At 41.5% G+C, this 144,179-nt stretch overlaps 1 protein-coding gene across 1 annotated transcript; it reads right to left on the reverse strand.

The window, feature by feature from the left end:
* Positions 1–37,481: 37,481 nt before the first annotated feature.
* LOC124509609 (trifunctional enzyme subunit beta, mitochondrial-like) lies at positions 37,482–97,261 on the reverse strand. Its single transcript, XM_047076339.1, is given in 8 exon segments — positions 37,482–37,740; positions 37,742–37,880; positions 37,883–38,215; positions 38,218–38,302; positions 65,426–65,674; positions 82,670–82,816; positions 96,690–96,810; positions 97,248–97,261. Coding segments are annotated over 8 exon segments (1,347 nt in total).
* Between the last annotated feature and the right edge of the window lie 46,918 nt (positions 97,262–144,179).

Below are 144,179 nucleotides of genomic sequence, written 5' to 3' on the forward strand. Positions count from 1 at the left end.
TCTCTGTCTCTGTCTCTCAGAAATAAACTAACATTTAAAAAAAGCACTCTTAGGGGCGCCTGGGTGGCGCAGTCGGTTAAGCGTCCGACTTCAGCCAGGTCACGATCTCGCGGTCCGTGAGTTCGAGCCCCGCGTCAGGCTCTGGGCTGATGGCTCGGAGCCTGGAGCCTGTTTCCGATTCTGTGTCTCCCTCTCTCTCTGCCCCTCCCCCGTTCATGCTCTGTCTCTCTCTGTCCCAAAAATAAATAAACGTTAAAAAAAAATTAAAAAAAAAAAAAAAAAAAAAAGCACTCTTAGATGCTTCCTAATAAGAAAGAGTTTCAAAATATCTAGTCTACTGCATTGCTAGAATCGGAACATCTTATAATTGAGTAGAAATCCATTAAAATACTGGAGTTTTGAAAGACAGATACCACATGTTTTCACTTTTATGTGGATCCTGAGAAACTTAACAGAAACCCTTGGGGGAGGGGAAGGAAGAAAAAAAGGAGGTTAGAGTGGGAGAGAGCCAAAGCATAAGAGACTCTTAAAAACTGAGAACAAACTGAGGGTTGATGGGGGGTGGGAGGGAGGGGAGGGTGGGTGATGGGTATTGAGGAGGGCACCTTTTGGGATGAGCACTGGGTGTTGTATGGAAACCAATTTGACAATACACTTCATATATTGAAAAATAAATAAGTAAAATAAAATACTGGAATTTTTATTGAGTTTCACATCTTTCTCTTCCAGCAGCGCTCCTTTGTGGTGCCTTTTTCTGATTTTTCTTCACAATTTTGCTCATGTTTGCCACTGGTCCCTTGAGATGGATGTCTGCTTTTCTCTACAGGTTCCCTGGGCTTCTTCAGGTGTGTTCTTCAGGTATCTTCCATGATGGATTCAGGAAATGGAATAATCAGGATTTTTTTAGACAGCTTTTCACAGGCTGGATAATTTCTTCCCAGGTGCAAGTCTGCTGTCCACAGGGTGGATTATAGCATAGTTTTCATTGTTGAAGTTGCTCACAAGTGACCTAGGGATCCTGTCAAAATGCAACTGTGACTCAGTTGATCTAGAGTAGGTCCTAAGATTGTGTATTTCTGGCAAGGTCCCGGTAGTGATAAAGCTGGTGGACCAGAAACCACACTTGGTAGGAGATAAGGATACTGTGTCAAGTAAGAGGACTCTCAGGGAAAGGCATGGTTCCAAGCTAATGGGATGGGGTGTCAGGACTGACCTCCACCAGGATGCGGGATAGGCAGCATCATACAGTGAAAGGGTAATGACTTTGAAGGTGGACAAGCCTGAACTCAGTAGGTATTACAGTCCGCAATGTACACGCTTCTCTCGTCCCTGACAAAGGTGCAAATCCTACTTCCCTATCCTTGTCAAGTTATGCAGAGCCTTGTGACTTATGTTAGTGGATATGATGTTGACTAGATGTCTCTCTCTCCATACAGAATCATTTTCTTGCCACCCCTCAAAACTTTTATGTGCTTCACTATAACAAGCTCCCCAATGATCTGTGTCCATGTCAATGCAGAGGTGATCTGTGATCCAAGCAGCTGGATTAGGAAGCTTTTGGGAGGACATTTAACCCAACGATTTGACTCACCTTTCCATAAGGAAAAATGAGATGTTTGTTGGTTGAACTATTACAGTTTGAAGGTTTTTATTACCGCAGCACACCGCAATGCATGCTGACTCACATACCCACTAAAACACCTAAAACTTTTTAAAAAATGTTTATTCATCTTTGAGAGACAGAGAGAGACAGAGCGTGAGCGGGGAAGGGGCAGAGAGAGGGAGGCACAGAATCTGAAGCAGGTTCCAGGCTCTGAGCTGTCAGCCCAACGCAGGGCTTGAACTCACGAACTGCGAGATCATGACCTGAGCCGAAGTCGGACGCTCAACCGACTGAGCCACCCAGGTGCCCCTAAAACACGTAAAACTTCTAAATGTGAAGCTTCACTTAGAAGGTTGGAGATATTAGCCAGATTCGTTACCTGAGCTCAATTTTTCTTTTGTGAAGTAGAGATAGTGATGTTATTGGGTTGTTATGGAGACTAGTATATTTGCACAGGTGCATCAATATACGATAAATATATAACAAGATAAAAGATAGTAATTATTTTCAACTTGCTGTTGTGTACATGGTCAGAACTTTATATACTAGTGACAGAGGCAGAATTCTCAGACATGGGTCAACAAACAACAATCTCTTAGCCAAATGTGGGCCTTTGCTTGTTGATGTAAAGAAAATGATAATGAAATGCAGAGTCTCCCATTCATTTATAAATAATCTATCAATAATCATGATAGCATGAGGGATTAGTAGTTAGATCAGAGGCCCTATTGCCCACTAAGCCAAATATATTGACTTTCTGCCCTTTTACTGAAAATCTTTGGTGACTCCTGTTCTAGACCTGTGTCCCAGGCTAACATGGGATGGCAAAGGGGCTATGTGTGAATTTCTTTCTGAATGGAGTTCTGAACTCTTCCTGGTTGAAAGAGGGTGGAATGTGTGATGTTTATCGCAGAGAATTGGGTGCACAACTGTGAGGCTAGGACACCAGAGTTTTAACAACATCAGGTCACCTACTGGGTCCGATGTGATATGACATTTATGCAAAATGGGATTTTATATGAACAGTGTCCTGTGATGTGTGAAACACCATACACAGGTTTAATATCTCCGTCTTTAGTGAGATGCTCCTTCCTGATGAAGCAAAATTCAAAAATGACAGCCACCCTTATCTCTCCAGATGGCAGATTTCTTTATAATAGTTATTGTAAAAGTCACTATTCTATTGTTTTCCTACTCTAAAAGACAAGGGCTCTTTAAAAGAGCCACTAGCAGGCTGTAACAGTCAGATTCACAGCAAAGATATCTTGAAAGAGCTCTAACAAAAATGCGGCACAATTTTAGCATTGTGGAAGCAAGGAGTAATAATCGAAAACCAGAAAATTAATGGCAGGGGACATGCCTTTGGGCATCTCTCTCACAGGGGCGGCCGGACTTCCTGCTGAGTCAGCTGAGTCCTTCCTGTTGTCACAGCTTGTGGCCAAAGAAATAATGATATGTAATGCCAAATCTAATGGAGGATAAAATACAGATGCAAGGGGGGAAATGGCAAAAGTGGGTACATTCCTCCCAGCTTTGTAGATTTGGTCTGTGTCCACAAAGCGAATTGTGGCAATTACCCAATTGATGTGAGCAATGCAAGCCAACTTAGGGGGATATGATTTTCATTTCTTTCTGTCCCCCTTTGCTGCCCTGTCCCCCCCTTTTGTGGGGAAGTGGTGGACAACCACAAGTCGAAGAGTGTGTGCAGTTCTGATGGGTCTGTGAACGTAAATGGCCTTCCCATCCCTTATCAAGGAATGCGCAACAGTGGAGACTTGACCAGTCATAGGCACACCAATACACAAACTCCTGTTTAGATTAAACAATGAGAGTGGATCGCTATTCACCGAAGCAGCAGTATGGATGGACATATGAGAGAAGTTATTATCTCCTGCTACAGAGATTCCCTGCAGCTGCCCTATGCCTTTCTCATTTTCGCCCTGAATTTCTGGTCATTCCTTGAATTTCATGGACCATGCCCAAGTCTTTTCAAACATTTTTCTTTTCCTCTCAAGATAGTTCTGAGCAGTTTTATTATGTACAACCAATGATCCCTGACTTACACATACAGGTACTACATTTTTCCCTTTTTTTCTTGATTCAACAATTCTGTGGTCTCTGGGGCCAAAGTTTGTAGATACACAGTCACTATTATAGGCTGACTTGTATTTACCCAGACTCATATGGTGAAGTCCTAACCCACTGAACCTCAGCACATGACTGTATTTGGAGACAGAATATTTAACGAGGTAACTAAGGTAAAATGAGGCTAGCATGAGGCTCTAATCCAGTAGGACTGGTGTGTTTATAAGAAGATGAGGTTACAACTTGGAAGTGCAGAGAGAAGATGATATGAAGGGGAAAAGACAACATCTACTAGCCAAGGAGATAGTTCTCAGGAGAAAACAACCCTGTCAACACGTTCATATCAGAATTTTAGTCTCCTCATCCCTGAGAAAATAGCTTTCTGTTGTGTAAACCACTCAGACGATGGCATTTTGTGATGACCCTAGAATTGCCTTTATTTAGTATAGAAGTAGTTTTATTCCTAAGATAGGAACTGCATTACAAGAAGTATTGCCAACAATCGTGCTGCTGCCATGCTTACTGAATGGTCCTACCCCCACTCTTGATTATTTGTGTAGTTTAGGCTTACTTTGGAAATGAGTGTCTCAATGTGCATGAGGGTTCAGAGCTGTTAGGAATTCTATGCTGAAATAAAAGTAATTCTCAGTGTGAATTCTTCAGGAATTTCTTGTTTGTTTCCCCTAACTTTTAGACTGCAAATTCTCTGGAAAATGCTGTCTTATCCAGACCTCACTGGAAAACAGAGCCTGAAGAAAGGATTGTGTTTAGATGTTTTCTTTTGACAGTGTATCCCAGAAGGAGGGGTAAGGGAAATAAGGATGAGAACATCTTGTGTCTTATTATAGATAACAAGAGAAGTTAAATAGATGTACTTGCACAGTCTGGTATGCAGACTACAGATGATAGGCAGAATGGAGAAGCCAGGGAAAGATTGCACCGTAGAGAGAAAATGGGGAGGACTTTATCTGTAGAGTTTCTGTCTGTCTTCTGTCTTTCACTGGTGAACATTTACCCCACGGTATAGAATTTACTTTATCATCCAGTCAGGAAGAGGAGGACTCTGAGAGACCTGTACTTGGTTACACTCTCATCTAGAATTCTTCAAATGTTGCCATGACTGAAATAAGACAAGAAGTTGATGGTCCAAGAACCTGTGACTGAGGTCACAAGAACCAGGAGAGACACACAAGATCTAGAGGTAAAGAGCAGAACTCAAAGTTTTGAACATCATTTATATTTGAATAGTGAATGTAATCGATTAAAGAAGTAGGCAGTACAGTTTCTACAAAACAATTTTTATTTTGATTTATTTAATACTATTTTTTTATTAGAGAGTGAGAGTATGCATGAGTTGGGGAGTGGGGCAGAGGGAGGGAGGGAGGGAAGGAGGGAGGGAGGGAGAGAGAGAGAGAGAGAGAGAGAGAGAGACAATCTTAAGCAGGCTCCATGCCCAGCATGGGTCCGGATCCTGACAGATCTCAATCTCATAACCCCAGGATCATGATCTGAGGCAAAAACCAACAGTCAGATGCCAACAGAGTTTGGAGGATGCATAGCTATCTTTTCTGCCAAACCAACGTCACACTGATATTCTTTGTGCCGTACTGTGCATAATACAACTTGTAGAACAAACACGTTGCTGGGTGGAAATACAATGGCATCCTTGTGTAATAAGATACTTTCATATTTATAGAACTCTGTGCAGTTTATACCACCTTCTATAGAACAGTATTGACGCCACTGGAGAAGGTTTAGGGGAGACTCCTACAGAATTTTAAAGGGATAGATTATATGCAGATCATCAAAGGAACTGGACTTGATTAGCTCAGATTAAACAATGACTGAATAAGAGAGATTTTCATCTCATGCTAACTTGAGCACCAAAATTTAACTTTTTATTTCCCAAATCCAATGAAAACGGTTGAAGCACACCCAATGAAAGAGTATTCTATTTCTGGAAAGTGACGATTGGTCTTTCTCACATAAAAATTACCGGACAAGGAGGGCGCCTGGAGAGCTCAGTCGGTTGAGTGTCCGACTCTTGATTTCAGCTCTGGTCATGATCCCAGGGTCATGGGATTGAGCCCCGTGTCCACCTCTGTGCTGAGCGTGGAGCCTGCTTGAGATTCTCTCTCTGTCTCCCTCTGCCCCTCTCCCCCACTCACACTTTCTCTAAAAGAAAACAAAAATTAAGTATAAAATACAGGAGAAGGAGGAACAGAAGTTCTGTCAAACTGCAGTTCACATGTGAATGGAAGCTTCACTCTAGACACACTCTTGTATTGCCTAGTGCAAGAGATATTGGCTGGAATCCAGAGGAGGCTGAGAGTACACAACATAGGTGAGGAAGAATGCCCATCTGATGGCATTTCGTGAGGGGAGTAAGGGAACAGACTCCACAAAGCATGATTCTTGCTCTAAGTTGAATGCCCAGTGTATTATGTTAAGAGGCTGGCAACGTCTTTGAAATGAGGTGTTGCCATTCTGGCTCCGTGCAGAGCTATCATGTTCGGTTACATAACGATGCTCCCCGTTCCCTCCAACTACCAATAAACACACAAAACAAGCAAAAATGTTCATCCACAGAGAGGCTACCTCAGTCTATAGCAACCCCTCCTTGCTCTCCATGGTCATGCCTTTGGCCCTAGAGAAAAGTGAAATTGTAGAAAACCTGACTTATCTCTCTACTCCCGGATATGAGAACTGAACTGCTCCACCTGGTTGGCAGTTAAGGTGTGTCAATGCCTGTCAACACTCCAAACCAGGGGGAAAAAAAAAGATAAAACATAAACCCCCTTCCATTGTGATATACAAACATCATGGTGACTGTGCACACATTTTGATATCCACAAGACCTATTCTCAAGGGCAATGTCATTAGGGTTTGAGGGATTATGAAACGAGGAATCCTGAGAAGACTGCAACAATAGATCAAGGACTTGAGAGATTAAATGGAAATGGTGTCTGAATATTTAAAATTACAATTAGAGCAGGAAGTGTAGGTTGGATATTTAAAAAGGTGAATTGGTAGGTGAAATCTAGAAATTACCGTATAATTCAGGTTCTTAAAGAGGTGAAATTGGTGAGTGTTATAGAGAGCATCCAGAAACTCAACATGACACGAAAATTAAAAAAAAGAGATGCAGTAATGAATAATAGAACCAGGGTCTACTGAGTAAGGGACCTTTAGTTTTTACAGTGAGGTGAGAAAAATGAAAAACATGGAATCCACGTATCTCACTGATTTTCATTTTTAATATTTACATTAATGAAAAGAATCCTGGAAGCTTTTTGGCAGGGTAAAAATATCAATAGAAGATGGTAAAGACGAGGGAAACTTAGCAGACGTCTTTTGACAGTAAATTCCAGAACACAAGATAGCAATAGATAGAATTGTGAGAATAAATGGTTATGACATTAGGTTTTTCAACTCATTTTAAGATACTCATTTATAAGGTAATAAAAACATGTTCTTAAACTTTAACAGCCACATTTTTAGTTGTGAAAGCTGCTTCAGGAAATTCAGTAACTTCCGTATGTATATTCATGATAGATCAAACCACTGATTAATCAAGGCACTTTCTTGACTCCAGTAATAAGATTATGGAGATAAAGAACATATAGATCCATAGGCATTAAAACACAGAAAAATGATGACAAGGCAATGGTGGCTTAATATTTTCGGAAGCTAAAAAGTGTAGATAAATCATAATTTACTAAAGACAGATCTTTCTTTTCTTACGATGGGGCTGTGTCCTGATAAAACCTGTAATAAATGGAAAATATCCTAAGTTGAAAATTCATTTAATGTACCTCACCTGCTGAACACCGTAGCTTAGCCCAGCCTACCTTATATGTGCTCAGAACTCTTGTATTAGCCTCCAATTGGGCAAAATCGTCTTATCGCAAAGCCTTTTTTACAATAAAATGTCAAATATCTAATAGAACTTATCGCGTATAGCAGTATAGCACAGAAAGCAACAAATAGAATGGCTGTATGGGTACAGAATGCTTGTTGGTGTTTTCAGTTGCTGACACTCCTGATTTTGCGGCTACTGGGAGCTGTGTCCTTGCCCAATATCACAAGAGAGCTGTGACCCTGCCCAGTATCAAGAGAACTGTGACCCTGCCCAATATCATAAGATCCAAATTCTAAAATCCACATACAGTTTCTACTTAATGCATTTCGACTTTTTCTTTTTAATAGTGTATTTATTTACTTTTGAGAGAGAGAGTGCGAGCATGAGTGGGGGAGGGGCAGAGAGAGAGGGTGAGAGAAAGAATCACAAGCAGGCTCCACACTGTCAGCATAGAGCCCGATGTGGGGCTCGACCTCACAAACCATGAGATCACGACCTGAGCTGAAGTCAGACACTTAACAGACTGAGCCACCCAGGCACCCCTCGATTTTTTCAATTCTTTTTCTCTTTGTGTTTCTTTTTGTATACTTGTTATTCCTAGATCATGAAGTTCACTAATTTTTTTGCAATATGTAATCTGAATTGGTTTATTATCTCAGACACGGTAGTTGTCCCCTCCTTAAATTCAATTTTTTTTTCGAATTTGGGTTCATTTTAATCATCAGAGTAAACACCTCACTGTTTGAACACATTGAAAACAGCTATATTTACTGTTTCAATGTCTGTTTGTATTCTTTGTTATGGTTATCTGCTATTGATTGATTTTTCCCCCCAACAATTCCCTCCTTTGCTTCTCTCTAGTAATTTTCTTCTGTTCTTTTTTTAAAGTTTATTTATTTATTTAGAGAGCAGGGAGGGGCAGAGAGAGAGGGAGAGAATCCCAAGCAGGTTCCCCACTGTCAGCACAGAGCCCAACATGGGGCTCGAACTCACATACCGCCAGAACATGACCTGAGCTGAAATCAAGAGTCAGACCCTCAACTGACTGAGCCACCCAGGTGCCCCAGTCTTCTTCTGTTCTATCTTATGCAGAAATATGAACAAAATACCAAACTGTGATTTGAAAGCTATCATCTTTGTTATCTATGCAATTTTGTTTCAGTTATCAGTATTGAAATAATTATCCCCATAATTTAAGTAATTTCTAGAAAATATATAATGCTGAAATATACATTTGACCTTTTAGGAAATATCTATCCCTGTCCCCAGTACACATACCGCACCCCACAAAGCATTTAGAATTTAATTCCTGCAGCATCATTTCTTTGAGAAGGAACTATTTACTTGGGTATGAAATACTGGCCCCTTCCACTCATTCACAACTTCCTCTTACGGATAAGTCATTATCTTTTGCATCTCGCATCTTCAGAGGTTTATTTTATTCACAGAACATCACTAAAATCAAGAGTGATACACCAAACTGAAATAATTATAACTCAGGACACTGAACTCTAAAAGTAAATTTATTTTTGATCTTTTAATATTTGAACATTGCAGTCGCTAATTATTAGACGTCATAAGACAGGGTGGTATATTTTTAAATTACCAAAGGTGGTATATCAGTGCTACTTTTTATATTCCCTTATATTCTGTCAAAGGAAAAGTGCATTTGGAAACCGTCTTTTCAGTTTGGCAATGATCAATTTCACTGTATTTTGATAATCTCAGTGAATATGTTCTTGTTCTTCCAACGACAGGATTATACTTTATGTCACTGTGTGTACATGTGGAAAGAAGTTGTTCTCCCTGAGTTTCATTCATTCTCTTCTGTCCTCCTGCATTCTACAACATTTTCTTTCTCTGGGATCCTTCAGCAATCGTGAGGGGTGTTTTATGGAAGAGAGTATCAGGCCCCGGCTTTTCATATCCTGAAAGTAACTACTTGTTCTTTTCTTTAGAGCTCTGGGTATGCCCCATGTGCTGTTGACCTTTTGTGGCTTACTTGTTCTTCAAGTCGTTTATTATGCCGCAGGAACTCCAGCCATCCTTCCTTGTCAGTATCTAATTCTGGGATCATTTTCTCCAAGCCCATACGCTATATTCTTCTGTCTCTCCTCCTGTGTCCTGACAATTTAGATTTATACACTACTGTGCATGCATTTCACCTGGCTTTGAACTTGCAATGCATTTTCTTTTTTATCCGTATTTCTCCCCGGGAAACTCGGCCATCAAGTCCCCTGTTATTTTCTCTTGGACACTTTTAACTTCCACTCTTAGAAAAATGACTTCGTTTTTTTCATGTTTTATATATTGTTCTTAACACTAAGTGATGCCCCCAACCATCCTAATGACCACCTCTGCATACTCCCTACCAATAACCCCACTCAGATCTGCCTCTGTGGCATTATGTTAACCATGCTTTTCTTAGGGGATTTCTCCAGTGTCCTGTTTTCAACCCTAATTAAGACTGAGTTGCTGTTTTCTACTTTTCAGTCTTATCTCTGTAGACCAATTTTCAGTTCCAAGTGCTCCATATGGAGATACATAGCTGCACTTTGGTGGTAGAAATGTAAAGTGTAATGTATGAAGCCCTTAGAATCTGGATGTCAGGATCTAAGACAGGTTCCTATGTGAAACCAAGCAGGCTTCTTGTGTCTCAGTGCTTTCTTTGCTCGTAAATTCTCCAGAAATTTGGACTAGAGATTACATTATCTTTCCCTGACTGCTTGTCTGAAGTGAGGATAAAAATAGGTCTCATTCCATGCAGGAAAGTAAGCTGTTATTACTACCAGATGGCTCCCCATGATTTGCTCTCAATTCACACCAATTTTCTTCCAATTCGTGCTCGGCCCTCAACGACCACCCCGTCTTCATGTCCTTTATGTGCCACTGCTAGTCTGTAGATGGGCTCCCTACAAACTCCTTTGTTAATCCTGAACGGTGAACTAAACATAAACCCTGTTTTTCAAAACTTTTCTTCTAGTGCCATTTTGTAAAAACTAATTTGGAACTGTATTGTATCCTTCCTCACCCGTTTTAATGTTGGCCTCTCACAATGTTTAAATGCCAAATGATGGCAAAGGAATTAATTATCATCTATATTTACATAGAGCTATTGTATGTCTATATCTACAAGCTATTTTTATGGAGACATGGGACCAGCAGGTTCGGCTTTCATTGATGAAAAAGATGTACATTAAATACTGAAATTTGTAAAAACCAATCTTCATGGTCTGATCAAAAAGTCAAATTGGACCTATGTTCTATCAAAAAGTGTGATTCCATTTTTCAGTTTCCATAAATGTGTTGATATTGTGAGGGAACACTCTCAGTCTTGAACACTGGTTGAGCAATGAGCCACTTTGTCCTCAGGGTGAAAGAAAACACTGCCACGAGGAAGGGAGATGGAGAGAGAGATGATGCAGTGCATCGGGAGTGATGATCAGGTTACTGATGCCATTTTTATATTCTGCATGGCACTTTGGGAGGTGCATGGGAGGTACTGGCTGTCCCAGTTCTTTCTTCTGGAAGACAGAACTGAATTTCCACTGCTTCAATCTGGATGTCCCAATGACAAGTCAAGCTGACTCACCCCCTGAGTAAAAGTTCCCAGCATCCTTCTTGTCATCCTGACATCAAAAAGGATAGCTCAAACATTACCTTGACTAGGTGATCGAGTCAAGTTCAACGTAAAGATCATGGTCATTACCAGTGAGAAGTTAGGTTGATGGCTTGTACCCATTGATATGATGTGAATAGAAAGGCCCTTCACTTCTGTGGTGTTTAATCCTCCTGTAATTATGAGTGAAAAAATCATACAAACTCACAATAAGGAACATTCTACAAAATGCCTGACGAGTACTTCTCAAAACTCTCAAAGTGATGAAAGAGAAGGGAAATTTGACAAACTATAACAGGCCATGGGAGACTAAGGAGACAGGCAAACTTAATACAGTGCCGGATCCTGGAATGGAAAAATACCATGAGTGAAATCCACATAATGCATTCCATTTAGTTAGCATTACTATGCAATGGCAGTGTTTTTTGTTGTGATACATGTAACAGAGTTATGTAAGATGCTAACATTAGCAGAAATGGGTGAGAGGTATGTTCTGGAATTTTCTGCAGTATCTTTCCAACGTTCCTGTAAATGTACTTTTGTTCTGAAATAAAAAGTTCATTTAAAAAAGTAAAAGGTAAACCTGGACTCTTAGGCTTTTCCGTACATTTTGCAGATGGTATAGTAGCATCGCTTCTGTCCTGGAAATGTTTCTCTTGCTCCAATGTCAAGCCTTAACCAGTTGAGTTGTCATGCACCCCTTGGGACATTTGTTTTCAAGCTTTAGTGCCACTCAAAGCTTCATGAGTCCAGAGACATTGGCTTCTAGGGTTTTTTTTAGTTTATTTATTTATTGGAGAGAGAGAGAGAGTAAGCATGAGAAGGGGAGGGGCAGAGAGAGGGAGAGAGAGGATCCCAAGCAGTCTCCATTCTGTCAGTGGGGATCCTGATGGGGGGGCTCAATCCCACCAACTGTCAGATCATGACCTGAGCTGAAATCAAGGGTCGGATGCTTACTCAACTGAGCCACTCTGGCTCCCTGGCTTTTAGTTTTAATTTCGTATCTGCCTCAAAGGATATGCTCTTTTTATTTTTATTTTTTCATTATCATCTGATGTCCATAGTTTACATTATAGTTCACTCGTGACATTGTGTATTCTGTGAATTTGGACAAATATATAGTGACACGTATCCACCATTACAATATCATACAGAGTAATTTAAATGCCCCCAAAATTCTGTGTCCCAACTATTTTATTTGTCCTCTTGCCCCCCAACCTCCTGATAACGAATAATCTTTCTATAGTCTCCATAGGCTTACTTTCTCCAGAATATGATACAATTGGAATCAAGCAACCTGTAGCCTTTACAGATGGGTTTCTTTTACTTAGTCATATCCATTTAAGGTTCGTCCATGTCTTTTCATGGTTTGATAGCTCGTTTCTTTTTAGTGCTGATAATATCTCAGTGTCTGGATATGCTGTAGCTTATGTATCCATTCACCTACTGGAGGACATCTTGGTGGCTTCCAAGTCTTGGCAGTTATGAATAAAGCTGTTATAAACATCCATGTGCAGGTTTTTGTGTGGATGTTAGTTTTCAGTTCCTTTGGTTAAGTACCAGGGAGTGTGATTGCTGGATCTTATGGTAGGAGTATGTTTTCATCTTGTAAGAAATGGCCAAATGGTCTTCCAAAGGGTCTCCACCATTTTGCATCCTGTTTGCTGTTTAATATACTTTTATATGCAGGACCTTGAATGGCATCTGGCACTCAGAGGATACTAATAAATATTTGTTCAATACTGAAGCACCTGGACTCTGTATTTAAAGTGTGGATTTCCCAGCCAAATCTGTAGAGACTCTGATTCAGTAGGTCTGGAATGGGTCCCAGGAATCTGCCTGCGTAATCAGTATCCAGGGAATGCTAACGGGCATGGTCTGAAACCCATGCTTTGAGAAACACTGCTTTATGAGCTCATTCTGGCAAACTTCCCTGTCCTGCCTAGTGGCTTTGCCCACTTCTGAAAAACGGGAGTTCCTAGTTTACCCTGTGAATATGTCACTGTGTTCTGAGATTGCTACTAGATTGTTTTTAAAAAAAAAAAAAAAACAAAAAACAGCCTGCTGTGATGGCAGGTGGAACTGTGGTTCATTTCAAAAAATCTTTCGTTGAATGAAAATCGATGAGCATGTATGTAAATTCTGAGTGTAGAATAGGGGGTAACATGCAAGACGGCAAGACTGGAAGGAGTATATATTTTTTCATACGGAATATAGACACATGAATCTTATCCAAGTATTCGACTATGCTCTCCTGCAACAAATTCAAAACTTTGCACAGATAAAGGCCAAATGAATAGTAAATACTAAAATAAGGCATTCTCTTACTTGAATACATTTCAGTGATCAAAATCAGAAACTTAACATCGATCCAATACTATTCTTTATCTGGAGACCTATTCAGATGCTGCTGGTTATAAGACTGTCGTGCATTATCCTCCAGTTGCTCTTTCTGTTTAGTGTTTTTTTTTTAATGTTATATTATTTTTGTGAGAGTGTGAGCAAGAGAGGGGGACAGAGGATCCAACGTGGGCTCTACACTGACAGCAGCGAGCCCTGAACTGTGAGATCGTGACTTGAGCCAAAGTCGGACACTCAACTGATTGAGCCACCCGGGCCCCCCCTAGCATTTTTTGGTTTTGTTTTTTAATCCAGAGTAACTCCCGTATTTTTGCTGGTATATCACAACTTGACACTTTTGAAGAGTGCAAGCCAACTGTTTCACCAAAGGTCTTCAATTTGCACTTGTCTCGATGTCTCGTTATGATTACATTCAGGTTAGGCTTAAGAAAAAAAATCGAAATTCACAGGCAATGTACTTATCCCTTGGCCTCAAGGTAGCTAGCGTAAAGGAAGATGGATCGCTAAAATGTGTTTGAACACTTTCGAGATGAAATTCTGGTTTTCTATGTCTATATTTTCTATATCTGATTGTTGGGTATCTTTCTTCATTTTTTTCTGTATTCCAAACTGAGAGGATAGAGTGTGACACATCACTGAAAGGTACCTTTTCTTCACCCATGTTCTACTCTTTTTTCCATGCCATTAGTTTCTTGGGAAAACTATGTCATTTCTAGTAGAATTATCTGTATTCTAGACTTTGACGAATGCTTATTCCTGTTGTCTTTCTAAAAAAATTTTTTTAATGTTCATTTATTTTAGACAGAGAAAGAGACACCCATGGAGCCTGAGTGGGGAAGAGGCAGAGAGAGAGGGTGACAGAGAATCCGAAGCTGGCTTCAGGCTCTGAGCTGCCAGTGCAGAGCCCAACACAGGGCTCAAACTCACAAGCTGTGAGATCATGACCTGAGCCCAAGTCAGACGCTCAACCAGTTGAGCCACCCAGGCGCCCCTCTGTTGTCTTTCAAAATGGAGTTCCTCTCAACAAAGTAAATATACATGAGTAAGCGATATACCAAAACCTGGGCCAAATTTTACAGCAGTTGCTTAGCACTCGTCATTTAAGCTTATGGCAAAAATTAACAGTATGAAAGTCACTGATCTAGAGGAGGTGACTGCCAACTGCACTCTATAAGCCTAACCTTGCCCTTCAGTTGTCAGATGCCTGGGTATAATGCCCTCAGTGCATTTTAGGATCCACTAAGGTTTGTAATGCACATTTGAAAAATAGTATTCTGGGAGCACCTGAGTGGCGCACTTGTTAAACATCTGACTGCCTCAGGTCATGATCTCACGGTTCATGCGTTTGAGCCCCACATTGGGCTCTGTGCTGTGGGCACGGAGCCAGCTTTGGACCCTGGGTCTCCCTCTCTCTCTCTCTCTCCCCCACGTTCTCTCTCTCTCTCAATAAATAAATAAATAAATAAGCTTATTAAGAAAAACACTACACTGTATTTGTATATTAAGGGGAGCCCTTACACGCTGGATATATGACTGAGAAATCTCCATCTCTACCCATCACAGTGTTGCTCATTTGCACAAACCATGATTTTCACCCCTAGTGAGTGCTCAGAGGTGGAAGATGGTTTCCCATGAATAGAGGTTGCTCTAGATCTGAGGTCGTGATGGCCTGACCACATGTTGTGTCCCATTCATGAGGCTAGAACATTCCTCATGTGGGTAAATCTGGATGCACTTATCTGGAGACCACCCCTTCTGAGCCTGGAGCTCCTCATCAGGTGTGAAGTAATATCAAGCAATATTATTGTCCGTACTAGAATCCCTTTCTCCTATACATTTTTAAACTTGGACCTGTAGGAATAGATTAAAAATTTTTTTTACGTTTATTTATTTTTTGAGAGACAGAGAGAGACAGAGCACAAGTGGGGGAGGGGCAGAGAGCAAAGGAGACAGAATCCAAAGCAGGCTCTAGGCGGGAGCTGTCAGCACAGAGCCTGACATGGGGCTCGAACTGAGGAACTGTGAGATCATGACCTGAGCCGAAGTCGGTGCTCAACTGACTGAGCCACTCAGGTGGCCCTCAGACCCTTAGAATAGCAGCTGCCCCAGATTGCTGGGACAACACGTGCTTGACAATTTTGCCTTCATCACGTTCCCTACCACAAGTCCTGACGCATCAATATTTCTCAAATGGGGTCCCATACTACCCCGTTGGGGAGTTTGCTACCGAATATGTTTCTATCTTGGGCCTATGGGAGGAAGAGCATGCCAACTGTTGGTCCTCAGGAAAGCACTGTATTTCCTTGTAAACCTCTAAGGGATTGCATTCTGACTCTCAGCTGTCACATTAGATGAGCTGCTTTTATGACAGTAATGGCGGCCCCAAGTTCATGGTGAAATAACACACCTCCCACAAAAGGACAGAGAAGGTGGACTCCATAATAGCTATTCTTAGATGTGCCAGCTCACAAAGGGAGACAGGAAATCATAGAGAGATTACGAAGATTGCTCTATGGCGGTGGCCCTATAATTACCCTGGTAGAACAGTCCCTTCCCACCTTTTGGTTCTAACTGAAACATCCAAGTACTTGAACTGAACACTCATTGCTGAACTCCATCTTCCATCAAAGCCGATTGAAAATGCCATTTTGTTGCTCTCTTTTGCAAAAAAGCCCTGCTGTCAAGATACCTCTAATGCCTTTGCACTTCTTGTGCTAGGAATCACTTCAGATGAAAAGCTGCAATTATATCCATACGAGTGTAGAATGGGGGTAAGGGTAAAGAGGTTTGTGCATAAAAATACCTGCTTTCAATGTTCCTTTGGGATAATCATCGTATGTATCTTGGAGGTCATTGTGAACAAACAGGGGTTCGGAAGGAGGCAACTTAATATTTATCTGGCGGTCAAACTCAAAAAATTCTGGAAATGCATCTTTAGTAAGAAGCAATTCTGTAAACATATACCTCTTCTCTCTTTAAATTCCAATGACTAATTCCGTTCATTTTCAGTTTTGGTCAATTTACATCTAGATCTGACTGGTTTTTTTCTAGGTAGAAAGCTACTGTGGAAAAAAGAAAAGAAAAGAAATAATTGCTTTGAAGTAGTTATTTGATTTTTAATATTTTCTAACACTGTGCTATGCACTATGTTGAAAATCATTTGGGAACAGAACACGCACGTCCACACACATATATTCCCTTATTATTTATTTAAAACACTATCTAGCATTAATGGAAAAGATAAGGTATAAGGGGAAAGAAGATGAAAACTCGTTTTCAATCATAGGGAAGCTTTAATTCAATTCCCTTCTTAAAGTATTTTGAGGGGCGCCTGGGTGGCTCAGTCGGTTAAGCGTCCGACTTCGGCCCAGGTCATGATCTCGCCGTCTGTGAGTTCAAGCCCCGCGTTGGGCTCTGTGCTGACTGCTCAGAGCCTGGAGCCCGTTTCAGATTCTGTGTCTCCCTCTCTCTCTGACCCTCCCCCGTTCATGCTCTGTCTCTCTCTGTCTCAAAAATAAATTTAAAAAAAACGTTAAAAAAAAGTATTTTGAGAGGATGTCATACTCTGTGTCAATATATTGCAATAAAATTCTGTTTCACTGACACTATAATTCATTTATGCTATGAAACCTCTGATGTTTCCTTAATTGATTAATCCTGTATTCATTTGAAATGTACATGAATTACTTTTATTTATATTTGAAGTGCCACTGATCGAGTTTGGATTCTCATGTCTGTAAGTGGAGATCTATCATTTCATTACAGCCACAAAAATTTATTGGTTTGCGGCAATGATTGCGCAGAGGGCTAAATGACTTTAGACTTTACACTATCTGTAGCTGGGGTTGATTAATGATGGTCACAGACTTGTGCAGTCATCTTCATCAAGAGATGGAGTCTATGTTCCAACCCCATGATAAGGACTGCCGCCATGGTTGGCTGTCACCAATAAAATGCAACGGAGTGTTATTGTTTCAAGCTTGTGCTTCTAGAATTCCACCAGGCTTGCACTTGGGCTCTCTCTGAACACTGCTGCTGTGTGAACAATCCCGTGCTAGCCTCCCGGAAGAAGTGAGATCCGATAGGCAGACACACAGCCATCTTAGCTGTCCCAGCTGAGGCCCAGAAAGATGACTGATCCTAGAGATGCCACTAACCGTCAACTTGAGCCATCTAGCTGAGCCCTGCCCAATCATCAACCCACAGTCACATGAGAAAATAGACAATTGGTGTTTCAACCCATGAAATCTTGAGTATATGACTATGCAGCAATGGGTAATTGAGACACCATCCTCTACCAAACATAATCAGAAAATTAATCGCAAAATGTGTCTAGGTAAAGGCTGACAAAAGATAATGACATTAAACTCAAACCTCAGTTGATATAGAAATTACATTTATGTCCTATTATTTTCTCTGTTCTTTTTAGAGGAAGATACATTATAAAATTCTTTGTTTTAAAATCTGATAAACACATTGGTTAGATAAACCATTGTTTTCATGATGCCAAATTTCAAGAGGGTTTTGTCTCATCAACAGTTTATATATAGCAGCTATGTTAGAGAAAATACAAAAATTGTTTGTATCTGTCTCATTCTTAAAAAGGCACGAATGAATACTCAGAGGGCGTCTAATGTGAAAGGGATGAGTATTTCTGGCGACATATCTTGATAAATGATCTGACTTCGAAAATCTATTGAACATTTAAGATTAATATGGCATTTAAACTACTTTTCCCAACCTGTCTCAAATTCCAGTTGTGTTTTATATTAGAAGTTACAGTCTAAATTCAACATTGCACAGTGTGGCCATGGATGCCTTTAATGGTGATTGTTCTGGAGGGTGATGGGAGCTCATGTTGTAATACTGAAAGAATGATCATTATCTCCATGGCTGTCGGGAAGGAAAGTCCTTCCTGATGTTTTTCTTCAACATCCAATTTTTATCAAGATTTATCTCCTGAAATTGTAGCTGTTCAACGGTGCATGCAGTTATTCATCTGAGACTTCATATTCCTGTGATTTGGAGCAGGAAGATGGTATTTTGGCTTAGCAAATGCTGTGTACCTGTTGGACATTTCAAATATATAAGCAGAATGCCATAGTAGGTAGGCATTTCTGACTTGGAGCATCATGGTCTAACCAGGCAACTGCCAGGATGAATTGGATGTGAAGCGTACCCCAAGTAGCGCACAACGCTTGTTGAATGAAACAGTGAAAAACGTTTGCTGTGAACAAAACTTTCTAGTGTCTACATAGCTGTTGTCCACCTTTCTACTAATAATTTTCCACCAAATTCCAGTGTTTCTTCAGGTATAGAGATTCCCTTCATACTCTCACATTCCTTACCTCCTCCCGTGGGCACACTCTTCTCGATGTGACTCTGTCACTCCTGCCAGCATTGGTTCCAGGGAGCTCCACACACCTTGAGCTCACATTTGTTACCGGCTTTTGGCAGTGGGTGTCCATTTTGTGACACAGCAGAGGTCGTGAAAGTGTTTGTGCTTTTCTGTTTCTGCTTTCTGCTCTCCCCATCTTGCGGGCACTCCTGGGCTAGCTAGAGCTGGATGGGGCCACTATCTCAGCAGACAGCCGGGCAACTGCCGGGCATATGAGTGAAGTCAGCAGAGCGTTAAAGAACTGTCCAGCTGAGCCCAATCTAAATGCCTAACCCACAACCTCATGAGCGAAATTACCGCATTGTATTTTAAGCCCCTGAAGTGAGGGATGTTTGGTGTGTGGCATTATGGTGGCACTACATCACCAATCGTTTCTCAGATTTGCCCGTTTGAATGGCAACACAATGATATCACCCCAATAGAATGCAGAAGAGAATGGGTGTTCCTTTTCCCCTTGCATGTGGGCGTGGAATCCATCCATCGTTGTGTTGATTTAATCAACTCATTATAAGTTAGTCATGTAACGTTCTCTGCCCCATCTTCTATTAACCTGCTAACAATGATAATAACTGTGTTAATATCAGAGGGATAGAGTTCAACTGTGTTTCAGACCACATGACATTAAAGCTGCTTCACCAAGATGACAGGTGGGTTCGAGGCTTATCACTTTTTAGGCATGCTTGTATTAGTTCATCCGGGTTCCCTGTGATTGAAATCAACTGATAAAGCAGGAAAGTCTTTTAAAAATCTCCAAGTATTCTTAATAACACCAGGCTATAGGCTGAATATTCAAAACCAATATGGAACCTGTGTTGTCACTTACATTGTTTCCAGAAGGATGAAACGACATAAGGGACTTTGTGCTATCACATGGCAGTAAGGCATACGTAACTTTGGAGCAAAGGAGCCCTGTGTACATGTGCCACCAGAATAGTTTATCATTGTTGGAAATGTGGATATAATCCTTAAAACCTCTGAGCATCAGCTTTCTCTTTAAAACACGGAGTTATTAATGTTACTTCCATTAGAATGTTGCTTTGAGAATTAAATCCAATGATACATTCAGAATGCTTAGCAGAACCACCTGAAGACAGTTAACTGTTCTGTAAGTTATTATTTTATTATTATTATTTGGTTTGTTTGTTTATTTATATATTTCTAAATTCCAGTTAACATATAGTTTAGTATTGCTTTCAGGAGTAGAATTCAGTGATTCATCACATACATACAACACCCAGTGCTCATCACAAGTGTCCTCCTTAATGACCATTACCCATTTAGCCCATCCCCCACCCACCTCCCTTCCAGCAACCCTCAGTGTGTTCTCTGTATTTAAGAGTCTCTTATGGTTTGCCTCCCTCTCTGTTTTTATCTAACTTTATTTTTCCTTCCTTTACCCTATGTTCATCTGTTTTGTTGCTTACATTCCACATATGGGTGGAATCGTAGGATATCTGTCTTTTCTTTCGCTGACTTATTTTGTTTAGCATAATACAGTGTAGTTCCATCCATGTTGTTGCAAATGGCAAGATTTCTTCTTGATTGCTGACTAATATTCCATTGTGTGTGTGTGTGTGTGTGTGTGTGTGTGTGTGTGTGTACACACACCCTACATTTTCTTTATCCATTCATCAGTTGATGGACATGTGGGTTCTTTCCATAATTGAGCTATTGTTGGTAATGCTGCTGTAAACATTGTGGTGCATGTGACCCTTCGAATCAGCATTTTTATGTCCTTTAGATAAATACCTAGTAGTGCAATTAATGGGTTATAGGGCAGTCTATTTTCAATTTTTTTTCCAGAGTGGTTATACCAGTTTGCATTCAAATCACCAGTGCAAGAGGGTTCCCCTTTCTTTGCATCCTTACCAACACCTGTTGTTGCCTGAGTTGTTAATTTTAGCCATTCTGACAGGTGCCAGGTGGTATGTCATTATTGTTTTGATTTGTATTTCCCTGATGATGAGCGACGTTGAGCATCCTTTCATGTGTCTGTTGCCATGTGGATGTCTTCTTTGGAAAAGTGTCTGTTCATGTCTTTTTCCCATTTCTTCATTGGACTATTTGCTTTTTCGGGTGTTGAGTTTGATAAGTTCCTTATATATTTTGGATGCTAACCCAAATATCTTCTCCAATTCTGTAGGCTGCCTTTTAGTTTTGCTGATTGTTTCTTTCGCTGTGCTGAGGCTTTTTATCTTGATGAAGTCCCAGTAGTTCATTTTTGCTTTTGTTTCTCTTGCCTCCAGAGGTATATGTAGTAAGAAGTTGCTGCGGCCGAGGTCAAAGAGCTTGCTGCCTGTTTTCTCCTTTAGGATTTTGATGGTTTCCTGTTATTAAGACTGCTTGCTGCTCATATAAGCCTGAAAACTTGGGAGCAGGAGTTTATTGAGAAGAACAGTGGTGTAGAATTCTGATGAGCTATGCAGAAGAGTCATGAATCACAATGTTTGTGACACAGAGTTGCCTCTTTTTGAAAATGGTGCAGATGATTTGTTTTCAATCCTAACAGACCCATGCCCAAAGGATAAGAAGAAGCACGGTGACGACTGAGGTGTGTCTTGTTTATAATAGGATGTGAAAATTTGGGGGAAAGCTATCATCCCAAGCAGTATTCAGTGAGGCTACTTAATCATACGAATTACAATGTGCCAGGCAATGTTCCTGATGCTACCAAGACCTTGGTGAATTTTGGAGTCACATGAAGCCTTTACCAACTTTTGGTATATTTTAAGAACAGTTCCAATGATAGAAATAATTATACATTAGGAGAATAGTTGTCAATACAGACAAGTGAAAAGAAAAAAAAATAGAGATCTCTCTTTTCAGAGCATAGATGTTTTGATGGATTATCTCCCAATCTTTCTGGATGTTTAAAGGAGAACCACAAACTAAATTAAAAGTTATTTCAAAGGAACTAGTTTTGTTGTTTTTTTTTATTTTGTTTTTAAGAAAACAAGGTATTACTTCCCTGTCTCTGACAAAGGAAGCTGAGCAATGAACCCTGAGATTCCAAAGACAACATTCCAGTACAATATCAAAGTTCTTGTTTGTACCCTTAGAATTGCTGTAATAGACCTTGACATTTCTGAATCCTTGTTCTGCTGAAAAGTGCAAGGAAATGGGAGTAGGTGTCTCACATAAACGAGATTATATTAAACTGCCCTATATTGGTAGGTTGGAAATATGCTGATGAAATTAAATTAACAGTATCTTTTTTAATGTTTATTTATTTTTGAGAGAGAGAGAGAGAGAGGCAGAGCATGACCAGGAGACGGGCAGAGAGAGAGGGAGACACAGAATCCGAAGCAGGCTCCAGGCTCTGAGCTGTCAGCACAGGGTCTGACACGGGGCTCAAACTCACAAGCCGTGAGATCATGACCTGAGCCGAAGTCAGACGCTCAACTGACTGAGCCACAGAGGCGCCCCAACAGGATCTTGAATAAAAATGAAAAGTACATTTTCTGGCCTATAAAAAAAAGCCCAATTCAGAAATTTGCCTTGGTTTTAAGTTTATGGGCACTCTGACTTATAGAAGGGATATTCAAAAATGATCTCATAATGCTTCCTATCAGCACAATTCACGAATCCTTGTGGCAGAAACGTACTTGATTTCCTGATGCCAGTTTTAATTAGTCACGTAAGGGCATCCTGGAAGCTTCATAGTAACAGCCAGAGTCTTTGTAGGTCATGGATCCAAAAGGAAGTCGAACACAGTGCAGACTGACCCTAGCTAGCAGGCTGTTGGAAAGGTCCATGGGTGATTTCTGTTTAAAGATTTACATTTGGCTCCGTGTCCTGGATTGAAGCAGGTGTCCTGATTGAAGTGAATTCCTGGGATCCCATAAAAAACATCTTTCCCTGCACTGTTATAACCCGGGTCATGCCAGACACTCTCGGGGCTCTTACCTGATTTATAACCACCCAATGGCTCAACGAGCCAGCTGTGAATGTGCACAAGTGCTTAAGTGGGTCTGGACTTGGCCATACACAGCCCAGGACAAGGAAAGCTTCAAGTAGATAAAGGAAGTTGCTAGCTAACCGCTTCCACGACTCAAAACCTAAGCCATATTAAGAGAAGGCTATTTATCTTCACCACCTGTGCCCTGCAGAGACCACGGAATGATGGAAGAGGATGCACACATATGCCAGAGACGTGAATTTCTTGCAATGCATGTGCCCGAGACATGAATTTCCCTTTCGATTCTCTGTAGGGTTTGTTTCCAAAGACACAACAGAAAACAACAGAGTGATGCATCAGTGCCTGGCAGATCCATAACTCTCGACACAGAGGAATGACTGGTAGTCGGCCAGATGACGGAGGGATTCCTTTTCAAATTATTGCATTAGCTCAGATCTACAAACAGTTATTAAAAATGCAGAGGAGGAGTTCCCAAATCACCAGCTTTCAACATTAAGAACCAGAAAACTCATCATCATCCATTTGCTTTCCTAGAAAATATCTCCTTTTGCCATCTATTAATGAAGCACTTACTTGAGTCACTCTGTCTCTGTTATCAGCGTGTCATGATTTTGGCATTTCCTAATTGGTGCCCACCCGTTAAATGGAAATTTCACCTTTTTTGACTTCAATCAGTCAAATGACTGATTTCCCCTACAAATATATACAAACACTCAAACTATGAGTTGAGAGCAGTGCCTTAATGGGATTTCTCACACACCATTCCAGTATGTTACTAAGGAGCCCCATGCTTTATTTCCAGAGTATGCTCTTTGCTCAGTGCTGATAGATGAGTGTAAAAGAAATTTAGCTTACTTCCCTGTCCACAAATTGCATTGGCTCCCTGCCCCCCCACCCCCGCTGGCTTCTCTATTTTCTTGTTTTTGTTATTGTTGTTTTGTTCACCCTAAAGGAAAAGATTCTATTTATTTATTTATTTATTTATTTATTTATTTATTTATTGACAGAGTGAGCAGGGGAGGGGCAGAGAGAGAGGGAGTCAGGATCTGAACCAGGCTCTGAACTCAGAGTGGAGAGCCCGATACAGGGTCGAACTCCTGAACCTTGAGCCAAAGTAGGACGCTTGACTGACTGAGCCACCCAGGTGCCCCTAAAAGAAAGATTATAGTGTGAAAGGCAAGTCTGGGTCTGGGCTCTGAAAACGTATGTGGAAGAAGAAGTTAGCACATGTGGTCTTGGTGGCATTAGCATCATAGGGCACCACTGACCAGGCATCACCCAGGCACTGGAGTTCTGGTGTTTTCCATTCCTTTCCTTGCCCCACAACTTAAACTTATTAATGATTAAATGGAAACATCTATCCATCAGGTGAGGTGATGAGGAACCGTCACTTAGCAAATGTTGGAACATGTAAAGATTCATCTAGAAAAGGCAGTGTCCTGCTGTTGAAATAATTGAACACCACAGGGTGGAAGAAATCAACGTAGGCATCAGATTCCAAAGGGCAGATGTAGATCTCAGAGGCATAAGTTACCAGGAGGTCGAGTTACCAAAAATGTAAAAAATATTCTAGGGAATAGAATTCTAAATATGCCTCTGTTTCATAATGAACATTCATTAATATCATTATGATATATATTCCAGCAGTTTTCCAAACAATATTGATATTTGCTCATAATAGTTTAAAAAAAATTTTTTTTAATGTTTCTTGATTTTTGAGACAGAGAGACAAAGCATGAATGGGGGAGGGTCAGAGAGAGGGAGACACAGAATCTGAAGCAGGCTCCAGGCTCCGAGCTGTCAGCACAGAGCCCGATGTGGGGCTCGAACTCACAGACCATGAGATCATGGCCTGAGCCGAGGTCAGACACTCAACCGACTGAGGCACCCAGGCACCCCAACTCATAATAGTAGTTTTAATGCCTTTCATGCTGTCCGCCACTTAAGACATGTTCAATAAGTACTATTATCCTTATCCCTTCTGTTGTTATTATTAATTCAGAGTTTTCTTGGATATTAATAAAGACTTTGCAGACACAGATCATCTATCACCTGCTCACTTCATTATCATCTGTACTAAGCTTATTCCTGACACTGTAGACACTGAATTAATGCTGGTTCAGTAATAAAAACAAAATAATGAAAGCAACATACTCTTTTTTGTCTGATGGTTAAATAAATATAAAAAGACACTGGAAAGTATATAGAGAAAGCAGGATATAATTATATTAGGAACCACTGTGAAACAGTCACTAATATTGAGCAATATATTTAGTCCCGACAGAGTTTTCTGGAAATCGAAGCAGGCTTGTTGCAGGCTTGCACTGTGTATTGAATAATGGAGAGATTCACAAAGATGTCAACTGGGTCCCTCAGGAGGGTCCTGCATATTTCTGTTTTGATGTGTAAGACACCAGGAAACACCCGAATGATTTTTAGAACAGTGTTAGTGCTATGGATGTGTCATTTTAATCTAATAGTATATGCCAATCTTTTTTTTTTCCTTTAATAAAAATTGGTGTCATATAGAAATATTTCCTCAATTAACTAGATACCTTAGAGCAATGACTATTTGATAAACAAATATATGGATATAGATATTAGTTTATAGTCTCCTTTGGATATGGATGTGCTAGTTTATACACTAAACTAACCTGGGTGTGAGTAAGCTGGCCTACAGACTTGACTGGATATGAACAAGCTAGTGTATAGGCTCCATTGGGTATTGGTAAGCTAATATCTATACATTTTAGTGGATATTGATAAGTTAGTCTATGAACTCCAATGGGTATGAAAAAACTAGTCTATAGACTTCACTAGGTATAAATAAAGTAGTCTGTAGACTCCATTGAATATGGGGAAGCTAGGCTATAGACTTAACTAGGTATAAGCAAATGAGTCTATAGACTCGATTGGGTATGGGCAAGCTTGTCTAGAGACTTCAGTGGATACACATAAGCTAGTCTACAGACTCCATTAGAAATGGGTAAGCCCGACTTCACTGGGTGGTGTAAGTAAGGTAGCCTGTGGACTTCTTTTATAAAAATAGATCCATTTAGATGGCAGGGGTGGGAAATGCACAAGTGAACATGATGAAGTGTCAGGATGAGCTAATATTCTTAGGAACAAACACTTGGATTTAAAAAATCAGCAGTGTTTGTGCACTGGGCACAAGCTTGCTTCTGTTTGCCATGTGTTGCGATAATCACCAGGTACAGAATTAAGCAAAAGAGAACAACATTATAACTGGAGCTTTCTCATGGTTAAGGACTCAGAACCGCAAGCTACTGCCTGATGCAAGTAATAATCACAGAAAGGACGGGGCGCCTGGGTGGCTCACTTGGTAAAGCGTCAGACTTCGGCTCAGTTCATGATCTTGTGGTTCATGAGTTCTAGCCCTGCCTCGGGGTCTGTGTTCACAGTTCAGAGCCTGGAGCCTGCTTCAGATTTTGTCTCCCTCTCTCTTTGCCCCTCCCCCACTTGTGCTCTGTCTGTCAAAAATAAATAAAAACATTTAAAAAAATTAAAAAATATTTAATCACAGAGAAGACAGTTATGTTACTAAAGTGTAATGTGAAATCTTTTGGCTGATGGAGAAATTTTTCTCAACGGGTGATTGGGTAGAGAATCCTTCTTTGAACTAAGAATGATTAGTTGTGTTGAGGGTTTAGGAAGACCTAAGCAATATAGGACAATCAAATTGTTTAGTTTTTAAAATATCGGTAATAATTTGACCAATACATTTTTTTTAATGTTTATTTTTGAGAAAGGGAGACAGAGCACAAGCTGGGGACGGGGAGACAGACAGGGAGACACAGAACCCGAAGCAGGCTCCAGGCTCTGAGCGGTCAGCACAGAGCCCCATGCAGGGCTTGAAGTCAAGAACAGCAAGATCATGACCAGAGCCGAAGTTAGACGTTTAACTGACTGAGCCACCCAGGTGTTCCATATATATTTTTTGATAAGCTTATATTTTTTCATGTCTTTACATTTTATTGCGTTGAGAACCTCAAAATTGGAACTCTTTTTTTGTTTTTAAAGTGGACTTATTTATTTTGAGAGACAGAGAGTACAAGGTGGGGTAGGGCAGAGAAAGAGAATCCCAAGCAGGCTCCACAGTGTTAGTGCAGAGCCCGATATGGAGCTCTAACTCAGAACCATGTGATCATGACCTTAGCCAAAATCAAGAGTTGCATGCTTAACCTACTGAGCCACCCACTCACCTCTGATCAACATGTTTCTAATGTTGATAATTATAACTAGATAGCACATAATGAATTCAGTCATTTAAAAGTCACATATTTTGAACTTTTTCTTACATAGGCCATAAGCAAATTGTAATAGGTTGAGATTAGTCTTTCATGGTAACATGTCAGTGATATTACTTAGCTCACTGATTATTTTCGTTTCTCCGTTTCTGTTTTCTCTGACAAACTGCCTAAAAGAATATTAGACGTCATAAATGTGAAGAAACTGTTTAAGCATTGTCAGGGTCTAAGGAAAAGTCAGGAAAATCTGACCATTTATTTCCTATGTCACAAATGCTTCCTAGTAATTGTGTTTCTTGGCTAAGTCTGGTTGAAACAACAAGTTATTTATACCCCTGTTGTAGATGAGTGTCATCGTGCCATGTTAGACCCCCCAGTTTGTATGTTTTGAGGCTTGCTAATTGTGTAAGCAACCCGGCCGCAGAGTCCATATGGATAGGCTATAGGGATAATTCAGACGGTCATGAGTTTGTAATGCAGCTGAACAAAGACTTTGTTTTATATAATGCTACGCCCTGGACTCGTTAGTAAACAAATTATTTTTCTATTACCTGCTGCAAAAAGATGGAAGTTGTTTAAAATACAGTATACCTATTATATGCTGAAATTAAAGAGTCTTTTATGGCATTAAAATATCCCACGGATGGAGAGAGTCCAAATCACTGGACTCAATTCACAGCTTCACTGAGCCCTGACAGATCAATTTAATATGTGAACATCATTAACGTCAACATTTCTCGTGCAATTTAAGGCTCCCACCATATAATACAGGGGCAAAGTCAGGGTTTGGACTTGGACAGATAGTTTTAAAAAAAGCTATTAAGATTTAGGAATATGAGAAATTACAGTGGTTAGTAAAGTAATATGAAATATTCTAGAAGATTCTCCGGTTTTAAGATACCACACACTAACTATGGAGTGAAATTTACTACAAATCAGGTGGACAGGTTTAGATAATTGTTTCAGAGCTCACATTTGAGATTCACTCTATCTATACTTTATATCTAATATGTATGCAGTACCTATATAGACACAGCTCGTTTCGTCCCCAATCACCATTCTCTTTCACCATCTCATTTCTTGTCAGGAACAGAGGCTGTCACAGCAACATGGAAATCTGTTAGAGATGGACTGATCTTGCTTTTTAGGCACTTAGCCCTAAAATAACATTCCTTTTGTCTTTTACATATGCCAGAAGAATAAAATCTATAGCTATTTCGAACCATATGTACTTTCTCAAATACAAAGACAAAAGGCATTCATTTTATGCAAATAAATATAACCATTTCTATCAAGTTTTAAAAACAGCATAATCATTTTTAATATCCAATATTTTCTACTGCAAAGGATAGGTTTTAAAATCATATCACAGGTCTTTGGTCTTGTAATAAAAAAGCATAAAAAGATTACATCCACAAAGGATTTGACATTAGGCACTTTAATTGGGTCTGTTAAAAAAAATAATAACGTTAGGGACGCCTGGGTGGCTCAGTCGGTTGGGCGTCCCACTTGGGCTCAGGTCAGGATTTCACAGCTTGTGAGTGTCAAACTCTGGGCTGATAGCTCAGAGCCTAGAGCCGGTTTCGGATTCTTTGTGTTCCTCTCTGTCTGCCCCTGCCCCACTCATGCTCTGTCTCTCTTTCTCCCTCAAAAATAAATAAGCATTAAAAACACTTTTAAATAGTAATAATAATAACGTTAGAAATTTCAAATACTTTTGACTTCATCTTACTCGCATTTTAAATGGAAATAAGATTGTATTTAGAAAAGGAGATCAAGTGTAAAAACCATACAACTCACCTCTAGGAAATGTGGAATGATGATTAAGGTATGAATGACTTACATTTGGGAACATGACTTCTCCCAGACTTCATTTCGCCTGGATTTTCTCATTGTTGCATAGTTGTGATATCATTCTTTAGACATTCTTGCACACAAGAGAATTTGAGATCCCTATCACAGAATAATGATTATTCTGTATTTAAAGGTCCATATTTCAGAACATTTTTATTGTGGAACCCTTTTTAGTAGATTGTGCACATTTAATCATGTAGTTAATGAGATTTTTTTTTCCCCTTCTGGAATGATGAGACAAATTTTGAGAATTTTTCCCCATGGTGCTTCCCTTTGCCTTTCTTAATAAATGAGATGTCAATAATGAGCGATAGCATTGTTATTAATATGGATGTGCTGAAGGGAAACCTTTTTGATTTCAGCCAGTCTTAGGGGGAAATTACAGTTCAAGAAGTTCTCAATGAATAGGCAAGAGTCATTGAGCAAAGCCATCCCACACCGATGTCGCATAATCTCCTAGTCAGTAGTATGAGTTTATGTCTGAATTTTTTTCTGTACATGTTCTGTCATCAGTGGGATCAGAAGGTAACTCGGGGCCACAGAGGGAAATTGTGGATTTCAGGTATGGGAAGTACCCTTGAGATTGGGACTTCTTTTATTTGTTCATCTTTACACTGCCCCACATTTCCAGGTGATACCAATGCCGTTTCTAGCCAAGAATTATAATGACACCACCTTGGTTTTTGTAAAGGTGGGATCTAATTAAAAGGAGATTCATTAAATTGAGAAACTTAGAATTGTTTTCTTTAGTACATGTTCCCTCATAAGTGAAATAATGCTCCATACATGATAGAACCTCTGCTATATATATATGTATGTATATATTACATGCATGTATAAAATAGCACATATATTACACATATGTTATGTATGTTTTGTATATGCATACAGATATTTGTATCTAGATCATGTATATTATATACACAATAATATGTATCATGTTTGAACATGTATATGATATGATTATATATCACAGACTCTGGGTCTGGAGTTCTCGCTTGTCCAGCAAGAGAGCGGACGCAGGATTGAAATGAGATAGAGGCCAATGTCCGGGAAGAGGCAAGAGTCCTGAGTAAGGTTCCTTGCTCCGTTTTTATTAGGATAAGAAGGCTTACAAGCATGATGAGCATGCCCAAAGAGACAATGAAACTGTGAACGTTAACTCATGGGCCTTGGGAAAATGGGGTTTTTAAGATATGTAGTGTTAGGGGTTTGGGTTGCTAGGTGGAAGGTTGTTTACAGCAGACATGAGGCACCAAGTCTGTTTACCTAAGCTAGCCTAGGGAACAAGAAAGACAGAGCATCCTACCTCAGGGTCAACAAGGCACCTTTCTTTTGCTAATTAGCTCCACTTAGGGCAACTTCTGCCCTTTACCTATTTACCTATTTGGGTCCTTCCTTCCTGTGAAAGCAGCTTTCTGCTATTGTACTAAGTTGGTCTTAGTTAGGGATGCCTGGGTGTTTCTGTCCTGAATACCTAATCTTGTTCATCCTGAGATGTCTTATTCCCATACCTTTGTAGTATACTGGGGGCCTTTGTTTACCTAATCTTGTTTACCTCATCTTTTTACCCAGACTTGTGTGTGAGCATCCTGTGCTTTCTAATTCTTTATGCCTTGTTAACCCATTGGTGCAAGCTCAGGGAATTCCTAAGCTTATTCCCCACAATTATATATACTGATATGTATATATGCGCGATACTGAATTCTACCTACACCAATATTTTAAATTTCCTTTGGTATAATGTTTGTTATACCTATTTCTGTTTAGGCTTTTTTTTTCATTTTATTTTTCTTCTTTCTATTTCTCTTGCTGTCTTTGGCCATTAATTCCAGTATTTTAAGATGTGAGAAGATGTTTGAAATGATAGGATGTTTAAACCTATCATGTAAAAAGATTCTAACAGTGCTATGGAACTTACTTTTCATAGAATATTGCGAATTTGGATTTGGTTACTTGATCAAGCTCAATTAAGCCAAGCCATTGTTTCTTTAGAAATGGAAACCTGTTTCCAGATCCATTTCACTCTCTGGACTTAATGGATGAGAATGTGAACTGTTCACTTTATGCTGTACCTGCTTTCACAGCATAAACACAGAAGATACAATATAAAATTATCCACCAGATCTGAGGGTGTCGAAAATTCACAAGGTACCCTTCTTAAATAGCCAGCCATATGGATTCATTGGCAGTTTACATGAAAAGTATGTAGGTTCCCTATAAAGAGTGTTACTTTTCTGTTTTTGTTTTTGCCTTGTTTTGTGGTTTTTACACAGGCAATGCATCTTAACGTATAGGAGAAGAGTTCTCATGCTATGGGAAGCTTGCGTTTGCAAGACTTTGAAGTAACCGTTACTTTTGTGCAACGCGCGTGATTAAATTCAGCCTTTTCCTTGATTAGATCACCAACAGTTTTCTTTATTCTCTGTAGCTTTTCTAAGAGTAGGGATAAGGGACATCATAAACCTACTGAAATCCTGTTTCAACTGGATGGCTAAAAGTGAGCTTAGGGATTGCGTTGTTAAATCTTTTTTTTTCTTTGAAACACACATAGTAATTCGGGCCGTGTTCTTCCCTAGAAACCTTGAAGTAAGGAGTTCTGAAGCTTGAGGCTGGTGGTGACCCCAACCACTGCCTGTTGTGGTGGGTCAGGAGGTCAGGTGTCTCAAAGAAGAAACTGGTCTTTCAAGTGTGGTACCCTGTCAGATATTGAGCATTACTTAATAATTACTGAGGCCTCAGGGCGCCTGGGTGGGTCAGTCGATTGAGCGTCCGACTTTGGCTCAGGTCATGATCTCACAGTTTGTGGGTTCAAGCCCCGCATCAGTCTCTGTGCTCACCTCTTGCTCAGAGCCTGGAGCCTGCTTCAGATTCAATGTCTCCTTCTCTCTCTGCCCCTCCCCCGCTCATGCTTTGTCTCACTCTGTTTCTCAGAAATAAATAAATGTAAAAAAATTTTTAAATTTTAAAAAATAATTACTGAGGCCTCAGCAATCAGGGGAAGGATGCTTCAAATCATATATACTACACTTAACGAATTTGTATTGTTGTGTAGGGACTATAGGTCCTGGTCTAAACTTCGGAATACTGATGCCAATGTGGAAGGAAAGGAATACTCTCAGATGAAAAAGTGACGTGTGCATTTGAGAAATTCACCTGCTCTTTTTTCTCCTTCCCATTCCCCAAGTGCTAATAAAAATTGAGATAAATTTTTAGAATAGATTTTTTCCCTCTTGCTACTGTTATCATCTTTCATAGCAGTGGTATTTCAAATTCTTTTTGAGATTTTTATGACACCTATGGGGGATATGAAGGAAAAAAATAACAATGTGATTTTGTCTGTTTGTTTTCTGAAAACATCAACAGGTTGCTCATGAGAAGGATTCTTATTTGTAATAACATTTTACTATGGTACATTATTAGTGGATGATGGCATGAGGTGTTCATTTCTGTCACAGTCAGGAAAACCAATTCCTTGCTGTGCTCTCAATTTAACTTAAACCTTATGATTTCATGTTTTGAACAAACACCTACTTAATTTCTGGCACTCACTTCCTCCCACTGACAGCAGATGCCTGGTGGCCGTGATTATTAACTCATACAGTGATGGCCAGAGGAAGGCATTAAGTCAAACCTTGACTTCAGGATAGTGAAAATCACTTAAAGTGTAGCAACACTTACCCCTATTAGTGAAAGTAAGTTATATCACAGAGTCATGTAGTTTAGTTTTTTCACAATACTGGTTCTTTCTTTTGCCTTTGGTGTATATGCATGAATCCTTCCTTTGGGAAATACACAGGGTTTGACTTTTTACTAAACTTAATGAGAGAGGAATTGAAACACGGAGTGACCTACAGATAGCTGCGATGCTCCTGAATCGTGGGTGCTCTTTGAGTATTTCTTCTCCGTATACATCTGGGGAAGTTGGCAGCAAAGTCACATTGTGCACAAATGCTTCTTTTGCAACATGCAGTTGTACTGATGGGAGAAACGCAACAGAGGCTGATTCTGGCGAGCACAGAAGACTTGCATCTCATGTGAGGACATCCATGCAAAGTCGGAACGTCAGCCTGCTGCATTAACGTGTTGTTTATATTCCCCTCCGACAAATGGTATATGACAACTTCCTTCACATCTATTCAGTGTCAGGTTTGTGTTGTGATCTTCTGAATGTCAGGGTCAGCCTCACAGCTTCAGGTGAAAGAATACCTACAGAAAATGTCTTGTGTGCACATAAAGCCTGTGTCTACACTGAGGGAAGGGGCTGGCATCCTCCCTGGGATCTCTCCATTTGCTCCTTTTCAGTCCTCCCCGTACCTACTTCCTTGTGGCTGGCCAAGGCCAACACCAGCCATCACTGATTCGTAGGGCTGACAAGGCTTGTGTTCTTGGGTCTTTACCACTCGATTTTACTTCCTGTCTGTTCTTGCCGCATGTGATGTTGCCCTGTATTCGCAAGGCAAGTGACCTCAGATTCAGTCTTAAGGCTGCAGAATTTTCCAGTGCACACAGCTCTGTTGCCATGTCCGGACAATAGCCACGCCCCGAGAACAGCCACGCCCTCAGAATAATGACGAATCCCAGTCCCCACCTCCTGCCATGCATCTTCTCTTGTTGGGGCTGCAGCTGAAAACCAATATTTGGATCTATGGACTCTTGAGGATGTACCGATGCTGAACTGGAATTGAGCCCACATGCTAATGTCTCCTTGTCCTTGTACACCTAAGTTACTCAAACATCCTGGCTCATCTTTAGCCTGATCAGTCTAAAGAAAGCAGTTTAATGCATGACAGTGAACTCTACAGAGCTTGAAAATTCAAAGTTTAAAGGACTTATGTCTCATGTTTCAATAAAGGACATCTGTTTAGCCTTACACAGTTAATTGTTGATCAATCAAGTCTTGAAAGTCCTTTGAAACACGTGAGAAGCAATCAATTATATTTATTAAAAGGATCCTTTTAAGGGGCGCCTGGGTGGCTCAGTCGGTTAAGCGTCTGACTTTGGCTCAAGTCTTGATCTCATGGTTGGTGGGTTCGAGCCCCGCGTCGGGCTCTGTGCTGACAGCTGGGAGCCTGGAGCCTGCTTCTGATCCGTGTCTCCCTCTGCCCCTCCCCTGCTCATGCTCGGTCTCTCTCTGTCTGCCGACAATCAATAAATGTAAAAATAAATAACTAAATAAAAATAAAAGGATCCTTTTAAGATGAAAGTGACTAAAATGTGTCCAGAATATACATACATGTATTTTATTAATGTGACATATTGTGTAGTATTAAATAATAAATAAATATTTGGTAATTATGAATAGAAAAAAACCTCTAAAGTTACAGAGGTCCAAAATGTGTGCCTATGAGTAGCACCTGTATTATTAGTGTCAGAAAAGCACACAGTATAAAAATATGCACCAGGGTGATTTGATTTACAGAGTTCGTCACTGTCCATTTCCAGAATGCATTGTCACATTTCTCACTGCTGAGAAGTCCCACTACCACATGGCAGGATGGCAGGATCAATGCTCATCATTAACAAGGGGTGGCCAAAGCCCAGGAGCCAATCCGTGTTTGGGGATCCCTTGTTTCCTCCAGAATCCTTCCCCTCCTTTCCTGAATCTCATGAAGCTATGATTCTGTGTCTGGCATTGTGTGTGACTCACTCCGATTCTCCACACATCTTTTCCTGCCTGTTCAATGCTGGTGACATTCCTCAACATTGGACACACTGGTAAAGTGATGTTAATACAGTGGGTCTTTCCCACACCCAGCAGGACCTCCTGGTTAGCTCCCTATCGTTAGAAAAGTCCCCACTGCAAAGTTCTACCCCAGAGGGAATGCAGTCAGAGGGCTGAGGAGAATCACAAATCCAAATGTGGGCACAAGGACAGTGTCGCATTTGGGAGCTGGCTGTGGTTTAACTCATCCAATTGTCTCGGTGACCTCCTCCATCCATATTGGCTGTTACCTCTTATTTAGTCAATCTGCACTATCGGTACATTGGCTGAAACGCTCCGGAGAGCATTCCAGGTTTCCGCTCAAAATGTGCTTCCGAATGAGTCTGGGCAGCCCTCTCCTGGAAGAGACAGAAAGAAGACCCTCCATTTTGGCTTCAGACCCTGATTCCAATCTTGGCTGTGTGGTCCTCCCGCAAAGAACATTCATGTCTCACTTTCTTTCTCTACAGATTCTACCTTATTTCAGTGTGTTCCTGTGAAATGTGCAGTGAATGTAAAAAGGTTTCCAGCACAGAATACCCGCGGGGCTCAGTCGATTAAGCATCCAACTCTTGATTTCGGCTCAGGTCATGATCTCATGGTTTTGGGATCGAGCCCTGCGTCAGGCTCCATGCTGACAGCGTGGAGCCTTCTTGGGATTCTCTCTCTCCCTCTCTCTGGCTCTCTGCCTTTCCCCCAACTGGTGCACGTGCTTACGTACTCTCTCACTCTCCAATTAAATAAGTAAGCATTAATTATTTTTTATCACACATTGGCATAGATCCAGGCATGTTCCTCCAGCTGCTGAGTAGTGAGGAGGTAGCTGCAGAAATTGTGGCTAATGAAAATCTGAAGGTGAACTGAATAATGGAAGGTAAATATGTGCTCACCTAGTCAATGGAACAAAGGTATTCTAGACTAATGGGTCCTTCTCCTACATCAAATCTGTCACCCTTCAACTACAACCTAGACCTTCAGAACATTCTCTTGAAACGTGAATCATGCATTCACTTTTATTGATCACCTCCACTGAGAAAGGCATTGTGCTATTCATCAGGAGTATCGCTTTTGGGGCACCCACGTTGCTCAGTCCAACTTTTCGTTTTGGTTCAGGTCATGGTCTTGCAGTTCATGAGTTCAAGCCTCACATCAGGCTCTGCACTGACAACATGGAATCTGCTTGGGATTCTCTCTCTCTCTCTCTCTCTCTCTCTCTCTCTCTCTCTCCCCCTCTCCCCTTCTCCCTCTCCCTCTCCCTCTCCCTCTCCCTCTCCCTCTCCCTCTCCCTCTCCTTCTCCCTCTCTCTTTCTCTTTCTCTCTCAAAGTAAATAAATAAAAACCTTGAAAAACTTTTTAAAAGGTTTTCACAGCATCTCAGTAAATATTAATGACTCACAAATCCCCATCATAGACTTCGGGAATTTACCGATACCCTAAACTTTTTTTAATATAAGAAAAAATGAAACACAGTATATAATTTCTTTCATTTTTCTTCAATGCTTTTTCACTTGATTAAGGTTTACATGGTACTTATATGCCTAAATATTTACTGTACGTTTTTAGTGACATTTAAACTCTGAATTATCTTTTCGTAAGTTTCTTTAGGCACATTGATTTCTATTTTATAGGAAACCCTTATCTTTACGTCACAAATAGGAAGGTATATAATTTTCAAATGTTACAAGGATGGTTCTAAATTTCAGGTAACCTCTTCCTGAAATTGCAACCACTCATTTAGTCTTTAATGAAAACGGAAAAACCAAAAACAATTGCATTAACGTGTCACTGTGTAGGGGCACGTGGCAAACTCAGACAGTTGAGCGTCCAACTCTTAATTTGGGCTCTGGTCATGATCTCGCAGTTCTGAGATCAAGCCCCCATAGGGCTCTGCACTGAGCGTGCAACCTATTGAAGATTCTCTTTCTGCCCCTCTCCCCCACTCTCTTTAAAATAAATATAAAAGTAAAATTTTATTTTTATTTCTCTTAATGTTTACTTATTTATTTTGAGAGAGACAGACTGAGCAGGGGAGCAGCAGATGGAGAGGGAGAGGGAAGATCTCCAGCAGGCTCCACGGCTGCCGGTGCAGAGCCCAATGTGGGGATCAAACTCACGTACTGTGAGATCATCACCTGAGCCCAAACCAAGAGTCGGTGGCTTAACTTTAAGCCTTTGGCACCCAGACACCCCTAAAACTAAAAATTTAAAGGTATCATTGTATCAGAATCTGGTGACTAAGAAATCCCTCAAAGAGCAGTGAGCCAAGATTACTGGGACACTTGGAACACTAGCAAGGCTTAACTGCAAAGAATTTAACAAGTGGCCACAAATTGTATTTTCCTACGAGGAGCTAGGAACGGCAGATAGCATTTGGTGATGCATCGAAGTGGCATCGCCTAGCGCGACTGTTGCGCAGAAACTCCAGGCCACCTCCTCTGTCTCTATTAATGTGGATAAACTCCCACTAACAAAGCATGACCCCGCTCTCCAGTTATACAGGCAGCCAGTAAGCAATACTGGTCTCCATCCTTCCATAATCTGTCGGCAGCTGCCATGACCAACCGGCAGCCGGTGGTTCCAAATGAGTGTGCCAGGGACAGCCCTCCATCCCAGTTGTTAATCTTCACCAGAGGAGGTAATCCAACCTTGGTGTTTCTTCCCAAGTATTTTGCAAAAGCCAATCTGTGACTTTAAAATCAGCCACCATCTGACCTGAGAACGCTTCCTGAGACTCAAAGACATCAGTATCATACGTTGTTAATGCTGCCTTTTCCTCTGCCATCATCAGCGTCTCTGAAGCACCACCAGTCAGGAAAGAAGGATTTGTAGCTGAATGCCCTGATCTTTGAGAACTGTATCTTTTCCCGGTAGTCTGAAGGGGACAATATCAGCTAGGAGTCCTTCATCCCGTGCCTTCTTGGCCAGGATGTGCAAGTACAGCACGTCCTCACCCTGGTCCAGGCAGGAAACTGCAGAAGCGGTGGCCAGCCCGTCTGCAGAGTGGTCCATGGTCTCACCAGTGCAGAACTCCACCAGTGCGGGGAGCTTGGATGATAGGAAATTCAAACTGACCCAGAATCTTGGCCTTATTGAGACCAAGCATCATTTTCCTTACTTTCCTTGAGTGGTGAACAGGGACGTCAGGCAGTAACTTCATGACCACATCACACTGCCCAGAAGCAATCAATCCAATACCTGTAGTTATGGTTGGTTGGCAGAGATGAAAGGCATGGTGACCGTGGGAGCAGGAGTCTTGTCTGAGAAGCCAGCTCGGAGCCCAGCCTCTCCAGCCACACTGCCGGTTTTCACTTCCCATGTAACTGTGCCAAAGATGACCCTATCAGCGGCTTCCTTTGGGGCATTGGTCTGATGCTTCAAAGCCAAAAGTGCTGCTCTATCCAAACCATGTGGCATCAGGTCCTTCGCTGATGTGTCTAATTGCAAAAGTGGAAAGTTAACACCAGCCACCACCGCGATGCTCCTCGTGTTAGGTTTGGTTAAGGGGTTCTTTAATTTGGTCTTGGCGACTGGGGCACCCCTTGCTTGGAGGAACAGCTTCGAGGTCTTATGGAAAATCTGAGGCCCCATTCTAGTGCACTGGCAACATTTTTAAATGTGGCAAGACTAGACTATAACTTATTTCTTAAGCAGAAGAAAACAACAGAAGTACTTGAAGGTCTGAATTTGTTTTTGTTATTTTTTAAATGTTTATTTTTGAGACAGAGAGAGATAGAGTGTGAGCAGGGGAGGGGCAGAGAGAGGCAGAGACAGAATCTGAAGCAGGCTCCAGGCTCCCAGCTGTCAGTGCAGAGTGTCATCGTGCTTGAACTCATGGACCGCGAGATCATGACCTGAGCCGAAGTCAGACACTCAACCAACGGAGCCAATAGGGCACCCCTGAATCTGTTTTATAGACAGACTATTTCTAGAAGTATTTAAATATGCTCGTTTGGAGTCTCAGTCTTTGTACTGACCTAATGCTTTTCAATATGTACCAATCAGTGCTGACTATTGGTTGATCAATTCAACAGCTGGGAATGATAGACTGTTCACGATACCCTCTATTCTTGACTTTTATTTCTTTTCTTTGTCTTTCTCTTTTTCATATAGTAAGGCGGCAGAATAAAACAGCTGGATTTTTGTGTATGTGGAATAATCTTGAACTATTTGATAGGTCACAAATCCTCCCCCTGAGATCTGCATTCATAATTCCATCCTGTAAGGTTTGTGTGCATACACTCATGCACACACACATACACATATATACACAGACTCATCAAAAGTTGATGGTCAGGGGCGCCTGGGTGGCTCAGTCGGTTTGGCATCCAACTTCGGCTCAGGTCATGTTCTCACGGTTTGTGGTTCGAGCCCCGCATCAGACTCTGTGCTGACAGCTCAGAGCCTGGAGCCTGCTTCCGATTCCGTGTCTCCCTCTCTCTGGCCCTCCCCCGCTCACACTCTGTCTCTCTCTCTCAAAAATAAATAAACATTAAAAAAAATTTTTTTAAGTTGATAGAAAATAAATGATGGTTATTGGCTTCTTCATATACATTTTTACTCAGGTGGAATTATGAGTAAACAGTTTGAATCAGCACTGAAGGCTGTTTCATTAATGTCATTTTTTTTTGAAACTCTATAAAACTTCCTGATAATTATTATTTTCCAGTCTTTGGATTCTTCGCTTCTGGAGTTCTGCTGACAAATTTGCTTTCTCTTCATTTGTTTGATACATATATCTGGTTTCTGTGCTGCAGTAAAAATGCCCACTGAGATTTTTCTTCTTGTTTTTTCCCTTCTGTGAAGAATTTTTGCAGAGCTCCAAAGGACATACAGAAAATACAAGATAAGCTACTGCATGAAATAAAATTCATAAAACGCCCTTCCCGAGTGGTTCTCTGAGAAGCATGCACCCTCTAGTTTCTGAAGACTGCCAAGTTTATCTCTTTGATTCAATGGTACGAGCCACCCTCCAATTTCGTCCTGCGGATGTAGGATAGTTTACTTTTCAAGTCGGTCATAAAACACTCTGTTTATAAAGTACTTAGCTACAGTGCACCATGCAAAGAATAACGTGATAAAACACACAGAAGCTCTTTCTTAAGGAATTTGATTTTTGAAAGCATCACAGCACAGTGAATCATTCTCAAAAATCTGCCCTGCAGGATTCATGGTTTCAATTAACGAACGATTTCAAGGGCCAACACTCCAAAATTCGCCAACTCGGGCCGACATCTGCTCTCCCGTCCTACTGTCTTTGACAATAGAGCTAAACACAGAATCCATTTCCCAGTTTCAAAAAGGCAACTATTCACACCAGTTGCTTGGTTAACATGTTTCATCATACATTAGCCACTCATCCATCAGTGAAGTTGTTCAGAATTAATTTTGTGACAATAAATAGCACATGTAGCAGACGTGATCTGGAGTAGGAGTTCCCCAAAGGTTTCACAACGTTGCAACCATTGACATTGGGGCTGGGCAGTGCTTTCTCAGGGGACTTGTCCTGTGCTGTGCAACGTATTACACAGCATCTCTGGCCTCTACCTTTTCCATACAGGTAACCAACCAACCCTCGTCTGCGTTGTGATAACTGAAAATGTCTCTAGACACCGGGGAGGGAAAATTTGCCCATGTTGAGAAGAGCTGGAATTCTCAATTTCAAGATTTTTAAAGCGCTATGTTAAACCACCCTGGGGGATTCCAATATGCAGCCAACTTGGAGAATCAGAGGCCTATTCCTTCGTGGCTCAAAGTCTTGTCTCCAAACAGGCATAATCCCGTGACAGCTTGTTCGGCATGCAGAGTGATGGGCCTACAGGATCAGAATGTGCATTTTTCCCAGACCCCCCCAGGCCCTATCCATGAATATCAGGTCTTCAAAGCACGTTCCTCTCTTGTCTGAGAATTCTCCATAACTCCCAAGTCCCGCCAATTGGGCAGTCCCTGCTTTGGTCAGCAGGTCAGGTGGGAGAAGATACGTGGCTCGAGTGTCGGAATTGGGGCAGAATCCATTCCTAGCGGAGAGTAAATCAGATTTCCCCTAGAGAGTTTATGTAACTGGAAAAGACTCAAGAGTTTGTGTGGGTTCTTGTTGGAAGACAGGAAGGAAAGGAGCTGAACAGAGCGGTGTGAGGAAAATGGCCGATCGTGGAGGAGTGCCTCCTGTTTTTGTTCTGCAGAGCTTTCTCCTCTTTCTTTCTTTCTTTTCTTCTCAGCCCTGCTTTACAGATTTTCCTTTGCCACCAGCTGTTGCTGAACAGCGCATCAGCAGATTTTGAGTTCGCCTGCGAGGGCTATGCTCCTCATGACCAGTTATACCCAGCCAAAAAATGATTCTACTTGATCAACGTGGAGTGGGGTGGGGGGTAAAATAATGATAGTAACACTATGCCATTAAGTTGATAATGAAAATTCTATAGTCTCACATTGTTGCTTCAAAATTTCTGAATGGCCATGTGATGAAAACATTTAAAATGGGCATAAAAATGGATAAGTACTTTACTGTCTAATACTGTTTTAAAGTAAACACATATTTGTTTAAATATTTTAAATGAACACATATTTGGAGATAACCCAAAAGAATGAAAAAGGAGAGTTAAAAACAACCCCGTGCTAGTGAATAAATGAGTAAAAAATGTTTTGTAAACTGATAGAAAGATCATATGGCTATGAAAACGTGTGGCTGTAAAATGTGTAGCTGTATAAGAAGGGAAATGTGAATGAAATACAGAGAAGAAGCTTTGTTGTTTAAAAAAGAGATTGTGGGGGCGCCTGGGTGGCTCAGTCGGTTAAGCGGCCGACTTCGGCTCAGGTCATGATCTCGCGGTCCGTGAGTTCGAGCCCTGCGTCAGGCTCTGTGCTGACAGCTCAGAGCCTGGAGCCTGTTTCGGATTCTGTGTCTCCCTCTCTCTGACCCTCCCCTGTTCATGCTCTGTCTCTCCCTGTCTCAAAAATAAATAAAAAGTTAAAAAAAATTTTAAAAAAAGAGATTGTGCACATTTTTAGATTTTTGTTTTCATAAAGTTAGTCAACCCACGAGAATGTGCATGTGTTTCTAGGATACAGGAGACCTTAGATAGAGTGTCATTGTCTGTAAGGCTTAGATGGCACAAATTCAGGTATCATCTGGTTTTAAGTAGTTTTCAATCTACAGTAAAGATACAATGGTTTCAATGTAATTGTTTCAAGCATACCCAGGTGCAAGAAATAGGAAACAAGTTCTTTGTCTATAGTATTGGATGTGTTTCCAGAAATAAGTACTTTGTCTATAGCATCAGATGTGTATCTGAGCCACGTTTAACCTATTGCTTATTTATGTTCTCATGAGCACACGTTTGGATGTGGATAACTTGGGTGTGCCTGCCTTCAGAAGCTTGATGCAGTTAATGTGACTTTTTGAACTCGGCAGGCTCTCTAAGCCTCTACCTCTTGAGGCATGAAATTAGATGGCTAGAACAGTGGGGCACAAAGGTTTTATTAAAGGGACGTTAACACACAAGACTGAGTGGAGTGCCTGGCAAATTATTCTCACTTAATGGATAGCAGGTGTCATTCTCATTGTTTCCAATTATGTCATCAACAAGTTCATATGTGAGAAGATAATTGTGTGGTCAGTGCCTTCTTTTTTATAGATTTTAAGCGTTCGTGTTTTATTATGATTCATAAGCATTAATATTTTACTATTTATTAATATATTAAGGCATACTTATTAAACTTCAATTGATAAAGATGGTTTAATGAAATTGATGGAAGAATACCCACTGATCTTTGAATTACTGTTTGAAAATCTGGCTTGATTAGATACACACGAAGATCAAATTCTTTTGTTAGAAGCCCTAATGGAAAAGTACAAAGTTTTTCTCTAATTTTTTTTCTGTTATTACATTTAGATGACCTAACCTATTGGAATTACTTAGAACTCTAACAAACCAAATTGTCCACAACTTCTGTATGCTGTTTTTTATTCCCTTAGAAATGTGTTCCCGGTGGGGTGCCTGCGTAGCTCAGTTTGTTGAGCGACCAACTGAATTTCGGCTCAGGTCACCATCTCAGGGTCATGTGATCAAGCCCTGCGATGGGCTCCTCTTTGGGCGCAGGCCTGGTTGGGTCTCCCTCTCTCCCTCTTTCCCTCTCCCCCGCTCATGGTCTCTCTAACCAAAGAAAAAATAATGTCTTCCTGGGGAGATACCAGCACCACAGTGGTTTTAAATGTCTACTTCCTGTTATAAACCATTCATTTTCCTCCAGCTCAGGATTGCTGTCCTGTAACCTAACCCACAGCACATGTACACACCCATCTTAGCACATTTGCTTCACCCCTAAAGACATTGGGGCAGGTGGAAGTGATGAAGTGCTCCGGCTCCTTGATGTGTTGTGAATAATAATCTTTCCTTCACCTCTGACCCAAGATGTCACGTATTCTGCCAACATCCATGAAATGGTGGCAGGCAGCTCATTGAGTTGCAAAGAGGGAAAAATCTAAAATCCTTCAGATCTTGATGTGCGTAGGAGTCCGCATCCTTAGATACTAAGTTTGAGATGCTTGTATGGCACTTAGGAGTAAACATTCTTGGTATTTAAAAGTTTCACTTGTCACAATATTGTCTCTGTTCTCTTTGCAAAGATTTTATTTTAAGTATCATTTATTTATTTTGAGAGAGAGAGAGAGCATGTGTGAGCACAAATGGGCAAGGAGCAGAGGGAGGGAGGGAGAGAGAATCCCAAGCAGGCACCACACTCAAGAGGTGCCCTACACGGGGCTTGATCCCATGACCATGAGATCATAATGAGTACAGATCAAGAGTTAGTTGCTCAACTGACTGAGCCACCCAGGCACCCCTCTTTGCATAGATTTTCAAATCCACCTAATCTATGTTTTTTCTTACACTATTTCCATTTTTAAATGATTTTTGAAAGATTTTATTTTTAAGTGATCTCTACACCCAACATGGGGCCTGAACTCACAACCCAGAGATCAAGAGTCACACAACGTTTTGCCAACCAGGCACCCCTACACTGCTTGCATTTTTAATTCTAATCACCCAAGATCAGATCCTTGGTTCTTTGTAAAAAAAAATTTTGAGTGTGGTTACATATATACATACAAACCAATTTTTATATTTTCTTTTTGCAAATCATAGGGATTTCTTTTATTTTCTTCTCAATACTAATTAAAACTGTTCTTTTTTTAATTTTTTAATGTTTATTTTTGAGAAAGACAGAGCATGAGCAGGGGAGGGGCAGAGAGAGAGGGAGACACAGAATCTGAAGCAGGCTTCAGGCTCTGAGCTCAACGCGGGGCTTGAAACCACAAACTGTGAGATCATGACCTGAGCCGAAGTCGGACACTTAACTGAGCCATCCAGCCACCCCCTAATTAAAACAGTTCTTAATGTTAGCAGTTGCACATTAGCCTAAACAATGGGCATTTAAAAAAAAAATCCCAACGCCTCCCTAGAACAGTGTGACAAAATCTCTTATTAAATCTCTTAATGCAGTTTGTAATGTGTTTCCCATTTTTATTTTATTTATTTATGTTTATTGATTTTGAGAGAGAGAAAGAGCATGTACACATGAGTAGGGGAGGGGGATAGAGGATGTGGAGAGTGAGAATCCCTACTGCGAGATGTGGGTCTCCATCCCACAAACCACGAGATCATAGCCTGAGCCAAAATGAAAACTCAGATGCTTAACCAACTGAGCTACCCAGGTGCCCCAACGTGTATCCAAATTTTAAAACCATTGGACTAAAGTTGCAAACGGAGCTGTCTTTGCCATGCCTTGCTTGTGTGCTTCTCAGACTTTAAGGTATGTAAAAATCACGTGGTGATCTTGTTAGGTTTCAGACTGTCATTGTTTGGAGTGGGAGCTGTTAATCTGCACCTACAGTAGGTCCACAGTTGAAGTCATTGTTCCTGCTTCAAGTTGAAACTTTGAGAAGCAATATCGTAATGGTAATTCCTGCCAAAGAAAGCTAAAGCAAAATAGTACGAAAGAAAGAAAGAAAGAAAGAAAGAAAGAAAGAAAGAAAGAAAGAAAGAAACAGAGAAAGAGAAAAAAAAGAAAGAGAGAGAGAAAGAAAGAATGAAAGAAAGAAAGAGAGAGAAAGAAAGAAAACATGACCCAATAATCAAACATTTCACCTACTGAGATGTAGAACATGCTGTTTATTTATTTTATTTTTTTTATTAAAATTATTTTTAATCTTTATTTTTGAGAGAAAAAGAGAGAGTGAGAGCAGGGGAGGAACAGAGAGAGAGGGAGACACAGAACCCGAAACAGGCTCCAGGCTCTGAGCTGTCAGCACAGAGACCGACGCGAGGCTCGAACCCACGAACCGTGAGATCATGACCTGAGCTGAAGTTGAACGCCTAACCGACTGAGCCACCCAGGCTCCCCACATGCTTTTTAAATGACCTTTTTTTGGTGAGAGCACTGAGCAAAAATCGGAATCTAAGAAAAAGAGAGAAATGGTTATGCCAGGGTGTCAGCAGACTGTCAGTGTCTATCCAATGCACTGAGTTTTGCTACCTAAATCAGCGTCTGGTACAGAAAAAGCTCACAGAAGTGTAAAGTTGTAACCAACTGAAGGCCCCCTGCCTTGCCTTGACATTTATGTAGCTGAAAGGGGCCAGAGGAAGTGCTCTCTCTGAGGCGTGATCTTCATTAGAACCACAGTGTCACTTCAGTCATATTTCTTGAGTACACTGTCCTGGACAGACAAACATTGAAGTGAATTGTACTGTGACACCCTTACCATGTGGGCCATGACAGGTGGTCTTAATGTGGTTTTAAAAGTACACTAATTGAAACACTGGGACAGTACCAGCTTTAGAAATACCTTCTCTGTTCATGTTAACCCTAAACAGTCAAGTTCAAAAGGCAACGAGAAACGCAAATGACGTGTTGTAGCTCAAATCACACACACACACACACACACACACACACACACAGAGAGAGAGAGAGAGAGAGAGAGAGAGAGAGAGAGAGAGAGAAAACAGAGATGACTTTACAAGTATAACATCAGGTATGGGTATGTCCAAAACACAGAATGTGAATAAGAAAATAAGCATGTTAACCCATGGACACATACATGTATCTTCATTGATGGGATGTAACTCAAACTTGGAATATAGCAGTCACAGCAGATGTATTGTTCAAATGATGGATACACATACTGTATGTTGGTGTCTGTCTGTACCTTTAGAAGGCCTGAAACTTACATGAGCCTGCAAACGAGACATGGAAAGTGCAGTGGAACCCTTTAGGATTGAAACAATTGGACAGCTGTATGACCTGGTGTGATAGGAGCTTATGTCAAGGGTCAGTGTCCACGGAGCTCCTATGGAGAATTATTTTTCGTTTCCTTTCCTTTCTTTTTCTTTTCCTTTCCTTTTCTTCCCTTTCCTTTCCAGCTTACTTAATTATTTATTTGTTTATTGAATTAATCTCTACACCCAACATGGGGCTGGAACGGATGACCCCAAGATGAAGAATCTCATGGTCTTTTGACTGAGCCAGCCAGGTGACCCTGGAAAATGTTTTCTAAACAAAAACAACAAAACTGCACCACAAATGATAAGCAATAGAAGGCCACTTTCGGTGACAAATAGAGCATAAAAGAGTCTTACTTGCTGAGATTTTGACCAAAGAAATGGCAGTGAAATGATATTTATTGTTATGGACACATAAACGTGTATGAGTGTATATGTATGTATAAGTAAGAATATGTATTCACCGGGTATACGCGCATACTAGGTGTTTTTACATGTGCAATTTTTGAATTTTTACAAGATCCCGTGAGGCACTTACTATTTGGAGCTGAGGCAGTACACAGTCTGAGAACTTAAATAATTTATAGGGTGTCAGGCAGGTAGTAAGTTACAAAGCTGGAAATGAACCCCGTAAGTTGTTTTTTAATGTATTAAGTGAATTTACTGGTAGTGCCCACTACTAATCAGACCAAGAATAGGTTCCTACACCCTGGATGGCTATATGCTATTAACTAATGCACAAAAGAAACCTATTATTTAAAAAAGAAACAAAGAAATTAATAGTCTCTCATGTTTATACTAAACAGGCAGTACTTTTTTTTTTTGAGGCAAATACTTTCTAAAATTTATTTATTGTTTATCATTTACATCCATGTTAGCACATGGTGCAACAATGATTTCAGGAGTAGATTCCTTAAGCTCCTTACCCATTTAACCCATCCCCCCTCCCACACCCCCTCCAGTAACCCTCTGTTCTCCATATTGAAGAGTTTCTTATGTTTTATCCCCCTCCTTGTTTTTATATTATTTTTGCTTCTCTTCCCATATGTTTATGTGTTTTGTATCTTACATGCCTCATATGAGTGAATTCATATGATATTTGTTTTTCTCTAATTTTGCTTAACATAATACCCTCCAGTTCCATCCACGTAGTTGCAAATGGCAAGATTTCATTCTTTTTGATTGCCGAGTAATACTCCATTGTATGTATATACCACATCTTCTTTATCCATTCATCCGTCGATGGACATTTGGGCTCTTTCCATACTTTGGCTATTGTCGATAGTGCTGCTATAAACATGGGGGTGCCTGTGTCCCTTCGAAACAGCACACCTGTATCCCATGGATAAATGCCTAGTAGTGCATTTGCTGGGTCCTAGGGTAGTTCTATTTTTAGTTTTTTGAGGAACCTCCATACTGTTTTCCAGAGTGGCTGCACCAGTTTGCATTCCCACCAACAATGCAAAAGAGATCCTCTTTCTCCGCATCCTCGCCAACACCTGTTGTCGCCTGAGTTGTTAATGTTAGCCATTCTGACAGGTGTGAGGTGGTATCTCATTGTGGTTTTGATTTGTATTTCCCTGATGATGAGTGATGTTGAATATTTTTTCATGTGTTGGTTGGCCATCTGGATATCTTCTTTGGAGAAGTGTCTATTCATGTCTTTGGCCCATTTCTTCACTGGATTATTTGTTTTTTGGGTCTTGAGTTTCATAAGTTCTCTATAGATTTTGGATACTAACCCTTTATCTGATATGTCATTTGCAAATATCTTCTCCCATTCTGTCGGTTGCCTTTTAGTTTTGCTGATTGTTTCCTTTGCTGTGCAGAAGCTTTTTATTTTGATGAGGTCCCAGTAGTTCATTTTTGCTTTTGTTTCCTTTGCCTCTGGAGACGTGTCGAGTAAGAAGTTGCCACGGGCAAGATCAAAGAGGTTTTTGCCTTCTTTCTCCTTGAGGATTTTGATGGCTTCCTGTCTTACGTTTAGGTCTTTCATCCATTTTGAGTTTATTTTTGTGTACAGTGTAGGAAAGTGATCCAGGTTCATTCTTCTGCATGTCGCTGTCCAGTGTTCCCAGCACCACTTGCTGAAGAGACTGTCTTTATTCCATTGGATATTCTTTCCTGCTTTGTCAAAGATGAGTTGGACATATGTTTGTGGGTCCATTTCCGGGTTGTCTATTCTGTTCCATTGAGCTGAATGTCTGTTTTGGTCCCAGTACCATACTGTCTTGATGATTACAGCTTTGTAATACATCTTAAAGTCCAGGAATGTGATGCCTCCTGCTTTGGTTTTCTTTTCCAAGATTGCTTTGGCTATTTGGTGTCTTTTCTGATTCCATACAAATTTCAGGATTGTTGGCTCTAGCTCTGTGAAGAATGCTTGTGTTATTTTGATAGGGATATGTAGATTGCTTTGGGTAGTATGGAATCTTTTCCCATTTTTTTTGTGTCTTCTTCAATTTCTTGCATAAGTTTTCTATAGATTTCAGTGTATAGATTTGTCACCTCTTTGGATAGATTTTTTCCTAGGTACTTTATGGGTTTTAGTGCAATTGTAAATGGGATCAATCCTTGATTTCTCTTTCTGTTGCTTCATTATTGGTGTATAGGAATGCAATCAATTTCTATGCATTGATTTTATATCCTGAAACTTTGCTGAATTCATGGATCAGTTCTAACAGTTTTTTAGTAGAATCTTTGGGTTTTCGATATAGAATATCATGTCATCCGTGAAGAGTGAAAGTTTGACTTCCTCCTGGCCAATTTGGATGCCTTTTATTTCTTTGTGTTGTCTCATTGCTGAGGCTAAGACTTCCAATACTATGTTGAATAACAGTGGCGAGAGCAGACATCCCTGTCTTGTTCCTGACCTTAGGGGAGAAAGCTGAGTTTTTACCCATTGGGGATTGTATTAGCATTGGGTCTTTTCATATATGCTCTCTGTACTCTCCCCCCCCCCCACATCTCTGTCCTGTCTCTGCAAGCAAAAACCTCTCCCTGCCCTCCTCGGCTTCTGTTTCCCCAGTTCACCTCTCCACACTGCGTACCTGCTCAATTCTCTTCTTCAGGTTGTGCAGATTGTTGTCTTAATCCTCCAATCAGTTTTCTAGGTGTGCAGGATGGTGTAGTGTTGATTTGGCTGCATTTCAGAGGCAAGAGATGCAAAAAAATGCCCATGCCTCTCCACCATCTTGGCCTCTCTCTGCGCAATAGTGTCCTTAAAAAGAAGTTGCTTCTACCTAGGACAGTATTTGTGGTGAGGATTTGTGTCTGACCCTACACGCGATGCTGATAGTTAGGTATGAGGGTCCTCACTTTGTCCATGAGGAAACTGGGCCCGCAAGAGGTTAATCTGTCAGCTGGTAAAACACCTAGCAAATGACAGAGTCCCTGCCCTGCCTCTTCCTTGTTCTGTGGTGTGGGCTCCATGATACCTGTGCACCTTTTCCTGCAGAGAGCATGTCCATTTCCATCCCTGTTGGCCCTGCCCCGGCCCCCTGGGTGTATGTAGTTGCTTCCCTGTCTCCATTCCCCATCACCAGCTGTACCTGGATGCCCACATGTGTCTCTCTGTGGGCAGGTCCCACTTCTCTTTCCCTTCTGTCACCCTACACATTTTGCAAGAAAGCAGTTGCTTTGGTGCCCTGCATTCACCCAAAGACGATGCGGGATCCAGAGCCTCATTTCAAATCCGAGTGAGATGGCTGGGCTCCACATCGTCTTTTATGTCTGCCAACACGGTCCTGCTCAGAGGAGTTATCTCTAATTAGGAAGATACGATGCCCGTGGCAGGTTGTAGCGTTTAAACTGCTCAGATGCTATTATGTGGACAGTTCATCTGGCCGGCAGCCACAGACCTCACTGTGCCGAGCCCTGCTCACAGCCCTGTGAAGGATCCCCTACTTTCCACCAGGCAACTTCCTCTTTCATTTTATCAGATTGTAATATTGGACTTAGTTGGACAGTGGGCTGTAATTCTTCTAGTGATCCCTCTGTGCGTCCAGACAAAACATTCTTGCCCAGCAGTCCCAGAATTGAAATTTTGCAGTGGGTCCGAATAGAGGACTCCCAGGGGCCTGAAAATGGATAAATGATCAGTTCCCAAGCTTGGTCCTGCATGAAATACTTTGACCTCCACTCAGGTATAATGCAGGCCTGTTTGAATGTCATCGTAGGAAGGGTTTTATCTGCAGGTGTGAGGAACAGCATGGAGTATCATTTTAGTACCCTGGCTGGTACATATTGCTTGGGGGTGGCTCCATCGTTAAATATTAAAGAAAAGGGTGAAGAAGGCATGAGATGAAATTGTCTGGAAACCCAGTGAATATTCTTCTACTCAGTGATGTTCTTTGCTAAGTAAAATGTGACTAACTAGCACAATATTTTTGTTTTCATTAATTTGGTTCTCAGAGGACTTGAATAAGAATTGTCAATAGCGATCTCTGGCCAAATCTGGCTTCTTCAGTGGTGTCTTGAAAACTTCTGCCCCTGTCTCATACTTCTCAGGCTGCTATAACAGATACCATGGACTCGGTGGCTTAATAAGCAACAGAAATTCATTTCTTGTGGTTGTGGAGGCCGCAACCCCAAGATCAAGGCACAGGTAGATTCAGTGTCTTGTGAGAACCCATTTCCTAGTTCATAGATGGCCGTCTTCTTGCTACGTCTTCACATTGCCAAAGGGGTGGGAGATCTCTCTGGGGTCTATTTTATAAGGGAACTAATTCCATTTTGAGGGCTCTACCCTTATGACCTAAACACCTGTCAGAGGCCCTACCTCCAAATACCAACCCAGTAGGGAAAACCATTTAGAGGTGGGTTTTGGCTGGTCACAAACATTCATGCCATAGCACTTCTTAAGACTGGGCTGGCTTCTTGGCACCTTCTTGAAGTGGGATATGAGGTAGACACAGGTAATGAATTGAGAAGCCTACAGTGTGTAGTGATTAGAAACCTCATTTTCCGCAACTGAAAATGTCCTGGAATGCTAGAGCCTGTCTCCCTGATGTCTACTGGGGCCATGACAGTGCTCTCAAAGAAAGCCAATTGTCACAATGGCTTGTGGTCTCTCATGGTTTGGGAAGGATACAGAGATACTGCCTGAGAGTTGTGACTTCATAGGTTGGAGGAGTGGGCTGTGGCTCACCTGAACTTTTGTGTGACATGTAGGGAATGTAGAAGTTGATGTAAGTGTAATGAGGAGGTGCAGAGGTGCTGAGAAGGGCACAGGGTCAACAGAGGCTGCAGAGAGGGATTGAAGGCTTCCGTGTACAGGCTTGGGGACCAGGGGTGCATGGCACACCTTCCCAGCAGGATAGATGACACCGATATGACCAAGTCCAGGATCCTGACCACACGGGTTTCTGTGTGAGCATTCAGGGAAGCAATGTGTATCCAGTCTTCCTTCTCCTGAGCACCATGAAGTCATGGTGGTTTGCCAATGGACACAGATGTCATCTTGGAGATAAGCGTTTCTTAGTGGGGCCATTGTAGACTGAGCCCTTATCCAGAAGACCAAGCCATGTAAGATCATGAATGGAAGGAACCGTCCTGCTCAGATTTGATGGGTTGACAGTGTGTGATCATCTCCCTCTCTTAATGAAGTGGGGAGGACTAGATCTACTTTTCAATAAATCAAGATGTCATAACATTTGTTTGCACATCTGAGTATAAAATGAAAACATTTTCAAGTGGGGAAGAGACAATGGAATGTAGATAGATGCTTAATCTCATTCTCTGTTAATTAAGCAACTAGGTAAAATGCGAATTAACAAGTTGCTTTTTCAATAAAGCCCACACAGTAACCTTGGCATTTAGGTCATTTTTGGTGAAAGGTTGAAGAGAAGTCAAAGTTATATATTGTGTTTCTAGGGGCAGAGGAAGGGCGTCCCTAAAGACATGTACGGGAATAATTCTTTCTAGACTGGAGAATGAGTTCTAAGGCTTGCCTTGGCTAAGTTTTCCAATGCACCTATGTTCTTGCAGCTGGCTCCGGGCAGTATAGCTCCCATGCGGTCTTTATGATAGAAACACCGCAGTGCGGACCATGAGAGTGAACACTTAGGGTTGTATTATTAAAAACATATTTTTGCTAGAGAGTTTTCAAAAATGAAATGTCTTGCTCCTATGGGTCTTAGGAGAGATCTGGCTAGTTTACAATATCACAATTACAGAACCTGGGAAACTCATTTATCTGTGCGTATCAGTGGGCCTTGCACACAGATCTCTTTCCTACGGTGTCTTTTAAAAATGGCATAGCTTGTATACAAAAATGTTCTTTTGAGATTCTTCCGCACATATTTAACTGAAACCTAGGATGATTTCAGAGCTGTTTTTTATTCCCCTAATGGTTTAATTGCTATGGGAACCTATTCCATTCTCCACATCATAGTTACAAACAGAAGCCCTTTATTTTCCCAGATCCATGCTGGGGGAATATTCCATTTTGACCACATCCCAATTAGAGGGGGAGTCATAAGGGCCATGTGCAATTTTAAGTTTTAATAATTGTATATGAACAGAGGATTGATGCAGATACCTTAGTCTGATTGTTCACTCATCAAAACCCAATTCTTTGGAGGAACTCAGGGTCAAGTTCACAAACTCAATTTACAAAATTGCTCAGCAGTATCCAGGGAGCATTTTCACTAAGTTAGAAACTTGTAAGCCTGAAACTTGGAAAATTTGGAAGAATGAGTAAGGCATTTGCTCTTAATGGAACATGCTTTTATGTATAGAATGAGATTGTTTCAATCATATGCACACATGAGCTTTTTAAAGCTGAAGGGAACCCAATAAATATCACAGGCAGAACAACCTATCTAATAGAATGTTGGGTATTTCTTGATGGATTAGGTCCAAAATATATTTTCCCTACCCCGAGAAACATTACAGTATATTTTCTTATAAAATCCTGTAACAGGTTTCTTTTTCGTGTCCTTCATCTATCAGTAATGAGGTTTGTTTAAGATATAAAATGAGGGGTGCCTGGGTGGCTCAGTCAGATAAGCATTTGACTTCAGCTCGGGTCACGATTCATGGTTGGTGAGTTTGAGCCCCGCGGCGGGCTCTGTCTTGACAGCTCAGAGCCTGGAGCCTGCTTTAAATTCTGTGTCTCTGACTCTCTCTCTCTCTCTCTGTGCCTCCCCTACTCTCCTTCTGTCTCTCTCTGTGTTTCTCAAAAATAAACATTTTTTTAAAAACCACAGAGATATAGTTCACAAATAAGTCATGGCTTTCACTATGCAAATATAGCTCTTAAAAAAAAAGACATGAGAGGAAAAGTCCAGGCGTGTGTGGGTAGTGGCTCAATCAATTAAACATCCAACTCTTCATACCGCTGAGGTCATAATCTTGTGATTGTGGCATCGAGCCCCAGGTCAGGCTCTGTGCTGAGCGGACCCTGCTTGGGATTCGCTCTCCTTCTCTCTCTAACCCTGTCCCATGTGCACTCTCTCTCAATAAGTACATAAAACTTAAAAAAAATAAAGACATGAAAAGTAGTCCATGTCCTTTAGCTTTTCTATTGATCACCAATTATCCCGTCATATTAATTGATGAGTCCCCAAGTTAGTGCATTGCTACCTCTATTAATATCCTTTTTCCATACATGTATCGGTGTGTTTCAGGATGAGTCTATTCATTCTTTCCAATGATTAATTGTCCATTGTGCAACAACAATTGTACCTGACCAAAGAATTTACCTAAGTCTGCTGTAAGGTGTTTCTCTATAAACTTCTAGCATGTTTAACTTTACAAGGTACCAGACATTGGATGATAAACCATAATTTTCGAAAATATTTATTCTAAGTCATTTCTGATAACTTTAAATGCAATAAACTTTTATATTGATCTTATCGTAGCCCAACCTGGTAAATTCTACCATTTGTTCAATAATTGGTATGCTGATTATTGGGGGTTTCCACGTAGCGATCATTTCATCTCCAAGCCATTCATTTGTTTTCTTTCCAATCCTTATCCTTTCAATTTATGCATGCATTTATTTTGTTATTACATAGTATGTGTCCTTCCGTGCGTAGTACAACAGGAATGATTTCTGTCTTGCATTTGCTATGAACTATACGTTTGTAGTAGTTGATTAGGTAAGATGGTTACTTCTTTTCCTGTTTTAGTAATGGTCACTATCATGAATGAGTGTTGAATTCAAAGTTCACTAAATGTTCTCTAGGGAAACTCTGACTTTTTTTCTTAAAAAATATCATATGTATAGCTTGTAACCAATAATAAGGTAGGTGTGTAATATTGTGAGTTCATTCCAGTCCTTGTGAAGACTAAAAATTAACCTGCTTTTAAGAAGATACTGTTGAAAGGATATATATAAGGATTAATTTGGCCACTAATCCTTAGAAATTATGGTGTCATTCATACTTTATCCGGACAAATTATTGATAGTTTCTTACTGAATTATGACACATAATGTGTCCATGTTACAGTTCATAATACTGAAATGGATTGAGTTAGTGGTAGCATTAAGATAACACCATGCATAATAATTTATTTATCGGTTTTCTTGAATGACATTGATAAGTATCAGTTGGTAGAGGTACAAAATTTCAAGAAGGTCATGTCTTGTATAAATTTGCTACAGTATAGGGGCGCCTGGGTGGCTCAGTCGGTTAAGCATTCAACTTGGGCTCAGGTCATGATCTCACGGTTTGTGGGTTCAAGCCCCGCATCAGTCTCGTGCTAACAGCTCAGATCCTGGAGCCTGCTTCGGATTCTTTGTCTCCTTCCATCTTTGCCCCTTTCCCACTCATGCTCTGTCTATCTCTCTAAAAATTAAATAAACATTTAAAAAATAAATAAATTTGGTATACTATAATGTTAATGCAGTGTTCATACAAATTACATGCCTTTCCTGAAAGCACCTGTTCCATAATAAAATTAGTGAGTGTCCCTAGATGTTGTTGTGGAGGGACATACTGGACACTGCACAGACCCGAACCATGTCACTGGACCGAATCAGGTGGCTTTGTCCATGTGGAGTCAGGGGACAAATAAGGTTGACTTCAAGTCTGCGGTTCAGACATAGCTTCTGGTTGAGCCTGCTACATGCTTTCCAGTTGAGGCCACTAGTGTGTACTTGTTCTCCCGAATTTCCTGTCCTGCTGCAATGTGCTTTCGTGGCTAGTGTCTTATGGATATCATCCTCTTCCTGTGAGAAGCCCCCCAAGGTGACTTTTAGAAAAGAATGCACACAAATTCAGATCAGACGGGCAAGCATCACTTCCCGGCATGTCTGCTGTTTCATAGTGAAATGAAGACTTCTGATCTTCAGGGTAAGAATGTGATCTCCAAGCAGGGTTTTGGTCATCATGTACTGAAATCCTCTGTTATTGAATGGTCGGGTGGTCTCATCAGGGCCCCCATTTAAATCATATATTTATTGGATATTTTAATCTCTCTGTGTTTTGTTCAACTCACAAGTCGCCAAGTCTTCTCCAGAATGACATGAGAACTTTCAATGAGGGCCCATTTGGACAAAGTCATTGTCTCTGCTGATTAGCGATGAGAACTCTGTGTTCACTTAGAATAGGCAATTATTTGTTTGCAAGAATTGAGGTCATATTCTTTCCCATTTGTTGCATCTTGTTAGGAGGAATTCAAGTTTGCTATGCGGACAGGTGTCCTACGCCCAGCCTTGTCATGACATTTTGCCTCTGGAAAGATATTACCATTGTGCATACTTAAGGACAAAATATGGGTGACTCTTCCTTTGGGACGGAAAGAGGTCCATCTATTTTGTGCAAAAAGAGGCCAAAATACAGATTCCATTAACTCCTTTAAGTTTGCTGACATGGTGTCCTTGTTTACCAACAAAATAACATATTCAAGAGAACTCCTGAGTTGAAATGAAATTCTCAGGGATTTCCTGAGGTTCTGATTTTAAAATCTTCCAAAGAACAGTGATGGCTTGAGGTCCTCAGTGTGTTCCTTTAGGTCATTCAAGTGAAAACCTCACCTCCCAATGACGATGGATGCTTACCACTCCTTACTCCTCATTTCCACAGCTTTTCTCTATACGTTATTTTAGTATCATGAATTTGCATGCTGGAAGTCCTGCATGGAAAATAGCAGCACCCTGGGATGGAGACCCTCCTTCATGATACAAACATTTTCTAGAGTAAATCAGGCCTCAGGGTTTAAAACATTGTATGTGAGTAATCTCCCTCCAACATGTTTCCAAGGAGAAACAGATGCCATCTGGGTCCTGGGAGCTTTAAACACGAAGAATCCAGATTTAGTTTAAATAGGTACCACCCTCTGCTTTGGCCATGATCCCAAGCTTTGGGACTCTTTCTCTGTATACAATTTCTTACTAATCAAAGACCTATTTCATGAAGCTTACCAGTAGTATTTTTTCTAATAACAAGTGGCGGTAGAAAGACACTTAAGAAATTACTCTCAGGCCTGAGAGAGAGAGACTGAGGAAAAGTTTCTTCTCATTTTTAGCCAGTGTGCCTGGAGCTCAGGGTCAAGTTTGTATACAATTATAGATTCCCCAACTTATTTTTTTAATGTATGTATTCACTTTTATTTTAACTTCTTGGCTTTTGCCTTCTTAGTCAGTTCTTAGTGGTTTGGGATTTTCTCTATCCAAATCATTTATTATTGAGCATTTTCAAATATTTGTACTATAAAATATTAAAGAGATCACTTTATAGTTTTACAGTAAAATAAGATCACTTTACAGTTTTTTAAACTTAATCTAACCTTCATGTATTCGAAAGTGCTAGGCCAAACATCGACAGCAGCAAATGTTTTCTGTTTGGGACCAGAAAGTAAATACTTTTGGCTCTGGGGGCCTTGTGATCCCCATTGTAATTACTCGGTTTTGCTGTTGTAGAGTGGAATTAGCTACAGGCAACACTTATCCAAACAGGCAAGGCTATGTTCAATAAAACTTGATGTGTAGACACTAAATGTTGAATTTCATATAATTTTCACATGCCATGAGATATTGCCCTTCTTTTAATTTGTTCCCTGATGATTTAAAAATGCAAAACCCGTTCTTAGTTTGTAGGCTAAATGAAAACAGGCAGGGGGCAATGAGTCACAGTTGCCCAAGCCCATTCTGAGTCAATCCCAGTATCAAACTTGATGAAGTGCCCATTTTGGATCATACCTAGTACGAACGTTGAACAGGTGCTTATTCTGGATGTACTCAGTACCTATCATGAAGTGGTTCCCCTTCTCGATTGTAGATAGTGCCTCCCTTGAAGAGATGTCCATTCTGGATTGTACTGAGTATCTACTTGGATTGGGTGTCTAACTTGAAGCGATGCCCATTCTGGATCGTACCCAGAACCTACCCTGAAGAGGTGCCTATTCTGTACTGAAGCCAGCACGTACCTTGAAGAGATGCCCATTCTGGATCATAATCAGTATTGAACTTGACAGGTTACCCATTCTGGATCATACTCAGTACTTTGCCCTATCTGGATCGTACCCTGTACCTACTTTGAAGAGATGCCCCTTCTGGATCACACCCAATACCTAACTTGAAAGGGGGTTGCCCATTCTCGATCATACCTAATACCTAACTTGAAAGGGTACCCTGACAATCCTGCATTCAGCACTCCGAGTTTCTCACACATCTGGACAAAGCATCAAGAAACACTACATTGTCTCATGTATTTACATTGAGAGGACATTTTTGTTTGTGTCCTTGAAGGAAAGTACATGGGAGTTATTTACTCGTATTAAAGAACAAGTTTTGAGAAGATAAACCATATGAAATAATGTAGGCATATACCTTATATTGATTTTGGATAACTAAACGTATTCAGTAACACCAAAGAGCAGACACGTGATTTATTAGGGTGATGATTTTTTTTTTTTCATAGAACAAACCATTCGGGTTTACTTAATGATAATCTCATTCTGCCTTAAAAAAAAAAAGTATGACCATTTTCATGAATACATTGCCGTTGCATATTTTTTGGGAAAATGTTCAACTGTCTTGTGATATATGTGGATTTCCAACAAACCCAAAGTGATGAAGTTTAGCATTCACTTTTTAAAATCTTTTTTAATGTTTATTTATTTTTGAGAGACAGAGAGACAGAGATAGACCGTGAGCAGGAGAGGGGCTGAAAGAGAGAGGGAGACACACAATCTGAAGCAGGCTCCGGGCTCTGAGCTGTCAGCACAGAGCCCATCATGGGGCTTAAACCCATGAACCATGAGATCATGACCCGAGCCAAAGTTGGACGCTTAGCCATCTGAGCCACCCAGGCGCCCCTACTTAACATTCACAGGACATTCACTCTGCATCTCTAGAAATCTGCTGTCTTCTAGCACTGCTGTGGAATGCTTCTCAAACATCACCAAGACTTCCTGATGACAATTTCAACAAAATCTTCTCATTTCTCATCACAAATAATGGAATAATATTGGCAGGCCCATGATGGATCACTTCAAGCTACGGATATTGTCCCCCCAAGTCCTGATGGTGTAACTTTTTCAAACAATTGCCTCTGACCATGAAATTTGTTTAAACATTGCCCTCAAGTCCCTCTTATCTACTTAATGAGCATGCATTGATTACCCATTGTATGCTAGACTTTGTGCCTGGCTCTACGGGAGCAAGTGTTTCTGCTCCACTCTTACACATGAATAATTAAGGTGGAAATACGTTCTTCATTTACTTGAATTTCATGTTTAAAAAGTACTGGGCGAGCTACCAAGTCCAGTTTGCTATTATACTACACTTGAGTAAATCCATACCAATCTACATCTGTCATGTTCGAATACCAAAGTGAGCACTTGGATTTAACGTTTATTTATTTTTGAGACAGAGAGAGACAGAGCATGAATGGGGGAGGGGCAGAGAGAGAGGGAGACACAGAACTGGAAGCAGGCTCCAGGCTCTGAGCCATCAGCCCAGAGCCCAGCGCGGGGCTCGAACTCACGGACTGCGAGATCGTGACCTGAGCTGAAGTCGGACGCCCAACCGACTGAGCCACCCAGGCACCCCAGCACTTGGATTTAAATGTCAAGGTTTGGGGCGCCTGGGTGGCTCAGTCAGTTGAGTGTCCGATTTCAGCTCGGGTCATGGCCTCACGGTTCGTGGGTTCGAGTCCCACATCAGGCTCTGAGCTCATAGCTCAGAGCCTGGAGCCTGCTTCAGATTCTGTGTTTTCCTCTCTCTCTGCCCCTACTCTGCTCGCACTCTGTCTCTCTCTGCCTCTCAAAAATAAAATTAATAAAAAAAAATAAATGTCAAGGTTTCTGAAACTCTCCAAATGATATGTTCAACATTGCTTAAGCAAAATGCATTTTAAAGTTATATTTTGCCATACATCACCAAATTGTGAAATATCTTAACTGCACACACTGTCAATTAACTTACCACTTAGCGTAAGAATATATGATGAAATCAATGAAAGCTGATTATTTCAACATGCACTTTTCGAGGTGACTGTAAGTCTGGCATTTAGACCCAGGTAACAGACATTTAAATACCCAAACATGACTACTGCATACATTTAATCTTGAAAATTAACTCACACAAGATAGCTTCCCATGCTGATTGCATCATCTGTAAATGACTGTAATCCAACTGCATAAATATTGATGAACTTCTCAAGTTTGGAATTGCTATTGCTGAATTTTACTACGTTCCTTGGCGCTTCTGAAATGGAAATTCTTCTCTCGATCTTGGGAAAGTTCCATTATCAACGTGCCCAAAACAGGTCACATGCAATGATGTAGGTGATAAGAAAGAGCAGATGTGTGAATTGAATCATGTTATATGCATTTAGCTCTGTCTGTCTCTTAAGTACGCCTGAAAAGTCTGTCTTTTGACAGGCCCTGCAGACATAACCAGGGACAATTATTTCCTGTGAAGACACCCTCAGCAATCAGAGGTAACTTTTGGTTATATTAAAGTAGCAATCTACTTACTTAACTACCTATTGCAGAAGTCCTCCCACGGAAGTTCACCCTGAGTGAGGGGTGATTTTGCCAAAAATTCAGGGAGTCCGAAGACCTTGCACCATCATCAGTATGACACCTACAACAAAACAAATAAGATGTTATTTTCACAGGCAGAAAAGCTAATGTGAAGAAGGTAGCTTTCCTTTCCCTTGATCTTAGACGCACAGGTCTGGGGACTGTGAAGGGTTTTGGTTGGAAGTGTGCCTTCCATTTAGAGATATATTCCAAAGCTATGGACCTATCACTTAGGCACTACCCAAAGCTGTTTGTGTTTTTATTTGTTTCTTTTGGCTCTAGAATTGGGAAAGTGCCAAATAGGTATGGGCTTCCGTTCTGCAGATTTGAGACAATTTCCATGTATTGACACTTATCTGGAAAGAGTTGCACAGGGACAGGGAAAGTGTAACAGAATACTTTTTTTTTTTTACTATGACAGAAGGGTTCAGGGATTTTTAATATTGTTTTCAGGTGGGTTTACATGCTTCACACTCCCGTCTCTTCCCTTTCAGTCTTAACGCTGTTCTGCCTTGTCGGCAGACTTAATGTAAGTTGAACATTACAATCTCAGGTTGAGTGAAGATGGGTAAGTGGACATACATGGGTCAGTGGGTTCCCAAGGTGGCACCTGTGCCCACCCAGCCATCCAACCCAGACTCCCTGGTAAGAGGCAGTTTTGAGGGACACGAAAAGCCTTTACCCACTGAAAGATGTAACAGAAGAAAGTCACACCAGTTTAAGTAAAATGCTTAATCCCAGGGGAAGGAATGTCCAACCTGATGCTCCGTGGCTACCAATAGGAGCCATGTGTCCAAGAATGTCCAGGTTGGGGAAGATACCATTTGATTGTGTAAGATCTCCTAACAGTTGTGGACAAAGTCTTGGATGGGCTTCTTGGATGGGATATGGATAATATTGGACCTTCTGCTGGTCTATGTGAGCTCTAACTGTACAGTGGGACATCAGTGTGGAATTTAACATGCTGGATTCACTCAGCCCATACTCACACTGTCCCCAAAGATCACCCTAGTGGGTATTCTCTGATGCCAGGTAGGAGCAACCTGGACACGCTGGGCTGGTACTTTGCTAATGATCCTCAACCAGCAACAGTTGGAGTTGATATAAAATGTCCCAGCTTCTTGGCCCCTTCCTTGGACAACTTTGATACATTTTCTCCTAGAGGATTGAGTCCCTGCTTTCCACAGGGGTACTCACTTGTTAACACAGTCTTCATTGGCTTTTCTCTTTCCTGTCTCACCAACCCACACCTTCCTTAAGAAGAACCACCTCTCAAATAAATGATGTGAGTCCTCATCCTTACCTGGGAGGGTGGATTTGTTTTGGGGGGAGTCACAAGACAGTGCCTGTGATGGAGAAGCAGGACCGTCAATGCACTGAACCGGTCGGTGAACACATCCACCAAGGGCTAGTACTACTGTTGTGTAACTTGAATTAACACTCAGCTGAAAGATGCATTTGATGGAGCCTACATAATAAGGAGAATGTCGACCCTGCATTTTATGAGATTTAGTTCCAGACCCTGCATTATCATTTGCCACCCTCTCACACACAGACACTCACACATTATCCACTGCTTTGCTCCATCAAGGAGCGGTGGTGTTATCTAGCATCAGGTTGCAGGTCTCTGTTGGTGGAATAGTAGGTTGCACATTTCTGGTTGAAATACTAATCGTATCATTTTCTGACTCTGTGGACCAAGCAAGTGAGATCAGTAATTTTCTATCTGGGCTTCAAAGATAAGACTTTGGACGGCAGTTCCTGAAAATGGACTGTGCTTATTTAGGTCATCCAGAAAACACTCAAAATCCTCTGTGATTCTGCCTCCCTGGCCCAATTTAGCTCTTGGCAGACTTTAGGGGAATGGGCCCAACAGCTCTTCGTGTGTAGGAGTCAGCTTCCTGCACTAAGGGAAGGGTTGCTCATTGTTGTAACTCTGAACGGGAGGTCTGGACGGCCCAAGGGTAGGATTTCCCTTGGATCCTAAGCCAAAGTTCTCGGTAAAACGAGATGTAAAAATGTAAAACAAGTCAATAGCAACAATAATGGTAAAGAAATAATAATAATATCTTGGACATTGGGAAAAGCTGCCTCTCAGACTCCATTTCATGTAGAGCATAGCAGGAGGCTTGTCTGAATATAACGTGACCCCAGAAGTACACTGGTAAAACCACTTTCTGGGTGTAGGTAATTAGGGAAGACACTGCATGTAGCAGTCAAGGCCATCAGGGAACAGATGACATACACAAATTGGGTCACTGTGCTACACGTCTGAGTTTTAACATCACGCTGAACTTTCCTTAATTAGAAAAAGATTTACATTATATTTTAATTGTCTGTTTGCTTGTAGCTTTCACTTGTAAAGTCCCTAGTACACTGGAGCTAATCAATGCATAGATGTTTTTCAATGAAAGAATACATTGTGTGTGTGTGTGTGTGTGTGTGTGTGTGTGTGTGTGTGTTGTTCCACTTGATAACTTTTCACTAATCCCTGAGTACTCCATTGTATACATGCTTTCTTTTACTTGGTCCAAGTGATATAACAGAAATGAGCTTTCCCGCATTTGCCTAATAGCTCAACAATAGCAACAGTAATAACAAAACACTCAAAATGGTGAATGTGTGCTATGTGCCGTTTGGGGGGGGGCAGTATGTAAGGAAGCATTACCATATACAGACTTGGATGCAAAGAACACAGTGTGGCAACTGATGGGTTTATTTCAACAATTCCCATACTGCCTCATCTGCCTGATTTACTCTACTGTGATCTAAGTAAATGCTATAAGGAATAACACACGGTTTCCCAACCAATGCTCGATTCAAGAGTTCAAGCTGAACTTTGACTCAATAAAGTGAAATTAACAGGCAATGACTGTAAAGACTGGCAATTGAAAATAATTAAATATGGATACCCATTGCTGCTGTAGACACAAGTTAGATGATAATACATGGAAAAACTTGGATATTTCCTCTTAAGCATTTACATATCCATCGTTACTAATGTGTAACTGACATTTTGTAGTTTTCTTTCACTTTTCCATAATCTCCCACATTTACAATTCCGTACACCTTGCCTGGGTGCTTTAATTTCCACAGTTTGTTGGAATGAATTACAAACGTCTGTCTAGTAAACTTCTGTGACAATCCTGGTGATACAATATGTTGCTGTTGGTGTTTCAAGCTGGTAAGAACCAACCCAGGGTCTTCCTATAAATACAAAGTTTTGGAATAGGGTGGATCTGAGTTGGAAGTCCTTCAAATGATTATAATTACCCAGGGCACTTCTTTAAAACAACGTTCTTGTCTAGGGGAAGTCCCAGGATATAGCACTCAAAACACAAAGTGATAAACAGTAGTGACCTTCATTATCTTCCTAGTGTATGTATTTGGCCAAAAAATACTTGACCTACAACCAGTCTTTTCTATTAGTTCTCATTCTTTGGATGTCATGCAATTGCCTAATTCCCAAATCTCAAGTGTTATTATAAAAATTGTTTGTTTCTTCTGGTAATTGTTTTTCCATCCTAACGCCTTTTTATAACAATCAATTTTCTATAAAAGAAATGGTAACCTAAGTGATTTTTAAAATGAAGGCTTGGATCTCTTTTAATGCCTTTTATGACCAAGAATCTTTGGTTAATGCTTAATAACTTTTACTGTCAAGACATCCTTTTTAATCTCACACCTAACCTTCCCTTGTTGGCACTTAAATCCATTTATTCCTGCTCTATGAAGATTAGGAAGAGTTGGCCAGAGTTCTCTCCATAATGACTCTTCATTTGCTTGACGACAGTTACTGAGTCAGCCTTCTGAGTAAATGTCTCCAACCTTCTTTGCCTTCCCTCAATGCCACTTTCACTGTTGCTCACATAAGTTGTCCTAGGTGCAGTGATGTTACCAAAGCAGGGGGTGAGCTGCCTGTGAATATCTCGTTGTATAGCTTCCTCCCCCTTCTCTGGAAATTGTACCTGAGAGAGGTTGGCCCCAGTGGTTATGCCCAAGTTGCATGAGCATTGCTCTTTTGGGTAGCCGATTGTTTCAAGGTTGAGTTGATTCAAGGTGGAGTCAAGGTTGATTGATTCAAGATTGACTGATTCAAGGTTGGTTGACTCAAGGTTGATTGATTTAAGACTAATTCAAGGTTGGCTGACTCAAGGTTGATTGATTTAAGACTGATTCAAGTTGGATAGTTGACTGATCTGTGGCCAATTCACATTGGACCTTCATCAGGTTGATCGAGAGACTGAAATTTGGGATTCAGTTTCAGGGGCTGGCACTTCTGCACCCTGCGTTGTGTTTGTGGCTATTCTCTTGGAGATGCATGATCTTCATCAGGTGAGGTCTCCAGAGTTGCCCTTGTCCCTGGGCTTCAGGTGTTTTTCCAACCCTTTCTGTCAGTGAGAAACCTAATCATAATTCAAATTCCCAGTTAGGGCTTCAGGTAGCAAAAAATAATGTCTGCTTCTTTTTTGTTTTAACGTTTATATTTTTGAGTCAGAGAGTGAGCGAAGGAAGGAAGGGAAGAGAGAGAGGAAGGTACAGAATCTGAAGCAGGCTCCAGGCTCTGAGCTGTCGGCACAGAGCCTGATGTGGGACTCAAACCCACAAACCATGAGATCATGACCGGAGCTGAAGTTGGACACTTAGCTGACTGAGCCACCCAGGCGCCCCGAAGTCAAAAGTATTCTAATACACGTTTCAATGACTCCCCTCTGAAGGAAAAAAAAATTCTGCCCAGGTTCTTGTGGAGAGATTAGGTGACCACACAATACGCCTCTCTGTTATTCTGGAGGAAGACGTGGGACTGTCCAGATCTACCTATAAGCCTCAGAGGTGGCACAGTTGACACTTGTCTAAATTACTTGTTTACACCTCAGTCTCCCACCTCTGGTGAGGTCTCCAAAGGAAGGGATAAGGCTTTAGGGACTTTGGTTCTGTGACACCCTCCACTGGGATGGAGGGGCAGGTTCCCAGCACATGCTGACAGAATGAAGGTTTTAACAAGTAAAAATAAATGAGTCCTGTCCTTTGCAAAGAAAAGTTAATTGCAGGCACTTTGACTAAAACTCCATAACCACGAGAAGAAATAACCTAGTGTGTGCAGCATGAAGAATATTTACAATGGAGATAAAACAGCTCTTGAGAGCCGATAGTAAGGATCGAGGTATGCTTGATGCTTTTCCTGTGTGATCACATTAGTAACGAGAAAAATCATACAGCTCCAACCAAAAGATAACCCATCTGGACGTGTTTATATGGAGAGGGGAGAGGGAAAGGTTTGGTTAAGAATAACTACAGGGAGGTGGTTGTGGTATTTATACCACTATCCCCATACTGCTTATCTCTCATCCTGCTCTATTATTATTATTTTTGTGCTCATCACAGCCTAACAGGACACAATTTATATTTAGTCATCTGTTTATTTTTGTCTCTCTACATCCTGCATAATTCAAGAAGCCCAGGATCGTGTCTGTCCTGTTCCCTCTGGCATCCACAGACCCATAATCGTGTCTGGTACATGACAGGACCTGGTAGTTCTTGTTTTGTGTTGATGGACTCCACAATGAGTAGAGATTCTATGTGGGAGCTTTGTCTCCTCAGGGACTTTTGCAAGGAAGGACTTAGATTCGTGTCATGGATGAAGTTGCTGAGCTGGGGAACGGGCATTTCGGTCTCTAATTTCTTACATTCCTTTAGCTGCATCAGCAAAAGCACCTCGTTCTCTCTTAGGAGAAAGGGTTTGACCAGCTAGTGAAAGAGTAGGAGAAAAACTCCTCCAGACCTTTGCCTTATCCACCCAATCACCTTCAGGGCCATCGCAAAGATCTTCAGTAACTAGATGGATCCGTCCATGCCTCAGAATATTTCCACGTCTGCTTTGGTGTATCTAATAGTTTCTTACAGAGGACTTTTGCTTGGGGGAGGGAGAGTGGTTTAGATAGATTTTTTCTTTTGCCATAGGAAATAATAACTTTAAATTTAAAAATGTAGGGGCGCCTGGGTGGCTTAGTCTGTTGGGCGTCCAACCTCCACTCAGGTCATGATCTCACGGTCTGTGGGTTCGAGCCCCACGTTGGGCTCTGTGCTGACAGCTCAGAGCCTGGAGCCTGCTTTGGATTCTGTGTCTCCCTCTCTCTCTGCCCCTCCCACACTCAAGCTCTGTCTCTCTCTCTCAAAAATAAATAGACATTAAAAAAAAAATCACCACAAGACAGCCCCTTCATGCATATGTTGTCATTAAGTTGTAATCACATCAGTGTGAATAATAACAAAAACATTTGCTCCCTTGAACACAAGCAGGGAGTAAAGCTAGAAGGAAGGCCCACTTCCTGAGCTGTGGGAGGTGCCACCTCCGAGGGGGGGCAGTGCTTCTGAAGCTCTGGGACTCTTGAAGTGAAGCTTGCTGGTCTACTACCCAGTGGTGCCTGGGACCCTAGTCCATGGTGATGGGCATTTAGATTAATGTGTGTTAGTGAGACATGCATAAAAGGATCAACAACTCATATTTGGTGACAATATTTTTTCAAAATTTTTACAGCTTATTTTTATTTATTTTGTGTGATAGAGAACAAGCAGGGGAGGGGCAGAGAGAGAGAGAAAATCCCAAAGAAGTTCCACACAGTCAGCGCAGAGCCCTACGCAGGGCTTAATACTAGGAACCATGAGATCATGACCTGAGCTGAAATTAAGTCAGACGCTTAACGGACTGAGCCACCCAGGCATCCCAGTGATTTGTTTTTTGTTTTTTTTTAAATAACTAGTTCTTTTTGGGAAATCTTTACCCCCAAAGGATAGTTAAGGTTAAGGATGTAGTGTCTTTTAGTCTTCAAGGGAATAACGTTTAAGACTTGACTTGATCACACAAAGTTTACTATTCCTAAGTTTTTGGTGATGAAGATGTGACCCAGAACATTGAATTAGCAGAGAATGAGTTGGAATTCAGGGGTACAGTATCAAGGATGACAGATATTTAAAAAATAAAATTACTCAACATTTCTTTTTAAAAAATGTTTATTTATTTTGAGAGTGCGAGCATGGGAAGGGAAGAGCTGCAGGGAGAGAGAATCCCAAGCAGGCTGCACGTTCAGCATGGAGCCTGACACGGGGCTCGATCTCAGGAACCTTAAGATCACGACCTGAGCCGAAATCAAGTGTCAGTGACTTGACCAACTGTGCCACCCAGGCGCACCTCTAAAAATATTTTAGAAACAGAAAAAGATGATGGATGTTATCTGATCCTACTTTAGTATGATCATTGGTGTAAGTCAAGCCATCATCTTCCATGGGTGGCTTAAACTTATGCCATAGTGACGCATGCAGATTATTTCTTATTACAAGTGGAAAAAAATTAAAACTTCTGCATGTTGGACAGCTAAGGATGGAGTGGGAAGAGAAAGGGCGGACGGTGAGGAAGTAATGGAACAAGTGAATGGGGGAGGTCGGGGAGGACAGGTTGGATGTGGAAAGGAGACAGCTGATGTCACAGTGACAGGCAGGCAGGGCCACACAGCCATACTCTTCTCACTAAAAGAGAGGTGTCCAAGCGTGGGGAAGGAGTAGACAGAGCATGCTCCGGAAAAGGAAACTTTACGGATACAGAGGCACGAATGCAAATGAACCCATTCAGTGTAAGTGAGTACTTTTCAAGGAAGACAAAGCAATGTAGAGGCTAAGAGTTTCAGCTCTGTGGTCAGAGATGTATATTCTGTCCCTGGCTGGGCCACCTTGGGGTTGTGGAGTGAGTTCTGTCCGACAGCCTTAAGCTCCAGTCTTCTCATTTTTAAAATGTTTCTTTAAAAGGCATTCATTTCTAGGATGTTGTGTATTCAATGAGATAAAGAACATTACACCCTCAGGCGAATGGTGGACACATCCTAAATCAGGAGAAGGAATCTCAAAGGCCAACAGGTATGACTCCAGAAAGCAGAACTGAGGGAGGTTTTGGTGAACTAGAAAGTGAATCCTTTGCAAGGAAGCCACTATCCCCTCCAACTGCTGACCTCCAGGCCACAGATATCCAGATATTGCCACATCTTTATTTTTTTTAATTTTTTTTCAAGGTTTTTATTTATTTTGGGGACAGAGAGAGACAGAGCATGAACGGGGGAGGGGCAGAGAGAGAGGGAGACACAGAATCGGAAACAGGCTCCAGGCTCTGAGCCATCAGTCCAGAGCCTGACGCGGGGCTCGAACTCACGGACCGCGAGATCGTGACCTGGCTGAAGTCGGACGCTTAACCGACTGCGCCACCCAGGCGCCCCATATTGCCACATCTTTAGATGACCTTCCAAGAGAAGGTATAGCACATTCAGGCTGTTAATTCAGTGTTTTAAAAATGCTCGCAAAACGATTCATGTTTTACAAACCATGTGCAGGGCTAATGAACACATCTATGGGCTGTGCTCAGGACCTCTATTAAAAAGTATTTGCTCTTACGATCATTGCTATTCCGGTAGCCTATTATGATGATGAATATCATTACGATTGTTTTGCCTTTGTTTTGGGGAGCAAATCACTGTCTTGGGAGCTAAAGAAACTATAAGAGAGAAAACAGAATACATACTGTCATAGTAAGCTGAATGTAGAAAATCAGTTAATAGGCACAAATACGCACAATTAAATACCCTCCAAAATATTTTAAGAACTACGAGGACAGCAGGGGATTTCCTTTTTATTTTAAACACAGCTGTGATGTGTATTTTCTGAAGAGCTTCAAACAAGCTTCAGTTTATGGTGGTCGCATCTGAAATGGATTTCAGACTGAATTAGGTAACGCCTCCAGGGAGCTCGATATGTGTTATTAGTCATCAACATGACCATCGTCATCATTACGTGCAATCAGACAGCTAACCTACTTACGTACATCAGGTCTCAAATCCTGATTTAAATATTTCACATTGCCTCAAGGTTAATGAACTTGACACCAAATATGCAAATTAAAAGTTGTCAGACATTTGAACAAATGAACAAAGATGTTAGGTCCGAGGAAGCTTGCTGCAGTGACGGAATAAAAGCTTCTGGGTGTTCATCAATAGGGCAGTTGTTAAGTGCCTTCTATAAAATACGGCACTGTTGTTTAAAAAAGCTGGGGCGCCTGGGTGGCTCAGTCGGTTAAGCGGCCGACTTCGGCTCAGGTCACGATCTCGCGGTCCGTGAGTTCGAGCCCCGCGTCGGGCTCTGTGCTGACAGCGCAGAGCCTGGAGCCTGTTTCGGATTCTGTGTCTCCCTCTGTCTCTGCCCCTCCCCTGTTCATGCTCTGTCTCTCACTGTCTCAAAAATAAATAAAATGTTAAAAAAAAAAAAAGTTAATGACACTAATTGTGTAGCCTTTGCAATATGGGTAACACAAGTGATTTTTATTTCCTTTTTTCCTGTTAGGAGAATTTCTTCCACATGACTAGTCAGTTTTTCCATGGTGCCTTTTTCTTTCCAGGTCTACTTTTCTTTTGTTTGTTTAGAAACTCGTTATTTTAGACCCAGGCATCCAATGTGGATTCCTAGTTATATTTTCTTATAACTTGTGAATGTTTTCTTTTGTGTTGGCCATTATTTTTTTTTTCAGTTTATTTATTTATGTTGAAACAGAGAGAGAGAGCAGGGGAAGAGCAGAGAGAGAATCCCAAGCAGGCTCCGCACCGTCAGCATGGAGCATGATGCAAGGCTCAAGGCCACAAACCATGAGATTGTGACCTGAGCCAATACCGAGAATTGGTCGCCCAACTGACTGAGCCACCGGGGCACCCCTGCCCATTAACTGGAGTAGGAACTATGGGCTCCAGGTGTGAGGCTCATCCTTATTCCTGTGGTTGGCATGGTCCGCCTAATGGAAACGTACTTCCTTTCTCCTTACTTTCAGCAGGTGATGTGTTGACCCCTATTTGTGGCATTCTCTGGGTAACTCAGGTGGCTGTGCAGGGCCAGGAAGACTTTCCTTTCCTATACCAGGCTCTGAATGAGTTGGAGACTGTGGGGACCCTCTCCCACTTCTCTTGCTGGTGTCTCCTGTGCTTCTGTAGGCGTGAGAAGGTCCAAGAGCCACTCAGACTTGCAGGTGGCCTGAGTGGCCCCTTGGGGCTCCAGCATAGAATGGAGACTATGTAGAAGAATCTGTAAGAGAAGTCAATCTGCCGCCCTTTCATCTAAGCTCTAACCATTCTATTGTCTTCTTTCTAATTCAGTGGCTACTGGCTTTTGCGTGGAAGCACAGAAAATAAACCCCCAGAATCCACCATGTAGTTTCTCCCCCTGGAGACCACAGACAAGGCCAAGTTCTAGGACGAACTCTTCAGATTTTTCCAGCATGCTCCCCAGGCATGGAGGTTACTCTAGGGGCAGAGATGAGAAAGACAGTGGTCAGTGCCTTCTTAACCTAAACCTAGGCAACTACTATCCTGTGGCTACATGGAATAAATCATAATCCAGGAAATTAACACAGCATGTCCAGTATTTCTGGATCTATCACATGCTAGTAATTTTCACCACATGAACACTCCTGTTCCTCACACAACAGTTTGGAGATGCTTAGTATGGATTCATATAAATATGAACACTGGATCACACGACACAGGATTTTCTACATTTTTATGATTCCAAATAGGTTTCTTAAAGAGTTGTACTGAGGGGCGCCTGGGTGGCGCAGTCGGTTAAGCGTCCGACTCCGGCCAGGTCACGATCTCGCGGTCCGGGAGTTCGAGCCCCGCGTCGGGCTCTGGGCTGATGGCTCAGAGCCTGGAGCCTGTTTCCGATTCTGTGTCTCCCTCTCTCTCTGCCCCTCCCCCGTTCATGCTCTGTCTCTCTCTGTCCCAAAAATAAATAAACGTTGAAAAAAAAAATTAAAAAAAAAAAAGAGTTGTACTGATTTAGAGGACCTGAAACATTGTCCAGTTCCTGTGGCCTTTAATCTCACCCATTAGAGCATATGATTCTTTTTTTTTATTTTTTTTTATTTTTTTTTAAATTTTTTTTTTCAACGTTTATTTATTTTTTTTGGGACAGAGAGAGACAGAGCATGAACGGGGGAGGGGCAGAGAGAGAGGGAGACACAGAATCGGAAACAGGCTCCAGGCTCTGAGCCATCAGCCCAGAGCCCGACGCGGGGCTCGAACTCACGGACCGCGAGATCGTGACCTGGCTGAAGTCGGACGCTTAACCGACTGCGCCACCCAGGCGCCCCTAGAGCATATGATTCTTTATAAGCCTCGATTTAAAAAGAGAGAGAGGGGGGAAAAAAGAAGAATTACACCTGGGGCCTTTTCCTCTCTTACTTTATAAAATCCCCTATAGTTCCTCATAAAGTTTGATGAATCCTTATGATAAAAAAGTTTAAAGTACAGAAAATGCATGAGTAACTCTCTTCAGCCAAAGACTTTCCTTTTTATCCCTCATTTGCCTCTCGATCTTTAAAGACTTTGCCTCCCATGGGCTTCTCCAGGTTCTGTTATCTCCTGGAAATTTCTAGACTCCTTAGGGTACAGTAATTCCTCCCACTACAGAATCAACAGGTCATTGATTCTGGGAAGAGGCATCTTCCCCAGTACCTTTTAGAACTGTGCAATTGCTGTAAGTCTTGAGGCTTTAGTTTTGTCAATTTTTGTTAATTTTGTGCACAATTTCATAATGAATTAGAAGAGCTATACTTTTCTATAGGAGGTTTTCAGCAACAGCTGAGTCTATATAGCTAAAAGTGCTTACATACAACCTTAAGAAATGGAATGTGGCCTCTGGGTGGCTCAGTTGGTTAGGCATCTGATTCTTTTTTTAGTTTTTTTAATGTTTATTTTTGAGAGAGAGAGAAAGAGAGAGGCAGAGAGATAGAGCCCAAGCAGGGGAGGGGGAGGGAGAGAAGGGGACACAGAATTTGAAGCAGGCTCCAGGTTCTGAGCTCTGAGCACAGAACTTGATGCAGGGCTTGAACCCGAGATCATGACCTGAGCCAGAGTTGGAGGCTTAACCGACTGAGCCACCCAGGTGCCTCGTGAGCATCTCATTCTTGATTTCTGCTCAGGTCATGAACTCATGATTCATGACATAGAGCCCTTGAGTAGGACAATACAGAGTTTGCTTGGGATTCTGTGTGTGTGTGTGTGTGTGTGTGCGCACGCGCGTGCGTGTGTGCCGTTTCCATACCTGTGTACTTTCTCTGTTTGAAAATAAAAAAATAAACTTAAAGAAAAGAAATGGAATGAATTTCTGATGATGCATTTGAGTGCTCTAATCGTATTCATGGCGTTGAACAGGAAAACCTCATCTGGTGATCCATGCTAACTGTTGAAAATGTGTTCCCTTTGGAAACATTTAGCCACCTCTGTTTCTGTTTTAAATTTGTTTGTACTTATTTTAGTCCCCAGGCCACTGAGTTTCAGTGTAGATCTTTTTTCTGAGCGTCCTCAAAGCACAAAGCAGCATGCCCTTTCCACGTCTTACTGTTGATCCGGTATATGTAAGATTCCTCAGTCAGAGACCCAAACTTCTGTGCTATCATGTTCTTCTGCCTGTGTCATTTCCTCTCTCGGTCACTTTTCTTGAACGCTTGTATGCCATGCATGTTTCACAGTGGCAAAACTCACCCTGACTTGTACAACAGAAACCAGATGGAGATGGAGAGATCGACACAATTAAAGGTTTGGAAAATGGTCCTCTTGGCTATCTGGCTTCCCTCTCTGTTATAACAACAACGTACGGGTCTGGCATGGCTGCTCCAAGAAATCCTAGTGCTCTTTGCCCTGCCCCTATAGGATTCCTATGGGTCTGGAATACAAATATTTGTGAACGTGCCCTGTCACATTTCCCTACAGTTTTCATCACCCAAAAACCTCACTAGGAGATGTCGATCTTACTTGCAGAGCCCCAGATGGTTTCCCAATAATTCCCATCTTCTGAGCCAATTCTCCAAACTAGCATAAAAAGCATATTTAGGGTATTTTTAATCCTAAAGCAAGCCAAATAGACCCGTGTGGCACGACTCCACAGCGTTAGTAAAATGATTAGTGCACCTCGATTGGGTAGGTATGCGTCGGGAGACTTTCAGAAGCATGCATTTTATTATCTGTTGCTTATACTCTAAGGGAAAGGGTAAGTAAACATTCTGCCTGAAGTGCTGTTTGCATTCTTGCCTGACAAATCCCAAGACACAGATTTGATATATACCCTCATTGAGCATAGCAGTTTCTTTCTGTTTCACAAATACTGGCAGGAAGTGAGCCTCTTGGTCTTGTCAGTCCCCCAACTGCAAGGAGGTGTTTGGAGAGGCTGAAGTCCCCAAGTTCGGTTTCAACTAGTGTTCGTGTACCACAGTTTCTCAACCTGACACTGTTCATGCAGGGGCTGAATGATTCTTTGTTGGGATAGGGAGGGGGTTGTCTTGTGCATTATAATGTGTTGACCAGCATCCAAGACTTCTCACTGGATGCCATTGGCTCCTTAGCACCTGCTCCCACTTGCGATAAACCAAAACTCCTCTGACTTTGCTAGTTGCCCACCAGGATGAATGGGAATAGAGTAAAATCATCCCTGATTTTCTTCTTCCCTGTCCCGAACTTTACTATCCAATATGGTAGCCACTAACCATTGGAAGCCATTGAAATTAGTTACAATGAATTACAATTAAAATTCAGTCCCCTAACCTCATGAAACCACTGGTTACCATATATTATAGAATATTTCCTTCAATACAGCAACTAGTATTGGACAGTGCTGTTCTAGGGCAAATATTCTTGGTGGGAGATCTCACATCCAAGGCAAAAACAAACTTATTTATTCTTGTATTTATGGCTTTCAAATAATTGAAGGTAACTGAAAATATGGTCATCATTGAAAAACAAGCAAAGAAGCCAGCGAAATTTTTCAGACAAAAGTTGACGAGATATTAGAAACACTTCAAACTGTATGGTTACTAAATGAAGGGACCCTATTTGAAAACGTTAGACGTATTTTGTACTATAATACTGATTCAGTATTTTAACATTTTTATTCAACAAGAAGGGAATGTTGTGAATGAAATAGTGTTTTGATGATGAATTAATTAATGCATTCAATTTAAACAAAAAAAGAAAGAACCAAGCTCTTTCAATAAATAGGTTATTGTAGTGTATTGCCCACCTGATGCCTGATGACCTTGGTGGGTTTGGGGAGCCTGTTAGCTATGAGGTTTTAGGGAAGACTGAGCTCTGCTATTTGCTTTCAAAGCAACAAGATCCTGGCTCTCCCTGACCTGATCAGTGAGAGACCCATGACCTATTATCAGCCATTTGGATGTTCCCACCCAGGACTTTATATCTGGGTCGGTTGATACACTGTGTCAGGCCGTTTACTTTTTTGGTCACCTACATCAGTTCTTTTAATAAATCTCCTAGCGTCTTATATTCCCCAATATCGATACCTATATTTTATGTCTAAGATTCTTGTCTAAGGGTTTTCCATAAGATGCATCTCTGGTAAGAGTTTTGCTTTTTTTTTTTTAATTTTACAAATTTCTTTTTTCTTTGTAAGTAAACTCTTCTCAACGTGGGGCTCTAACTCATGACCCCCAAGATCAAGAGTCTCCTGCTCTACAGACTGAGGCAGCCAGGTGCCCTACTGGTCGAGGTTTAGAACACTTTTCCTGTAGAGCACCATGCTTTCTGGAATTCTGCCTGGAAGTCATTGCCAACACAGCCTCTCTGAATTTTGTCTGTGTTTTCTCAACTCAGCTAGATTGCCTTCCTCTGCTTTTACAGCCTCGAATGTTCGTCTGGGTATAATTGGGGCAATTTTCAGACTCACCATATTGTTTCCTTTTATCATGGATCACATTTCTATCCTGGCCACTGTGTAATATCGAAAAGCAACTGCTGCATATATTTTTTCCAGTTTTCTCGTTGTTCTTTGTTGATTTCTTTTTGATCTAATGGATAAATCACGCCAATCCTCATATATATTGTGATGTAGATATATAATCAATATCAGTATTGATATTTCTGAGTGCTGTCTCATTGTTTCTTATTTTATTGAAAGTAGCCACACCAATTACTCCATAACTCTTCACTCTGTTCATTTTCTTTTTAAAGAATTTCACAATCTATAAAAACATCTTCCTTACTTATGGGTGCACTTGTTTATTGGATTCCTTCTCCTTAAGGCACTTTATTTGCCCAGAGTATGTGCCCTAAACAATGTGGTAATTATCTTGGTGAAATAACTGTATCTCACTAATTTCTGGACTAATCATTTCACAATTAAATTTGCAAATTTTACCCCATCTTTTTTAGAATACCAGCTCTTTAGGGATTTTTCTAGCTCTAATTTTGACAAGAGGATAATTTCATATTGTTTCAATACAAATAACAAAATACAGAAAGTTCATTGAATAAGGTTTATGCCTCAGAAAATATTTCTCAGATTATTGTCAGTGTAAGGATCTCACAGGTAGCCAGTGGACTATCCACAATGCTCTAGATGGGTTTTCACGGATGCATAGTACCATACGGCAATCTTACACAGCTCACAAAGGTCACTTTTCACCATTTCATGTCTTCTGTAACATCACCAGCTGATCTTCTGTGTCATGGAAGAGATAAAGACACAGACATTCGTAACATACTACCCATAAAAGTCAATTAAAGTTTATATGTCTGAAATTGTTGGCTTGCTGAATTTTTAGGCTTTACAATCGGGGTGGTATCGTTACTTTTCATCTACTCTCTTTGCTTGTTCCCTGGAATATAGTGATATTTACGTTGTCCTGAGACTCATCGAGACACTTCATTTCCCAGCATGGCATCGTAGAGCAGGGACTGGGCCCTTTTACTTCTTTCGGATCACAATTCTTGACATTTGTTCTTACTCTTACTCAGTGGCCACAGTCCAACATCGTAAAGTAGTGGGTTATTCCGAGGGAATAGACAGAGTGGGCTGTTCATCAAGGTTTGATCCCAGACATAACTGAAGTATATCCTTAAGTGACTTTTAAAACCTACTTGAAGTTTTGGGCCACAAAACATATTTATTTTTGATGCAGTTCAAAATAAGAAAGCCTATAGAAAATGAAAAGATTACCACAGCTGTTTTTCAAATCCTAATATTTTAGATTATCCTATAAATTTTGGATTCAAGAAAAAACTAGGAAATAGGTTACGAAAATAAGTCTCACATCTTGCATTGCCTTTGGAAATACCTGCCTAAGAAAATATTATGGAGGTAATTGTTAGAGCTTTTGCATGGGCATGCTGCTGTTTTAGATATATTCCTCTTTTAAAATGCATGTCAGTCTTTCTGAAAACAGATACGGCACAGTGGAAAGACAGGTGCTTCTAAAGCTTGCGGCTTTACAATTTGGGCACAGGATGGTGGCAGCTAAATTTCATTTTGGCTGGTTAGACTGAAGGGGAGGAAGAGCCCTCTCTCCGCTCCTCCTGGCGATCACACTAAGTTTCAGCATGGAGGTGGCAAAGGGTTGCTCTTTCAGGATTAATGGGAAGACTACAAGTCTTGAGGACAAGAACGGATAACAAAGGAAGAGAGCCAAGTCTCAGACACCTTTGAGTAGGAGATCTTGTGGACCCGATAACCCAAGCTTATAGGCTCCAATGGAGACCGATGGCCAACCTTTCCCAGAACTCCCCTGTGCATTGACAGTAACCCCGTTGGCCTGCTCCCTTCCCAAACCTGAGAACCAACTGCTTTTTTGCATTGCCAAGGTCGGCTCTGATCCACGTTAGCATCTTCACCCCCAGTCATACTTCCTCTGGGCATGTCTTGATATCAGAATGGCACCATGTTTGACGGGTCCCATCACTCCTTTTGTTTGAGAGGATGGAGAATATAGTTCTAAGACTGTGAAAATTGTGTGAATGAAATGGTTCCCCAACTCCATAGCTGGCAATAATTAGAGTCACTCACTGCATTTCCGGCCATCAGAGTTTGCTATATTTCCCATAATTACGTTTGTTGTTTGAAGTATCAGGGGTTCATAAAAATAAAGTTTATGGTTAGACACTGGGATCAGAAGGAAAGAGAGCTAAAACGGGGTAATCTGTGAAGATCTTTCTTAAGGATTGACAAGTACTGGAGTGGGGCTAGCGAGATAGACATTAGAGCGGTATTTCTCAGCTGGAGACAATTTTGTCTCTAGGAGACATCTGCCAATGTAGGGAGACATTAGTGGTCTTGATACTGGAGAAGGGTATTAGTGGCATCTGGTAGGTAGTGTCCATGGATGGAGCTAAACCTTCACACAATGCACAGGACAGCCCGAACACAACAATTATCCAATTGACAAAAAGCCATGTTTTGGGAAACCCTGACTTGGGCAGTTCACTGTGAAGAAAACGAAACTGTAAATTACCTTTCGTTCCTTCTAGTAGATCAGTACTTTCTAACTGCATACATTTGCAAAGGTGTGGAGCTCACAAACATGTCCTTCTAGGAAATCATGGCTTGTAATTGTAGGTGCCAACTTTAGCAAAACTAGGACAGCAAAGGTGCATTTATTTAAGTATTCTTAATATTTAATCCAGATGCTTCCTACACTCCTCACTTCCTATCATTTATTAATTTAAGTGACTCTTGCAATCTATAATTTGTTCCAATCTTTCTTTCCTTTTTTAAAAAGCATTTAAATTTTTTTTAATGTTTATTTATTTTTGAAAATGAGAGACAGAGTGCGAGTGGGAGAGGAGCAGAGAGAGAGGAAGACACAGAATTGGAAGCAGGCTCCAAGCTCTGAGCTGTCAGCACAGAGCCTGACGCAGGGCTCGAACTCAGGAGCTGTGAGATCATGACCTGAGCCAAAGTCGGGTGCTTAACTACTGAGCCACCCAGGCAACCCTATTCCAAGCTTTCTTGAAAGGCCTTTCAACTAAGAAAAGCATATGTATACACATGTGTATTTTAAGTTTATTTATTTATTTTGAGAGAGAGAGAGCGTATGTGCACGAATCATATGTATATTTTTAATCCTTGGCACAGTGAGGTAAAAAAATATCCCATTGATTTCCAGTTACAGGGTAAATATTTCTTTTTTTTTTAATTTTTTTTTAAGTTTTTTTTTAACATTTATTTATTTTCGAGACAGAGGGAGACAGAGCATGAATGGGGGAGGGTCAGAGAGAGGGAGACACAGAATCTGAAACAGGCTCCAGGCTCTGAGCTGTCAGCACAGAGCCCAACGCGGGGCTGGAACTCACGGACTGCGAGATCATGACCTGAGCCGAAGTCGGCCGCTTAACCCACTGAGCCACCCAGGCGCCCCACAGGGTGAATATTTCTTATTTCCACTTGTTTTCCTCTGAACATGTGTAGCGCATGCCACGTGTTCCTTGGGGCAATCCTGGCTCCTCCCCCACTGTTCTAAATGGCATCCAAGTCTGTCTCTTCTTGAGAATTCAATGGAAGTTCAAACCTCTTCCTGCCCTGATCTCCCCAACTTTTGTTTTTCTATTGGAGGTGATTCACATGTCTTGTTTTGCACCTTGGACTGTTACCCTGTTATCCATCGAATTGCTTCTCAAATAGACTTCATGAACGTACCTTCTTCATCTTTGTTTCTGTGACCAGGTTTCTCCCGTGTGTATGTCATGGAGCTTTGAGAAAAGGAAGCCCAGACGGCAGTTGTTGGCATCTCCCATAGGAACTAGTTCAGCTTCAGAACATAGTGGGAGTGTTTATTAAGGCACACTTGTGGGCACTTGAGGATACTCTTTGGCCAAAGTTTTACTCTATGATATATATTATATGGCATAGGTGTAAATATATATGTAGATCATGTATGTACACCACATGTGTAGCATATATTCATATGTATAAGATATATGTATGCCCTGTATCTTTATATATACACCTATTATGTGTGTATATATTATATATGCATGTACCTATGATATATAAGTATATGTAATAGACATACGGCATCCATAAAGCTGTCTGTGGTGTATGATATATGTGCATTTCTGATACATAGGTATTTGAAAACAGGAATCTCAATACAGCTCATGCGAGGAGGAATCCTCAAACCTGTAAGCTCTCAGAGCAGAGTGGGTACTTTTCATTCCCTTGACTTGTTTTAAGGGACCCGTGAAGTTTTACCAACCCTTCTCTTTTCACTTCTGCCTCACTTTTCTCTGTGTGGATGTCTCTGCTTTTTCTTTCTTATAGTCCACACATGTCTGCCCAGATTCTACCCATGTCATGGTCCCTCTGACCAAGTCAGTGTCCTAGGTGACGTGCTGGTGTCCATCTCTGTTGGCTTGGCATCGGTAGCTGAAGGAGCAGGAACTAATGCAGGCTGATGGCGTGGCAAAGCAGTGTATTGAAAACACACTGAAAGGCTTACATCATTGCCAGGAACACTGGAGAAATATGCTTAGAATTCAGGTAGGAATAACGGGAATCCTTGGGAGATAGGTCATGCAGACAGGAGCACCGATAAAGGCTGATGTGGACAGCACTGTCTTCGGCACAGGGCGTGGATGATGCAGCTCTCCCTGCATCCAAGAAGTATGGACACACGGTCCATTGGCCCCTGGAAACTGAATGTTGTGGCCACCACTTTCATGGCTAGCAGGAATGTTCTGACATTCCTAGTACTGGACCACCCTTGACAAACTCAACATCCTCATGGTAGGTGTCTGGTCACATAGTCAATCAAATGCTGTCTGTCTGAGAGGCGGAGAAAATAAACACATGGGCTTTTGTTTTCTGCAGGGAGAGGTGGATTCTGATACCATAATAGCAAGCATGATAAGGGTGTCCCAGTACAAGGAAAGGGTTTTTGTGCTAAGGGATTCCATTTGGCCCACTCAGATAAGTCAGGGTAATATCACTGTCTCCAGGCCATTTGGTTAATACCCTTAATTCCATGTGCAATTTTAATTTCCCTCTGCCACATAATGTAACATATTCACCAGTTCCGCGACTGGGAATTTTGAGGGCTATTATTCTGCCAGCGACAGTAACTTATATTATCCATGGTATTTTGGCCATATAAAATAATATTTTGTATAAAGAGACCTAGATTTGGAGTAAGAATGGTCTCACAAGTTGACTCTGGTATTAGGCATGATCCAGGTCAACAGATAACCTTCTCAGTTAAATTTTCAGGTATGAGGAGCTTGGCACCTACTCCAATGTTGTTTTCCTGATCTTTTAAGCTTGGTCTCGTCTGCAAAAGGAAGGAAAATCCTATGTGGAGTTTCTGCGTCATGTAGAAACCAGATCAATCTTGCTTTGAATCATGACTGTCCCTCTTTCTAGTTAAAGTCACTAAGTTCCTTGGCTTGTCTTTCTCCATTTTCTCATCTCAATAATGGGTACAACTTCCTAGGACAATTGTGAGAATTAAGTGAGGCAATTGAAATGGAGATGCTAAGTGCCACGCCTGGTTCACAATGAATATAACACCAGAAAATATCTAAGTGTATTTAGACCACGATTTCTGCAACATTGCACTTCAGATATTTGAGCCCAGGTAATTATGTTTGTTGGGAGTAGAGAGGGCTTCCCAGTGCATTGTGGGATGCTTGGCAACATCCCTGAGGTCTTCACGTTAGCCCAGTTGCCTCTTTCCCTTCAGCTGTGAGACCAGCTGATCTCTAGATACTGCCAAATGTCATCTGTGGGGGAGATCGCCCCTCCACTTCTGAGAATCCTTTCTCCAGACAAATGACCTAATGGATAACCATATGTTCTTTACAGTATCTAATTGTAAGTATACATGTGACTCGTGGAAAACCATAAGCAGTCATATATTTACATGCTGTCTTCCAGGTAGATAATAAGGAATATGTGCGACCCCATCTCCATCCATAGAGAGAGAAGAGTAAATGTCATTTTTTTTTAATTTGTTGCCGGCACAGATAAATATCTGATTTATTGAAGACCAAAGAGTCCATGCTTAACATCCCATTTAGTGTGGGATATTATTCCTTTTTTTTTACTTATCTACATTCATTTTGAGGCAATTACCACAACACACTTATCAGTTTAACTTAATCAACTGTGTACATTTCTATTTTGCTAGAACGCAAATCCAAAATAACAAGTGAATGGGGAAAGCTTATCTTTTTCACTAAAACCTATTACTTGTAGTCTTAGGAAGAAGCCTCAAGCTGTGTCTGTCTAAATGCAAACCATATGAGAAAACTAAAACATGCTCACTATTTTAATTATCAGCTTCTTGGGGAGCGGGGTGACAATAACCCCAGTTTTCCCTCTTGACCTGAAGGAATATGTAAATTAAGTGCTCTAGCAGGTGAGAAAGGATAAGCCTAGGGAGCGCCTTGATTAAATTTCACAAAAGTATATGGATTATTGATTAGGTTCACAGCATGAAACAGCCCAGAAATGTCACCCTTCAGTGGACTTAGTAGATGAGGAAATTTTGCCAACCATGAGGTAGATGTTGAAATCATCCCTTTGTTGAGTGTCCCCTTACACATTGATCATGAAAGTTTTTCCCTGTGACCCAGGGTCCAATGGATTAAAAGGCTGTGGTAAGAATGTAGATCCCACTGAACTTGATGGCACAATCATCAGAGTTAAGAACTGGCCAGTTGCCTGGATGGTGTCCAGATATTGGCTGGGAGGCTGGGACACACCCCACATTAAAAGTTGGATGGTTTTTAACTACAGAAGGTTGGAGAGCTTCCAGAAAATACTAGACCATATTGGGTTTCCTTAGATGTTTGTTTGATAACCAGACCAGGGTCACAGAGCAATGCGAAATGGATGAAGCTGAATAGGGAGGTTCAAGGTTGTCCAACCGAGAATATGAAAGGTGACCCAAGAGGTGGGTGATGGCACTGAGGGCACTTGGTAAATGACAGCAGAACTGATGAGGGTCTCAAGAACAAAGTCGTAATCCATTCTCTTAAGGGAATGTGATCAGGTGTCTCCTGGAAGAAGGTCATTCCTAGGAGAAAAGAGTTTGGACCCTGGAAAGGTTACCAACCATAGACATAAGCCCAGGGGGATATAAAGGCACCATCTGTGAGAACAAGGACACCATGGGGGTCATATGGGCTCAGAACCAGACTTGGATCCCAAGATCAGAGCTAGAGCAACATCTGGACTTCAGGGAAATGCTCGTTTCATCCATAAGACAGGTCTCAGCAAACTTCCAGAATTTTGTCTGCACAGCTGCCTTGGCGTCAAAGTTAAAGTCTGAACAGCAGGAACTGGACGTGCATGTAGATGTCAACCCAGAGCCTTGAAAAGCAGTCTGCTTAAAACTCAAACCTGCTAATGGTTCTGCGTTTAACAAACGCTCTAACGTTACCTTAGATGAAGGAAACGTTGCCTTCCCGCCTAATCTGTATGTGAATTTATTTTCCAAAACAGGCATAGCCTTGGGTAAGTTACTATTTTTCGTATCCTCTAAACTCGAGATAAAGCATCCTCTGCATAGGAATGTAAAAATAGAGAAATCTGTATTGGTTTGGGATTTTTTTTTTTGTCAGTTAAATTATTAGTATTATTCTCATCTCTCAAATACGAAAGTCAAAACCTGTAAATAGTCCAGAGTCACCGAACCACAAAATGCATTCCGAATGGAAATAGCCTTTATTATCTTGCCAGCAGAAAGTAAAAGTAATTAGTATATGGGTGTTTGTCAGGTTTCGTCTATAAGGGGTCTTTAGACCAGCCTCATAATAACAGTGTTGAAAATGAGAACTGAAGAGGTTAAGATGATAGTCAACAGAGGAGAACAGTGAACAATCCATCAGCTTGGAACAAAGGAAGATAATTGCACGTTGTCCCTCATGGACTTACATGGTAGGCGAACCCTTCATTTTGTCCACTGAAGATGATTTTGTGACCAACAGCCCCAAGTTTCAAACTAGCAGCTGTGGCCTTCAAAGAAGAAACATGATCCAAATCTCCAGCTTCACCTAATGGATAAATCAAAGTGAGGGCTGCCTGCAGCCAATAGGAAGAGTCAGAAGGCAATGTAGAGAGGCAGCTTCCAACCCTGGTGGCAGGAATTGTACTCACTAGCGTCGTTTCTGAAGGTCAAGGCAGCTTTAACAGAAAGGTGATTTTTATTTTTTATTTTAAATGTTTATCTTTGAGAGAGAGTGCAAGCTGGGGAGGAGCAAAGAGGGAGGCGGGACAGAGGATCCCAGGCCAGCTCTGTGCTGAAAGCGGAGAGCCTGATGTAGGGCTCGATCTTTTTTTTTTTTTTTTCTTTTTTGTAATTTTTAAATTTATTTTTGAGACAGAGACAGAATACGAGTCAGGGAGGGGCAGAGAGAGAGAAAGAGAGAGACACAGAATCCGAAACAGGCTCCAGTCTCTGAGCTGTCAGCACAGAGCCCGACGTGGGGCTCGAACCCATGAACCATTAGGTCATGACCTGAGCCAAAGTGGGACCTTTAACTGACTGAGCCACCCAGGCATCCCCAGAAAGGTGACTTTTTAAAATCTGTGTACTTGCACATCAAGGCAACACTCTTCTTGGGCACTAGAAAAGCAAGGAAGTCTGAAGTCGAATGCAGAGTCAGTCAAGATCACCACACCTCAGTCAAGGTCACATGCACCTTGTAAGTACTCAGTCTGACCCAGGTTCCCAGTGATCTTGAGGGCGTGGGCCCACAGTGTCTTAGCAGCTGCTTCATGACACCTCTTGGACAAAAGAAAGATTGAACAGTTTGTGTTAAGTAGGCTGCATAGGGCGCCTGTCTGGCTCAGTCAGCAGAGCATACAACTCTTGATCTTGGGATTATGAATTCAAGCCCCATGTTGGGTATGGAGATTACTTACATACATACATACATACATAAAGAATACATATAGTAACGTTTTACTCAACGCTAAAAAAATTATATATATGAAATTTAAAAAACCATATTTTTATTTTATCCTTGAATGACCACATCCATTTACTAAGGCGTATGCCTGTGAGTCACTGTAGAACTTCACAAACATTGAATCTGCTTACACACCCCCACCCCCATTTCCTGTTCCACTTTGATTTTTCACATATGCCCAGAATCAGATCGGTAGGAAGAGCGCATGATTTAACGTTACAACTTGGAACAACCTCCAGCAAGTTGTTTGCCGCTGTCTGATAGAATCAACTGATTCTGCCTTTCCCTCAAAAATGTGAAATATCTTATGATGCCTCTGTGCGTCCTACAGCCTCTGTTGATGCAAGTACTCGATTCTGCTGTTGCGGCACAAAAGCGCTATAAACCCTCCGTAAAGCAGTGGGTGTAGTATATGGTTGTGTCCTAATAACATCTTATTTGTAAATATTCCCACATTTTGTGAAAACACACGGGTGATGTAATGGATATGACACATACGCCATATTTTACCGGTGCTTGTGCAAACACTTTCTATCCTATGTAGTATAGGACTGTCTCAAAGGTGGGCATGACCAGGAATCCTCATTGTTTCCTTTAATTCCTGTAAAAATCCATGTGTTATAATATCTGTGTTCCGGATGAAGGACTTGGACCTAGAGCTGGAACTTGCTAAAAGGTCAAATGGTTAGCCTTGCAAGGAAGCTGATACTTTTGTGGAAACCAATTCCTGGAAGTTGGCAAAGCCCTAAGCCATTCTGTTCCACCATAATGAAATGGAGTCTGGGCCCAGGCTCCCAATCATTTGCTCTTAAACTCTGTGAAGGACATTAGCTTCCCTTGGCTATGTTGATGATTTAGAGAGAGCAAGCCCTTTTCCCCTACCCTTCCAGGCATTGTCCAGCTACACAAAGGTCATAGATGTGGAACATTCTGGAAAAGCAATGGATAGCAACATTGTAAGGTTCTCACTCTCAACGATGGCATCTTCATTCCCTTTCTCTTACCCACACGGTTTTTGCACGTGGCTGTCCATGCTCAACAAGTTTTGCAAACTATTTTGTCAAAGGAACATTCCATGTTGTTGTTATTCACGTCTCAATGTCTCCTTTCTCCTCAGTGCTGAAGTTTATTGATCCCTTGTCATTTCTAAATTCTCCATGTTTTGACCCACCACAAGTTCTTCTCTAGGGCTGTTTTACTCCTGTGAGCATAGTCTAGCTTACAGGGACTAAATAAGCTATCTTTCTTCAGTGAGACAAAACAATTTTCTATTTCTGAAAACATTCCATTTCTTTGAGCCTGTTCTTAGAATACTTTTTTTTGTCTTAATTGCTCAGAATGCTGGAAGCATACAACTCAAAGGAAATGCCACAGATTGCCAAGTCCATAATAAGAAAGTACAACAACAACAACAACAAAACACAACTCCAATTAGCATTTTGGTTCGTAACTTAAGTAAATGATTGGGGAGATTACTACAATACATTTTTTTTATAATACTCTGTGTAATATATATAAAATGAACAGAGTTCTGAGCATCAACCAGATATAATTAGAGAGGTTTCCATCATAATTAGGTTATTTTAAAGTTTTGTTTGCAAACGCCTTCAGTTCTGTCTCACATGTATTAATAGCAATGACTGATTTCATACTCTAGCCCCATTCTTTTTGCAACTCCTGTGTAAGTATAAAGGAGTGATGTCAGTGTATGGCAGGAGTGATACAAGCATTTGGAGCTCCCCGCAAACAAAACAAAAGAAGAACAACCACAAATACAAAAAATAAGAGAGAAGATCGGAAGAAATAAAAGAGCTCTGTGGAAAACAAAGAAAACAGGAACAAATGTAATACTAAATAAATGGCCACTGTGATTGAGTCTGATTCCCACTGCCCTCAGTTTATTAAAAATGTTGTGATTTCTTCAAAACTCAGTGTCACGTGTGATAGCTAAGGGGTGAGGGATGTCTTCGGACACTATCCATCCTTAGCCGACTTACCCACTGCCCCTTTTGAAGACTGAACTTGTTTAAGTCCAAGGCAACTCAGAAATGAAACACCCATTTGGATTTGCATCTTTTTGTGGGGATTGAAATGCGTAGTGTAGTGAAATGTACATTGATGCTGATGGCACCCACTGTTATAGTAATTTGGACCAAAAAATCTTGAGAAAAGAACTTTTCATTCACTTTTCCACCCCGAGCTCTTGGCAATAGTAGAATAGGTTAATCTAAATGATACATCACAACACGGGTTTGCGGTTTGAGAGGAAGTTTGTAAATGGCAGTCTGGGAGGTACATGTTTCGCCTTCATAAATGAACATTTATTCACCAGTCTTTTTGGAAAATGGAGGGAAGGAAACAAAGGACAGAATGTACTTCTCTCTCGTGCAGAAGAGTGATCAGTTTGATCGGTATATTCGTTCCACAAACTTGTACTCCGTGTGTGCTGCGTGTTAAGCACAATTAGGAAAGAATCTGAGACAGTAGCAAATACAAGAAAACATTATTGAGATCTTCTTATTAGGAAAATAGGGGGTTGGATTCCTGAAAACTTCTAAGCATATAGAATAAACGAGAGTATGATCTAATGAAGCTCCACTATTGAATAAAAACCCTGCATGCAGTGTTGCCTGTAAAACCACTCCCCCCGATATCCATACTCTTTGCCCTATGACTTGGTAGGTTTTCCACTAGAGGCAAAATAGATTTCCCCTTTCCATTGCTTGTGCGCTTGGTCATGTAACTTGTCTTGGCCAATGGGGTGCAAGAGAGGCTTACAGTCTCTTTGGGTGATGAGGTATGTCCACTTCAGCTTTTGACACAATCCTGAGAAGAAAGTGGCTGAGATTACTGGCCCCTCCAAAGACTGTGTGTAATGGAAGTATCCAGCCTAGACCTACTGACCACCAGATGACTCACATACATATGAGAGAGAATAAACAATTATTTCCTTGAGTCACTCAGCATTGGGAATTTTGGTGCATAGCAAAAGCTGACTCATACACCCGTATGTACATCCTCTTGATTTCACCAATTTGGTCCTTTTGACATATTATGTTTCACTTTTAAATTTGTGTTTTGACATAAATTACAGATATCATTATATTTTATTGCAAAACTATCTTTTAGGGGTGCCTGTCTGGCTCAGTCAGTGGAATGGGTGACTTTTGTTCTCAGGTTTGTGAGTACACGCCCCACACTGGGTGTAGAGATTGCTTAAAAATAAAATCTTTAAAAACAAAAATCAAATGAAAACAAAACAAAACAAAAACCACACAAAGCTATCTTTAAAAAGAAATGAGTATCTTCCATCAAAATCACAGTACTTTTTACATACCTAACAGTAAAATAGTTTTCTGAATATCACCAAGCCATATTTAAATTGTCCCAGTTGCCTCCATGTAGAGGGTTTATGGAAGGTTTGTTCCAACCAGAATGTATTCAAGGTTGTTTCTGGAAGTCTACATCTGTTATCCCAACCTCACCATTTTGTCATGATACTGACTTGGCATGTATGAAAAAAAAATGGTTAGCAGAGTGCTTTGGATTTGTCTGATTGTCTTCTTGTATGATAACTTGCCCTGTCTCCCACATTTCCTAATTGTGGGTAATACTACAGGCTTTAGTTTTAGCGTAGTCATGACATCTTCCTAAGTGATGGTGTTCAATTCCATCCGGTGGCCCATGATGCTTCCTTCTCCACCCCCAAGATTGTAAGAGTAACGCTGGAGTAAGTCAGTGGGAGCCTGATCCCTCCATTGTACACTTACCTTCCCCCCTGTAACCAATAATTTTGCCAGATACACAGGTATATCTAGTTCCCAGGAACCTTGCTTTTTTAAAAGTGAGCTTTTAGAATGAGATCTTGCCATTTGCAACAACGTGGATGGAACTGGAGGGTATTATGCTAAGTGAAATAAGCCAGTCAGAGAAAGACAGTTACCATATGTTTTCACTCTTATGTGGAACTTGAGAAACTTAACAGAAGACCATGGGGGAAGGGAAGGGGAAAAAACAGTTTCAAACAGAGAGGGAGGCAAATCATAAGAGACTCTTAAATACAGAGAACAAACTGAGGGTTGATGGGGGAAGTGGAGGGGAAGGGAAAATGGGTGATGGGCATTGAGGAGGGCACCTGTTGGGATCAGCACTGGGTGTTGTATATAAGCAATGAACCACAAGAATCTACTCCCAAAGCCAAGAGCACACTGTATATGCTGTATGTTACCTAACTTGACAATAAATTATATTTAAAAAAATAATTCTTTAAAAAATAGATAAAAATGAAAAAAATAAAACATTTCATTGCTGGAAAAAAATAAAGTGAGCTTTTAGATTTTAGAATACTTTTAAGTTTACGGAAAAAAATTACAAAGATAGCACAGAGAGTTCCCATATACTCTACATCCCATTTACCCTATTATTAACATCTGACAAGAATATGGCACATTTCTCACAATTAATGAACCAATATCGATACATTTCCATACGTTATTCAGATTTCCGTAGTTTTTCCTTAATGTCTTTTTTCTGTTCCAGGATCCTGTCCAAATTCTGCACTATATTTAGTTGTTATGTCTTCTTAGGATTGTTGTGGCTGTGACAGGTTTTCGGGCTTTCCTTGTTGTTGATTGTCTTGACAGCTTTGAGGAGCGCTGGGCAGTGTTTTGTTGAATGCGTGTCAATTTGAATTTGATATAGGTTTTTCTCATGATTAGACTGGGCTTATGCATTTTAGGGAGACAGACCCTAGGTACAGACTGTTGTTTTCATCACATATCCAGGATGTATATGGGATTTATCACAGTTGATGTTCACCCCCATCACCTGTCTATTCATGTTTGTCAAGTTCCTCCACTGTAAACATACTATGTTTTTTTTTCTTTTATCTCTACCCATACTGTACTTTAACACAAAATTTTTTTAACGTTTATCCATTTTTGAGAGAGCATGAGCATGAGCAGGGGAGGGACAAAGGGAGGAGGACACAGAATCCGAAGCAGGTTCCAGGCTCTGAGCTGTCAGCACAGAGCCTGACGCGGGGCTTGAACTCACGAACCGTGAGATCATGACCTGAGCCGAAGTCAGACGCTTAACCAACTGAGCCACCCAGGTGCCCACCTATACTGTACTTTTTGGAAGGAAGTAGGTACCAAGGACGTAGGGAGTAACTCTCCGCCTACTTAGGGCTGGAGCACAACATCAAATTTGCAATTCTTCTGCATGGAAGATTTGAATATTCTCACCCATGTATCAAATATTTCATTTATATCACCATGGACTCTTGGATATTTAATAATTTGGGTGAATAATCCTACTTTATTCATTTTGACCATTAAACTTTTAAATAATGGTCTTACCATTCCCTGATCCTTCCATTATATATGTATCATTAGGAAGTTTATTCGTGTTAACTCTGTCATTTCTCATGCATTTATAACTTGTACATGTTCACAAAGAATCTCTTTGCTTCCTTACCTAGGGTGACCTGGCTCCCTGAAGTACAATTCCTAGAGAGGCATACTCTGAAATGCAGCTTTTCAATCCCTGATTTTCAGAGTAAAGGGTTGGTGCATTGGTCTACAAATATTGTATTGATAATTATTTTTCGGAGTTTATTTTATTAACCAATTATGACACGGAAGTCACTGCACATTATTTCAAATACCCCTCATAAGAGGCTTATTAAGAAAGGTTAACTTAATTTGCTTAGATTACCAAACTTTGAAGCTCTATAGGAGTGACATATTGGAGCACCGGTCTGCTGGTTCCGGAACCTACCACCTATAAATTCCCACATTTTCTAAGCATACCGCTCCGTGTAGATATACCCCACTTACATCTTAAACTATGTGTAGAATGTGGAATGTTTCATTATATAAAATTATTATTCCATCTCATCTTCTCTTGTACCTTATAACCATTTAAAGTGTAAGACTACAGGGGCGCCTGGGTGGCGCAGTCGGTTAAGCGTCCGACTTCAGCCAGGTCACGATCTCGCGGTCCGTGAGTTCGAGCCCCGCGTCGGGCTCTGGGCTGATGGCTCGGAGCCTGGAGCCTGCTTCGGATTCTGTGTCTCCCTCTCTCTCTGCCCCTCCCCCGTTCATGCTCTGCCTCTCTCTGTCCCAAAAATAAATAAACGTTGAAAAAAAAAATTAAAAAAAAAATAAAGTGTAAGACTACCATGCCTCCTATCCTTAGTTTTCTTCAGAATTTCTATTTCCCAACACAGAGAATCAGCAATTTACACAGAACTATGAGTACATTGTCCTTCCCCCCCCCCTTTTTTTAAGTGTATTTTGAGAGAGAGAGAGAGAGAGAGAGAGCATGTAGGAGGGCCAGAGAGAGGAGTAGAAAGAGAACCCTGAGCAGGCTCTGCGATGTCAGCATAGAGCCTGACGCAGTGCTCAAACTCACGAACCAGGAGATCATGACCTAAGCAAAAATCAAGAGGTGAGTGCCCAGCTGACCGATCCACTCAGGCGCCCCTTTCCTTTATTTCCTACAAACAGGGACTTTTGCATGCTCAGTGCTGCTGGGGACAGGGGCGTTACTCCCAGTTGATATAGCTGCGAATACACCATGTGTGCACATAAGAAAACGCAGATTGCATCAGACTCTTTGCCCCCTACTTCTGCATGGTTGTCCCTCGTTTTGTTATGAAATAAAAGAACAGCCAATATTGGCTTGAAATAGTTGCCAGCTGTCCTCAGTATGTAGCTGCTCTGGGTGCACTTAGGGAGCAGAGTGCCATCTAGGAGGTAGAAGGTTTTTAAAGGTAGAGAGGGAACCGGAAAAAGGGAAATTACTAACAAAGAACCCATTGTTTTAGGCAAGGTGGCCCTCCTCAGGGGATCCGGAGGGGTTTGTTGGCACAATTCCTAGTACTGACTTGGAGAGTCCCAAGTTCACTGCTTCAAGATTACATTTCTGGGGGTTTCAGACCGCAGTTAAATTAGATATTAGGTCTCGGTTTACTTATTGGAGGCTTCCACCCAAGTGATGCCAGTTTGGGCTTGCGATTTTCTTTGCAGCAGTGTTAACATGGTTCCTTTACACGGGAGAAAAGGAACCCAGAGCGAGAGTTAGAAACCTGCTGGTCTGGTTCTGTGTACACGTGTGCAGGCCCTGCCGGCTGGGCGTGTGCACACAGCCCTTGGAAAGCACCGGCAAGTTCAGGGGCGTTTGCCAGGTCACCGGTGTGACCTGTTATCTGGAAGCTTGGGCTCGCCAGGTGGATGCGCGTTCCCACCTGTGCTTACAGATGTGAGTTCCTGCCTGAGCTCCCCAGGGGGGATGCACGTTCCCACAGTTAGATTTTCCTGGAACTTTACCTCCTGCTGGGTGCGTTTTGCAGTAGGAAAGAAAAAAATGGCTCCCACACAGCTAGAAAAAAAAAATTAAAATTTGTTTCCTCCCTCTCACAAAAGAGTCTCCTGAGGAGAGAAATGTTAACAAATGTTTGGACCTTTCCAGAACTCAAGGATATTTAGCTAGCGGCAGGGAGTGGCAGTTAGAAGGGCCTCCTTCACCTAATATTAGGCTTTCTGAATCATATCTTAAAATATGACTCTTTACGTACATCTTTTGAATTAAAAGATGGTTTGAAAACCCCGAACCCAACAATTAATTTATTTGTTCAAATAAATGAGTAAATGTTGTCAATGACTAATGTAGTTACTCATCTTTTTATTTTTATCTCGCAAATTTTTATAAATATATATTATATAATGTTTTATATGTACAGAGAATAATTGTATAAAATATATTTCTCAGAATAGTATTACATATAGTTATGTAAAATATAAACTAAATATATAAGTATTTTTTGTGTATAATAAATATGAGATATCTTTTTGTAAGTGCATATTATTCATTTGTTTATTTTTCCATATTTCTGTAGACTCTTTTCTCCTGTGCGTTCATCTTTTTTTTCTAAGTTTATTTACTGATTTTGGGAGAGAGCAAGTGAGCACGAACGGGAGAGGGGCAGAGAGAGGGAGAAACAGAATCCCAGGCAGGCTCCACACGGTCAGTGCAGAGCCCGACCTCACAAGCCCTGAGATCGTCACCTGAGCGGAGATCAGAGGCTTAGCTGACAGAGCCACCCAGGTGCCCCTCCTATGTCTTCATCTTTGAAATGATCGAGAAAACTCTTCTGTGCCTGAGGCTTAGTAGGACCCCGAGTGCTATATCAACAAGGCCTTAAATGCCAGGTGTGGCCAGATAGTTTCTTCCCAGAGGCTTGTGACTCTAAGTTTCCCTCTGGCAGCCTCAGTGTGGCCTGAGCCTATTGGAAATGCAAACTCCTGGGCCTGACCGACACTCAGCGAACCTGCAGTCAGCGGTTAAACAACATCTTCTGGTGACACACATGCACATTAACAATTGAGAGCACCGATTTAGACCAGGGTTTCTCAATCTTGGCTGCACATTAGAATCACTTGATGATCTTGCTATAAATCCAGATGCCTGCAGGATGGATGCAATGTGCAGCCCGGCAAAGGCAGTTAGCAACACTGTATCATATACTTGATGTTTGCTAAGAGAATAGTTCTCAATTGTTCTCTCGAAGGAAAAACAAATAGTTCTGTGGTCATGGTGATGGGTGTGTTTTTTTTTTAGCGTGATGGTGGTAAATATCTCAGTGTATAACATAGAGAAAAATGACATTTTGTTCACCTTAAATATACACAAGTTTTATTTGCCTGCTATACCTCAATAGAGTTATGGATAGAAATAATGATGCCTGACCTTTGGTGGCAGATATTCTGAATTAATTTATCTAGCGGTGTGTCCTGTCTCCATTTCCTCTTTCCTTTTCAACCTGTGATGTACTGAATCTACATAAGAATCAACTAGGGGTTTTTTAGAAAGTTGAAATCTCACAGTCTGAGTCTGAGCCCCTGCATCGGGCCCTGTGCTGACAGCTCAGAGCCTGGAGCCTGCTTTGGATTGTGCGTCTCCCTCTCTCTCTGCCCCTCTCCCGCTCACGCTCTGTCTCTCAAAAAATGTATAAATGTTACAAATAAAAAAAAAAAGAAATTTGAAATCTCGTACCCTGCTGCAGACCCACGAGCAGCATGGCCCTAGGACTTCCTTCCTTTGGGAGGCCCTACATCTTGTGTCTTTACGACTTGCAGAGATGCATTTGACTTGGGGATTATACCATCTATGCATTTTTCTATTTGGTGGATACTGAACTCCAGAGTTGATACTCTGACTCAGACCTTCTCTTTTTCTGACCTTAACGCTTCCTTTTTTTTTTAATTCTTTTTTAATGTTTTATTTATTTTTGATGGAGTGAGAGAGAGAGAAAGAGACCATGAGCGGGGGAGGGGCAGAGAGAGAGGGAGACACAGAATCTGAAGCAGGCTCCAGGCACTGGGCTGTCAGGATGAGCCTGATTTGGGGCCTGAACTTACAAGCTGTGAGATCACGACCTGAGCCAAAGTCAGATGCTCAACCGACTGAGCCACCCAGGTGCCCTAGAACTCTTGTTGCTTGAACCAGATTTCTTCCCAGTTCAAAGGTACATGTTTCTTACCTCATTTGGAAAAATGAGCCTTGTGTTTCTTTAGTGTGTTCTTTGGTTTAGGCTATTTTTAACAAATGCTTGAGCTGCAAAGATCTCTGGATTATTCTAGTAGCACAGAGAAGAGATCTCAATCCCCAGACAACATGATCAATCAGATATGTTTTTGGAATTTGGGATGCTTTAAGAATGTAAATCAGTAAAACATTCTCCTGCGATGTTGAGACACTAGATGAACATCACAGCCAGCTAACTGCCTTTAGAAAGTTGAGCGCTCTTTCTTGGCTATTTCCACTTACGTGTCATACACTATTTCTGCTCTCAATATAATAAAATGTGGATTTCTAACTCAAAAAACGGGAGACTCGGGGTGCCAGGGTGGCTCAGTCGGTTAAGCGTCTGACTCTAGGTTTAGACTCAGGTCATGGTCTCACGGTTTCGTGAGTTTGAACCCCGTGTCTGGCTGTGTGCTGACAGCACGGAACCTGCTTGGGATTCTCTCTCCCTCTGCCCTTCCCCCCCTCAATGCTGTCTCTGTCTCTCGCAAAATAAACGTTAAAAAGAAATGGGAGGCTCAATAAAATTGAACCTGTTTCCCAATTCTTGATGGATTAGATAGGGAATGAGATAGGGTTAGATTACAAATGATCTAATGTGCCCTTTTTATTTTTTCTGGCCAGTGAGTGCATCCTGAGTGTGTTGGGTTTATGTGGTAAGGTATTATTCCGATTAATGGAAATGGGCAGAATCAGACAAAACTATCTAGGTTAGTGTTGCCACTGCTCCTTTACTTCCCCCCAAGTTTCTAACCATCACCCACTCCGGTTGACCATTGAACTGACTTATTCATCAGGATGCGAAGGGAATGTGCTCTCGTTGCTTGTGGATTTACTTCTTAGTGCAGATTTCACGGGACAAGGATGTCCACCTGCACACGGACGTTGATATTCCGGTGACGATAAGGTCAGGTCCTCTGAATTACTGCCATATTCCATCAGAAACACTTCACTGGGTTCGAAACGGGCCTGATGGTTTAAAAACCCAGGTTCTTACAAACTGCCTGAATCACCAGTCTTGGATCTTTGACCTCAGGGAAGTCAGCTCACACTGCCCATACTATTTTTGCAAATACCTGGGCCTCACAGTCTGAGAAGACTGTTCACACCAGTACACATGTGGATTCTTTTAGACACTGTCCTCCACTGTCTCTCACTGTTAAGAGTGTCACAGAGGGGCACCTGGGTTGCTCAGTCAGTTGAGTCTGACTCTTGGTTTCAGCTCAGGTCATGATCCCAAGGTCGTGGGATTGAGCCCCCTCAACATAGGTCTTAGCAGGGAGCATGCCTAAGATTCTCTCTCTCTCTCTCTCCCTCTGCACGTCTACCCTACTCATGTCTCTCTGTCTCTCTCTCTCTCTCTCTCTAATAAAATTTAAAGAAAAAATTTTTAATTAAAAAAAAGCATCACAGGAAATGACCCACATATAAATTACACATTTGAAAATGCGAGCCACCATTCTGTGACAGCTAAGCTAATAAAACTACTGTTCATTTAATATAATTTAATATTGATAAAACTGTACATGGGTGTATGTATTTTACAGAAATGGAGGGCAAAATACAGTTGCAAAATTGAATATTCACTAATGGGATTGATCACCCTGATATAAAATCACAACTGGCTTCATCCTGTGTTACAAATTATTTGTGTTACAAATAATCGGTTAAAATCACTGTCTAGCATTATTTTAGCACATTGTGTTTTCACGAGAAATATTTACAAAGGTAAAATTCTTCTCCATTACCACGGGACATTGTATCATGCTCCTCACTGTGTATAGTATTAGCCGATGAGGCTGCTGCTAGCTCAGAAATGACAAAGAAGACGGTATAAAGTAGTTTTCTTAGGAACGATTGCCAAGGAATACCCTGGTGGTTAAGGAGAGATAACACCCGGTTTCCCATTAGAAAGCAAACACTGACTTTTCAGGTGTCTGCAAAATAGCCTTTCACAGCTCATTTTCACCGAGAACTCATTCATTCCAGTTTCCTAACCTAAATATTCCATGGTGTTCAGGACAAACCCTGGGGATTTTACCCCGGTTTCCACAGAGCTTCCAAAGACCTTGAGTCCGAATTCCCATTTACAACAATCAGCCCTTTCTCAGTGAATTCTACGGGGTAGTTTTCAGAACGGTGTGAAGCTTCCATTTAAATAATTTGAGAAAATGACATGGATGAAAAATAGAGGAGTCAAAAACAATATGGTTGAAAAAGAAGGGTTCCTGTTTGTTTCTTTTGCATGGAAATTCTCAGTACTCTAATATCCCGAGTTTCCTTCATTTGCAGAATGTACTTGTGAAATTGCTTATTTAAATTCCACTCAGTCCATTCCCTAAGGCCATCTTGATTTTATGTATCCATATATACAACAAAGTGGTACGGGTGGATAATATAGACAGTAAAGGAAGGTTTTATTTATTTATTTTCTTATTATTGTTTTGAACCAGTATTTCAGGCTCCAACACATTTACTTTTTTTTTATTAGATTTTTTTAAGTGCATTTATTTAATTTGAGAAAGACAGAGCACACAAGTGCATTTACTTAATTTGGGAAAGACAGGAGCAGAGAAAGAGGGAGGGAGAGAGAATCCCAAGCAGGCTCCGTGCTGCCAGCGCAGAGCCCGGTGTGGGGCTCAAACACGTGAAACCATGAGATCGTGACCTGAGCCGAAACCAAGAGTCGGACGCTTCACCAACTGAGCCACCCAGGGGCTCCTCCAACACATTATCTTTTCCCAACACATTTTCTTTTAATCTGGACTACTTGGTTTGTCAAGTATATTCACCAGGGAATTTACTCTATAAGCATAAAATCTTTGTTTCTAACGTCTGCTCTTTGCTGAGTAGATTGTCACAAAAATGAAGAAGCCGAATTCACGGTGCTAATATCACTTTTTGTCATGTGGTGACCGGTTTATTTCATGTAGAATAATGTTCTCAGGGTTCATCCATGTTGTACCTTGTGTCAGAATCTCCTTCCTTTTCAAACCTGTGTAGTATTCTATAAAGCTGTCCCTTGATTGTGAACAGGAAGGGCACGTGCCGAGATCAATACTTTACAACAAAGCGGTTTTATCAGGACTCCACCTGATGTAAGGTGTTCCTTAATCAGCTACCCTCAGTGTAACATACCTCCAGTCCACACCTTGTGGTTGCTGTGCACACCACTTCTCTCTGCTCTCCGAGTTTTTGCCTAAATCAACTTCCATCGCCTAACACTTCCTTCCAATTTCCTCGCCATTTTCCGTGATTGCTTTTGGCTTGCCATGAACGCTGGCTAACTATAAATCCCTGGTCCTTTTTCTGCACTCCTTTTTCTGGTATTTATTACTGACAGGAATCCTGCACCTCTGTATGTAGAACTCTGTTATTCACTTTCATCCCACATGAGAATCGTAGCTGGTAAAGAGCTCTGCAACGTGACTTTTCCCTTTGCTGTCTTTGTGGGAGTCCAGGACGTGGCCACATGAATCCTGAGGCAGCACTGCAGATTTGGAGGACAGCAGGCTAGGAGGTACAAAACAATCCGTTAGAATTGACTAACAGGAACTTAACACAGCGTCCACTTGGATGGTGTTTTATGCATGCGTTTTATCCTTCTCTATCGTGAGTGAACAAATGGATCCTGAGAAACTGGTAGCCCATTCCCCTAACCTTCTGGCGTGTTTTGGACGTCTGTACCGTGTTATCAGCTATCAATGAAACTGAAAGTCTGATAAGGGCATAGCATGGCGGCACTTGTAATGTTAGATTCATTCTGTGCCCTGTTCCTTTTCTCGTTAGGGAACGAAGAGAGCAGAGAGCTGAAACAGCTGGCCAAGCTGGCCAAGGTCCTGCGATTCCCAGGATTAAGTCCGGCACCCATGTTCCAGCGTCTGTTTCCTTCCTATCTGCTTCCATGCATGTGTGTGCCCCTGTGCACGTCTACCAAGCATGTGGCTTACTTGGTGTGTGCCATCGTGGTGCCTTATGTATGGAAGTGCAATCCGAGCACAAAAAGTCAATGAAATAGAATTCCATTCTTTATTTGTGTCTCTCCACGAATATTAAGAAGAATCCAATTAATGGTCTTTAGGAATGCTTTTATTTCCTTAATTCTGCCCCGTTTCATATTCTGGACCCTCTTTTTCACCTACGTTCTCCGCAAACCATCCCTTTTTACTTTTCCATACTAAGTGGTATTATCTTCTCCCAGCTCATGAATCTACTCAGGCAGAAGAGATGGACACATTTTTATTGGAATCATCCAGGGCCGTTTTGGGGGGGCTCTGTTTGACTTTGTTCGGTCCCTGTACTCCAGGATATAGCTTAAAATCTCCTTCCCCAGCAAATCGTCAGGCAAGATAAGAAAAGATGAGCTAAATTAAAGGAAGGAATAGTTCTCTGAAAGATTAGCCTAAAGGCTGTTCACGAGTCGACCAACACACCAGTAGGGGAAGTCTTGGATTTCAGGACGTTTAGTCCTGATATGAGTAGCAATTTGTCAAGTGCAAGGATCTGAAGCATGTTCAAGAATTTTCACAAGAGCTGAGGTTTAGGGGGATCACAGGTGTCTTAGTGAATTGAATCAGGATTTAAATAGCTTCCTGCCAGCTGGAATCACTACCAGGTCACAAGATCCAGTAGGAAAGGGTCAAAGACATACTTAAAACCAAGTACAAGATGGCCTGCAACCCAAGAAGAAAACTTTGCAGTCCACTGAGAAGTGTCTTTCACCCACTAGGACCTCAGATGCCTCACAGTGATGCCGGGGAGAGGTTGTCCCGGGGCTGCAGAGAGGAGGGGAGCAAGTCTTAGACAGACACAGAAGCGGTGCCAAACCCAGTTCACCTCAGAAAAGAAGGGTCATGCCTTTGTGCATGACAAAGCATAGGCATCCGGGGGATAGATGCTCACAAACATTGCTGACCAAAGTACATTTTAGCTCAGTGTCCATTGGAGTTAGGATCAGAAACAGGGACTGTGTTTCTCTGTAAACATTTTTTTTTCTAGCTCCCTGTGGAGAATTTCATGTTTACTGTTAGCTATCTGATAAAAGCCATGCTTGAACATTTCCAAAGCCGTCTACCATCAACTCATCGGAAAGATACCAAGTCATGCAAAAGATACCAACAGACTGGAACTATGCGTCTACTTTTCCAAGATGAATGCTGATGATGTGAATATCCCAGCCTTTCCTCCGGCAGCCCTAAGAGAACTGCAAAAGAAAACAGACTGTGGATCCGTGGCACCGAATTTAAAAAAAAGAAAAATCAAAGCAAAACTCAAGTATCTTATTATTTCATAAGTTGAAGATACAAATTGAACACAAAGACACCTGGAGTAGCATCTCAGGCTTCATGCCCAGGGAACAGTATCTGGAGGGAAGGAGGCGATGACCGGGTTGCACTCTGCAGGCTGGGAGACGTTGACTCCATGGTATATTGGAGTAGTTACCTATCTGTGGTGACATTGAAAGCTCTGGGAATCTTGATCTTGAGAAGCAGCAGACTACAGGAGGTGTGTTCCTTCAGAAGGCCCCACCATATGGGAGAGAATTGTACAACCTGAGGAGCTGAGACACTTGAAGAGAGGCAAGTCTCTTAGTCAAGTCCCCTAACCTTTGAAACCCTGTTTTGTCTCACCAGCTGCAAGGAGGGTGACACTGCTTACCTTCCGTGGGATTTTATCATCACAGAGGTCAGAGGACACGCAAGGAAGTTCTATTTGATCTTCGCATTGATTGTTTTACACCTGAGTTGAGTGAGGACTCTCTCAGTACTCAGTGTCTTTTCTATCTTCTTCAAAAGATAATTCGAGGAGGGCTTAACATTGAACCTGTGCAAACAGTGGATGCTCTGGCCTCATCCTCATTCTGGGTCTTCTTTCAGCAGCTCATCCCATGGAGCCATCAAGACAGATGAAAAGGAGACAGCTGCCGAGCCGTGCAAACCCGGGTGGGAAATGCTTGTCTAGATTTCTAGTTGTGGGCCCCCTGTCTCTCACCTTGAAAAGAACACGCTTGCATGGAATGCTGAAATGGAAGAGATATAGGAAGTCCTGACCGCATCCCTTCCTTTGCTTGAAGAGTGAAGGAGAGATAAAGAAAGGTGCCTCAATGGCAACATCAGGAGTGAAAACCCTGTCCCATGTCTCCCAGACAATAGCTTTGGTCACCACACCATGTGCTTCCCTACAGATAGGAGCAAATTAGCTTCCAAAACAGTACACCCTGTGGGAAACTGACTTGAGGGTCAATAGTATGCATGTATTGACTTAAGGAATAGTCAAGCTGCAGAAAGGGTCGATGCTAGTTTTCTTTCCTTGACATTTTTATTAATAATTTAGGCTATGGAGAAAGTAGGATGCCTTCTGGAATTGATATGAGTTGTAAATTTTTAGATGTTAGCATGAAAAGTGAAATTAAGCCAAGAGATTAGGATGTTAGATTGTGACATTAAAATAATGCGAGATGCCCCGTTAGCACAGACTGATAAATGCAAGATGTGAGGGTAAGGAAATACTAGTCTGTAATTTTTGCTCTTTACTGTGGTTTTTGTTTATGGTTCATTTAGAGCAGTTATGTTTTAATTGCATTTTAAAAAGATACCCAAACTCCCCTATTCAAATGAATATTTCCTTTCCAAGTAGTCCATTTGTAAGCTTGCCTACTTATTCTAGGAATGTTTAATATTTTTTTTAATGCTTATTTATTTTTGAGAGAGAGAGAGGGACAGAGTATGATCGGGGGTGGGCAGAGAGAGAGAGAGAGAGAGAGAGAGGGATACACAGAATTGGAAGCAGGATCCAAGCTCTGAGCTGCGAGCACAGAGCCCGACGGGGAGCTCGAACCCATGAAGTGTGAGATCATGACCTGAGCCAAAATCAGATGCATATCCAACTGAGCCACCCAGGTGTCCCTTAAAATGTTTTTTTAATGCCTCCTTTAGAGCCTAAGTCATTTTCTTTAAATATTCTTATTAAACAGAGTTTCCCATGAAGTCTAGGTTGACATTTGTGATAGGAAAAAAATCTTTATTTAGATAAAAAGTATGTGCTTATATAAAAGATGTGAGAGGATGAGAAAATCATTTGGAATCAAAAGGGAAAAGGGGTAGATGACCCAAAATATGGCAGGGTCTTGTAAATGGATGTGTGTGTTCTGAAGGTACAGCAGACAGTGGGAGATCAGGATGTGAAGGTGGGCCATTGTGCCTTCCTCTATCTAGATGACTGTACTTTAGTTTGAATGAATAGCAGTTCTACAGGTGAACATGTCCTGTGCCGTGTTAGTCAGACCTTGAACCAGCATTCTCCAGCAATGCTGTCTCTGTCTCCTGCCTCAGTCAAAGGCACTTCACTGCGGTGACTCAGTCCATGTCTATTTTGACATGTATGTAAGCTTAGATAGGAACCAAGTCATTCAAGTGTTGTTGTGGTTAGCCAATATGTAAAGGAGTGGTAGATGTGTGGGACCGATATGAAGACAGACAAAGGATGTTGAAGATCTGTCCATTGTACATGGCACTCTGCTCTGTATTTGATGCAAAGAAGAGGAAAAGGAGAGCCTTTAACACCCAATGTCAAGTCAAAGAGACAGATGGAGGCTTCCTGGGTTTTCTTTGACTCAGTCATGCAACTGGATCCCAAAGCTGGCCTTCTGTGATTCGCCCAATGCAAGAAAGTACGCGGGCAGGGAAGGGTTGCACAACAGCAGCCATGCATTTGGAGTAAGCCCATAGGAGAGCATTTTTGAAGCGTCTGCACTTCTCTGTATTTCAGAAGCACAATTTTTTTGGTGCCTTTTGTGGTGCAAAGCATGTCTTGTCCCAAGGACTCAGAAGCTACATCATTTCCCAGGGAGCCACTGGCATCAGCCCCAATTCAGAACTTCTGGGTCAAAGTCAGGTTTAAGAGAGCCTACTTTGACGGTCTTCATGCAAGATTGAAAGAAAGATGAACCCCAAGCAAGTGTTGAGAGCGATAGGCACTCTGTTGTTCTTTACATCTACCAGTGACTTACTCCAAAGGGGATCACTCATAAGAAAGACAGTTGAGGGGCGCCTGGGTGGCGCAGTCGGTTAAGCGTCCGACTTCAGCCAGGTCACGATCTTGCGGTCCGTGAGTTCGAGCCCCGCGTCAGGCTCTGGGCTGATGGCTCAGAGCCTGGAGCCTGTTTCCGATTCTGTGTCTCCCTCTCTCTCTGCCCCTCCCCCGTTCATGCTCTGTCTCTCTCTGTCCCAAAAATAAATAAACGTTAAAAAAAAAATTTAAAAAAAAAAGAAAGACAGTTGATAAAGTAGAAATCTAAAAAACATAACTGAGCGTCTGCAATGAGGTATAGATTCCCCAGGTGGGAAGAAATGTGCCAGTCAGTGCTGATATATAACATAGAACTTGGTATTTTTATATGTACGTTTCAAATCCTTTTTAAAATGTAGGTGCATTTCACATCGTCTAAAAATACAAATGCTGGGGCTAAAATCAAAAGGGAAAATTGTACTTTACACTGACAGAAGGCCATCAGGAGGAGGACAGAGGAGCCGAGGAGTAGGAAGATACAACCTCATTCGTTAACGGGGACTTGACGCTCTCTGTTGGACGGGGTGCCTGGGTGTTTATTTTATATGGTCTGTTTTTCTCTACAATCTACCATTGGCTCCCGCAATAGAAGCTCATGTCAGAGTTCCCTTCCCAGGTTGCCTAGTGGAAACTGCACGGTCCCTTGAGGTTTACTCTCCAGACCTCGCTGAGCATCCCGTCCACCATGTTCTGTTGGTTATGGCACACCACAGGCTACGTCCGGTTCAAGTGTGTGCAGGCCGACTCCACGTACTTAGGGGACGAGCAGCCGCTCGTGGCTGGGTGCACACGGATGTGTGATGCGTTGGCAGTCAGTAAGAAAGTGATGTGCAACATTTCTTTCTGCATTGACCCTGGCAGAGAACATGACCAGCGTCTTGATGTCCGTAACTCGTGTCTTAAGCCCTCAGATGGTTCCTTTCATTACACCGTTGATATCTATGGGAAAACGAAATCTGGAGAAATTAAGGTATAAGTTCTACAGAAAATAGTCTTGACTATATAATAGTTTAATTAAAAAGTTTACATGTTTTGGTATCCTGCAGCTAAATTTATTTCTGATTGTTCATTTGTTTTAATACACTTAGTATTGCAATAAGTTTATATGCATGTAGTACAAAATTCAAAGATACTAAAGGGCATCTAGTAACACATAAGCCTCCTTTCTGTGTCTTTTTCCTTTGCTACCCAGAAACAACCATATTGCCGAAATTGTGGAAACTTTGCCTTTACCTAGATTCATCCTATTCAGATCACATATTCAGGACAAAAATAAGGAGACCCATGGAGTCCGAAAGAGAGTCAGCAACTGACTGTACCACTTTCTGTGGATTTACGGATTAGAAACATAAATTGGAGCTGGGTGGGGTGGGAGGAGAAGCTTGGAGATGAATACACAGTTTCCAAGATTCATTTCAGACGTTTACGTGGGGCAGAAGCGAGGCTGCTGTGGGTTGAGAAGTCAGACAAAAAAAAAGAGCAGGTCACAGACAAGTCTGTTAGTGTTTGTGAAGCAGAAGGACATAGCCAGAGTACTCATGTGGTCACAGAAGTGCCTTTTTTTTTTAATAAGAAAGACTTGAACATCAGCCTTTCCTCTTGCTATCAGCCAACTTTGTTGGAATTGAGCAAGTTTTCTGGAGAGTCACACATAGCCACCCCACCTTCAGTAGACACCTCACTTCCTGTAACTGTAGACACCTGTTCCCCCTGCCCCATGATCCAGGTCAGGGACGACTGAGGAGGAGCTAATGACTATAGCTGGTGTTGACTGGATATACCCTGGCCTATCCAATTTACACACGTCTTGCCATATCATCATCACAAAAATCCAAATGGGGACTTACTAGCTGTACAGTAGGTATAATAAGATGAGGAAACTGAGGTTTAAAAAGAGTAGCTGATTTTCTGAAAGTCACCCAGCTAGTACGTGGCCAAGGTTGGTGTCCGATCCCTGCAGCCCAATAACAGAAGCCACCATGTTATTCCGCTATTCCTGAGACTCACAATAATATCAAGACCTGGGTGAAAGTGTACGGAGATATTTGATCACGTAGACCAAACCTCTGTAAGCATAGAGTCCACGAATGTAGAAGTTGGGTCTAAGTGTTTTCCTTTGCGTCTGTAGTTCCCGCTTATTTACATACTTCATTATAAACACAGCTAACCTGAGTATCATCATCTGTGACTTGAAGATTTCAGGGATTAGCCAGTGTGCAAACAAAGTGTGAAATAATGCGGATTTATCCAGGATATGGTAACTGAAATGACTCAACACAGAGGAATCTGTTCTCTTTGATGTGAGAGAGAGGTCTTTCATGGATAGACAGAAGAGGTGGTCAAGGGTGAAGATTAAATTTTATGTGTCGGCATGGCTGGCTCTGGTACCCAGATGTTTGGTCAGACTCTAGTGTACTTACTGCTATGATGGTCTTGTAGATGTGAGTAGCATCAATTAGCACTTGACTTTAAGGAGATTACCCTTGATAATATGAGGGGACCTCGTCCAGTCTCTTGCACACCTTCAGTGCAAAACATGAAGAGTCCCAGGAGTTAGGGATTGAGCTCAAAACTGTCACATAGAAATCTTGAGTTTCTAGCCTCTGAGCCTGTCCTACCAAATTCAGCTCCCACGGTCGTAAAAGCCAATTTCCCAAAGGTAAAGCTCAATATACAGATACACTGGAAGGTAGATAGACAGATCTGTGGATCCTATACGGGCATCTCTCTACCTACCTACGTGTCATCGATGAGTCTGTCCTCTATTGATCGATCGATCAGTTGATCTATCATCTATCCTATTGGTTTTGTTTCTCTGGGAAACCTGATGATACAGCCAGTGTGACAAGAGATGGAGCAAGGTTACGGAGAGCTTATAGGTGAAACTCCCGTTTCCACAACAGCTTTCTTTCAAGTTGACAAAGGCTTGATTACTCACGTCTGGGGCTTCGGTCTGGACATGTTCACAGTATTTCTTCTTTGATTTTGGTGTGCTCTTGTCTTTGTTTAGAATTCTGTATCTTCACCATCAAATATTTCTTTTTTTCTCCTGATCTGTTTGCTTTCTTCTCTGAATTTCGTCGGTAATTCTATACTCTTGTAATTGCTTCAGAACACTTGTGCAGTATAACTTCCCGACGAGAAGCACTATTTACCACTGCAATATGCCAGTTGAGAAGCATGGTTTCCTGGGATCCCAGGAGGTGAACACATGCTTTGGCTCCAATGGATTCAAGGGATAATCATGTTCGGTGGTATTAATTATGCAGTTGGTACCTAAACATCGTTTGTATGTCCATGAGCCACCCAGCCAGGCATGAATGCTAATGGGCGTGCCTTATTTACCACAGGGATACCTAATCATTGTTTTATTGTAAATTTCATCTGTACCTTTGGATTACAAACTCAACTGTTAACTCAGAATGTTAATGTTTACAAAAGTAATATAGCTTTATTATTTCATCAAAGATCCCTCAATAAAATTTAATAAAGCTTTGGTGCCAGATAAATCTCTTTGCAGAAACGTGGCTCTTGCAATTTATGATTTGACAACGAAAACAGCAAGCTTTTAATCTCTATAAATGTCTTAGGTTATTTTCCTTCAATATTCCATAGCTAAGAAAAGCATTACCTTTTTCCTGTCCAGTTAATGTGTGCTTGAAGTATTAACGGAAGAGATAGATCCCTATGAGAGAAAGAACATATATAACAAAGATAGGTGAATATTTAATAAGATAGGTAGAAAATATATTACAAAATCAAGTACGAAATTTTATTGTTTCCTAGAGTGTCCTTTTTCTTTTAAAATCTTCTTTGTAAATTATTTTTCTTCATTCCCTGTGCTGCTTAAATTTTCTCTGATGTCTTTGCAATGATATTGCTGTGCAGATACCTGAATTATGTCAGATCTACAGATCACGTGAGAATGTAGCCATAGCAACGGACAGGCCAGGTAATGGTTCTGATTTTATATAGATTCATGAGCCCTTAAAATTAGACCTTTTCCATTTTAAGAAAAAAAAAAAAAGAAACGTTTCTACCCTTAAGAATTAGGAATACTGAGTAGTTTTACCCTTTACAATCATATGTACGAATGATTGTATTACAATTATTGCGAGAGTAAAATGCAGTGAATAAAATATAGATTCTATTGTGAAAATGTCAGAAGTGTAAATTGTACATCAAAATAGAAAATTTGTAAACCTCACTCCCTCACATTAGTGGAAAGAGTGGTCTAAATTATGTTACAATTTAAAGGTTTCCCATTTTAAAAATCTGTACAATATATGAAAGAGAACTTTGCTTTGCAAAGATAACATTTTGCGAGGCAATGTCTAAATCTCATGAACTCTCAATTAGATCAGCAATAATGAGATGTTATCTTAGGAGGGGAATGTCTTAATTAGTGAGTGCAGCTTAATCTGGTGTTTGCAGAAGTGGCTTTATATCAAGTGTGGAACCTGCATTGACACCTGATTTTCCTCTACCTATGCTATCCTTTCTGATGCACAAGGAACTCTCCAGTATAACATCTGAAGAGTATGGGATCCCGATGTAAACTTCTGAGGACTTATATTACGGTGCACATTTTCCAGGGCAGTATTTCAAACAAAAACGTTAACATCAATAAAGTATTCATGTTGTGACCAACTCATTTTCCTCCTTAAAAATTGCCATCTCATCTGCATAAATAAATAACGTTAAATTTTAAAACCTCTACCAGTTCATGCCACCCTAAATTATTCTCATCACACCCTCCTCTTAATGATACATTACTCTTAAGAATCAGTATTCATGCCGGGACCTTAAATTCATATTACTAACTACAAAAAGCTACTCTGAAAGGATTGCTGTATGATCCCAACTCTGTGACATTCTGGAAAAGGCAAACCAATGGAGACAACAAAAATATCAGTCGTTGTCACGGCACAAATAGAGCACAGAGAGTTTGGAGGGGGGGCATCGTAAGGACTCTGTATGGTATTATAATGAGGCATATATGTCGTTATAAATTTGTCCAGACGCAAAGAATGTTGTGTGAATGTTAAAATAATGTGCGGATTTGGGGTGATAATGATGCATCGGTGATGTTTCATCAGTGGTAACAGATGCGCCACTCTAGTGGGGATGGCATGTGCCTGTAAAGGATTAGGGGGGTTATGAGAAATCTCTGTACCGCCCCCCTCAGGTTTGTTGCAAACTTAATACTGCCCTTAAAAAATAAGGCCTTTTAAGCGGAGTTTTAAGTTTGCAACAAAGTTCAGCCGACTGAGTTTGCAGTCAGATTCTCAATCGATTGGGCCACCCAGGCACCTGAGGAAATTTTTATTTTACTTAAGTTTTTAATTTTAATTCCAGTATGAGAGAAACTGGGGGAAAAAAAGCTAGGGGAATACACTTTCCTCCAGCATTTTATACTTTGGGTCTCTGTGTTCCAGTCTTCGTGAGTTGGGGACATGAGGCGAGGTAAGGGCAACAAGGAATGTTTACCCCCAAGTGTGCAGCGTTGTTGAGCAGGAGGATGGATTCTATTTTTGTGTGACCTGTGGTGCCTATCACGTGTCGGCACCCGTCACCCTTCCAGGTAAACACAGAGTCCTGATTTTTAAATGCTGAATTAACACTTTTGACATAAAGCACACTCATCAACCATCAGTCTCATGCCAGCAGTCCTAGTCACTAGACTTTCTTTCTGCATGTGCCCTGTTCCATTAGTTAAAATGCAGTCAGTTTCTCCTTAGTTTGTAAGCCCAAAACAAGTCGTCAATAAGTTTCCCTGCAACCTATTTATTCCCTGGGCTTTGTAGCTGGTATGTGATGCCCTCTGTCTACGGGAAATGGATATTTCTTTTCCAGTCTTAAATAATTAACCAGTGTGATTTTCCACCCTCCTTTGCTGCCGGAGCACATGCCAATTGTGAACATCCATTTTGTTTCTGGTGACTTCTTTCCTAGCCCTCATCCAGTAAAAATCACATGCTCTAGTATATTTCAAAGAGTACATGGTTAGATTTGTTTCAAAATCCCGTCTGCTTTCAGAGAAAAAGCTTTGGACTATAAATCCATTTGAGGGAGGGAGAAAATGCAAAGTCAATTTTTTTTTTCTTTTGGCTCTTATGCTTCAAATCTGAAAGTCATTAATTTTTAATTTTCATCCTGAAAGCATGTTCTTTCCCATCTATATACAGTGCCCGAGCGTATCAGGGAATTTTAAGCATTGGAGACAAAAAGTTTTTTGTTTCTCTTTTTGTTCTTTTGATAATACTCAGTTGAAACTATCTGGTTAAAGAAAGTCTTTGGGAGCCATCACGTCTGTGTATGGTGGTCACAGCTCTCTTTGGTATCTATTATTTAGCATATCCTATATGGGAAAATGCATTTTGTGCTTGGGGTTTTGATACTGATTTTTCAAAAGGGTGTTTTGAGTCGGGGTTCCACTTCTGCCGAATCGTAGTTGCCAGGATGCGCGTCCTTAGGTCCCCCTCGTGCAGCTTCAGACGTGCTGCAGTGGGTCATAGTGAGTCCCGTAACCTCAGAGGCGTCCTGATCTCCCCAGTCTCTCTGTGCTGCTGATCCCACTGAATGCCCCCCACTGGAGAAGAGCGGTGGCAGGGTTTAGGAACAGACAGCTTACAGGAAAGGAGGACATGCCATGTGCCAAACACAATAAGGAACTAGCTGTCCTTGTGTTTGGCTTGTCCCCATTCCCCTGCCCCCTTTGCTTTTTCCCCAGTCCTGTTCCTGGCTCGTCCCTCTGGGTCTAGTATTGTTCTCTGTTCTGGATCTGAGTTGCCTCTCCTGGGCTTTCTCCCTCAGGTGCATATTCTCCCCCCAACCCCTGAGTCCCCTTTCCCCAATTCCCTCCCTCTCCCATTCTAAAGCTGCCATCAGGCTAAATTTTGAGAAATTAAGATCACTGAAATGATTTGTGTAAAAGAGGGTAGCTTAAATGTAAATTAGAATAAATGCATATAGCATAAAAATTGACTTAATTTTGAGTGTTCTTTCGAAGCATTTTCTTACCATCTGAAAATCTTTTTCAAGGCTTGGTTCCAAGGCCACTCTCCCCCCCCACCTTCACGCCCCACCCTTGTTGGAGTGAATCACTCCTGATTTAGCACTAACCATGTAGCTTTTTCTTTGTTTCTTTTTTCTTTGTTTGTTTTACTTCTGTTGTGCATTTTATCCTGAGAGGCTTAGTTGTTTGCCTGTCCTGATTTATAGAAGCTGCCAGAGGGCAGAGGTGAAATTGCACATTCTCTTACCATTTTCCGACCATTGTGATAGAAACAACAGCTCCCTTTTTTAGACACAGATTTCTATCTTAAAACCCCTTGCATTCACCCCCACCATACCTCTATGCTGCCCCACACTGTAGTAGAAAACTGGATTTTTTTTTAATGTTTGCATCCCCAAGTTTATAGACCTGAATTAAAATCTGTTGATGTTGTGCATTTGTGTGTGTGCTGACACTTTTTAATGCACAGCTTTTTTTAATGTTTTATTTACTTACTTATCTTGAGAGAGAGAGAAGGGGCAGAGAGGGGGGAGAGAAAGAATCCCAAGCAGGCTCCACACTATCAGTGCGCAGAGCGCGATGTGGGGCTCGAACTCCCAATCCGTGAAATCATGACCTGAGCTGAAGTCGGATGCTTAACCGACTGAGCCTAGCCAGGCTCCCCTAAACAATTTTTAATTAAATGTTTGCAGTTTAATGAAACTGTTATGTTTGTGAAATCATTTTCATCCATCCAGTGAAATATCAAAAAAAAAATCTACCTAAAACTTATGCTTCTCTAAAAAATGATATTTTGAACAACTTTGTGATATAAATACACAAAGATAGCTTGCTTCTGCAAAAAACATGGATTTTTGTTCTTTGCAGCAACTTTAATAGTTAGATTTTTCCTAATCAGATGATTGACTTACCCTGTTTTCTATTTTTGGGTTGTTGCTAACTGAGTCATCTTGAGCTATTTTTAACTTTTGCAAAGTTTATGCAGAAGCCCTAAAATTGGGAAAGAAAGGCATTGTGTTAACAATGTCTGTTTTCCCAGAGTATAGCGAAACTTTGCTTGTAGAAGTTTAATTTGCAAGGCACAATTTATAACACTATAAAGAGACATTTCTCATGAAAGCAAGAGCCCCATCATTTCTTTTCTCCTTCGACATCTGCAGAGTGAGAGTAAATATTTCTTAATTTAGAGGTATGTGAGGCTGTTTTTCAAGCGAATCCCCTAAATTAATCGTCAGGAGTAGGCGTTATGTCCTCTATCACACGTCTGCCTTAAATATAGTACCTGCAGAGATGAAGCAAACATAAAAATAGCTTTCGCTTTAAATAGGTGATATTGTCTCATATAGAAAAGATGAGTCTCGTTGGTGATGTAAAAGTAGCTGTGGTTTATACTTGTAGATTTTCAGTGGCTTTATTTTCTTCATAGAGTTCTTCATTTGGTATGTAATTAATGGAGAGACTTAGCTTTGCCCTTCAAAAGCTTTTCATTTTTCTAGTAGGATTGAATCACTTGCTAATAATGAACAGTGCTATATTTCTGGCTACCTAGTCATCTATTTTCTGTCTAAATCATTGATTTATCTATAGCCTGTCTTGTCCTAGAAGCCTCAGAGGTGATAACACATCTTAGGAAATGGTATCCTTACTTATATGTTATCCTCAGTTTGAAGGTATCAGACTATGGCAGTATCCAGGTTAAGAGGTCAAGGAATGATTCCACATGAGAAATGTGATTCTGGTTATATATTCAACCAAATATCCAGTATCCAAAATATTTCCGTGAGATTTACATGTTGTCATGTGCACAACGTGCTACATGCACGTGTTCATAGCAGATCTGCAAGGCCAACCTCATTTGGCTCCCTCTCATGTACTTACCTGGCCTGTTAGGTAGAGGGATCATGTCTCTTGTGGCTTCCTGTCTTGGTGGGCTCAGGCTGCCATAACCAAATTCCGCAGGCTTCAAGAATAGAAATGTATTTTCTCACAGTTCTGGAGACTGAAGTCTGAGATCAGGAAGCCAGCCCTACGGGATCTGAGTCTATCCATGTTGCTATGGCAAAGCACTATTGACGGATGACTTATAAACTGGTAGGAATATCGTCTTCATGGTTCTAGAATCCGGGAAGTGTGAGATCAAGGTGCTGGCAAATTCGGCGTCTGGTGACGACCACTTCCTGGTTTATAGATGGCCATTTTCTTGCTGTGCCCTCACATGGTGGGAGGGAAGAGGGTGTTCCCTGGTGTCTGTTTCATAGGCGTGGACCCCCCATGACCTAATCACTTCCCAGAGGACCACCTCACATACCATCACGTTGGGAGTTAGGATTTTAAGGTTTTGTTTTTTATTTTTTGAAAGTAGGCTCCATGCCCAACATGGGGCTGCAACTCCCAACACTGAGATCAAGAGTCACATGCTCTACCAACTGAGCCAGCCACGTGCCCCAGCTGAATTTGGGGGGGGGGACGCAAACTTTGCGTTGTGGTGGAAAGAAACATCTCTGGTGTCTCTTCCTTCTTCACAAGGGCCCATCCTTATGACCTCATCTAAACTTACTCAGATACCATGGGCCCATCTCCAACTCAGATCACACTGGGGGTCAAGAGGTTAATCTGAATTTTTGGGTCCCCCAATTCAGTCCATAGCACCTCCATTTTAGATGAAATTTTAGTCTCACACTTTGAGGTCTGTTCTTTGCTTCTAACATGTAAGACTGAGAGATAAAACATAAAAAATAATGGAAGGTCCTGCCACGAGTCTGTGAAATGGCCCATCCCTTCCTAAAACAAAACTATTCGTGTTGAATGTTTCTGTTTCAGTCCTTTTGGAACTTCACCCTCTCCGTTAATATTTTACTACATTTGTCCGCACGACTATTTATTTTACCTTTATTGAGGAAGACTTTCAATAATTAAACAAAATGTTCTAGGAAACATAACAAAATAGAACAAAAATGTTCTAGGAAAAAGTTAAAAGGCATCAAATGTTCAAAAGTGTTTTCCCCTCCAAAAGTAATTGCCTGCACACCCAGAACGAAAGTGGGATTTCCTACAATAATAAAAGCTTTCCTTACTGGGAAGGAAAGCTATTGTTTGTTTTCTAGTCCATTCTGCTATGTCTGGGAGCAGTTTCCTCTTCCAAGTGACAGGACCGGTTCTGTATCTCAGCCACAGCATGCGACGTATCTGTTCCCGGAACGTCCACACACAGATAAGGGGCTGCTGTTCAGGTCACTGCACATTTTCTGTAGGGGCTCTTTCCCAGATGTATCTTAGTCTCTTATTTTTCCTTCAACAGGTGCTCGTGAACTGAGTATTGCAACCTTTTCTTGAAAACGTAACCAAGTGGTCTGTTATTGAGGTACCACATTTTTAAATAAGCTCTGTTATTTTTTTCGTAGAAAATACATCACACGTTGAGTTGATCAACAATACGCTTTGACCACAGAAAGGCTGTCGAGAAAGACGCAAAAAGGATGAAGTAGGTTCAGTTCTCCAATCGTGAGGCTCAGAAACAGGGATTGCTCTTTCGTTATTTCCAGCACATCCTCTTTACAAGCATAGGAATGTATTAATTGAATACGTGTAGTCACAAGAGAACGCAAGGATGAAATTCTTTAAAACACATACATGCACGCACACGCACACACACACGAGGGTGTTTCTTAGAGAAATCCACACCTATCTTGCATGTTGAGGGTTTTTTCCAGCTGTTTGTCTAGCCGAATAATACACAAACATGTCATTCGTGACACTCAAGAGGGAGAATGAGCAAAATAATGTTATTGTGCATGAATGCTGCTTTCAGAGATGCAAATTAACCTATCCGTTGTTGTTTCTTTTTTTATCACTTGGACAAAGCAATAGCATAAAATATTACTCTGTCAAAATGTCTTTTGGGGGGAGAACGCTTGATTGATTCAGTGCCAGGGAAGCTGCACCATGTGCAAGAGAGAAAGGCCCACGTATAACCAAAGGCACAGGTGTGGGAGTTAATATTGAAAACCATCAGCCCAGCAGTTAGGATGTCCATTCTCCTGCAATCCCCAAAGAGCGCCTGTCAGTCCAGACTCATTTTGAACTTGGAATTGAAGAAATGCCAATGAATTTCGGCTTAACCAAGAGTGGTATACCTTTGAAGACTGACACGTAGAGTCACTAATCCAATTATCTGTTAGTCCTCCGCATAAATGTTATTGCCTTTCAGTCACTTCCTTTGTTGCTCCATATACAGTCAATGGAATTCATTATAAGGGATCAAAAACTTTAACCATTCCGTTGCTTCTTTGTAAGCACCTCAAGAATGATTCTGCAACGTCTCCATCCTGCTTTGCAATCCATGGCAGTGCTCATTTCTAGGACAAAAAAGAAAAGATGCACATTCACCAGCTCATGGTCTTGAGAGGAGCTAAGAAGTTTATTCCTACCCCTTCTAGCCCAGCAGCATATGTTACCATAGCCAAAGGCAGACCTCCAGGACAGCACATCACACACCCAGCAGAGCAAAAGCCAGAATGGGACTCCATGCTCCGGCCCTCCCTCTTTTTTCGTTTCCCACCTGCTGTGGCCAGCTAGATGTCTAAATACAAGAGTCTAAGTTTCCACATCAGACAGGACGGGTTTTATTTTTGGTCCCTCTTCTAACCTTGGCAATCGACTCGACCTCTGGGGCTCAGTTTCTTCTTCTATAAAAGTGATGTGTCAATGCCTACCTTACAGGGTAGCCGTGAGGATTCACCAGTGGACATACATAAACAGCTAAGCAGAATGTCAGGCCTTGGGGAAGGGTGATAGAATCAGAAGTGCCTTTTCTTGGGGCACATGCACCCCAATGTTTATAGCAGTGCTATCGACAATAGCCAAAGTATGGAAAGAGCCCAAATGGCCATCAGTGGGTGAATGGATAAAGAAGATGTGATATATATATATATATGTATATATATATATATATATATACACACACACACACACACACACATACACACACACACACACACACACACACAATGGAGTATTACTCAGCAACCAAAAAGAATGAAATCTTGCCATTTGCAACAATGTGGATGGAACTGGAGGGTAGTATGTTAAGCGAAATTAGGGAAAGACAAATACCATATGACTTCACTCATATGAGGAGTTTAAGAGACAAAACAGATGAACATAAGGGAAGGGAAGCAAAAATAATATACAAACAGGGAGGGGGACAGAACATAAGAGACTCTTAAACACAGAGAACAAACTGATGGTTGCTGGAGGGGTTATGGGTGGGGCAGTGGGGTAAATGGGTGATGGGCATTAAGGACGATGCTTGTTGGGATGAGCACTAGGTGTTGTACATAGGGGATGAATCCTTGGATTCTATTGCAATCATTATTGCACTAGATGCTAACTAACTTGGATGTAAATTTAAAAATAAATAAATAAAATTAATGAAAATCGCTCTAAAAAAAAAAGCAGTGCCTTTTCTCTTTGGATCCCCATGGAGGGACATGGCCATCTTGACCAAGCCTTCCCTGACTGATTCTATGTAAGTCAAAGCCACCCAGCCCCAAGATGTTCTAGAATCAGAACTGTGTAGCAGCAAATACGGCAATGGCCTTGGGATCTATATCTGACTGCACACAGGAGCTTGCAGACATAACTGTTGTTGTTTTTTTTTTTAATTTTTTTTCGACGTTTTTATTTATTTTTGGGACAGAGAGAGACAGAGCATGAACCGGGGAGGGGCAGAGAGAGAGGGAGACACAGAATCGGAAACAGGCTCCAGGCTCTGAGCCATCAGCCCAGAGCCTGACGCGGGGCTCGAACTCACGGACCGCGAGATCGTGACCTGGCTGAAGTCGGACGCGTAACCGACTGCGCCACCCAGGCGCCCCCAGACATAACTGTTTTTAAACCAAGTGGAAATTAATTTTATGTTGACAGTATTCTAAAACTCTCCCACTCCAACCAAGGCCAAATCCTCAAATTCATGAATTTTCCACAGGTATATCATCAATGGTTTCTCATCTCTTCATCCCAAATGCTTTCCTTCCGAGGATGATCCCCCCGCAAGGGAATTGTACCGCTGGAGGGAGAAAAAAACATGAAAAACAGAAAAACAGAAAAAACAGAAAACATGAGGCCCAACTCTGTATAGTTCCGCAGGGTAACTTGAAAGGAAAGTGCCAATTTTCACCGACAGGTTTCTAACCCACCCTCACGAGGTGATCTTGTTCTTACCTATCTGGTGAGCAGGTGAAATCATGGTGGCTTCATTATTAGCGTCTGCACCCCAGCATGCTACCTTAAGTGTGATGAGCGTCAGCCTTATAATTTGCTTAGAGCAAGAGGAAAGTGTCTTTCCTAGTGGACGTGGGAAACAGGCGCTCTGCCTTATTGTTCTCGCGAAACCTTATGGTTTCCGAATTTAAACCACCCTGTGAGGTCTGTTGAGGGCTGTGGAATGTGGACTCTCTTTACTCAACAGAGAATTCACTCCCTTGGCAGCTCTTTCTGCCCATCCGTTCTGTCCCTGTGTTTTAATAAAAATCATCTTTGGGGTGCCTGGGTGGCTCAGTGGGTTAAGCATCCGACTTCAGCTCAGGTCATGATCTCACAGTTTATGAGTTTGAACCCTATGTGGGGCTCTGTGCTGACAGCTCAGAGCCTGGAGCCTGCTTTGAGTTCTGTGTCTCCCTTTCTCTCTCTGCCCCTCCCCTACTCTCTTTCTCTCTCTCTCTCTCAAAAAGGAATAAACATTTTTAAAAAATAAACAACACAAAAATCACCTTTCTTGCACCAAAAAAAAAAAAAGAAAAAAAAAAGATTTCGCTCTCCTATTTTGTCATCAGTGATTAAAGCAAAAGTCAAGCCTTTCTCAGAGTGTTTGAGCCCAGAGTGAAAGATAGTGACTATGGAGGAGGCTGTATTTTCTGGAAGTAATACTGTCCAGCCTTTAGATGCTTTTCTCTAAATCTGGCTATTTCTTTCCTCTCCAAGAAAATTCCATTCTTTGTTCGTGTCCCCTATCTCAAGACCTCAGAACAGTGTATGGTTCTCCTGTGTGCTTGATTTATAAAGTTATATGCATCTCTTTAGAGAAATTTCTGAATCTGTGCAGTTGAGATGGTTTTATTTAACACTTATAGTCCCTTCTGACTGCTGGGCTCAGTGTCAAATGCTCAACTTGCGTTAATTCTTTCCATCTGTAGGACAACCACATTCCTTAGCCATTCATGTCCCCCCATCTGCAGATGGACATACAGAGGTACATACAGACTGGTTAATTTGTATTTCATCAGGAATACTGCTTCCATGGTCACAGTCGGGTGTGTCTTTCCAAACCAGGGCTCTGAATGCTTGTTCCCTCCACATCGCCCTGTGAAAGCGTTAGGACACGACTTGGGTGGTCCTTACCTCCACTTAGGTAATCACACTGCCATCTCTTGCAGTGATGGGCAAAATCTTATTCTTCCGCCCACTGGCCTCCATCAGCCACCATCATTCTTCAGGTAAGCCTTATACCTTATCATTCCCTAGTTTGAGCCTTGTAAGCTGCTTGGATGAAGGGTTGCATTGGGTGTGATAATCCAGGGGCAATTATTGAGTGAACACTTAGCTTTCAGAAGGAGGATATAAGTCCTGAGAGGTATGGAGCCTTCCACAGGCTTTGGGTGGGTAAGATCCTGCTCGAACTCAACCCTCTGCCTTCTGTCTCTCACAGCATGGGCTAATCTGGTCTGAGAATCAAACCTATTTCAAGGCTGAGACAAATATAGTCCTCCAAAATGTTTTTCTAATTCTGTGTGTGTTATCTATAGAAGTGTAAATGGTTCACAGCAAGGAATTGCTTTTCAGAGAAAGACATATGAGATACAGAAATCTCTAGATTTACCTGTACCTTAACTTTGAAAAGGGGAAACATTTAAGGCAGAATTTCTTTCTGAAGAGTCATTGGGAAAAGTTTTTAGATCTTCCTGATTCACAACCATCATTCTCAGGAATTGAGATTATTTTGTAATTAGAATTTTGAACTGACTGTATTCTTCCAGACTGCAAAAATACAAAGGCATTCGTAGCGTGTAAGAAGAGAAAAGGACAAGATGAATGTACAGATGACCAAACAAACGAAAAACACCCAGAAACCCCAAACACAATGACCACGTTTAAATTTGCATTGAAGTTATGAAAGAACGGAACAGACATTTTAAAAAATCGATTTTCTGGCATATAAATATGTGGGCACTTTCCCAGACTGTGTAAAAATAGGGAAAATAGACTTACACGGAAAGAGATTAAGATTATAAATGACAGAGAAGAGAATCAACTTATAATTAGTGTTCTTGAAGGTGGTTTGAAACCACATGGAGCAGAAATGATAGTTAGGGTTTGTGACGAAAGAAGAGTTCACCAGAGTGAGAGAACAACATGATTCCAGCTTGAATGGGTTCGCTAAGGTTTCTGGCAAAGTTAATCAAAACAGAAGCAAACCAAGACAAGCTGTGTCATTATGATTTAAATACAAAACATCTGTAAATACGCCACAAACAAGGCAGGTGGGACAGAAAGGAAGCAACCCTGGGCTGATCTCCATCTGCTCTGGAACACCAGATACTAAATGGTCACGTGACATCTACAGACCGTCAAGGGGTCAGTATTTGTGAGCCAGCAATTCAACCTGAGATTCTCCTTGACTGGGAAGGCATGTAAAAAAAATAATCTCAAGCATGCTGTGGTTCGTGGTATGTCCCATATAAGTAGTTTTTCTGGGAAAAAAAAAAAACAAAAAACAAGTACGTGAAAATATGTTCTCGTGTACCAGGATAGAGGTTAAGATAGTGAATATAAAATTGTTCCTGATAATGAGCCACTAATTGAATTATTCAGCTTACTAAACAATTATTGAAAATGTGGTTGTAATTGAAAGGGTGAACTCAATGTAATGTTAGAAAAGGATTAAATGGGAAAAAGTAGTTATGTAGTAATTGCTCTTGTTTGTGTACCTTCTAGAAGCTACTCACTATATCTTGGAATTCATATTGTCATCTGTTTTCAGGCTTGTGATGAGCGTATGAGTTCTATATCATAGCCCAAACACATAGAGGCAAAATACGCGTGATGTCATGTCCCCACGATGACATGGCTGTCTGTAAGTACTATATTCAGGATGACAACAAAAAAAATATGCTGACTAATTAATTACATTACTCCTCTAATTGACAAAAAATCTAGACCAGCGGTTTCTAAATATGTCTTTGTATCGGAAGTACCGTGGGAACATCAAAATGTAGTGATGCCAGCCTGCCACTCAGAGATCTTGATTTTATTTTCTGGTTGTGTCACATGGTCTTTGGAGTTTTAAAAAAAATCATTGGATGATTCTCAGGTGCATACAAAATTGGACACCTCTCATCTAGACAGTAGTAATAGTATCTGATATACTCCACAAAGACCAGGATTTTGTGTGAGAGGAACAGAAAGAAGTTTATATCTGTCTTTAGTTCAGTGAGGAATAATCTTTACTTGTTGGGGTGTTGTTCATTTTGATAATTAAAAGTTGCTTGAAAAACACTTAATTGGCTTCAGGGAACTCATTGGTGGGAAATGGTGAAAGACTCGAAAGGGGATGTTCCCATGGAATGGGGTTGAGCTAGGTTAGCGATGCTCACTTGGAGGGTGACTGTGACCCCAGCAGACACCTGGCAATGTTGGAGGCCTTCTGGATTATGACTAGGGAGCGAGGAGGGAGCTGGAAGCTGGCTTTTAGCATCTAGAAGAAGCCAGAGATGCTAATGAAAATCCAGGGGGAAGGCATGGGTTTCCCCTAGAGAGCATATGATGTAAGTCCTAAGGATGTGTGATGGTTAATTTTATCTGTCAACTTGATTAGGCCACAGGATGATCAGATACTTGGTTATATATTATCTCTGGGTGTGTCTGTAGGGTGTTTCCGGATGAGATTAGCATTCGAATTGGTTGACTCATTATAGCAGATGACCCTCCCCAATGTGAGTGGGCATCACCCAATCTGTTGAGGGCAGGAACAGAACAAAAAGCTGGAGGAAAGGAGAATTCACTCCTCCTGCCCGACTGCATGGGTTGACCATCTGTCTTCTGTCCTTGGACTGGCACTTAGTAACACCAGCTCTTCAGTTCTCTGGTCTTCAGACTTGGGCTGGAACTAAACACAAGCTTTCCTGTGTCTCCACCTTGCAGATGGCATATCGTGGTACTTGTCAGCCTCCATAATCACATGAGCCATGTCTATACATATGTATGTGGTCTGGTTGGGGACTTAAGGAAACAGGCTGGTGAGAACTTCCCAACTAGCTTTAAAAGAACCTTACTGCAAACAATGCAAACCACATTTCATTCATAAGTAACCAAAGCCAAGAACCCCACCAAAAAGTTAGGCAAAAAGGGACAACTAACGGCTCATACAACTTAACAGTCAGTAACCGGTTAGAAGAGCCTTTATCCAGGACACTTCACTTGCAGCTGTGTTCTCTGCTGAGCACTGGACACAATAACGTCTGCTAACAACTCTGCAATATTGTGCTATTGTCAAATTGTGAGATAATTTATTCTGATAAGAAATCAGTCGGTATTATCCTTGGTATCTGCAGACCAACTGTTTGGAGCAATTCTTTCCTGAAACTCTTTCTTGGAATAATTTGTCATTTTTCTATATACCAGGGATGGGCCAAAAAGGAAATAGTATCAGAAATCTTGCAGAGAATGTATCCCAAGAAATAAGAGGGGCACTTGGGTGGCTAAGTCAGTTGAGCATCTAACTCTCGATGTCGGCTCAGGTCATGATTGTGTCGTTCATGAGATGAAGCCCCACATCGGGCTGAGAGCTGACAGCATGGAGCCTGCTTGGGATTCTCTCTCCCTCTCTCTGCCCCTCTCCTGCTGTCTCTCAGAAAGAAAAAAAAAAGATGTCAGTTCAAAGTAAAAATTGATTTTCAGAATGAATTGTTAGCTATTTGCTACTTTTAATCAGCAAAGATTTAAGTTCACCAATTGACGTAGCATAATGTTATCCAGGTCTGTCTGTTTCCTTCCTTTTGAGGCTGAATAATATTCTCTTATATGTATATATATTTTCTTTATCCATTTATCTGTTGATAGACACTTGGGTTGTTTCCATATCTTGGCCACTGTGAATAGCGCTACAATGAACATGGATGCAGATATCTCTTCAAGATCCTGATTTCAATTCTTTTAGTTATGTACCCACAAGTGGGATAGCTGGATACTATGGTGGTTCTATTTTTAATTTTTTGAGGAACCCCCAAACTATTTTCCATAGTGCTCTGCCATTTTGCTGCCATTTTGAGGGTCCAGTCTCTCCTCATCCTCACCAGCAGTTAACTTTTGTGTTTTTTTTTGTTTTTTGGGTTTTTTGTTAGTTACTTTCAACTTAACAGGTGTGAGGTGATATCTCATGGTAGTTTTGATCTGTGTTTCCATGAAAGTTAGCGGTGTTGAGTATCTTTTCCCATACCTGTGTGGCCATTTGTGGGTTTTCTTTGGGACAATGTGCAGGAGAAAGAAGCCAGTTACAGAAGAAGTAAGCCAGTACAGAATACTGCATGATCCTACTTAAGTCATGCAGAATATGGCATGATTCCACCTAAATGATCAGACTCATAGAATCAGAGAATAAAATGGTGGTTGCCAGGACCTGGGTGGAGGGCGAAATGGAGAGTCTGTGGTTCAATGAGTATAAAATTTCAGGTATGCAAGATGATTTAGTTCCAGAGACCGGCTGTGCAACATAGCGCCTAGAGTTAACAATATAAGGGAACTTGAAATTTTGATAAGACCGTAACTATCAGGCAAGATATTCTTACCACAAAACAAACACACACACACACACAAACCAACAGAGGGATACACAGATACTTCAGGAAGCGTTGGAGATGTCCACTTCCCTGTTGCATCCATAGATGTGTGCATATGTCCAGTGACATCAGATGGCACACAGTTAAAAAGTGCCATTTTCGATATGTCAGCTTTAAGTCAATAAAGCTGAAAATAAATAAATAGATAGATAAATAAATAAATTCACCCACTGAAAATATTTACAATATCAAAAGTATCGAAAGCAGAATTAGGGGGAAAATGTTACATTCAAGGCTAAGAAGATACCAAATAATTTGTTTGAGAATCAATAAAAGGAAACTTTTTTTCATTTCTGAAAGCTGTAATATATCAAGAAAAGTTGTAAAAAAGCACTTTCATAAAGAAAGCTTGCCTATTTAAAAAGTCACAACTAGATAATGGAAAATTTTTCCACTTAAAAATTGTTAATCTGTATTAAAGAAATCCTGCCAAAAAGAGCTGGGAATCTTTCGTGAATTTATAGGCACTGTTTGCCAACCTGATCCAATTTTTCTCTTGTTGAAACTGCTTCATTAATTTAATGTGCAAGAAATAAATATTTGATGTGCAATTAGTTGGAGATTATTATGGCCATAATGGAACCTTTCCAAATAAACAGCTGCTCCAGCACTTTAAATGCATGAAAAGCAAGGCAGAAAATGGAAAATAGAATGACACATCAGCTCTACAGAGGAAAAAAGTTAAAATATTCAATTAGCGAGTAAGATGGTCGCTCATTTAGAAGTTTGGTGATGGTTTATCAAAGCATAACAACAAAAATGCTACCAGCCATTTAGCCAAATATCCATCCACCTGAATCATCATGGAAATGCTCGCCTGCAGATGTAACATAGTCTTGCCCAAGGAGAAAATATTATGGAAATAGATATTGATCCGTTCTAACAATTCTTTCAGGTGATTCATTTTTATTTACATATGGACGTATGTCAATGTGCAGTTGTTGAATTTGATTATTCTATATTAGCACTTATACGCATGGTACAAATGCTGTTTTTCTATCCACATATAACTGTAATGATCCCACTTCGGGAGGGAATGTTCTGGAAACTCTCTGGAAATTTCACCATTGGCTGGGGTTATGTTAATTTTGAAGAAGCCTTTGACATTTCGTAGCACCTGCTCAGACCCTGTGAAGGAGCTCATTTAGGTACTTCAACTCCCTGTGAGTTTTACAAAATTGTACCTTCCTTTCGAGACAACCATAAGAATTGGAGCCAGTTGTCTTTCTCCCTTCCGCACCAGGAACTACCTGAGGCAGAGATTGTGACAAATATCTCAGTATCTCCAAATCCTGATATAGTTCCTGACACAGAGTAGCTCAGTGATGTTCATTGAAAGGCTGCCTGAAGCTGTTTGCAATACAGAAGGAGGAGAGAAACGTCAAAGGGCGAGCATGATGAACTCCACAGAAAACTGTCTCCTAAAAATAAATAGACGATGTCTTTTATGAAAAGGGGCGCAAGAAAAGGCATTCTCTTTTCTGTTCTCCTCCCCTTGGGGAGTCAACGGCAAAAGAGCAAAGGGCATTCCCGGAACTGGTAAAATTCTGGCCTGGGAGCACAGATTTGAGGATCAGAGCGGTCAGGAGTAACTGCTTACAATAACCAGTGTTTTGTATATTCTTCTAAGAACACAGACTTGGGGCACGTTTATTACTTACTGGGTTCTGTTGCCCTTCCGATTAAAGTCTGCAGTGCACTGCATTTTACCCTTACTCTGCTCTAAAACACGCCCTGCTCCGAGGGAGGCCAGATTCTGTTATTGTCTCAGCCTCTGCTGCCTCTGTGACTAGCACCCACAGGCACAAAGCACAGCACTGTGGAGAAACAAAGGAGGACGTAGACCTATGTGTGTAACGCCACTTTATCCTGGTGCAAAGAGTGGCCTTGTTCTACATCGACGCAGATCTTCCCTTAATAGGTAGGATTAGCGCTCCCTCTCCTGCAGTCAGTGTGCGTCTGTGATGTCACTAGGGCAGAAGTGATGTCCTGTATCTCCCACGCCTCCATACTCACAGGTAATTCAGCGCCTGCCTCAGGCTGGTGGCATTGTCACCTTGGGACCCAGCCACCATGCTTCGGGGAAGCCAGGGGGCCACACAGACAGGTAACACGCCTGCCAGCAGCCCAGCTGAGGTCCCAGATGACCGTCCCCAGACAGGAGAGAGTCACATTTCAGATGACAGCCTCCAGCTAGGCTTCCAGCAAGCCAGCTGTCACCACGTGGAACAGAGACAAGCTACACCCCCTGAGACCAGCTCAAATCGCAGATTTGTGAAAAATAACAAAATAAATGGTTGCCGTGGATTTCAGCTGGTAAGTGTCGGAGTCTTGTTGGGGAGCAAAGCAAAAGGGAAACACACATGTGCCAGACCTGGGGCCACTTAATAAAGGTATTTTTAGCTAATAATGTACAAAGGCTATTCAAATGTTAGCACTGTTGTTATTCACATCCTGCTCACCCTGCATTGCAATAGCAGGGACGGGACATTTAGTATAAACATCCTTGTGTGAAACCAGAACTCGAGTCATTTCTGCTTACATTATTATAGAGAAAATAGGGACAAACACATAAATTAGTGCCATAAAAGAGTACACAGGAGTGCTTTGCAAGTTATTCATACACAACTCGTGTGTTGAGAACTACTGTAGGCCAGGAACATTGCCCTGTTGCACCATAAACACTGCAGGGATGTTGCAGGTTGCGTTATCAGGGATGTTACATTCGTGTAGGTGTAGATAACCATCACGCTAGCAAAGGGATAAACCACTGCCGATAGAGACCAGTGCGGAACAGGGCCAGGTGGAGAAGCTGAGATGAACTAGGACCTTAGAGGCAGTATCAGAGAATTCTTTGATAAAATGGCATTTGTGCTGTGACCCTGCCATGACACCTGGCTGGCTTTGCCAACATACAAGGGACCAGTGAGAAGAGAAAGTAGTCGTTGTTGGAGGAACGCTTTGAGAAACACATAGAATATAAGGAGCAGGGGCAAAGCAGTGAAAGGAATATCTTTTGGAGAAATGGGCAAGCCGTGAGTGGGTCCTTGAAGGCCGTTGGAAGGTGCTAGAACTGTATTATTCTGACTGCAGTGAGAAGCTGCCGTGTGCTGTTCAGCAGGAGATTCTAACGATTATCTGTATATATGGCCGATAAATGATGTCAACTGCCATGTGGTGTCTAGGCCAGAGTGGAAACAGGGAGACGTGTCAGGAGGCTACAGTCCCCCCTCATTATTCACGGATTCCATATTTGCAAATTCATCTGCTTGCAATCTGTTTGTAACCTGAAAATCCATACTCCAGTCCTTTGGGGGTCATTGATGGATTTGCACACAGCGGTGAAAAATTCAAGCAGTTTTCCAGTTGGGGTTGACCAAGGTGACACTCTGTGTCGTTTCAGCTCTCAGGCTGTCAACAAGTGTCCTCTCTGGAGATTGCTGAGTGCCACATTTTCCACATTTCTGTGCCCTTTGTTTGTGATATCTCTTGAAAATGACCCACAAGCAAGTGCTGATTTGCTGTCTGGTGTGTGTAAGTGCAAAAAGCCTGTGACATGTTTTATGGAGAAAATACATGAATTACCTACGCTTCTTGTAGACATGAGTTATTAACATTGGGTCCCATGTGAATGAGCAAAATTACCTGTTAAATATGGTGTCTTTAGGGATGCCTGGGTGGCTCAAGTCAGTTGAGCATCCTACTTTGGCTGAGGTCATGATCCCACAGATCCTGAGTTCGAGCCCAAGTCAGGATTGGTATTCTTTGTCTCTCTCTCTCTCTCTCTCTCTCTCGATCTCTCTCTCTGCCCCTTCCCCACTCGTGTGCTCTCTCACCCTCAAAAACAAATAAACATTAAAAAAAATTACATATGGTGCCTTTAAAACACACTTAAACACACTTAAAAACACTTAAAACACAGAAACACACTTAAAACTAGGTTATATCGTGATCAGTTGATAAAAGTGTGGTGACCAAAGACTCCCAGAAACCTAACTTGATATTTCAACCCTCAGGCATGGTTCAGTATTCGCTAATTCAGTGTTGACAGCTCCATTATAGACCATAACAACAAGAGAATTGACCGTGTTTCACTAGGTCCACATGGTCCGCAGAGGTTGTGGGGGGTGAGAAGTGGTTGAGCTTGCTTAAGTGATGGGGATTGAGAGTGATGGGGATGTCAGGCGTGAAAAATCCAGCACTATTCCCAGGTTTTGATGTTGAGCAGAAGCTAGGAAAAGATTCTTCCAACCGAGGAGAAGACAATTACATATGGGTTTACGTAGAATCCAGCGTTTGAACTGTGAAACAATAGGCTAATGGATATGAAATTTAATATTTGATCACACGTGCACATGTATTTTTATGTGGGAATTGTGTACTCACAGGGCACAGGAAGTGCAACTCAGAAAAGTTGTGAGCAAATTAGAGTCGCTGCTTACGGTAATTTTAAGGTTACGTTTTGTTTGTACGTATCAAGAACCTCAAACCTTATCCACAGCAACATGTATGTTAACTCAAATGAATCACAGGTACGTGTAATTAAAAAATGCCCGCAGAGTCAAGAAAAAAGTATAGCAAAGGCAATAAATGTTATTCTTTCTGTAAACCTAAAACATAGACGTGAAGGTTCTGACATAGAAGCAGAGTCCGACTCTGTGGGAGTTAAGACTCTTTATGCTATCAGTCACTAGACAAAAATCTAGATAAGAGAAACCAATTACTTACAAGGAACACCCTTCCTTCCCATCCTCCCTCCTTCCATCTCTCCTTCCCTGCATGATTTTTTTTCCAGTATTCAGTGAACACTTCTGATGTTTAAGAGACCTCTCCAGAATCTAGGAATACTTTAGAACTTACATTCTGTTAGAGTGAGGGCAGAGAAATATTGAGCAAAAATATATTTCACAGGGTTATTTCTTTAAATGGGATAAAGTGCCATGAAGAAAATAGAATTACATGCTACAGGGTAAGGGTGAGTGTTGGCCTATTTATATGAGATGGTTAGGGAAGCAAAGCCAGTAATGCTTTGTATGGCTAGAAAAGTAAAAACGAAAATATCATTCTATACTAGATGGTGTATTTCTTTTTGTTTTTGTTTGTTTGTGTGTGTGTGTGAGAGAGAGAGCACACACGTGCAAGCAGGGGAGGGGGCAGAGAGACAAAATCTGAAGTAGGCTCCATATTCATCATGGAGCCCATCACAGCCTTGATCCCACAACCCTGGGATCACTACCTGAGCTGAAATCAAGAGTCAGATGCTCAACTGACCGAGTCACCCAGGCGCCCCTAGATGGTATATATCTGCACATTCTCTATCTCTAAATATGTAGGCGGGGTGCCTGGGTGGCTCAGTCAGTTAAGCATCCAACTTCAGCTCAGGATCTCACAGTTCGTGAGATCGAGCCCTGTTGGGCTCTGTGCTGACAGATCAGAGCCTTGCAGCCTGCTTCAGATTCTGTGTCTCCCACTCTCTCTCTGCCCCTACCCTGTTCGTCCTCTGTCTTTCTCTGTCTCTCAAAAATAAATAAATGTTAAAAAAAAAAAAGGTAACAACTCGTTAACACAGCGTATATCATCCAAAAATAAATAAATAATAAATAAATAAGTAGGCATCGATAATTTGTCTTTAACCCATATTTAGCTGTCTTTTTGGTTTGTTTGTTTTTTAGCAAGGATTTTGTTAGCTACAGAGCAGAGAGTGAGTTAAAGCCAAGTAATGGGAAACATCAGTTACGAACAGGTGGTACCTCTGGGTCTGCCTCACCCACTGTCAGACTTGGTGGTTTTCAACAGGATGTCCTCAGGCCATATGCATCATTATGTAAAAGGCAGGTTCCAGAGTCCCACGTTCAGTCTTATCATTAAGAAACACATGCCATGATAATCTGGAACCTTAATGTTTGAGCATCATTGACTGTCTGGTTGCAAATTCCAAATTTCTGACATAAGGTTATTTGCTTCTTGGCACATCTCTGTGATCATGAGTCACCATGGACCTTGTCGCTTCATTCAAGGACTTTTTAGGTTTTCCACACTCCCCAAGTTTCTGTCTTTCTGGGAGAACTCTGAAATGTGAATGTTAGACCGTGTGGCCAGAAGTTGTAGCACAAGTTTAAGATCCACTGGTGCAAGAAAAGCCTCTGAACGTCCCAGTATCACACTTGAGCAGAGGATCAAAGGGACAGTAAGTGCAAAACCGTATAGCCTGCCAACTCCACTGACGTCCTAACCTGCAATTTTGGTGAGTCAAATATGTAAATCATATGTTGGTATAACTTTTCCACGAAGGAAAAAGACAAAAAGTGATTTAGATCCTACTATGTGCCAAGATCTTTCACAATATCTCAAACGGAATTGATGAAATCCTTTCCAGCACAGTTTAGGGACAGCATTGCTCCCTACATCCCCGCAGGAGAAATCACTTGCTGTGGCAAGTGGGAGAACAGAATTGCACACTTACCATTGGCTTTTGCCTCAATTCCAGGTGAATTCTAAAAGTATTATTTCATTATTTTATTCTAATTTCCTTTTTTTAAATTAAGAGTATTTTATGTGTTCCTCATAGGCATCAACCAAGAAAGATTTTAATTTGGCTTTCCTTAAATAATTCACCGTTCTTTCTCCTACTGTTTAATAACACGTTCTAATATGAAACCATGACTGAGATCTAAGAATGCACTTCAGAACATATGGCTTATCAGCAGTAGCGAGGTTAAAATGCACAAGAGGTACAGATACTTATCCCAAGAGTTTACATATGTATATTTATATACATATATGTATGTGTATATTTATGTTTTGCTATTGACCATCAAACTGTAGACTGGTTTTTGTCTAATCATATTTCAAACATAGTGTTTAATTAAAAGTATATAAATATATTAGGGACACCTGGGTGGCTCAGCTGGTTAAGCATCCGACTTCAGCTCAGGTCATGATCTTGTGGTCCATGAATTTGAGCCCCATGTCAGGCTCTGGGATGACGGCTCAGAGCCTGGAGCCTGCTTCAGTTTCTGTGTCTCTGTCTCTGTCTGCCCCTTTCCTGCTCATTCTCTGTCTCTTTCTCTCAAAAATACATAAAATTTAAAAAATAATAAAAATTAAAAAATAAAAATATATACATTAAATATATCTTTAATATAATTGTTGCTGTGGGTAAAGGTTGATGTTCTTGATGTGTACAAACTATATAAATAAATATACACACTATATATGTATATATATATTTATAAAATACTACATATATATACATACATATATATATGTGTGTCTGTGTGTGTGTGTGTGTGTGTGTGTGTGTGTGTGTGTGTGTGTGTATAATTTCTTTCCTTCCTCCCTAACCTGTGGAAACATCAGCAACACAGAAAAGTACTGGTGAATAAAGCTGTCCATTTTGGCAATCTAGGGAATACCTTATAGCACACTCTGTCCTACTTTGTTTTTCTGCTGAAGACTCCTGTAAAAATTCCCCAGCCAAAGAGAATTCATGGACCTTCATCATATACTGTCCAATATGCATGTCAAAGCATTGCTATAATCATATATATTGCATAATGTCTCCATTAACTTACATTGTGTTTGCTTATTATTTTTATAATATTTTTTTAATTTTTTAAACATTTATTCCTTTTTTGAGAGAGAAAGACAGAGCGAGAGTGGGGGAGGGGCAGAAAGAGAGGGAGACCCAGAATCCAAAGCAGGCTCCAGGCTCTGAGCAAGCTGTCAGCACAGAGCTGACGTGGGGCTCGAACCCATGAACTGTGAGATCATGACCTGATATGAAGTTGGACACCCAACCAACTGAGCCACCCAGGCGCCCCCTGTTTGCTTATTATTAAAACATTTGTTCTGTGCCCTGAAGCAAGGTATCTGGCCACTTTTTATTAATTCACTTTAATATATATTGGGAGAATCAACATATTTAATATTCCTACAATGAATATTTACCAATGTGTAGTAAAACCATATTTAAATGTATGTAAGAGCATTCTGAACATAGTATATTAATGATGCAAGTACGTCAAAATATATGTGAGTGCATATGTGTGTGTATACATATAGAGAGAGAATTTTTTAAGTTTATTTATTTTGAGAGAGAGTGGGAAAGAGAGAGAATCCCAAGCTGACTCTGCAATGTCAGAGCAGAGCCAGTGAGGGGCTCCAACTCACGAACTGTGAGATCATGATCTGAGCCAAAATTAAGAGTTGGATGCTTAACCTAAAAACAGTACTCACTGGGGTTCCTGGGTGGCTCAGGCGGTTGAGTGTGAACCACTCTTGATTTTGGTTCAGGTCATGATCTCACGGTTCATGAGATCAAGCCCCGTGTCAGGCTCTGTGCTGACAGTGTGGAGCCTGCTTGGGATTCTCTCTCCCTCTCTCTGCCTCTCCCCCACTTGTGTTCTCTGTCAAAAATAAATTAATACATTTGAAAAAAGAAAAGATAAAAAAAAATATGCAGGAACACTGCAGTCCCAGAATTTAAGTTTTCCATTATTTTATACATTCATTCCCTTTCTATAGCAAATATCCACTGGGGAATGACTTATACTCCTGTGGCTAACTGTAGGATTTTTAAAACCCAATAAAACCTAATAAAATAATATTTTACAAACAAGAGAATTAATTTCTATTAACTATTTATCTGTTTGTATAGTACATCATCATAAATCAAATAAAAGCATGATATACCCTGGAGCTGAGAAGGACACATAATATACCCATCCTAACATGATTTTTATTACCTGCCTTTCCCCCCAAAGGAATACAGTGAGCGAATTAATGAAATCTGCTTTTATTACTGATTCACTGCTTTTGAAATGAAGACTCAACTGTGGAAGTTCCCGTATTTAAATTGAAAGTAGACTAGGAGTTCTGAAGTCGGTTCTCTGGGAGGGACAGGTGGTTTCTGGTGGGGAGAGTTTTGAAAGCATTGAGGGCATGGGTGCCTGGGCCAAAGGGGCCAGAGGTCATTTGTAACTAAAGCGTAAAAACCCCCTGCCTGATAGTTTTAGCATGAAGTGCAGGATGGCCGAGGGAAACCCATAGGGAATGCAGACTTGTAAGCTGAAGGATCTTATGGAGTCTTCAGCCCCTAAAGGTACCCACCCAACTGAGAAGGTAGTCTAGATCCTTCCAGGAGTGGGGCACATGATGTGCGGGTTATTTCCATTTCTTCTATCTGCACGGGATTTAGCTTACCCTGGGATATGTCTCAGCTAGGGAAAGCAACAATGGGCCAAAGCACAGGTGATGCATACTGGAAACTTTGTTGTGTGTGCAGAAGGGAGGTAGAAAGGCGGGGGGGGGGGGGGGGGTGTGTGCCTGGAGGCTGCACAGTGTAATTCAGGCTGTGTGTCCTCCAGGTGTCATTGTGACTTCCCAACGTAATGGCATTCTGTCCTCTAATCAGTCCACAATGTAAGCAACCTTTTCTCACAGTGCAGGACTGGCAGGAGGGACGTGGTTAATATTTGTTGGAGAAAAGGAGGACAGGCAGTGGATGTGTTGGAGATGAATGGATGTGTGCACAGATGGGCGGTTCACGGTGTGTAGATGGGGCAAAATGAGAAAGTGTTGCTTACGTTGTTTTGAAGTTGTTCAAGAATGCATATAAAACAGGGTAGTCCCTTCAGAGAAATAGTGGATTGCACAAAGCCTCTGACATCAGGTCTTAAGCTCGTGTGATTCCTTTAACACTGCTGGACAAGAACCTTCTACCCTGTATACAGAACATCAAAACAAGCCCCGGATGGTTGAGCGTCCATTTGTGGCTGCAGGTCTGACAAAACCCTCTCGGCTTCCCACTGAGCTTTCACGTGTTTTGTGTCCAATGTACCCCCTCTGTTGCCTTCTCTTCTTGTTTGAGACTTAGCCACTCTTGAAGATTTAGACGAGGATGGGCTTGGTTAAATTGCAAATGTTATAAAACCCTGCTTTGGTTTCCTTCATTTAGCCTTCGCTACCAAACGGTGCCTCTAGACCGACACTGATTCTGACCACGGGACACCAGAAAAATCTTCACTGTTGCACAGGAGCGGATCCCGGAGGCACTGGAAATTTATGGAGCATCAGGGAAGCAGATGTCTGGGCAGCTCTACGAGACGTCAGGAAAGCTGATGGAGATGTTGTAGAATTTCACCTGTCTCATTCCGCAAAGACCATCCCTCGTGATGGTAAAAGTCCTAACAATTAATTACACACCAAAAGGCGGCACGGTACAGCTGGGAACGTGAACATCCCAGGCCGGCGTGTACAAGGAGGGCCCTGGTTACAGAGTCAGGGCAGGAAGAACCATCTAGTAACACCAAAAGAGGGATGAAAGAGGATGTGCAAAGGATGTGTTTCAGCAGGGAAACCATAAGACACTAAACAAAGGGGCAGCTATGAATCACAGTGTCTGAAAAGAAGCCAGGAAGTCAAGGAGGTGTAGGATGCAGTGGAGATGCTTGAAATGATTCTACGATGCGTTTTCCTGAAGCACCCAATGAGGATATTCTCCAAGTGTTCGGTAATAGATGCAGGGTGAGTCCTCTGAGCACATTAGCTCGACCTAAAGGGACTACGGTAGAGATACAGTCTTCATTACGTGTGGCGGCACACACATGTCTGGAGATGACCATCAGAGAATTCGGGAACGGTGTGCCATAAAATGGAGTGTAATTTTTATCCTCTTCAGAGCACATTAGATGCCTTCTCTTTGACAGCCGTTACATGACTTGAAGCTGACATGCATGTCAGGTGTCTTCACCCACAAGTTCCTACCAGGGCACCAGATGCAAATGCCTCACAAGAGCTCAACAGGCACCTAATGGCTGAGCGCCTTAACTATCTTGTGTCAGCATCGTGCTTACGGTTTAAAATGTCTTCACGTTCAGGGACGCCTGGGTGGCTCAGTCAGTTCAGAGTCCCGCTTCGGCTCAGGTCGTGATCTCACGGTTCGTGAGTTCGAGCCCCACGTCAGGCTCTCTGTCAGCACGGAGCCCACATCGGATCCTATCTCTCTCCCTCTCTCTCTCTCCGCTCCTTCCCTGTTCACTCTCTCAAAAATAATAATAAAAAAAAATTTAAATGTCTTCACATACATTCACTCATTAAAATCCCCCACTATTCCACAAGGCTGGTGCTAATCTCATCTCACATGGAGAAAACGGAGAGGCTGAGACATGTGTCCTAATAAAGGCAGAGTTGTCTTTCTGCCAACGAGGCCAAGAGCCCTTCCCTCTCAAGTAGCAGCTATATCCCCAAATGTCCACTGTTAAACCAGTCCTAACGGTCTTACAGATGTGAGAAGTTAAGGTGCAACATTGGAAATTTAGTATTTAGTTCTTTAGTGGCCCCACCTACAAAACACTAGTAATAAGAAAAATACCTAAGAGGCCCCTGGGTGGCTCAGTCGGTTAACTCTCTTGACTCTTGATTTAGGCTCAGGTCATGATCTTGTGATTCATGGGTTTGAGCACCACATCAGTCTCTACGCTAATAGTGTGTAAGGAACCTGCTTAGGATTTTCTCTCTCTCTCTCTCTGCCCCACCCCTGCTTGAACACTCTTTCAAAATAAGTAAACATTAAAAAAAAAAACAAAACAAAAATACCTAAACCACAGAGTGCTATGCGAATTAAGTAAATGAACACACGTAAACTTCCTGGAATGGTGCTTGGCAGAAGGCCACCATTATCACTGTTGTCGACACTCCATTAGTACAACAGACATGAAAAGTGCACATTTTCCTTGGGGAGGCCAGTTGTTCATGTGTGAGGTATCTCCCTTAAGTAATAAAGAGGTATTTTGGGGGGCACCTGCGTGGCTCAGTTGGTTAAGCACCGGACTTTGGCTCAGGTCATGATCTCACGGTTTGTGGGTTCAAGCCCCACATTGGGCTCTGTGCCGACAGCTCAGAGCCTCGAGCCTGCTTCGGATTCTGTGTCCTCCTCTCTCTCTGCCCCTCCCCCACTTGCATGTGTGCTCTGTTTCTCTCTCTCTCTCTGTCTCTCTCTCTCTCTCTCAAAAATAAACAGTAAAAATATTTTTAAAAAAGAGGTATTTTTTGGCTCCCATTTGAAGCAGGCAAATTTTCAAGGGCCAAACAGTGATGAAAGCTGGTTAACATGCCTGCCTTTCCAATGGGGTCTCAGGATCTGATCCATCAGCCGCAAAGCTACACACAGTCTCCTAGCTGGACTGCTACCTGCTGCCCGCCAAGGACACCATCCTCCGGCAACAGCAGAGAGGAAGCCAGATGTCCTGTCGGCTACGCCAGGACTGTTCCTTCAGAGCCACCTTTGAGCCGTGTGGCCTTCGGCACACCCGCTTGGAGGGCACCATGTCCCCGAGATCCGCTCTTCCCGCTGGCATCTCATCAACATGGTGGCAGTAATCCCTCAAGACAGTTGGCTGAGAGTATTCAATAAATAACACAAACAGGTTCTGAGTTAGTGAGGAAATGCTATGAGCTTACGATGGCTGATAGGAACTCCTGGCAGATTAGCAGGGGCCAGGGGGAAGGATGTGGGGGTGCGGGCCTCTGGCCACAGCAGCCGCGTCACAGCAACCTCTGACCTCACAGAGAAGGCTGTGGCAGCAAGGGTGACATGACGCTGTAGCAAGCACAAACGTCCCATGCACTGAAGCAGCCTCGTTGCCTCCCCCCGCCGGCGCCTGCTCCTGGAAGGCACCAAGGAATGGATTCACGCATTGACTCAGTACACCCTAAAGGAATGTCTGTTGTTCACGGAGCCGCTGTAGGTGCTGGAAAGAATACTGAGGGTGGCCCACCAGGCTTCTGAAGCTGCTATTCGAACGGATGGGGACAGATGCTACACAAACAGGAAGACAAATGATGATAGTGGTTGAAATTGGGGACAGTGAAGACAACGAAGGAAGGTAATGGAGTACATTGGATGATAGCAGCCGCTCTTGCAGAAAATGCGAGAGCAACGGGCAGGATAGGAACCTGGGGGCAGGGTGGCCACTTCAGTTCGCAGACGGGACATCCGAGCGGAAGAATTGAATGGTGGTAGGAGCCAACCCTGAAAACTACGGGCGTGTGTATTCGGGAAGGAGGATCAGAGCGGCCAAGGTGCCAAGACGGAGCTTGGGAGGTTCTGGAGAGGTCTGGCATGTTGGGAGTGCAACAGACCAGGAGGGAATGTTGTAGGAGGGAAGCAGTTCGTGGAGCTGAGCGCCACGGGAGAGTGTGGGTCTTGTTCATGTCGTGATGGAGGCCCATCGGAGGATCAGTAGGAATCTGCCGCAAGGAGCTGATTTAGAGGATCGTGCTGCTGCTGAGTGGAAGGTGGGCTGCAGTGGGTGTGGAGGGGCATTGTGGGAGAAGCAGCATGCCCCCAGGGGCCGGTCACAGTCCCGCCGACAGGACTGCTCATGTGCGCATGGTCAAGAAGCTTTCTTCCTTCCCACACCTTACGAGATACAGAAGATACGAAATACTTGTGATTGGACAGGAACCAGTAGATTGTTTACAGAAATGCTCTTCAGGTAGAAGTAGGGCATAAAATAGACATCACTCAACACATTATAAAGCCTCAGCCTTGACTGTCGCCGGTATCATGGTGAACAATTCCAGTATGAATCACGATGCCCCACGGGTGGTCAGGCACGTAAGGCTCTTAAGTCTCAAACATTACTACTGAAAAAGAGAAGGCATGGGGTATGTAAACAGGAAAGACACCTTGGGAATGTTTCATAGCACACTTTGCTAAAATTTGCTTCTTTGCTTATATATTTAAAAATCACATGATTTATGGGCACCTGGCTGGCTCAGTCAATAGAGCATGCAATTCATAATCTCGGGGTCGTGAGTTCAAGCCCCACACTGGGCGTGGAGCCTACTTTTTATAGATTCATTTAAAAAATTAAAAATCACATTATTTAAAGGATGACTGAAATGGAATATTCGTATCCAGTAATTTTATTGACAAGGCAAAATATGGTGATTTCTCTCTTCTTTTGATTCTTTGTCGGAACACAATGAGTTTACTCCAACTCGTCCAATATGGACCGCCCACTCTGTATCTCGGCCTTGCTACTGCTCTGAGTCTCCCTACTGTAAAGGTGAGCTTTGCTACCTCACTTCCTATTCATTGTAAAGCTTAACTCACACCCTCCTTTCTCCTCAGCATCATTATATAGCACGTTCTCATCTCAGTTCCTGAAGGGACACATGTCCCCAGTTTGATTTCCAATGTGTGATTCCCAGCCCAACATTTTACAGTATTCTACTTTGTGCATTCAACTACTGGAAAATGATTTCCTGTTGCCTAGTTTGGGGGCACAGATTTGTAGCAATTTTTTATCAGTTATTCCCAGAAGGCAGTTTGCTGATGTTTATAGAGTTTGGTCTATTACAGCGAGTAAGATGTGCTTTGCATAAGGACATCCCTAGTATTGTTCTTGATAGCAGTACTGTGGAATATGCGTAGGCCTTGCCGAAATGGACCATGAGGTCTGAATCATTTCCACTTCGATTTTTTCCAATGCATCAAAAAGGCACAAGGAGGTATTGCTGTGTGGCTGATAAAGCCAGAAGCTTTTATTTTTTTTTTTTTCCAGATGATGATGATGAGAAGGCCCCGATTGTGTGCTGCATTCAGAGACAGGAAGTTTTTGGGTGAACTTCATGAATCCTCCGGCACTGACAGAGAATATCAAATTGAATAGGGGCAGCCTGGGAGGAAGGAAAGAAAGACCTCCTGCAATCGTATGCGGTTGTCGAGAATGAATCACCCACTAACTCTTCGTATGGAGCCTCTCAGTCGGGAATATAAAAATAGAAAGAGACACTCAAAGCCTACTCTGTCATTCACCTTTCTCCCTGGGAAACTGCTTTGCCAAACACCAGATAGAAAAAAGAAAACCTGAAAACAGTGGCAAGATCAAGGTCTATTGTTGGAAAAGAAATATTCCTGCATAGAAATGTCTGGAGACTGAAAAAAGAAAAAAAGAAAAGGCAAAGTGCTTCCCTTGAGGTTGTTGATGCTTGATTGAAATCTGTGTAAAGTCTTTCTGAGTCAACAGTTTAATGGGGTGCTGGCTGCGGATACACCTTGAAGGATGAACCTTCAAGAATGTGTTCATTGAGAGACCATACGATATTATATACCTGCCTCCTGGAGAGAACATCTTATAGATTCCTATTGGAGTAGAGTTTCTGCAATTTTGCACGTGAATTTTTGCTCACATCCTCTACTGTCACTAATCAAAGCCCACACAATAAAACATGCCTTGAATTTTAGTTTGGGGGAGGTTGCAGTGGGTGCAAGGGAAGGGAGAGATAGGTTTCGACAAATAAATGTGTGTGCTTTCTCTTATGAGCAAAGGATAATATTAGACTGATGAATCTCTCTTTGGTGTCTCTCTCAGCAAATGTCGAGCTAAATCCTCAACCCAAGCTTCTCAAGCTACTGAATAGGGGTGCCTAAGAGCACCAAATTCCTCCGGGTTTTCTGATGGATTGCATACTGATACATCTTTATGTTTTTATTTTGTGCTTTGTCTTCATTGGGAGTTGACTCATAACCGTGTGGCTGTCAGCAGATACGGACATCAAATGAATGAACAGGATTGTCTTTTGTTGAGCCTGTGTATGCCTCATTTTCCTGAGAGTCCAAGTTTCTGGGGATGTCTAGAAATCCTTTTCTCAGTTATGTTGCGTACACAATTCTAAGACGAGGCAGCCTAACTACTCAAGCCATCTTTGGGCATCCCTCAGCAGAACGTGTTTCTCTTCTAGATGGTTCAGCCAAGGGGAGACATCTACATAATATACTATCACATGGGTCAATGACACATGATATCTATGAAGAAAAATGACACAGAAATAAAAACATAGTAAGTGCAAACCATATAGTGGACCATTTGGGGTTGTGGAGGCTCCTCATTAAAGGATGGGCCCATGGGGCATCTGGGTGGCTCAGTCAGTTAAGCCCAGTTGGTTATCCAAGTCTTGATTTTGGCTCAGGTCAATGATCTCATGGTTCCTGAGACAGAGCCCCACATCGTGCTCTGTGCTGAAAGCGTGGGGACTCCCCCAACTCGTGCTCTCTCTCAGAATAATTAAATAAACTTTATTTTTTTTTAAAATATTTTTATTTATTTTTGAGACAGAGCAAGAGCAGGGGAGGGGCAGAGAGAGAGGGAGACACAGAATTTGAAGCAGGCTCCAGGCTCTGAGCCATCAGCCCAGAGCCCGACGTGGGGCTCGAACTCACGGACTGTGAGATCATGACCTGAGCTGAAGTCAGACGCTTAACCGACTGAGCCACCCAGGCGCCCCTTAAATAAACTTTAAAAAAGAAATATAAAGGATGGGCTCACTGAATGCGTTGGAAGAGACAGGTATTCCTCAGATACTCACAGATGACTCAGAAATAGCTTGCAGTCTACAAAACTGCCAGGTCACTAAACCTGAATATCTCATTTTCCCAACTTCTAAACAAAGCCTACTATTTTCTTGTGCACCAAATCTTTGTCTTACTCGTATGGAACATTCATCTTGATTGCTGCCATCTCTACTAGATTGAGATGATGAAAGTTCTTCAAGGTGTTTTTTTTGGGGGGCGGGGTAGATATTATTGGGATATTACTGCATACCTGTTGAAAACATATGAAACATATGAAACATATGAAAACATACCTATGAAAACATATTTGGACTTAAGCTACATAATGGATCTGAGTTGGACACCCATCAGTCTTCTTATTCAGTCTTGGGCATGATGACAATGTAATGTTAATATCTTATGGTTTTCTGGGTATGTTCTTCCATGTAGACATGAAGCTACGAACTTCGCTTCCACAAGTGCACATCAGGAGCTCTGGCTAGCCCCCGCATAGCATCACAGTCCCACCACAGAAGGTGTCTTCCGCACAGTGTTGGAAAATGAAAAGAATGAAAGTGCCCAGTGGAAAAGAGGTAAGTAAATCATGGCGCCCACATAAAATGAAATTATCCTGCTGTTTAAGAATTATGTTTTCGGAGGCTTGGATGGCTCAATCGGTTAGGTGTCTGGCTTCGGCTCAGGTCATGATCTCACAGTCCATGGGTTAGAGCCCCGCATGTGGCTCTCTGCTGTCAGTGTGGAGCCCATTTTAGATCCTCTGTACCCGCCCCCCTGCCCCCCGACACTTGTGCTCCCTCAAAAATAAATAAACATTAAAAAAATTAGGTTTTCAATACATGGGTTCATGGGTAAAGTTCAAAAATAGAATATTAATTGGGAAACAAGATATAACACTCTATAGAATTAAATTTTGAAAGTTATATGCATACATATCTATATGACCTGTGTATACACCGATTTACATCCCGTATGCACATCCCCCATCACATTTACCAGAGAGAGAAAGCGAGAGGGGAATGGGTGGAGGAGACGATGAAAGGGATATTATGCAGAATCTTGAGAGAGGTTAAGAAATCACTATCTCTAGTAAAGGCATTGTTAGGTCACTTTTACTCTCTTCCTTGCCTTTTGGGATTTCTAAAATAAAATTAAATATTATCGCAAAGGTGGGATATAAATCTCCAAAGGTGATTCTTCTGTAGATACATGGCTTTCTGTTTTGCTACCGTGGGCCTCCCCAGAAGTTAGTTACTCTTGCCCTGTAGGCGAGGGAGAATTGCAGTGTTCACTTTGGATGTGTACAAAGACAATGCAAATCGTTAAATCCATAGCTTACATTAACACCCCGCCCAAAAAAAGATTTCCGTTTTTCCAAAACTAATGCTGTTATACAACTTTCTTATTCCAAGGTGGCATTTTAGTAGGAAACTTTGGTGATCTTGATTATACTTCAGCAAATGCATACTAGCTAGGCAAGCGCTGTGCCGACCTCTGTGTCTTGACTGACAAATGGCCAAGTTGCCATCTGGCGTTCATTTGAGATGGTCACCTGGGAAACCTGAGTTAATAACACATCAGTGAGTCAGGTAATCAGGTACCATCATTTATCGGGTGCCGATCTCAGAAGCTACAGTGATGGTGGGAGTGACACTTGCAGAAAGACATTGCCCTGGTTCTATTTCTGTCAGCTCAAGAAAGCAGAGATACTCATTTCTTAACTTAGAGCTCTCTTTGCACCATCTAGGAAGAAAGTCAGACTTCTCACACTACACGATAAAGATTTTTTTTTTAATTTTGTTTAAATAGCCGAGATTCTTTTCTTTCACATACACACAAGTATATAATATTAGAGTCCTGCATATATTTTAATGTGATCCTTCTGCCTGCTATTAAATCTGGGAAACTTTGTAAGAAGCATTTAAAATTATGTAGCTGTTGTCCTTAAATTTTCATCCTTTTTTTCATTATTTTCTGTTGTAAATACGTTTTCTTATCTCTGACAGTTTTTCTCATAGTCCTTTGGCTCATTGTCCTTTCCATCTCTTCTGTTGTACTGGTGATTGGGAGACTCCCCTAAGACCCCATGCTGGGCCTCCATTTTTTTTTTTCCTCCAGCCGCTCTGTCTCCCCAGCCGATGTTTTCTGTTCCGGTGGTCATCTCATACCTTCATATGACTGACAAATTCTTGTCTGCAGCCCTGACCTCACCCCTAAAACTGTAAATCCAACTATCTGATTAATATCTACACTTGGATGTGTATAAGGCTCTAGAAATTAACACATCCACCATAAAGCTGTTGATTCTGTATTGCACACAAACATTTCCTCTCTCTTCCTCAGTTTCTCCATCTCATTAAACAGCAGGTGAAATCACATTTACACATCTGGTTTTTGTCTTTCTATCTTACCACACCCATTAATAGACCGTATCAATAAGCCTCTCCACTCCATTTTTTAAATTGTAGTCTAGGAGTGCCTGGCTGGCTCAGTCAGTAGGCCATGAGACTCTTGATCTCAGTGTTAAAAGTTCAAGCCCCATATTGGGTAAGGAAATTACTTAAAAATAAAATAAAATCTGGGACACCTGGGTGGGTCAGTAGGTTGAGCTTCCGACTTTGGCTCAGGTAATGATCACTGGGTTTGTGAGTTTGAGCCCCGCTTCGGGCTCTGTGCTGACAGCTCAGAGCCTGGAGTCTGCTTCAGATTCTGTGTCTCCCTCTCTCTCTCTCTGTGCCTGCCCAGCTCACATACTGTCTTTCTCTAAGGTGAATAAACATTAAAACAATTTTTTAAGAAATAAAATAAAATCTTTTAAACATTAGTCAATCAGTTAATTATAGTCCAAACCAGTCCAATTTCTTTCATGCCCACCACTGACACCTTACCCCTGACTGCCACCATAGTTCATCTTTGCTGTTATGAGAGCTTCCTAGGGCTCTCCCAAGACCAACTTGCCCTGTTGTGCAGTCCGGCAACTATTAACCAACAATTCCACACTTTTTTGGTCATAAATTACCACTCATGCTCAAACCCCCTCAGTGCTTCTAATCACGCTTAAAATGGCAGCGAAACCCGTAGCTTAGCCTAAAAGCCTTACATGATGCCTTTGCTTACCTCTCTAGGCTCATCCACCATCTCAAACACAAAGCACATCATAATGTTTCATAAGGTTGTTTTCAGGGGTAAAGGACTTAATGTACATCAAGTACTTAGAGCAATATTCACACGGGCAGTCAATAAATTTATTTTTGCATACCACATTCAATAAATATTAGCCAGGTAACATGAGCTATCCTATTATCTAGGATATGAACTAACTTGTTTTAAATCACAAGTAATAATTAGGCAATATTTCTCTCCTGCGATGACCGTATCCAATATCCAAATCATCACTGCTCCCTCCAAACTGAAACAGGTCAGATATCTAAGGCTTTCATTTTCTTCTCGGAACTCTGTAGCTTAAAAACACTACAGAATGGCGCTATAACCATTTTTGCCCGCGTGTTTCGGTGAACACACATACACATTTATGTTGGATATTTATCCAGGAGTGGAAATGCTGGATCACGGGATACGTGTGTAGACACCACCACATGGCTTCACAAAGCGCTTTTATTCCAGATTGCACACCATGCTATTTTTTTTTTTTTGGTCTTGTCAAAAGGTTTTCAAATTAGCTAGGTTGAAAAATAATTCTTCCAGGATATACTCCATATGACAAAATGTATTCCTGTTAGCTCAAAAGATTATTATAATTAGGAAGAAATGTATCAGCATAAAAATTATCTAGGAATTACAAATTACATATCACTCTGCATTTGTATTGCATGTATCATTATTTGGAATATCTCATTATTTTAATTGCAACCAATTACTCTGGTTGGCATAGTCACAGCAAGCAGTATTATATATTTTAGGAATAAATTAAATATATCATCTAATAGCTCATTTTAACATCCTGCCTTTGCATTCATTAAAGGATCAAAGTTTCCATTAATGCTCATAGGAATTCTGAATCCACATAAATATATCATGAGGCTGAAGGTGCACATCTTTAAGGTGGGTTTACCAGCAGTTGGGAATGTTAAATTGATGGTTCATGTACATTTCTACTTTTAATTTAGCACATTCAGTTACAGGGGTCTTCAATACTCATGTTGATTGTACTGTCTGTAAGGTGTAAAAATAACTACACTCCGAGATGATATTCTTTGATCGTTTCATCGGGTTTTTACTAGTGATTCCCTAGGTAAATAAATTAGTTTCCCATCTCTTAAAAAAATTTATTTTAGAGAGTGTGAGCTGGGGACAGGGGCAGAGTGGAAGAGAAAATCATAAGCAGGCTGCTTGCTCCGTGCAGAGCCCAAGCCCAAGGGCAGATCCCCAACCCTGGGATCGTGACCCGAGCCCAAATAAAGATTCGAATGCTCATCCAACTGAGCCACCCAGGTGCCCGTCCACTTTCTTAAAGTGTACAAATATGTTTGTTGAGTGAGAGAAGTGACCATTTTGAAAACAATTTGGGGTAATAATATCCTGAGTTGTAGGACAGAATTTCAAAGATTGTAGTATAAACATTGAACTTGATAATGCTGTTCAATGGGACTTTCCTCTGTCTACCCAAATGAAAATGCTATGTTTTGGTGCCGTGTTACATAATTTTGTTGCTGTGCTTCGTCAACTCGACAACAGATTTAACCTGAGTGTGTGCCATGTACCTGTGGGTAGTTCATTGCCCCTGCTGATGTGCACATCTGATCTCTGGCTTTCACTTGGCATTTCACTTTCAGTGTGCAACCACATTCTAACTGCACACTGCTGACTTTTATTGAAATTCGTTCTCTTCCTATCTTTTCCAGCTGGTTTTTTTTTTTATTGGTTTCCTCTTTCATTTGTATCATTTCCTGTGTGTCATTCGATTGCTGCTCACTGATTTACACAGATTAACAAATAAATCGTACAAAAATAAAAATACATTGAGCACAGCCTTAATATTGGAGGAATTAACTAAGTTAGCTTCCTTTTCTGGAATCTGTGCTTTTCTTTTCCAATATGGATTTAGAAGTAGATAGAAAATAAAATCCATTTGGAGCATGAACTGTACCTAAGATTGATGTACACTTCTTCCTGTTTCTATCCTAATCCACCACAAATACAAACCCGGTGTCTTCACCCAGAATATTCTGGTCTGGGTGGCTTATAAACAGAAGACATTTATTTCTCACATGTCAAATACTGGAAGTCTGAGAGCAAGTTGTGAGGAGGTGTCTGGTGAGCCTCACTTCCTGGCTTTAGTCTTCATACTGTGTCCTCTCTCTGAGGTCTCTATAGAAGGTCACTAATCCCACTGATGAGGGCTGCACCCTCATCACCTAATCACCTTCCAAAGGCCCCTCACTCCTAATACCATCCCATAAGCGGCTGGGCTCCAGCATTAATCTGGGGGGACACCTTTACTCTATAGCACCACACTTTATTGTTTGTATTTTTTTAATTATAAATTATTGTCAACTTAGCTAACATACAGTCCATACAGTGTGATCTTGGTTTTGGGGGTAGATTCCCATGATTCATCACTTACATACAACACCCAGTGCTCATCCCAACAGGTCCCCTCCTCAATGCCCATCACCCATTTCCTCCCTCACTCCCCACCCCCTACCAACCCTCAGTATGTTCTCTGTACTTAAGAGTCTCTTATGGGTTTGCCTCCCTCACTGTTTGAAACTATTTTTTCCCCTTCCCCTCCCCCATGGTCTTCTGTCAAGTTTCTCACGTTGCACATATGAGTAAAAACATACCTGTCTTTCTCTGACTGATTTATTTCACTTAGCATAATACCTTCCAGTTCCATCCACGATGCTGCAAAAGGCAGGATTTTATTCTTTCTCATTGCCAGGTAGTATTCCATTGTGTATATAAACCACATCTTCTTTATCCATTCATCAGTTGATGGACATTTGGGCTCTTTCCATGATTTGGCTATTGTTGAAAGCACTGCTATAAACATTGGGGTGCATGTGCCCCTTCAAATCAGCATTTTTGTATTCTTTGGATAAATGTCTAGTAATGCTGTTGCTAACACCACACTTTAAAACTTAAAGCATGAGTATGAAGGCATCAGAACGCCTTGGCCATATTGATTTCTCTGTAACAATGTCATTTTTAGAGGGATACAAACAATGGTATTTTATAGAAACCTGACATAAAATGGCTATTTCTAAAAGTGTGGTGAGTTCTGGTATCTAGTCCTTGCATTAGAAAAAGTCCCATTTTTACACAAGCCAAAGTCGAGCATCCTAACACTGTGTAGTTTATATCTTGGCTTTAGTCAGAGGGAGGACAAGGGATAGAACAAGGGCTTTGGAGCCTGGGAAATGTGAGCTCAAAACTTTAGCTCTCTAAGCTGCCATTCCATACTCTGGGGGACAGAGATACTACCGTCAACAAAATTTGTCGAGTACGTAGCAGAGTATATGACAAAGTGCCCTTCAAAACGGTTGTACCAATTTCCCACCTTCCAGCGCCATGTGAGAATTCCACTGACTTCTCTCCCTCATGGCCCATAACCGACCAGCTGCTAAGCTCTCACCATCTGATCTGTAACAGAGGCAAAAGAATGGCTATATGGTGGAAACTTAGGGTGGCCAGTGGGAAGGTGGGTGGATGGGGAGATACTGCTGAGAATCTGGCAGCATCTAGTGCACAGAAAACCCAAGGGTCACATTCAGTTTAAGTGGGTCTATACCCCAAGAGGGAGTATCTTTGAATGTGTTCTTCTCTTTGGTCATCTGTTCTGTCTTCACCCTCTCCTCCCTTTCTTCCTGTCTGGACTGACGTATGTCTAATGCCCATTCCTGTTTCAAATCCCAATTAATCATCATCTTTCCCAATACGGAACCTAATTTTTTTTTTCTCTACCACACTGTATCCAGTCTTTTGCAAAGTCTGGTTCATCACAGATGTAACTTTCTCTAGGAAGCTTGACTGACACCTCTCATTGACTTAGTGGTGTTCTGAGTGAAATCACATGTACTTAAATGGACCAATAGCTTTCAGAAATGTGTCTGTTTCTCCCATACACCAGGCATTACAAAGACAGGAGTGGCCTCCACTTTGCCCCCCAAATACTCTGTCATTCTCTTTGCTTAATTCCCACCACCCCCTCCATCTTCCCCCTTCCAAGACCCTTCTCCCACCAGCCTTGGGCATTCCCCTGACCAGCCTACTCTATTTGAGGACTCAAAGATCATGCCCCCAGCAATACTAACGGAGTGGTACAACACTGTGAGAAATATAAAGTACATGCAGGGCTGTTTTTGCCATGCTGCAAATGAACTGTTTACAACATAGCTTGCTATTGCTTCTTCCACCATTACTTAGAACTGGCTTCCTTTTTCTTCCTTTTCCCTTTTCAGTGATTTTTCTCATTTCCCCAGAGACTTATTTAATCATAGACATTGTAGCACTTAATTAATTTCTATTGAGTACGGCCTCAAAATATCTCAGACTTAAATGCGGGATCTCCTGTTTTCCATCAATG

The sequence above is a fragment of the Lynx rufus genome, unplaced genomic scaffold (assembly GCF_022079265.1).
Source record: "Lynx rufus isolate CCGP_SWC_20201006 ecotype Redwood Valley unplaced genomic scaffold, mLynRuf1.p SCAF_14, whole genome shotgun sequence".
NCBI lineage: Eukaryota > Metazoa > Chordata > Mammalia > Carnivora > Felidae > Lynx > Lynx rufus.